At 54.7% G+C, this 124229-nt stretch overlaps 10 protein-coding genes and 2 long non-coding RNA genes across 21 annotated transcripts; 7 read left to right on the top strand and 5 right to left on the bottom strand.

Annotated features, from left to right (window-relative positions):
• Nucleotides 1–2763: 2763 nt before the first annotated feature.
• Nucleotides 2764–35482, top strand: SULT2B1 (sulfotransferase family 2B member 1). Its single transcript, XM_044256971.1, has 7 exons — nt 2764–2947; nt 20647–20786; nt 27681–27889; nt 29494–29620; nt 30014–30108; nt 33918–34098; nt 35277–35482. The coding sequence occupies exons 1-7, from the start codon at nt 2877–2879 to the stop codon at nt 35453–35455; spliced, it is 1002 nt and encodes a 333-aa protein (XP_044112906.1). The 5' UTR covers nt 2764–2876; the 3' UTR covers nt 35456–35482.
• Nucleotides 35483–35643: 161 nt separating this feature from the next.
• On the bottom strand, nt 35644–43788 carry FAM83E (family with sequence similarity 83 member E). Its single transcript, XM_044256970.1, has 5 exons — nt 43315–43788; nt 42127–42294; nt 41628–41752; nt 37941–38385; nt 35644–36686 (listed from the first exon to the last, which is right to left on the bottom strand). Exons 1-5 carry the CDS (start codon nt 43786–43788, stop codon nt 36411–36413), a joined length of 1488 nt encoding a protein of 495 aa, XP_044112905.1. The 3' UTR covers nt 35644–36410.
• SPACA4 (sperm acrosome associated 4) lies at nt 39365–40353 on the top strand. Its single transcript, XM_044256972.1, has one exon. It carries the CDS (start codon nt 39625–39627, stop codon nt 40003–40005), a length of 381 nt encoding a protein of 126 aa, XP_044112907.1. The 5' UTR covers nt 39365–39624; the 3' UTR covers nt 40006–40353.
• Nucleotides 43789–45696: 1908 nt separating the features above from the next.
• RPL18 (ribosomal protein L18) lies at nt 45697–49222 on the bottom strand. Its single transcript, XM_044256967.1, has 7 exons — nt 49141–49222; nt 48034–48120; nt 47617–47724; nt 47054–47152; nt 46337–46460; nt 46191–46260; nt 45697–45812 (listed from the first exon to the last, which is right to left on the bottom strand). The coding sequence occupies exons 1-7, from the start codon at nt 49141–49143 to the stop codon at nt 45737–45739; spliced, it is 567 nt and encodes a 188-aa protein (XP_044112902.1). The 5' UTR covers nt 49144–49222; the 3' UTR covers nt 45697–45736.
• A 32-nt stretch (nt 49223–49254) lies between these two features.
• Nucleotides 49255–57653, top strand: SPHK2 (sphingosine kinase 2). Of its 9 annotated transcripts, none has more exons than XM_044256959.1 (7): nt 49255–49559; nt 50529–50682; nt 53565–54051; nt 54931–55080; nt 55185–55279; nt 55370–55485; nt 55910–57653. In XM_044256959.1, the coding sequence occupies exons 2-7, from the start codon at nt 50644–50646 to the stop codon at nt 57036–57038; spliced, it is 2016 nt and encodes a 671-aa protein (XP_044112894.1). In that variant the 5' UTR covers nt 49255–49559; nt 50529–50643; the 3' UTR covers nt 57039–57653. The 9 variants fall into 9 exon arrangements, with proteins under 9 accessions (XP_044112894.1, XP_044112892.1, XP_044112895.1 ...); XM_044256957.1 differs by having other exon boundaries at nt 50440–50682; XM_044256960.1 differs by lacking the exon at nt 49255–49559 and adding an exon at nt 49566–49741.
• Nucleotides 57654–57829: 176 nt separating this feature from the next.
• Nucleotides 57830–64025, bottom strand: LOC122911863 (D-box binding PAR bZIP transcription factor). The gene is made up of 4 exons (XM_044256966.1): nt 62940–64025; nt 61642–62052; nt 59779–59990; nt 57830–58316 (listed from the first exon to the last, which is right to left on the bottom strand). Exons 1-4 carry the CDS (start codon nt 63076–63078, stop codon nt 58101–58103), a joined length of 978 nt encoding a protein of 325 aa, XP_044112901.1. The 5' UTR covers nt 63079–64025; the 3' UTR covers nt 57830–58100.
• An 83-nt stretch (nt 64026–64108) lies between these two features.
• On the bottom strand, nt 64109–69111 carry CA11 (carbonic anhydrase 11). 2 transcript variants are annotated; one of them, XM_044256965.1, is made up of 9 exons: nt 69026–69111; nt 68863–68937; nt 67984–68126; nt 66202–66387; nt 65884–65979; nt 65646–65718; nt 65387–65541; nt 65013–65178; nt 64109–64237 (listed from the first exon to the last, which is right to left on the bottom strand). In XM_044256965.1, exons 1-9 carry the CDS (start codon nt 69090–69092, stop codon nt 64212–64214), a joined length of 987 nt encoding a protein of 328 aa, XP_044112900.1. In that variant the 5' UTR covers nt 69093–69111; the 3' UTR covers nt 64109–64211. The 2 variants fall into 2 exon arrangements, with proteins under 2 accessions (XP_044112900.1, XP_044112899.1); XM_044256964.1 differs by lacking the exon at nt 64109–64237 and adding an exon at nt 64258–64839.
• Nucleotides 64424–67990, top strand: LOC122911867. Its single transcript, XR_006385518.1, has 3 exons — nt 64424–64487; nt 66578–66710; nt 67796–67990. It is a non-coding gene; the product is annotated as an uncharacterized LOC122911867 (long non-coding RNA).
• A 1243-nt stretch (nt 69112–70354) lies between the features above and the next one.
• LOC122911866 lies at nt 70355–79428 on the top strand. The gene is made up of 4 exons (XR_006385517.1): nt 70355–70802; nt 72501–72599; nt 78540–78590; nt 79399–79428. It is a non-coding gene; the product is annotated as an uncharacterized LOC122911866 (long non-coding RNA).
• A 2143-nt stretch (nt 79429–81571) lies between these two features.
• On the bottom strand, nt 81572–88007 carry NTN5 (netrin 5). The gene is made up of 6 exons (XM_044260111.1): nt 87374–88007; nt 84345–84533; nt 84068–84217; nt 83601–83654; nt 83304–83384; nt 81572–81936 (listed from the first exon to the last, which is right to left on the bottom strand). The coding sequence occupies exons 1-6, from the start codon at nt 88005–88007 to the stop codon at nt 81572–81574; spliced, it is 1473 nt and encodes a 490-aa protein (XP_044116046.1).
• Nucleotides 88008–90365: 2358 nt separating this feature from the next.
• On the top strand, nt 90366–95626 carry LOC122911865 (galactoside alpha-(1,2)-fucosyltransferase 2-like). The gene is made up of 2 exons (XM_044256968.1): nt 90366–90403; nt 93877–95626. The coding sequence occupies exon 2, from the start codon at nt 94047–94049 to the stop codon at nt 94899–94901; it is 855 nt and encodes a 284-aa protein (XP_044112903.1). The 5' UTR covers nt 90366–90403; nt 93877–94046; the 3' UTR covers nt 94902–95626.
• Nucleotides 95627–109591: 13965 nt separating this feature from the next.
• Nucleotides 109592–121223, top strand: FUT2 (fucosyltransferase 2). The gene is made up of 2 exons (XM_044256951.1): nt 109592–109783; nt 118773–121223. Exon 2 carries the CDS (start codon nt 118775–118777, stop codon nt 119792–119794), a length of 1020 nt encoding a protein of 339 aa, XP_044112886.1. The 5' UTR covers nt 109592–109783; nt 118773–118774; the 3' UTR covers nt 119795–121223.
• Nucleotides 121224–124229: the final 3006 nt, after the last annotated feature.

Genomic DNA, 124229 nt, shown 5'->3' with positions numbered 1-124229 from the left:
GTGAACCCAACGTGGGGCTTGATCCCAGGACACTGGGATTACGACCTGAGCCAAAGGCAAACACCTAATAACTGAGTCACCCAGGCGCCCCTTTTATTTTATTTTTTAAAATATTTTATTTATTTGAGAGAGAGAGAGAAAGAACGCAAGCGGAGAGAGGGGCAGAAGGAGAGGGAGTGGGAGAAGTAGGCTCTCCACATTCTCCTTCACAAGGAACCTAATGCGGATTCAATCCCTTGGTCCTTTGGTCCTTCAATCAAGGACCCTTGGATTGTGACCTGAGCCAAAGGCAGACACTTAACTGAGCCACCCAGGTGCCCCTTGGAAATCTAATTTTAAATGGCAACCATTTTGTATTTATTCAACCAACCAAATTTTCTCTGGCACATACTAGAGAAATGACAGAAAACATTCTGGGAAGACTCCACCGAACTGTTGATGGTGATTCTCTCCATGGGTAGAAGGAGGCTTACGGAGGTCCTTATTTTCTACCCGGACATGACTGTTCGGACATTTTCTTTCCTTTCTTCCATTTTTTTTTTTTAAACAAAGTACACATACGCCTTCTGTTATATAAAAATAAGTCATCTCGGGGCGCCTGGGTGGCTCAGTGGTTTAAGCCTCTGCCTTCAGCTCAGGTCATGATCTCAGGGTCCTGGGATCGAGCCCCACATCACTCTCTCTGCTCAGCGGGGAGCCTGCTTCCCCCTCTCTCTCTGCCTGCCTCTCTGCCTACTTGTGATCTCTCTCTATCAAATAAATAAATAAAAACAAAAAAAAATAAAAATAAGTCATTTCTGGTAAGAACATTGGACTTTGTGGCCAAGTTCAAAGTCTCTAAGGGGTGACGAAATAGGTGGGCTGGGGTTGGAGGGGCAGAGAACAGGGAGGCGAGGCCATGGATTCTCAGGTACTGGGGTGGATGGAGTACAGGGGCGGAGGCCAGACTCTGGGCAGGAGGCCAGACTCCAGGCAGGACCTGGAGGGCCTTGGGACTGGGGGGCAGGGAGGGAGAGCTCTGGGAAGGACTGGAGGCAGGGAGGCTGAGGTGAGGCTGGGGGTAGGGAGGGAGAGGAGGCCTGAGGGCACAGGCAGGGGGAGGGCATGGGCTGGAGAGTCCCAGCACAGGACAGTGGGGCTGGATACTCACAAGCCTCCAGGAGGGAGCGGAGGGAGGGGCAAGGTCTGGGGGTGACCCGGGGACCCATGGGGCCATCCCCGAGATGGCAACCAGGCAGGAGGGACGATTCTGGGGAGCCACTCGGTCCCGCCCCAGCTGGAGATGGGGTGTGTCTGAGTCGCCTGGGAGGGGCCCAGAGGAGATGGTGGGGGCCCTCGTGAGGGGCATCCTCCTGGGTCGAGGGGCTCCAGAAGCTCATGGAGAAGAAAGCTGGAGGCGCCATAAGGACCCCTTAGGGGACTACACACAGTCAGGTCTAGACATGTCGACCGGGTGAGGGTTATTTACCCCCATTTTTCGGATAGAGAAACTGAGGTTCAAGGGGGCACTGAGCAAGAAGGGCTGGGGATTTGTTGGTCCCTGGATGTGGGGGAGCAGAGAGGAGGGAGGCTCCCAGGTGCCCAGGTCAGGGGTGAGGCCCCCCCAGAGTTGGGAGCCCAGGAGGGGAGCCCGTTGAGCTCTGGAGGGAGAAACTGCAGAGCCCAAAGGCCAGGAGAGCGGGAGACAAGGAGGACGCTGGGGCCTTCCTCCAGCTGGCCTGGGACAGCCTGGTGAGCACCCTCAGCCCCAGAGCCCCAGAGCCCCTATAGGCTTGTCTTGTCCACATCACACAGCCATCAGAAGTCAAGTCTCTGTGCCCTGGCTCCTGGCTGAGGGAGGGGCAGGCAGGGGAGGGACCCAAAGGCTACAGCCTGGGCTGGCTGGAGGGGCCCAGAGGGCCAGTGCGGAGACCCGCCTGGCAGAGGGGAAGATACTGGGGCTGTGAGGTCACCTAAGCGGCTGGCTGTGTGATCCTGGGCAGCCCGCCTGCCCTCTCTGAGCCTCCACTCGCTCATCTGGAAACGGAGCCTTGGGGAAGGGGTATCACCAAGGCTGCTGAGGACAGGAGGGACCGCAGACCTCCGGGGGTCAGACCCATCGGGTTCAGATCCGCTTCAGGCCGCGTGACCCCGGTCACGCAGACACTTTCACTCTCAGCCTCAGTTTCCCCATCCGGAAAGCGGGTGTGACAAAAGCGTCTGACTCATCCCCGGGAACAAAGGGGTCCTGCTCAGGAGGTGGGGAGCGCCATGCCCTAATGTCTCCCATGAGGGCTGCCCGGGGCGGGGGTGGGGAGGGAGCATCCTCCTGTCCTTCGAGCCCCCGGGGGGGCCACACAGAGCCTCTGGCTTGGGGACTCAGCTGCGTCCCCACCCCTGCTCTCCCATCCTCTCCCGAGCCCAGCAGGTGGTTCTAACACTGTCCCAGCCCTTAGAGCAGCGCCCGACAGGCCCGAGGCACCCAAAAAATATTTTCTGAATGAATAAATGAATGGATGAATGAATGAACTCTCTGAGAACTTGCAAACAGAGACCCTGGGTAGGTGTGCCTGGGGCCGGGAACACAGAAGGTTCCAGTATGGAACTGGAGTGGCCTCCTGGACTCTGCCCCTGGCAGCTGGGGAGATTCCTGGGATGTGTCCATCAGCTCTCCTCCCTCCCCACCCTCGGAGAAGGGTGGCTCCCTCCCAGCCTCTCCCCGCTGTTGGAGGCGTGGGTAGCAGCTGGGAGAACCGGCTGGGTGCTGCCCCTCCCCTTGGGCGCGGAGGTAGGCTCCAGCCGGGCTCCTCTGGTGGCAGACGCCACCGCTGCACATACCTGGTCCCCGTGCCGCCTGCTCCCGCGCGTCCTCCCCTCCCTTCCCTCACCGGCCTGCCATGGATGGGCCCTCCGAGCCCCGGATCCCGGCCCTGTGGGACACGCATGAAAACAACATCTCGGAACTCAGGTGAGGCCCGGCCCTGGGCACCAGCGGGGAGATCCCCGCCCCCAACCCATTTCCCGAACAGGGGGTCTGGGGAAGAGCCATGGGCCTTGGCAAGGGGGCCTGGGACCAGCCCCTGCTGCTTCAAACCTGGCCGAGACCCAGCTGACTCGTCCCTGCTGGAAGGGAATGGGGCACAGGGCGGTGCTGAGTTACTTGGGGGTGCCTGAGCTGTCCCGGACCATTGCGGGGGACCTCAGGGTCTCTGTCTTCCAAGAGCCTCTTCCTGACACAGGGCTGATGGGGGCTGAAGTCTGGCTCTCAGTAATTTCTCAGGAAACCTTAGTGCCTATCATCCCCTTTTCCTCCTGGACACCCAGAGCACCTTCGGATGGGGTTGCTTTCCCTCATGGGGGCTCAGAAAGGGACACCTGCTCGGCTCGGAGGAGGATGGGAGAGCAGGGGAGAGCAGGGGTGGGGACGCAGCTGAGTCCCCAAGCCAGAGGCTCTGTGTGGCCCCCCGGGGGCTCGAAGGACAGGAGGATGCTCCCTCCCCACCCCCGCCCCGGGCAGCCCTCATGGGAGACATTAGGGCATGGCGCTCCCCACCTCCTGAGCAGGACCCCTTTGTTCCCGGGGATGAGTCAGACGCTTTTGTCACACCCGCTTTCCGGATGGGGAAACTGAGGCTGAGAGTGAAAGTGTCTGCGTGACCGGGGTCACGCGGCCTGAAGCGGATCTGAACCCGATGGGTCTGACCCCCGGAGGTCTGCGGTCCCTCCTGTCCTCAGCAGCCTTGGTGATACCCCTTCCCCAAGGCTCCGTTTCCAGATGAGCGAGTGGAGGCTCAGAGAGGGCAGGCGGGCTGCCCAGGATCACACAGCCAGCCGCTTAGGTGACCTCACAGCCCCAGTATCTTCCCCTCTGCCAGGCGGGTCTCCGCACTGGCCCTCTGGGCCCCTCCAGCCAGCCCAGGCTGTAGCCTTTGGGTCCCTCCCCTGCCTGCCCCTCCCTCAGCCAGGAGCCAGGGCACAGAGACTTGACTTCTGATGGCTGTGTGATGTGGACAAGACAAGCCTATAGGGGCTCTGGGGCTCTGGGGCTGAGGGTGCTCACCAGGCTGTCCCAGGCCAGCTGGAGGAAGGCCCCAGCGTCCTCCTTGTCTCCCGCTCTCCTGGCCTTTGGGCTCTGCAGTTTCTCCCTCCAGAGCTCAACGGGCTCCCCTCCTGGGCTCCCAACTCTGGGGGGGCCTCACCCCTGACCTGGGCACCTGGGAGCCTCCCTCCTCTCTGCTCCCCCACATCCAGGGACCAACAAATCCCCAGCCCTTCTTGCTCAGTGCCCCCTTGAACCTCAGTTTCTCTATCCGAAAAATGGGGGTAAATAACCCTCACCCGGTCGACATGTCTAGACCTGACTGTGTGTAGTCCCCTAAGGGGTCCTTATGGCGCCTCCAGCTTTCTTCTCCATGAGCTTCTGGAGCCCCTCGACCCAGGAGGATGCCCCTCACGAGGGCCCCCACCATCTCCTCTGGGCCCCTCCCAGGCGACTCAGACACACCCCATCTCCAGCTGGGGCGGGACCGAGTGGCTCCCCAGAATCGTCCCTCCTGCCTGGTTGCCATCTCGGGGATGGCCCCATGGGTCCCCGGGTCACCCCCAGACCTTGCCCCTCCCTCCGCTCCCTCCTGGAGGCTTGTGAGTATCCAGCCCCACTGTCCTGTGCTGGGACTCTCCAGCCCATGCCCTCCCCCTGCCTGTGCCCTCAGGCCTCCTCTCCCTCCCTACCCCCAGCCTCACCTCAGCCTCCCTGCCTCCAGTCCTTCCCAGAGCTCTCCCTCCCTGCCCCCCAGTCCCAAGGCCCTCCAGGTCCTGCCTGGAGTCTGGCCTGCCGTGTACTCCATCCATCCCAGCCCCTGAGATTCCCTGGCCTCACCTCCCTGTTCTCTACCACAGTGCCTTTGCATATTTACTTCCTCTGTGGCGATTCCCAGAGAAGTCTTTTTTCTAATCTCCTGAATCCACCTCTGGCCATGCTCAGCTCAAGTTTCTTCTGTGACTCCCTAGCACCCATAGCGATGGCTTCTGAAACCTTTTAAGACACAGATCTCTTTAGAGGAATCTTCTTCTGGAGCAGAAATACATCACAGAGTTCAAGAGGGAGATGCTCCGGTTTAAAACGTAGGACTAGGGCTGAGGTCCTGCCTCTCACCCTGCTTCTTCTGTGGGAGCTCCTCTCTGTTCCCACAATTCCCACCTTCCTCAATGCCTGGGCCCCACCTGCTTGCCTCCACTTCCACCTGGGCCTGGATCTCACACCTTTGGGATTCGCATCTGAACATTCCTTCGCCTGGGATGACCTTTCTCCCTGTGTGGCAAACTCCCTTCTTACACGGTGTCAGATTCTCGGCCACCGCAGCTAGGTTCCCTGACCCCACTTCCAGCTTCAGACTCACCCCACGCATCACACTGTGGCCTATTCACAGACAGGGTCAGAGCTGGGCCCCCTTGGGGGCCCTAGCAAGTCTCTGAGAATGATGTCAAGGAATGAATGGAGGTTAGGCAAGCCGGCTGGATGAGTCAGGGCCAGAAGGCAGGTGAGCAGGGGCAGGGCAGGGAGGGAGAAGGGAGAGGAGGGGCAGACTGTGAATCTGAGGGGACCAGTGGGACAGTGGAAAATTCCCATGGGGACTATTAGTACCCATAGTCGCATGAATGGCTCTTAATGACACCACCTGCAACCCGATTCCATTTTTTACAACCCCCCTCTCCCCTGGAAAACCAGAAAAGCTCATATACTGCTTGGAGAACACAGGCACACGTGACAGAACTCCGCCACGGAAGGGGATTTCATGGGGGTCGCAGTTGTGGGGAGGAGGAACCCAAAGACACCAGTGGGACCCGGGGCTCGGAACGTTCTCGTTCCCAGCCTTTGCCATCAATCACGCTTTATAAGTTCTGTGTTTTTCCCTGCCGCCAGGTAGGAATCCAGTGTACAAAACGGGGATCCCGAGGGCAAAAATCAAAATTTGAAAAGAAAAACCTTGACAGCAGGAGGCAGACAGGACCCTGACTGTTGTGCTCTGCATCCCCTCTGGTCCTTTCTTTCTTATGGGCTTCCCAGCAGCTGTCTGGGATTAACAAGCACCAATGACTAGCTCTTGTCGTCCCGTTTACGATGGAGGCCCAGAGAGGTTGAGTGAGTTGCCTGAGGTCACCCAGCTTGCCAGGTGGGATGTCGCCAGGGTCTGAAGTGAGGCTGCCTGGCCTCTTGCGTGCCGGCTGGCATGGGCGGGCGGGAAAGGAGTCTGGGGATGAGCGAGGGGAGGAGGGGGAGGCAGCTGCTGGCAGGCCCGATGGGAGGCTTGGCGGGCAGTCCGTGCTCCGGCCCGTTTCCTGGGGTGTCGGCATGTTGGGCTGCTCCATGACCAGCCCCTTCTGGAGAGAGTCGAGGCCGGAGGAAGCCAAGCTCGCATTTGGACCTGCTGTCGCCACCCCTCCCTCCCTCCCTCTGATCTTGGAGAACCTGCTGCAAGGCCCTTTCTGATCTCCGCCTGGTTTATGGCTGAGGTCTCTGGCCCTGGTTTTGAAAGTCCTGGCCCCCTCCTTTCCTGGGGAGGGCTGAGCCACTCAAAGATTTTATTGGCTCAATCCCTGCCAGTCACAGAACTGTTTCTCCCAAGGAGAAGGGGGCCGCTAATAAAAAGGTTCTAAGCAGTAAACCAATAATAGGACATTGGACCTCACCGGCTGGGTGGAATTTGGACAGGCCGAGAAGGGTGGGGACTCTGGGCCGCCGCTAGTAAATAAGGTGCTCTGGGAGATGTTCACAGCCACCCAGCTGCCCGATGATGATGTGGGCTTGGGAGCAAAGGGCGGGATGTGTCTCTGTGTGTGCATGTGCTCTTTCGGGGCTGGGAACATGGGAACATCGAGGAGCCGGGTGGAAAGGACCGAGCAGCTCGGGTGGCTGGAGGGCAGTGTCTATGGGAAGGAGTGTGGCCTCCCGGCGGCCCCTCTGGAGGCACCAAATGCCAAGGCAAGGAGGGAGATGCTGGTGTTGCTGGGGAAGCCTGGATCAGAGGCCCCGAGAGAGAGGTAGGAACCAGGGCTTTGCCACTGTAGACAAGAATGCCGGAGCCGTGAAGTTCATGAGCAGACAGCCCTGAGTTAAGATCCTGCCCAGGTGGTTCGCTGGCGGGGACCCTGGGGTAGACAGGGGCGTTGGAGCTCTGTGTCTGTGAAATGGGTACAGTGGGTGATGCCTGGGGGGGATGGGCCAGATCCAGTGCTCTCTGCTGAGTCAGGGTTTGAACGTATTTTTTTTCCCTCCTCCTTCTCCAAACCCCGTGACCCACTCCTGAGCCAGGAACTCAGGTGCCAGGAAGGGTGGGGCCAGGGTGAAGAATGGTGATAATTAGAACCTTCCTGAGCATTCAGCGTGTGCCAGGCTCCTGGAGGGCTTTGAGTGGATTGAGATCCTTGGGTCCAGGGCCTTGCTCTGAACCGCCCAGAGAAAGGGCTCAGACAGGAGTCCTCAGACTTTGGGAAAGGACTGTCCCTCGGCAGGCATCACCCCCATGAGGGGACCAGTGCCTCTGTGGTCTGTCCACCTGCCAGACTCACGCAGTCCCATAGACGCATAGCGTGAGCCCTCTGAGGCAAACATTTTCTCGTGGCCACATAAAAAAAGAAAGAAAGAAGGAAAAAAGAGAGAAAGAAAACAAATGGCAAGAGACACAGGCAAAAATCATTTTAATTCTATATTTTATTTAACCAATATATCTGAAATGCTACCATTTCAACACGTAACCAAGAGAAAAAATTATCAATGAAATCTTTTACATGCTCGGTACACAAAGCCTTTGGGACCGAGTGGCCTTTTGCTCCAATGAAAGGGCAGCCTTCCATCAGGAGGACATCTGCCTCTGGGCTCATGGCATTACAGCTCAAGAAAGTCCTTCCCCGGGCCTGAGTCAAAACCAACCTGCCTGAAAAGCTTTCTGATCATTGGAATCAAGTGTCAGGGTGACGGTGAAATCAATAAATAGCAAATACTGTTGAATGGGCCCCCCTTTTGCTCTGGCCTTGTTTCAAGGGCTCAGTGACCCACACAATATCCAGGGGGGGGAGAGGCGTGCAGAATTGAGTGTTTCCATCATTCTGGAAAGTTCTTTTGGCCGGCATGGCTCCAGGCTGTGAGTGACCCAAGGGCCTGGAAAGGTACCTAGTAGGAGCTTAATAAATGCATGTTGGAAGGGAAAGAGAGAGAGAGAAAGGAAGCATTAGAGAGAAAGGAAAGAAAGAAAAATCACAAAGAGCCTCAGGCTAAAGGCACACACTGAGCTCTGAGGCCTGGTGGAGCATAGAGTATGCAGGGAACTGGGAGAACCTGTGGTGGGAACAGAACAACACTGGCCATGCTGGGGTGGGGGCCTCAGAGAGGTGGGGGCCGTGGGAGCCAATGGGGGCACAGTGAGTCTACTGGCCCTTGAGGGACAAAGCCCGGGCTGCAGTACAAAGAATTCTGAGAATTTGAAGAGAGTGATTAATTTCTTTAACTAGATTTTTCTCCATTACTATTATCTTTAGGAAAGTGATATATAAAAGTGATACATCTCAAAAAAAATTTTTTAAGTTATTTAAAAGTTTGAGTGGATTTGAAATGTGCTAGAGGTGGAGGGAGGGGAAGAAACTGGAGAGGGGATTTTACCCCATCAGGACGTAAACCTCATAGTTACAGTAATGCAAATAATATGACCCCCATCCAATGCCTGAGTAATTCCAACTCCTGGTTATTTGTCCAAGGAAATGAAAATGCAGGGCCACCCAAAGACCAGGATGGGGGCAGCACCTTTAATAACTTGATCTGGAAACAGCCTAGAACAGGGAAATGGATAGGCACCCTATGATTTATTTACACAGTGGAATTCAACTCAGTCACAGAAAGGAAAAAAAAACTCTAATATACACACAAACACCCATGAATGTCAAGGATGTTACGCTGAGCCAAAGCAGCCAGACGCTGGAGCACGTTCTGTAAGACGAAAGTTCTAGAAGACCAGACAACTCCATTTCTGAGGAAAACTTGGTACAGAGGTCACCTCTCAGGCAGAGGAGGGGACAGATTCGGAGGAGGCAGCAGGAAATTTTCCAGGGCGCTGGGCTTTTCTACGTCTTGCCAGGAGAATATGCCTCTGTCAAAATTCACTGAAGAGTAATATATTCCTTCAAAAGGAAAATAATTTTAAAAAGGATGGAAGTGGGATATCTCGCAGCTATTTTTAAGCAAAACGAGACAGCTGTCGATTGACCTAAAAAAGTAAGCAAGGTGCAGAGTAAGGTGTAAGGTCTGAAATCAATATTTTTTAGAAGGAAGAGAGGAAGAGGGGGAGAGGGGAGCAAGAGGGAGGGGAGAGGAGGGAGAGGGAGGAGGAGAAGAGGGAGAAGGACGGGGAGAGAAGGAGAGGAGGAGGGAAAGAGGGAGGAGAACAGGGAGGAGGAGGAAGAGGAGGAAGAGGGAGGAGAAGAAGGAGGGGGAGGGGTGAAGGGGGAGGAGAAGGAGGAGGAAGGAGAGGAGGGGGAGGAGAAGGGGCAGGGGGGAGGGGAAGAGAAGGGAGGGTGAGAAGGAGAGGGAGAAGGGGGTGGAGAAGAAGGAGAGGGGAAGGGGGAGCGAGGGAGGGAATCAGAGCCCTCGCTGTGAATGTTTGCGTTTGCTTCTACAAGCGGTTAAGTTACTCACCAAACTGGTGTTATGCCCAACTTTTTGCATCCGAGAGACCACCAAGGAGCCAACACCGATGCAATCACACGAGGGTTTATTCGACAAGCTTAAGCTTGGGCCTAAGTATACCCGACACAACGGAGTAGGGACTTGGACCCCGAGTCTAGTTAAGGCAGGGGTATTTATGTGTGGTTACCAGAGGCTTGAGGTGGGGTGGGGGGGGTGGGCAGAGCGGGAAAATTTCAGACTTTCCTGCAATGAGCTGATTAGCTGTAGCTGGGCTGTTTACAGGGTTGGGTATAGCAGTTTTTCTTGGAACTAAAGCAGGGTGGGGTTCCCTGGACCTAAAGTAAAGTAGGGGAAAGTTCAGCCCTTGGTCACAGGGGGCCTGAGATGGCTGCAGAAGCTAAGAGGTCTGTACTCCATGCTAACGTTAAACTTGAGGTGGGATGGCCTTAGTTTTCTCGCCTCCACACTGGTAGTACTGGGATCCCCTGAGGCCGGCAGTGGCATTGTTGGGAGAGACCATTAATAAACGCAGATGATCAAAAGCTATAAAGATATGATCCAAGAATTTGTTACTTTCCTAATTAGATTTTCTAAAGAGAGAAAGAAAAAGACGCATGCGCCCTTGGAAGAAAGTCTGGCAGACTTCAACAGCCTCCCACTCACGGTGCTTAAGGCGGTCGGTCGAAATTCATTGAGGGCTCCCATCGCGGCCACAAGTGTTTGGGGTCATGTGGCCCCGTGTTTGGTGGGCCAGGGCTCTTCTACCTCTGACTCCCACATTAACCCCACCCCCCAGACGTCTCTGGGCCCACCTGCCCCAGGCAAGGGGCCAGCACATAGCTGTCACGGCCCCTGTGCTCACAGTTCAGAATTCAAGACATAGGGAAGTCATGAAATGGAAAATTCTAGTCTCACGACGACCCCAGACCCATCCCTGGAGTCATCACTGTTAATGCTTGCCTGTCAGAAATGAACCTTCACGCGTGTATCTCTTCTTACTCATTTCTTTGGAAAACAGAATCAAGATACTACTTCATACCGTTTAGCCTTTCGTAGTATCTGGGACGTTTTAACAAATAAATGCCACTTCCTTACCCCTCCAGTCTTTTAGTGTGAAAATATCCAAACATCTTTAAAAAAAAAAAAAAAACTTGTAAGAATTATCCACAAACTTCCCTAACCTCCCAATTTTATTGGTATTATATATGTCTTTTTATTGTATTTTATTTTTATTATATATTTTATTTTTTATATGTCTTGTTTTATTTTATTTTATATTTTATTATATTTGTCTTATATATATGTCTTATCACGTATCTGAGCATCCTTCTATCGGTCCGTCCGTCCTTCTTTGTGAATTTATTTGTGATACGTTTCTAAAGTAAGCTGTAGACATCAGAACATTGCCTTGCAAGCAATCCCATATTTGCTTATGGGATTTTCTTTTAATAGAGAATGTCTGGGGCACCTGGGTGGCTCAGTCGGTTAAGCGTCTGCCTTCAGCTCAGGTCGTGATCCCAGGGTCCTGGGATCAAGTTCCGCATCGGGCTCCCTGTTCAGAGGAAGAGAGAGAGGGAGAAAGAGGATGTATACCTACAGCGTAGTGCACAAATTTGAAGTTTGCTGGGTTTTAAGAAATATACACAGGACCCCCACCCCTCTCAAGAAATAAACTCCTCGTTTTGAATGGCTGGATTCCAATTTTTGCCAGGCCCTGATGGATTTATCCAGCCCTGCATTGTTTCAAGTCTTGCTTATCAATGATCTTGCAATGAACATCCTGGTATATATTTAACTGGGCACCCCCTCAAGGCCACCGATCTATTCCATAAATTTCCAGGGGTCACGTCCTTTTACCCCTCTGACAGATATGATGGGGTAGTGCCCAGAATGTCAGATACTGGTTCTTGGAGGTGGGACACGGTAGGATAATTTCTCCTCCATCCTAGAGAGCCTGGGAGTGGGGCCGGCTGATCTTAAGAAGTCACTAGCCAAAGAAATTAGTTACTAAGTGTTAAAACGGCTGGGCTGCGAAAGAAGCAAGCGCATACACAGGGGGTGTCTCCTGTTTTAGCGGAGGTGGTCTGCATGCATAAAATGTTGCCAACTGATCTCTCAAAGAGGTTAGTCTAATTGCTCTCCTGCCAAGAGCAGGCAAGTGAAAAGAGCCTGTTTCTCTGTACTCTGGCCAAGGCATGAGTCATTCCACTGGGATGGAGGTGCCCAGAGGAGATGCTGATGCTTGCCCAGATGGGCTCCAGGCGGAATTTCAGGTGGTGAGGGAAAGGTACTCCTGCGACGGAGAACAGCCCAGCCTGGGGAACTGCAGCGTGTGTCAGGGGAATGGGGTGCGCTGAACCTGGCTCAGGCTTGGGGAGGCTTGGCAGTGTTCCCCAGAGAAAGGCAGGTTGACCACAGGTGGCTGCCATGAGTCAGCAAGGACAGCTGGCGGGGCTGCTAAGAGATCCTGCGGGCTGGATTGCATTCCACATTCCCGCTGGAAGCGTGGGACCACTCCCAGGAAGGGGAGCAGCTCCAGCCCCACGCAGAACCCAGAATCCCAGGCCCGGATCCTGTCATCTCCTTTGCACACATGGTCTGCGTCTCTTGATCCGGGGGTTGTGAGTTTGAGCCCCGTGTTGAGTGTAGAGATGACTTTAAAATCTTTTAAAAACACAGGGCGTACACACACATTCGAACATTTTTCGGTTCATTTTTGTCCATTCAAACACCAACTACAATTGGGTTTTTTGGTCATTTCGCTTCACTTTGGTATCTCCCAGCACAGGGTGCAGAGTAGGTGCTCGGTAAATATTTGTGGGCTGAATGAATCAATTTGCCCCACCTCTGGCAAAAAGGCCTAAAGCTCCAGGGTTGGGGAGCTCTCCTTGGGCATCAGGCTGGAATGTCCCAGGAAAAGAGGTCCCTGATCCCCCTGTCACTGCTCATTCTTTTTTTTTTTTTTTAAGATTTATTTATTTATTTATTTGACAAAGAGATACACAGTGAGAGAGGGAATACAAGCAGGGGGAGTGGGAGAGGGAGAAGCAGGTTTCCTGCTGAGCCAGGAGCCTGATGCAGGGCTCGGTCTTAGGACCCTGGGATCACAACCGGAGCCAAAGGCAGTTGCTTAACAACTGAGCCACCCAGGCACCCTCCACTGCTTATTCTTCAGATGAGACCAGAGAGGGCTTGTGAGTGGCTTCAGGTCACACAGCAAATCTAAGGCAGGCCTGCAAATGGGCAGGCATTGCTTCTTGGCACATCCCTGGGATATCCAGGAGGGACATTGACCAGCAGGTTGTTCTGTTATCATAGTGGCTAATGGACGCTGAGCATGTATATGAACAAAAGCTCTTTAAAGAAAGTCATACAGAGCAAAGTTGATTTGTGTGTCTGTGTAAGGGGGAGCGTATTGTCCTATGGATTTTAGCACAATTTTAGCTAAGATCTGAGTGGCAGCAGGGCTGCATTCCTTCCAGAGGCTCTTGGGAGAATCTGGTTCTTCTGCGCCTTTCCAGCTTCTAGAACCTTCTAGAAGCCACCTGCATTCCATGGCTCCTGGGTCCTTGGTACGTCTCCAAAGCCAGCGGTTCGCTCCTATGTGCCCAACTCTGTGCTCTGACCACAGCTTCTGCGATCACAGCTTCTCCCCTCCCTCTCTGAAGGACCCTCGTGATTAAATTTCGGGCCACATGAGAATCTCCCCATCTCGAAATCCTGACCAGAATCGCAGCCGCGAGACCCCCTTTCCCCGCAGTGTGACTTAGTCACGGGCTCTGGGGATTGGGGTGCACACGTCCGTGGGGACCACCGTCCTCCAGGCAGACCGTACAGACGTGCCTTCCTGAGTCTGGCTTCCTTCACCCTCGTCGCGCCTTCGAGAGGCATCCACGCTGCTGTGGGTCGCAGCGGTCATCTCCTCTCATTGCCAAGGGCCGTCCCGTGGTGTGGACGGCCGCTGTTGACGTGCTCACCCGCTGGACAGCGTCTGTGTTGTTGCCAGTTTGGGGGGATCGTGAACAAGGTGACTGTAAACACATGAATACAAATGTCAGCATTCGTTGCTCGTGGGTGAACACCCAGGAGGGGGAGAGACTCCGGTTTCAGATCTGCTTATAATAAGATAGTGCAGGGGCTCCTGTGGGACACAGTGCGGGGAGTGTAGCCCTCTTGGTGTCGGCTCCGGTCCAGATCTCCAAGCAGCGAGATCCAGCCCCGTGTGGGGCTCCGCACTCTGCACCAAGTCCGCTTGGGATTCTTGCCCTCTCCCTCCGTCCCATCCCCCCTCCCACCGCCTCGCTCTCAAATACATAAATAAATCTTTAAAAAGTAAGCCGGTTTGGTGAGATACAGGACTACCGTATATAATATAATATGATAATAATATTCCCCAGGAGTTAAATACTCCGGTGGCCAAGGGGAGGGAGATGGAGTCCCACTCTGAGAGGTCACGTGAGTTTTCCGGGGGCAAACCTCTATCTCCTTGACTACTGCCCACACCCCTGCCCAGACAGGAGCACATCTGGGGAGCACCGGGCGCAGGGACCCAGAGACGTGCCCAGCAACGGCTCCCAGCTGGTTAGGGGTCAAATCGTGGAGCCATGGTGCTTGGGTTCCTATCCCGGCTCTGCCTCTCTGTGCTTGAGCTCACATTTGCAAGGTGGGGAGGGGATGTCAAGGGAGTGGAGGAAGCCAGGCCCATCACATAGCAGGGACGTGCTACGTGCCAGCCATCGCTGTCGGTATTAATATCACTTCCTCAACAAATATCAACTGGAGGGCTGCTCTTGGCAATGAAGACGGACCCAAAAATAAATAAATAAATAAAATAATCCCTGGTCTCACGGAGCTTACATGCAAGCAGAGAAGGACGGCAATCAACAATCAGGGAGACACATAAACCGTGAGAGTGCCTGGGAAGATGCCCAGTGCACTGGTGGCGTATAGACAAAGCAGGGTGACGGGCTGGGGTGGGGCTTGAGTGCAAAGAGGGTGTTAGGTGAAGCCTCACTGACAAGGGGCAGCAGGGTGCTGTCTGTCGGAGCAAAGGCAGGAGGCAAGGGTGCCAAGCATGGTGGAAGGCAGAGAGGGCAGTCAGTGCAAAGGCCCTGAGGCAGGCCTCGGCCTGAAGGGTCAGAGGACCAGCAAGGAGATCAGTAAGCAAGGGTTGGAGGTGAAAATTAAGGCGGAAGGGTCAATGCAGCTCCTGTGGGGTCTCGTGTTCACGGTGAGGGTGTTGATTTTTCTTTGAGTGAGGCAGGTGGGTTGGGAGCAGAGGAGAGACAAGAGCCTACTTAGTTTCTAACAGTGGGGAGAACTGTCGCTGGGGTGCAGGGGTAGAAGTAGGAGACCAGTAAGGCGGCCACTAAAGTCCAGTCGGAGGGACTTCCTATCCTCCTCATCCTAAGGCCCAGAGAGGGTAAGTCATGTATTCAAGGTCACGGAGCTAGTTGGTAGCAGAGCTTGAGTTCAAATCCAAGTCTACCCACCCTCAACCCATCTTCCTTCCCCACTGTGGACGGGGCTGCCTCTGGAGATGGTGACAGGGCCCTCATCGCCCGGGATCCTAACCGGGGATGGATTTGTTTATTGCACACCTACTCTGTGCCAGGCCCTGGGGATAAAACACTGACCTTAACCCACACACTGCTCTAGTGGCAGAGGAAGGGGTAGAGGTGCACTGACAGGTAATTATTAAGACCACCTAGGAAGACTGCTGTGTGACCTGAGGGAAATATATTAACTTCTCTGGGCCTCCATGTCTTCCAGCAGGAAGTAGTGCTCACCATACCCACCTCATGGGGCTCTGGGAGAAGTCCGATAACGAATGTTTTTGACATAGATTTTCTCTCTGGGCGAATCCCATGTTCTTCCTCCCCTTCTGCCAAAAGGAAGTCAGAACAGGGTCTTTCAGGTCGGAGGAGGCCAGAAGAATGGGCAGGCCTAGGTCACAGAGGGCCTTGAGCTGCGAACTGAGGGACTGCGGCCACGTGCGGGGGTGGACAGGTGGAAGGGGCTGGAGGCCAAGGGACTGAAGGGCCTGGTTGGAGGGCGAGAGGGTGAGGAGGAGACCAGAGTTGGATGGGCTCAGTGTGGACAGAAAGAAAGAGAGGGCCAGGGCTGGGCCATTCTTAGAGTCTCACGTTCTAGGGTCTCTGGAGCAGCAGACCAGAACCGGCAGGCTTGAGAAGGCTAATAGGCAGGAGCTCAGCCAGCGGCCCATTATGTTGGCCGGCGTGCTCTCTGCTGTTTCTTCTGCGGCCAGACTGATCCAGCTCCATTGTCACCTTCATTCCTCTGCTCCAGTCGAGCGATAACTCCGTGCCAGGCCCCAGACGTGGTGTGGGAACAAAACAGGCTTGTCACCCTGGGAGAGTCAAGTCCCCCTGGGGCCAGATTTGATTTACAAGCTGGGGAGCGAAGGCACACAGCACCTGTTTGAGGACACACAGTGGGATTTGGCCAAGCAGGAAGGGGTGGGGGGCGTTCCCGGCCTGGAACCCTCAAACACAGACAAGGGTGAGGGCGGGCCCAGCATTCCTGGCCAGAGGAGCTGCAAGCACAAAGGCCCGGAGGTGGGAATAGTGCTCAGCGCAGGCGCCAGTTTCGGGGTACCCAGGGAAGGCGGGACTGGGACAGAAACTGCCTGCAGGGCCGAGGTTCAAATCCCAGCTGTGCCTGGAACTTGTCATGTGTGGCCTTGGTCAGATCACTCTCCCTTCCTCCCATTGTCCCGTCTATAGTATCGGCACATGTGAGGAGGCGGCATTTGGGCCTCGATTGTTTATTTAATGAGCAATTGGCTGTTCTGGGCTCTGAGAGCACACTGATAAGGTCTGCACACTGCTGGCCTGCAAGGGGGCCCAGCTGTGGGCATCTCGAAGGGGCCGGGCAGGGGGTTTTGAAGTGCAGGGGGCTGAAAAGTGGTGAGACAGGGGAAAGGACATCACAAAAGCTCTTTGACTTTCCATCACTTTTTTTGTTTTTTTAAGATTTAATTCATTTATTTGACACAGAGAGAGAGAGAGAGAGAGTGAGAGAGGGAACAGAAGCAGGGGGAGTGGAAGAGGGAGAAGCAGGCTTCCCGCCAAGCAGGGAGCCGGACTTGGGGTTCGATCCCAGGACCCTGGGATCATGAGCTGAGCCGAAGACAGACATTTAACAACTGAGCCACCCAGGAGCCCCATCTCTCTCACTTTCTTCTTGGTCAGTGCCTTCGTTCACTCCCGTGTGCACTGGGTCAGTCAGATACAGGAGAGCACCAGGGACGTGACCCCCTGGGTGGAGCAAGGACCGTCCCTGCTTGGGGGGGGGCATGAGGGAGATACCCTCGTATTGATTGATTCATGCCATCCATGAATATTTCAGGGACTCCTGAAGGGCACAGCATCTTTTCCCTGTCAGCATCTCCCTTTTCCTCTCCTGCCAACCGGGGAGGACATCTCTCCGAGGGGCTGTCTGATCAAAGACCCAAACAGTGCTGCCCACCAGAGGGAGTTTCAGCTTTCCCAGTGTTTACCAGGAGCCAGGCGCCTCCGAGATTATCCCTTTTATTTTTATTTTTTGAAGATTTTATTTATTTGACAGAGAGTGGGTGCACGCATAAGGAGGGGGAGCAGCAGGCAGAGCGGGAAGCAGGCTCCCCGCTGAGCAGGGATCCTGATGCGGGGACTCAATCCCAGGACGCTGGGATCATGACCCGAGCTGAAGGCAGACGCTCTCAACCGACAGAGCCCCCCAGGTGCCCCTATATTATCCCTTTTAATCCTCAGGTAGGATAAGAACCCTGAGGTAGAGATGACTGTTATCCTCATGGGACAGATAAGGAAACTGAGGCTCAGGGAGGTGAGATCCGCTGGCCAAGGCACGGAGAGCACCAAGAACCAGGCACTGGGCCGCCAATCCGTCTAATGGGAACTGACCACCTCCAAGCGCCCACTCCCTGGGCTAATCTGCCTAGCAACCAGTAACATCACTAATTCCATGCCCACACTCCTCTCCACACCCCCTCCCCCGGAAGCTGACAGTCATCCCGGAACAGTGAGGTCACTACAACTTTGCCTCTTGGTGGAGCATGCGACTCTTGATCTCCGGGCAGTGAGTTCAAGTACTTTTTACGTGCTCACGACAGCCTTATGAAGTACCGATTATTACTACCCCCATTTTATGGATAAAAAAAACAGGTGGCACAGAGAGGTCCATTGATTTACCCGAAGCCACACAGCAGGTGGGACGCAGAATTCAAACCCCCATATTCTGGCTTCAGAGTTTACGCCCTCCATCAAGACACTGCTACTTCTCCCGTTTCCCTTTTGCCGTTGGAGAAAGAGTGTTGAAGTGTTGGGCCTCAGCTCGGCTAGGAAGTGCCAAAGCCATGTCCAGCCCCAAGGCTGTGCTCTTCCTCAGGCCTGTACCACTGTGGTTACCCAGGGCCACACCCCCTTCAACCTGTGAGGTGACCAACCCTCCCTCCTCATCTCCACGGGAACAACCCCCAGTTGGGGATAAAGGGCTTTTTGCCAACAGTCTGTAGCCCCTGACACCGGCTTCTCCTGCAGACCTTTCCGAGCCTACCTAGGGACAGGGACACTGTCCCTGGGAGGCCCCAGCCAGCTGAGCCTCCCCTGGGCTCCTAGAGCCCTCCAGCAACCCCAGGCAGAGTACACAGTTCTCAAGCTTCTCTTCTTCCCCTCCAAGACTTACCGGGTGCCAGGCCTTGGAGAATCTCTCCATCCCTCAATCTCTGAAGCTGGTAAAGGCCTTCAGGAAGGATCCTGGGGGCTCCCCGGGCCAGTCATGGCCTTCAGGGGACCTCCATTAGCTCAACTGTCAATAAGCCAGCTGGGTTTTCAACCTCTCCAGGCCCCACACTCCACCTCCTTTTTACTAGAAATAGTTGTTTTAGTTGGAAGGTCTCCCCCCTGCCCTTTAATTACTTATCCACTCATTCACTGAATATTTTGTTAAGGTAAAACTCACAAGAGTGCTGTACACAGGGCTTTGGTCAACAACTCAAGGAATTTTGCACAGTAGGCATGCTGTGTAATCAGCCCCCACATCACAGTCTCCCAAACCCCCAAGGATAACTGCTGTCCCGCCGTCTGGCACCTTCTGGCACCTTCTAGCACCTTCTAGCAACTTCTAGCACCTTCTAGCAACTTCTAGCACATTTCCTGTATTTGAACTTCCCGTAATTGAAATCATGGGGTCCGGACCCTCCTGCGGCCCGTCCTTCACTCAACACTGTGTTTCTGAGTTTCATTTGTGTGGTCCCCAACCCTCTTTATATATAACAGCATATTGGTAATAGCCTCTTTGCCATCCCGAAGTGAAATCCACAGACAACATAACCTACTTACACATATACTGGTTTGTTTTTTGTTTTTTGTTTTCCCCAGTTCAGCGTTGTCCTCAGTGTACTCTAACGAGGCATGAATGGAAACGGCCCAGAGTGGCAGCTCAGGAAGGGCAGATCGGATTCTGCGGGGCTGGAAGTTTGGAAGGTGGCAGGGGGGCTCTCCTTAAGGGAAAGAACCAATGTGTGTGACTTGGCCATAGGGAGAGGCGGGATGTTTATTTAGAGTAAGAAAGAGAATTATAGCGACTTGCTTCATTTTGAAAGCTGACAAACCCTCCAAACATTCCAGAAAAATGACACAAACAAGCTTTTGGATTCATACACTTCAGACCTGCGCCTCCTCCTCCACCTCTTGCTTTCCGGGTCAGGTGCCCGAGGACAAGGGATGTTGTGATGCGAATCCTGCAGTCAGCCACCTAGAGGGAATGCGGCCTTGCTAGGACAGGACAGGCGTGACAGCAGACCCCATAAATACCATGGGGGGGCGGCAAGCTCCCCTTCACCTTAGCGAGGGCCCCCCAATACCCACCCCTCTCCCACACACCAGGGACAGGAGACCCCAGGGGAGGCTGTCACGGAAAGCTACAACGGGTTGAATGAATTTTGCTCTTAGAACATCTCACTTTGGGAAATTTTGCGGCTTTGTGGACCCATCATGGGGACTTTGGAAAGGCAGCTCAAGTGAGGGGCTTGAACTTTCGGACTGTTTCAGCTTCGGGGTGCCTGGCGGGCTTAGCCCGTAGAGCAAGAGACAACTCTCGATCTCAGGGTTGTAAGCTCGAGCCCCATGTTGGGTGTAGACATTACTTTAAAATGTTAAAAGCAGGGACGCCTGGGTGGCTCAGTTGGTTAAGCAGCTGCCTTCGGCTCAGGTCATGATCCCAGCGTCCTGGGATCGAGTCCCACATCGGGCTCCTTGCTCGGCAGGGAGCCTGCTTCTCCCTCTGCCTCTGCCTGCCTCTCTGTCTGCCTGTGCTCGCTCTCGCTCCCTCTCTCTCTGACAAATAAATAAATAAAATCTTTAAAATAAATAAATAAATAAATAAATAAAATGTTAAAAGCCAAAAACAAAAACAGAAGTGTTTCAGCTTCATGGTGACCCCTGGGTTGGGTTTCAATGGTGGGCTCTGCACTCCATAGACTTGCAAGGAAGGAGCGGGCAGAGCACATAGCTTCTGTGGCCTCGGTTTCCTTGTTGGTAAAATGAGGTGGTGAGTTAACCTCTTCCTCAAGGGTTGAGGCAAAAGGTGGGGGAGAGAAAAGCACTTAGCCCCGCTTTACAGTTGTGAAGGGCTCCGTGTCCCACGGGCTGTGTGGCTTTGGGAGTCACTCAACCTCTCAGTGCCTTGCTTTCTTCATTCATAAAAGGCAGCTAATAGCCCTCCTGACCTCAGAGTCTTGTTCTGGGGTTTGGGTAAACCATCCCCACCTTGCAGATGAAGAAATGAGGCTCAGGGAACATTTGCTGCCAGGGTTCCCGTGGGGATCCGAGCGCCCCTCACCTGTCTCTTGCTCTCCCTCCCTCCTGCCCTGAGAGTCCTTTGCCCACCACCCACCTCCAACCTCCAGGACTGACGCCTGTCCTCACCTCCTCCCTGGTGCTCACGGTGTCTCCCCCACACTCCCACAGCCAGAAGTTGTCCGGCGAATATTTCCGGTACAAGGGCGTCCCCTTCCCCGTTGGCATCTACTCGCCGGAGAGCATCCGCATGGTAGAGAACGCAGACGTTCAGGATGACGACATCTTCATCATCACCTACCCCAAGTCAGGTACCTGCCAGGCGCGGGGGGCCGGGGTGGTGGCCACGGAGCCTGAGAAGGGCGCGCGGAGGGGCTGGGGGTCGGGTAGGTAGGGGTGGGGCTCTGGAACTGCTCCTTACAGGGTTGAACTTGGCCTTTGTCCTGATGAATCCCTCCGCCCACCAGGTGTCCCTCCTTCCTCCTGCCAGGTGGGCTCTTGGGTCCCCAGGGAAGCCTCCCCTGACCTCCCAGCTAAAGCAGCTTCTCCACCCTGTCCCTCTCCAGCCTCCTTAACTAACTCTCCTTTCCTTCGGAGCGCCTGTCACCATGAGGACCTATATTGTGCTTTTGTTTGTTGATTTATTCTCTGGTTTCCTCCCTGGAACAGGAGCTCTTTGAGGGCAGGTGGTTTAGTGGGTCTGGGCCACTGCTGTAGTCTTTGAGCCTAAAACAGTGCCCGGCACCTAATAAGGATTCAGTAAATATTGGCGGAATAAAGGAGGCGGGGAGGGAGGGAGGGGGAAGGGGATGCTCTTAATTTTCTCCATTCCGTCACTGAAAAGCTGCTTACTAATCACCTGCCGTGTGTGGCGACCCAGCTGTGGGTAGGGAAGACAGCTGTCAATTTGTTGGGAGAGACAGACTTTATTTCAATATGCAATCACCTCTATTACTATGTAATTAGGGTTGGAATGGGTGCCCTCAAGGAAAGGTGCAGGGAGCATTGAATGTAGGTAACAAGAGTTGCTCTGGGGGAGGGCGCCTGGGTGGCTCAGTGGGTTAAGCCTCTGCCGTTGGCTCGGGTCATGATCTCAGGGTCCTGGGATCGAGCCCCCCATTGGGCTCTCTGCTCAGCAGGGAGCCTGTTTCCTCCTCTCTCTGCCTGCCTCTCTGCAGGCAGGGAGATTGTGATATCTCTGTCAAATAAATAAATAAAATCTTAAAGAGAGAGAGTGCCTGGGTGGCTTGGTTGGTTAAGTGACTGCCTTCAGCTCAGGTCATGATCCTGGAGTCCCAGGATCGAGCCCCACATCAGGCTCCCTGCTTGGTGGGAGTCTACTTCTCTCTCTGACCCTCCCCCTTCTCATGCTCACTTGATCTCCCTCTTTCTCTTTTTCATTCTCTCTCTCTCTCAAATAAAATAAAAAGAGATGGGGATGAGGGCAGTCTTCATCGGGGAGAAGACGTTCATGTCCAGATCTGGAAGCCGAAGAGGGCTTTGAGTGGGAAAGTGTGTCCTACACAGAGAGGAGCACATGCAAAGGCCCTGGGGTCAGGGAGGCTTAACGAGACTGAAGGAACAAGAGAAGATCAGCAAGGCTGGGGAGAAGACTGGGGCACATGGGTTGATGAAGCATACCTTTGGAACCAAGGAGAGGTTCTCCGGTGACTTTACTCAAAGTCCCTCGAGGAACTTTTAGTGAGAAAAGGGACAGACTTCAGCTTTTCCTTCTCTAGAACAATGGGGATTGACTCCTTTATTTCTTTTTCAAGACATTTTTGAGATGTCTTTCACCATGGAGTTCCATGAGGGGTATTTTTTGAGATATAATTCATACCTCCTACGATTTGTCCATTTTATTTATTTATTTTCAAAGATTTTATTTGTTTGACAGAGAGAGAGATCACAAGTAGACAGAGAGACAGGTTGGGGGGGAAGCCCGAAGCGGGGCTTGATCCCAGGACCCCAAGATCATGACCTGAGCTGCAGAGGCTTAACCCACTGAACCACCAAGGTGCCCCCAATTTGCCCATTTTAAAGTGTACTGTTCTCTGGTAGTGAAAGACTCCGCATATAGACACCCCCCCCCAAGCCATTGATTGCCTTTCTGTAACCGCTTGGCTTTTAGGGGGTGATACTGGTCTCCTGTTTAAACAGGATACCTTATGTGCATAGTCACGTAGGCAAGGGGGGTCGCCTAGGTACGTGGGCCTAGTCACGTAGGCAGGATGTTTCTCTGCTGAGTAATAAGGTCCAACTCCCCCTCCTCACTCCCCCTCCCCGCCTTTTTCTTCGCGCGCCGGGGTCCTCCAAAGCCAATCCGCAAACACCAAGTATGCCTTTTCTAAATGTTCAGATTGTAAGCCAATCAGCTCTGCCCCATCCAAAACTTGTTTGAATCTGTCCATAAAAATCCTGCACCAGGGACGCCTGTGTGGCGCAGTTGGTTGGACGACTACCTCCGGCTCAGGGCGTGATCCTGGAGTCCCGGGATCGAGTCCCACATCAGGCTCCCAGCTCCATGGGGAGTCTGCTTCGCTCTCTGACCTTCTCCTCGCTCATTCTCTCTCTCACTGTCTCTCTCTCAAATAAATAAAATAAAATCTAAAAAAAAAAAAAAAATCCTGCACCACCCCAGCCTGGTGTGCTCAGCTAGCAGGAGCTGCTGACCACCCACAGGCGCCTGCGCTACAATAAAGAACCTCTTGCTGGTTGCATCCTGTGGCAGTGTTGAATTCTTGGGTAAGGGGATCCACGGGTCTTACAGTAGTAATGTATTCACAAAGCTGAGCAACCTTTATCACTATCCATTCTGGAACATTTTCACCATCCCAACAAGAAACCCTATACCCATTAGCCATCACCCCCAAAACCCCACATCCCCAACCCCAAGCTATGGCTACCATGAGTCAGCTTTCAGACTCGATGGATTTGCCTATTCTGGACATTTTATATAAATGGAATCCTACCATGCAGGGTCTTTTATGTCTGGCTTCTTTCACTTAGTACAACGCTTTTGGGGTTCATCCATGCCATAGCACGTGTTAGTGTTTCTTCATTCCCTTTTATGGTGGAATGCCGTCCCATAGTATGCGTTCTATTTTCTGTTTATACATTCACTGGTTGGTAATTTATTAGGCTGTCTGCATGCTTTGTCTCGAGTAACGCTTCTAGAAACATGGGCATCCTGTCTGTGGATGCATGTTTTCATTTCCCTCAGAGTTCCCAGTTTTGAGAGACACATAGTCCTATAACCACGGTCACAACCAAGACACAGAACAGCCCCATCGCCCCCAAATCCCTTCACACTGTTGCGCAGCCAACTCCTCCCTCAGCCGCAGCCCCTGGCAACCACTGCCGTTTGTGGCCCCTAGAGTTTCACCTTTTCCGGAATGTCACATAGATGGACTCCTACCATCTATGTGCAGCTTTGCCCACAAGTGCATGGAAATATTTTTCTCGGGGAATACTCAGATGTGAGATTTCAGAATCTACTGAAAGTAGGTTGGCTCGACTTTATGAGAAACTGCCAAGCTTTTTTTCCAAAGTGGCTTCATTTTGCGTTCTCACCAGCGACATTGGCGAGCTCGTCAACCAAGCGTCCTTCCTTGCCAACACTTGATATTGTCGGGCTTTTCTGTTTGTTTGGTTGGTTTCTAAGCCATTGGAATAGGTGCATATTGCTATCATTGTTTTTTTTTTTAAGATTTTATTTATTTATTTGACAGAGAGAGATCACAAGTAGCCAGAGAGGCAGGCAGAGAGAGAGGGGAAAGCAGGCTCCCTGCTGAGCAGAGAGCCCTGGGAGGCTCGATCCCAAGACTCTGAGATCATGACCCAAGCCGAAGGCAGAGGCTTAACCCACTGAGCCACCCAGGCGCCCACAACTATCACTGTGGTTTTAATCTGCATATCCTTGGTGGTTAAGGATGTGGCTTACTGGCCAATCACATGTCTTTTTTTTTTTTTTTTTTTTTTTTTTCAGATTTTGACAGAGAGATCACAAGTAGGCAGAGAGGCAGGTAGAGTGGGAGGGGGGAATAAGCTGCCTGCTGAGCAGAGAGCCTGATGCGGGGCTCTGTCCCAGGACCCTAGGATCATGACTTGAGCCGAAGGCAGAGGTTTAACCCACTGAGCCACCCAGGTGCCCCAATCACGTGTCTTCTTCGATAAAATGTCTGTTCAAGTCTTTCGCCCATTTTTTTAGAAGATTTTATTTACTTGACAGAGAGAGACACAGCGAGACAGGGAACACAAGCAGAGGAAGTGGGAGTGGGAGAAGCAGGCTTCCCGCCGAGCAGGGAGCCCGATATGGGGCTCAATCCCAGGACCCTGAGACCATGACCTGAGCCGAAGGCAGACACTTAACGACTGAGCCATCCAGGCGCCCCTGTTTTCCCCATTTTTTTAAATCAAAACTGTTTGTTTTCTCATTATCAGGTTTCAAGATAATTCTTTTTCTTTTTTAAGATTTTATTTATTTGACAGAGATCACAAGTAGGCAGAGAGGTAGAGAGAGAGAGGAGGAAGCAGGCTGCTTGCTGAGCAGAGAGCCGGACATAGGCAGATCCCAGAATCCTGAGATCAGGACCTGAGCTGAAGGCAGAGGCTTAACCCACTGAGCCACCCAGGCGCCCCCAGCTTCTTTCTTTAATTTGAAATGTATTGATTCTGTTCTTAAGAAGTAATGCATTCAAAAAAGAAAAAGAAGAAGTAGTAGTAGTAGTAATGCAGTCATAGTTCAAAATTTCAAGAGGTACAAAGGGTTTGCCCCGAAAGATCTCTTTCCTTCTGCAATCACCAAGAGCCTCTGTGTATCCTTACAGAATTTGTACGTGCAAACAGAAAGGTGCCTAAATACATTGTCACTTTTCCCCCCACGGTTCACACACTATCGGTACCTTTCTGTATGGTTTTGTTTATATTTTTGCTTTCTTTTTCTTTGTATTTGTTTAGGAGGGAGAGGGGCAGAGGGAGAGGGAAGAAATCTTAAGCCCCCAACGTGGGGCTTTTTCTCATGTCCCCAAGATCATTACCTGAGCCAAAATCAAGAGTCAGGCGCTTAACTGACTGAGCCACTCAGGCGCCCCTCTTTTTCCTCCTATCTTGACATCATCCCATCTTACATTTTAAGACTGTGGACCAAGAACTTCCTTGCTCATTTGTTTGTTTACGGTTCCATAGTATTCAGTAACATTGGATGCAAGGGAATTCTTGTTTAAACAGTTCCTGACTGATGAATATTGACTAAGTTTTCAGCCTTTTTGCCTTTATACACAATGCACACTTTATAGCCAATGCTGCCTCCCACGCAGATAGCATTTTCACAACCTACGCATATATCTGTAGAAAAAACTCCTAGATGCGGAATTCCGGGGAAAAGGGTCTGTGAATGTGTGATTTTGATGGCCATCGCCAAATTTCCCTTCCCTGAGCAGCCGGTTTCGTCCAAAGCCACTTTGAGCCGGATGACGATGGTTTCACAACAATCTGAATCCATTTAACGCCACTGAGCTGGACACTTTAAAAAGGGTGAAATGCGTAAGTTTTACGTTAGGCGTTATTTTACTGCACATCAGCAGAATAGAACATGTGAACTAGTGGGGGTGTTTTAAACCCATCAAGAGGGTAAGGAGAACCCCAGGGGATACAGGAAGAGCCCAGGGAGGGCTCAGCCAGCCACTCCCCCTGGGCGGAAGCAGAGCGCCCAAGGAAGTCCGCTGGGGGAGCGGGGTCGGGTGGGCGGAAAGTGTCGCCGGGTGTTCAGGGCCCTGCCGGCCGCTGTCCATCACGGAGCCAGCTGGGAAGCGAGCCCCATCCTGCCGCAGGGTTCCTCCGGCGCCCTCTACTGGCAGAGGTTACCATTGCGCTGGGCGCCGGAGACCTGCTCACGGGGTCCCGCTCCCATCTCCCGGGAAAGGGCACCGGAGAGTGGACTGGGGGCAAGAGGCAGGGCATCAAGAACCCGCGCTGGGTTAGTGTTAGAATCCAGGGCAATACCGGTGCGCCCGACGGGCTCAGGTGGTGAGCCGTTTGACTCTCCCCATCTCGGCGTCGTGGCTTCGAGCCCCACCTTCGTCGCAGAGACGACTTAAAAGCAGACAAGTAAAGGCGCCTGGCTGGCTCAGTCAGCTAAGCATCCGCCTTGAGCTCAGGTCCGAGTTCCAGGGTGGTAGGATGGAGGCCGCCATCAGCTTCCAGCTCGGCAGGGTGCCCGTTTCTCCCTTTGCCTCTGTCTGTAGCTCCCCCTGCTTGTGCTCTTTCTGTCAAATAAATAAAATCTTGAACAAAACAACAACAAAAACAGAGATCCAGGGCAATATAATACTAATAATAGGTGACTGTTAATATTATTATTATTATTTCTCATCTTATTTGCCGATAGTCTCCTGGAATCCGGACAAGAGAAGCAGGTCATTGACGAGTTCCCTTTCTGCTATGTAACATTTGTGTGTCCCCCCAGAAATCAAGGGGTTACTCCCGAGAAGGGGTAGTGAAAGCAGCTGAGATTTTAATTTAAGCCCCGACACCTGTATTGATTTAATTGCAGATTCCCCTATGTACTAGAGGAATGCTTCTGCCTCACATATAAGCCTCAGAGTCCCAGCCACGGAACCTACTAGAAGCTTATTTGTCATTCCTTTAAACTCCACACGGGGCAGAATGCGTGGAGGAAAGTGGGGGGAAATCCATGCACCCTCGGCATTCTGGCTCTTTCCATCTCATGGCTGTGCCATCCCCGGGAGCCCCAGTTTTCAGGGGCGTCCCCACAACCAGCCAGCAGAGAGGGAAGGGGGAGGGGCCGTGTAGGAGGTGTTTATGGGCCAGGCCTGGAAAAGGCTGCTTGTCACTGCCACCTGCACTCACTTGGCCAGAACTCGGTCACATGGCCCCACACGCAGCTGCAGGGGAGGCGAGGGGAATTCGGTCCTGTCCTAGTCCTGGTGGGGAGATGAAATGGGGCTGGGTGGACAACGAGCCAGTCTTTGCCCTGCGTGCCGCTTCCTGGCTTCGCCACCTTGGCCACCAGCGACTTTGTTTCTTTGAGCCTTGAGGTCCTGCTCTGAAAATCATAATAAGCAGCAGCCCCAGCTTCCCCGCTGGCTGGCCAGGAGGCATCTGAGAAATCCGATTCTGTTTCTCTCTGCCCCCTGCCCCCCCCACACCCATCTTCGATTAATTTGCCCGATATCTCCTGACAGGCACCAATTGGATGATTGAGATTCTCAGCTTAATCCTGAAGGATGGGGACCCATCCTGGATCCGCTCGGTGCCCATCTGGAAGCGGGCACCCTGGTGTGAGACCATCATGGGGGCCTTCAGCCTCTCGGACCAGCCCAGCCCCCGCCTCATGAGTTCCCACCTCCCCATCCAGCTCTTCACCAAAGCCTTCTTCAACTCCAAGGCCAAGGTGCGGACAGCCGGGGGTGGGAGGTGCTGTTGGGGTGGGGTAGAGCATAACTGACTGTGGATTCAGCACGTGTTTGTTGAACACCTCCTAGGTCCCTGGCCCTGATCTAGAACCGTGGTCAATACGCCCGCATTCTAAGGAGTAACAGGCAGAGAATAGATAAGGAAGCTCTTTAAGATGCCAAGGTGATAAACTCACATCAGAATGGAGCAGGGTGTGGGGGCGTCTGGGGGAAGAGTATTCCAGGCATAGGGAAGAGTAGGTGCAAAGGCTGGGGGCCGGTGTGGCATGCCTGAGGCTCCAAGGAAGCCTGTGTGGCCAGAACCAACTGAATGAGGGGGAAAGGAGTAGGGATGAGGTCAGGGAGGTTACAGGGTCCCAACTGTGCAGGGCTGCCTGAGCTGTGGTGGCAACTTCGTTTGTCCTCTGAGGGACAAGAACCAGGGCAGGGTTCTGAGCTGCAGAACGGGAGCCCGCTTGGGTTTTCACAGGCGCCCTCTGGAGGCAAGGTGGAGAACAGACCGTGGGGGCAACTGCAGGGAGTCCAGGTGGGGGGCCTTGGTGACAGAGACCAGGATGGTGGCCGAGGAGGTGAAGGAAGCGGGCTGGGTTTGGGGTGTATTTTGGAAGTGGAACCAGGAGTCGGATTTGCTGACAGATGGGGTGTGGGTGTCAGGCAGATGAGTCAAGGGTGACTCCGTGGTGTTTGGCTTAAGCAGCTGGGAGGATGAGGCTGTCGTCACCTGGGATGGGGGGCGGCGGGAGGGGAGACTCAGGGGAAGGTGGAAGCTCTGTCGTTGGCCCCGGGCGGCTGGGTGAGGGTTGCCAGTGGGCAGGGAGATAACTGAATCAGGATGTGATAGGACAGATCTAGGCTGGACATACGTATCTGTAATTTGCTGGTCCACACAGAGATGGATGGAGTAATTACACCCAGGAGACTGGTGGGATTACCAAGGAAGTGAGTGCCTGACTGTAGTCTCGGGGAAGGAGACAGTTGCCAGGGAAGGACATATCTGATGGGGCTGGAGGGAGCTTGGTTGTGGCATATGAAGCAAGTAAACAGAGTGAGGCCAGGTCATGGGGGCCTTAAATGCCAGGCTCAGGGGTTGGGACTCTTCCCTGGGGTACTGGAAAGTCGAGGAGGGCAGGGTCAGCTCTGGGTATAGAAAGACCTTCTGGGGCCATGTAGAGGCTGGGAGGCTGGGAAAGAGGCTGAGGTCAGGGACCAGGCAAGAATGGATGAGCTAGGGCCTTGGCTATGGGAATAGAAAAGAGGGTCAACACCTCTCATCCTGATCTCCCCCATCCTGAGCCCCATGGCTTCCTCCTCCAGTCTTGATTCCCTGAAGCCAAACTGTCACTCTGCCTGGTCCAGGAATGGTCCTTCTCTCCTCCTAAAATGTGGTTGCTGGGAACTCTCCCCATCCTCTGGGATGTGGCGTACTGATCTAATCTTAGCAGGACAATCCCCTGAGAAATCTACCCCAAGTCGTTCCAGCTGTAGGATAAGAAGAAAGGAGGCTTGGAGACATGCAGTCTTTGGGGCTGGGGTCCTGCCTGTGTCTGACAGCTTCTCGTCTCTCCCCAACATCCACACCCAGGTGATCTACATGGGCCGGAACCCCCGGGACGTGGTGGTCTCCCTCTACCATTACTCCAAGATCGCTGGGCAATTGAAGGACCCTGGCACGCCGGACCAGTTCCTGCAGAACTTTCTCAAAGGCGAAGGTGAGGACTGGGGCAAAGTGAGGTGAGGGGGTGCCCCTCGGTCACCCGGACAGGAAGGGGGTGGAGAGGGGTATGAAGGAGAGGGAGGCAGAGATCCCAGGCATTATGGCGAAGGAGACAGGGGAACAGAGAGAAGGATATAGACAGACACATAGATACAGAGAGGAGAGAAACAAAGAGACAGAGATGCAGGAAAGAGACAGAAACAGAGAGATGGGGTGACAGGGGTTTTCAGGGGGCCAGGTGTGGGGGGTTTGGGGGAGGCATCCAGCTCTGAGGCGCCATGTCTGGGGCCACGTGGGGCCAGTGAGGCACACCCCCTGCCCCAGCCCCAAGCCCTGGTTGGTGTGGTCTTGCTGCCCGGCCCTGATCCACCCATCCCTCCGCCCGCAGTGCAGTTTGGCTCCTGGTTCGACCATATTAAGGGCTGGATTCGGATGCAGGGCAAAGAGAACTTCCTGTTTATCACCTACGAGGAGCTGCAGCAGGTGAGCCCCCCGCCCCACCCCAGCCCAGCACCCCCCACTCCTCCCCTCCTCATGCCCACTTCCCTTCCCCTTCCCTTTCTGCAAGGCCCACCCTTCCATGCGATGCACCAGGTACTGGGGGCACAATGGTGAACAGAACAGGGTCCTGAGCTCCTAAGCCACAGAGAGGGCATGGATAAATAAGATAAATGGTAGCCGGAGAGCAGAGTGAAGGAACAAAGGCAAGCCGAAAATGAGTAGGGGAAAAGGAATGTGTGGGGGCACAGTTTTAAATACGGTGGTCAGGGAGGCCTGTGCTGGGGGCGGGGGCAGAGGGAAATGACACTTAAGCAAATATCTGAAGGAGAAGAAGGAGCCCTGGAGCTATCTGGGGGGAAATTGTCTCAGACAGAGGGAACCACACACCAGTGCAAAGGCCCTGAGGTGAGAGAATGCTTGATGTGTTCCTAGGGGAGCAAAGAAGCCCATGTGGCCAGAGCTGAGTTGGGATGGTGGGTGGGAAATGTGGGCAGAGGGGAGACAGGAGGCCCAGAGAGACCTTGGCTTGTCTCTGAATAAGTGGAAGCCAGTGGTCAGCCCTGAGCAGGGGAGGTGATAGGACAGATGAGGCCATGCAGAACTGGGGCATGTGGGAAGTGAGCTTCAGGGATGGCTGTGACCCTGAAAGGCAGCAGAGGGGACTGGTGGAAGGAAACAGCCTTTGGAGTTAGATGGGAATCCTGTCTGGACTCCATCAAACACCCCTGGAGCAGGCACCTGGGAGAGAAAAATGCCTTCTGGCTGGAGCAATCAGGGAGAGCTTCCCAGAAGAAGGTGCCATGAAGAATGCCCACTGCTTTGCTGGGCTGCAAGGAGGATGCTGGGCTTCTACAGGAATAGTCCACAGTGAACACAGCCAACCATTCTAGATTCTTCTTCTTTTTTTTTTTTTTTTTAAGATTTTATTTATTTCAGACAGAGCGAGCATGAGCCGGGGGAAGGGGCAGAGGGAGAAGCAGACTATCCACTGAGCAGGGAGCCCGATGCGGGGCTCGATCCCAGGACCCCGGGATCATGACCTGAGCCGAAGGCAGACACTTAATGATGGGGTCCCAGGTGCCTCCAGGCGCCCCATTCTAGATTCTTAACAAAGATGTTCCCAGAGGCTGGGTACCTGAGCAGCTCCCATTACATGCCCCCTCACTAAGCTCCCTGGACAGGTTCCCTTCTTGCATGCACATTTCAGGTGTGTGTTGTATTCTTTCTGTCAGCACTTTTTGGAGTGGGAAACACCTGCAATTTTTATGTCCAATAAAGCAGTTAAAATTCCCTAAAATGTTGGGGAGCCTGGGTGGCTCAGTTAGTTGGGCATCCAACTCTTGATCTCAGCTCGGGTCTTGATCTCAGGGTCATGAATTCAAGTCCTGCACTGGGCTCCATGCTGGGCATGGAGCTTACTTAAAAAACAAACAAACAAACAAACTTAAATCCCTCAGAGCGTTAGACATATCATCCTTAAAATGGGTGAGAAAGGGGGCGCCTGGGGGCCTCAGTCTGTTGGTCTTCTGCCTTCGGCTCAGGTCATGATGCAGCCCCGCCTTGGGCTCCCTGCCCTGTAGAGGGTCTGCTTCTCCTTCTCCTTCTGCCCCTCCCCCCCGCTCATATTCTCTCTCTCTCAAATAAATAAATAAATACGTTTTTTAAAAAATGGTGGGAAGGTGTGCCTGGGTGACTCAGTGGGTTAGGCCATTGCCTTTGGCTCAGGTCATGATCTCAGGGTCCTGGGATTGAGACCAGCATCAGGCTCTCTCTGCTCAGCAGGGAGCCTGCTTCCTTTTCTCTCTCTCTCTGCCTGCCTGTCTACTTGTGATCGCTGTCAAATAAATAAATAAAATCTTTAAAAATTAAAAAAAAATGGTGGGAAGGGGTGCCTGGGTGGCTCAGGGGCCTAAATGTCTGCCTTCAGCTCGGGTCATGATTTCAGGGTCCTGGGATCGAGCCCTGCTGCATTAGGCTCTCCGCTCAGCAGGGAGCCTGCTTCTCCCTGTCCTTCCCGCTTGTGCTCTCTGTCGCTATCTCTGTCTCTCTCTCTCAAATAAGTAAATAAAATCTTTTAAAAAAATGATGGGAAAATGCAGGCTCTCGGGGCTGCTGTGAGAACCACAGCGGTGGGCACTGGCATATTATTACTGCATAACAAGGTACTGCACAGTGTGAATATAGTTTGTAAGGTAAAAGAGCAAGGGTAGCGGCCAGTGTCCACTGAAGGTGACTGAGGCCATCGGTCAGATACCACGTGTGGTTTTATCACATTTAATCCTTGCCAAGTATGGACAGGTGAGTTATCTATTAGAGCAAACCACATAAAGTTGCCAATATTTGGCCACATTTTGTATGGTTCCCCCCAATATTATTAATACCCCTGTTTTATAGAGGAGGAGCCTGGGGGTTTGGATACTAGAGAGAGTTGAAAACCTACCTGAGTTTGTTTTTTTTTTCCCCACCCTGGTAAATCTCTTCATTTTGGAAGATCCAGAGAAGATTTCGGCATTACCAACCCCGCCCCCCACAACCACTTTTTTTTCCATCTAACTTTATTCTCCAAACCTAAAACTGGGCCATGCAGCCTGACAGAGCTTCTGGGCTGTGCCCCTGGGTGTGAGGAACTGCCAACATGTTAGAATTTCTGGGACACGCCAGTGGTTCAAGACAAGAAAGGGATGGAGGGTTATGAAACTAGGAATGACCTGGAAAATCAGAGCCATGGGGCTGGTGGAGCTGACCAGAAGGCTGGCTGCATTTCAGGGAAGGCAACAAGATAGAGGGGGGCAGGGAGGCAGCAGCTTTGGGCCCTTAAATTTGAGCTCCTCCCTAGCTGTGTGACCTTGGACAAGTGTCTTCCCCTCTCTGAGCCTCCATTTACCAATTGGAGTAAGGACCGCTCTCTGCAGGGCTACTGGCACACTTGGCACAAATACACACGAGAGGCTTGGACCAGAGCTTGGTACCCAGGAGATGTTCAGTCCCCCGTGACTTGAGCTGTCATTGTCAGGATATTTGAGCTGGGTCTGGGTGGGGAGGTTTGCAGGGTGGAGGGTGGCAGCACAGGGCATTCTTGGGAGCGCCATGCCGAGGCTGCAGGGAGGAAAGTGAAGGGAATGGTAAGGTCTGGAAAGAGAGGATGGGGGAGGACAGACCACTTCTGTCCTTGAAAGTCAGGCCTGGGGGGCTGGGACTCCTGTCCCAGGGCACTAGGGAGCCATAGGAGGGCTGGGAGCAGGGAGGAGGGTGGGGCAAGGAGTCCAAAGGGAAAGGACCCCACCTGACCAGGGCTAGGGCTGAGAGCCCAGAGGACAGGAGGAGCAGAGATAGACTGCCAGGGGTGCGGGAGCAGGGGAGACGGAGGGATGGGAGGCTGGCCTGGGACTGGCTCAAGGAGACCACTGTTCCAGGATGGGGAACTGGCAGGGAGTGCAAATATGGGGTACAGACAGGCTGACTCTCACTTCTAACTAAAGTGAAGGTGATTTGGCGTAAGGTGTCCGACTGACCTCTTCACCCTGCTGTGACCTCCATCCCACCCCCGCCCCTTCCCTCCTGCCCACAGAACCCTCCAAAACCTCTAACTGTGAAAACTCTCAGAAACCAGAGCCCGGTCCCTCAGCTTGGAGATGGGGAAACTGAGGCAAAGCATCAGAGTCACACAGACAGCTCTGGGTTGAGACTCAGATGCCTAGATTCAGAGTCTGATTGATGCCCTTCCTTGCCTGGGGTCCCACCTCCCTCCACCCTACCCGGCCCCCCACCCCACCCCTCTCCCCTACCTGCAGGATCTCCACGGCTCCGTGCAGCGCATCTGCCAATTCCTGGGGCGGCCGCTGGGTGAGGAGGCGCTGGGCTCCGTGGTGGCACACTCAGCTTTCGGAGCGATGAAGGCCAATGCCATGTCCAACTTCACACTTCTGCCCCCCAGCCTGCTGGACCAGCGCCATGGTGCCTTCCTCCGGAAAGGTGCAGGGGCAGGGGGTTCTGGGGTGCCACTGCCGGGCTGTATGGCCTGGGCGAGTCACGTAACCTCTCTGGGCCTCAGTTTTCCCCGCTGAAACTTGGGGTTGCTCCAAACAGAATGACCTTCACAGCATCACTGTGGATGCAGGATTGACGCCACCCCACCCCCAGGGCTTAGCCTGGGGCTGGGCACACTCACACTCTTTGAGGCCATCCAGAGTCTTCGTGAGGACTGACTGGGAGCCTCTCACCGGGAGGCTAAATAGGGGCTCCCTAGATGACCCAGGATCCCCCCCCACCCACCTCCAGGTCTTTAACAATGACACCTGCAAACTTCCTTTTGCTATGCAAGGTCACATAGGCATGGGTTCCAAAGACTAGGACAAGTCAACATCTGGGGATGGGTGATTATTCAGCTCCACAGTGAGCTCCCCTAGACCTCACGAGGGGCCTCGTGTAGTATGTGGGGTGTACACTTGCTAAGATTCAAAATACCACGATCCGAATGACATTGGCCCCTGGATTCCAGATTAAAGCCCCATGAGGAAGTGAGAAACGTGAGGGTCGGAGGGATCCCCGCACCTGTCTGGGCACATGGAAGGGGCAGAGTTCCCACCCCTTGCCTGCTCGGCTGTTGCAAGTGTTAAGGAGTGAACCCCATGAACCCAGGGCAGCCCTTCAGCCGGTCCCCTGGCACCAAGTGTGGGAAAGCTTTCATTCCCACTGTCAGAGCCACAATGGAGTTAGCGTAGGGGTTGCAGGAGCCCTGGGGTGAGAAAGCCCTGTTCTAGACAGGGAGGTGAGGGATGGGTCATAACAACACAGTCACACAGGTGACACTGGGGCAGGAATGCTGGGTGGGGAGGCAGATGGATGTTCTGGGCGGAGAGCTTTAAGGGGTCAGGGGAAAACCAGGAAGGCAACAGGTCTACTGGAGGGACAAGTAGGATGGGAGGAGCTGAGGGAGGGAGGGCGCAAGAAGGGTGCCCAGGGGTCTGGCCAGGTGACTGGGGACTGAGGCGGCCACCATAGGAGGTAAAGGGGCAACGTGAAGATGAAGGGGGTGGGGAGGTGCTTCTGGCAAAGGCCCGGAGGTGGGGAAGGAGGTGCTGGCATGTCGGGGGCGGGGAAGGTTCCCACGTTCCTCACCTCGCCCTCCCTCCCTCCCCGACAACCTCCAGGGGTTTGCGGCGACTGGAAAAACCACTTCACGGTGGCGCAGAGCGAAGCCTTCGACCGTGTCTACCGCGAGCAGATGCGGGGACTGCCTACCTTCCCCTGGGACGTGCCCGACGACGCCAGCCCGGACCCCGATCCCAGCCCCAGCCCCCCCGAAGCCTCCGAGACCCCCAACCCGTGACTCTGAGAATAAACGCGGCGCTCCTGCCCCCGGCTCTCGCTGCGCTCTAGAGGTGACTTGCCGCGGTCGGCCGGCAGGGGGCGCGCGAGGGAGGCAGCGGCTGGGAGTGGGGTCGCACCGTGCAGCTAGGGCCTCCGGGGAGGATGAGGTCTTCTCCCCGACCCCGCACGCCAGTGGGGTCGGTGACTCGGAAGCCCCTGCCGGAGGCAAAGGTGCTGCGGGGAGGCAAACGCTGGGCACCTGCCTCCCCCAAGGCCGAGGCGCTGCGGCGGGGACGCCTGGGGGGTGTGAGGGAGGAGGGGGCCAGCAGCGCATTCCTGGGTCTTCTGCTAGGCTGTGCAAATGCAAGATTCTGCCATCACGCAGTTTTATTCTGAGCAGAGGGAAAGGGAGCCCCCAGCAACTCAGTCCTTAGCACCGGCAAAACAGCCCCAGGGCCCCTGGCCCTGGCCCATCCCCCGGCAGCTGTGTCCCCACCAATTTCCAGGCCGTCATTATTCTGCCCTGCTCCCTGGGTTGGATTCTGTCCTTTCCCCTGCCAAGCTGTTTACCCAGAGCTCCTGAGCACGGTTTGTGCCCGAAGCTCCCCTACTTTGTCCCAGGGGCTCCCCACCTTCACCCCACACAACTCACAGCACGGGGTAGGGGGTGGGGGGGTGTCACTCAGCCAGGCCCCTCCCTCCACCGGGAAGTTCTGGCTGGGCCAAAGTGGGACATGCACTGTTCTAGGATCTTAGCTCCTGGAGACTTTCTGCCCATTTCCTAAACTGTGACACTGGCCTCTAGGGTGAGCACTGGGCTTGTCCAGGTTCTAGAACAAAGAGAAAAAAAAAAAAAAATCCCTTCTGCTGCTTTCCGGACAGACACCCAGGCCAAAAGCCTTGTCCCAGGCACCACCTGGAGGCAGGGGGCTTGGAGCTGCTGGTGGGGCCGACCCCATGCGGCTTTGGCTCTATTATGGTTGCCCCCTGAGTCCTGCCTGGGCAGCCCGATCTGGCTGCTGGCTGCCTCGGCGTTCCAGGAGTTTGGAGGCAGTATCCGCACCAAACCTCCTTCGAGTCGGCGACAGATAGCGGAGGCGTAGTGCAGGATGGAGGGGCAGGGTGCCGCCCCAGGGCTGGGACCGGCTCAGAGGACGGGGCTCTGTCTCACCCCTGGGGGCCCCGCCAGTGCCCCGCTGCCTCATCAGGGCCTTGGCTGGGGTGTCCTTGGAGCCCCAGGACGTCTTGAACTGTGGAGGGAAAGAGAGGGAGGTGAGAGAAGGCTCCAGGGACTGAGTCCGTGTGTGTGTATGTGTGTGTGTGTGTGTGTGTGTGTGTCTCTCTCTCTCTCAGGGCAGATGAGAAGGCGGGGAAGGGAAGTGAGCCAAGAGGCCAGGGGCCCCCAGACCCTCAGAGGGCCAGCTGCTGTGTTCCCCCTGCAGCTTCAGGGTGGGGAGGAACAGGAAGCTGCCAGCAGCTGCCCCCAGGAGAACAAATATTTGCCAAGGGAGGTGATGGTGGGGGAGGGTGCCTCAAGACCTGGTGGCAGCGAGGACCTTGCCCGGGCCCTGCCTATCCCCCTCCTCCCCTGGGCTGGAACAGAGGGAGGCGATTCCTGGGACATTTCTCCCTCACCCTTGGAAAAGGTCCCCACTATTTCCCACGTAGCAGATGGGGAAACTGAGCCCGAGAGGGGCACAGCTCCCAGAGCAACGGGACCACAGGTCTGCGGGTATCCAGGGCGAGGATGCCGCTTGTCCCTCATCACTCTGCTCTGACCCTCTCAACAGCCCACTGCACAGCTAAGGCCACCGAGGCTCTGCCCAGGGTTCCAGAGAATTAGGCAGGCTCAGTGGGAAGCCAGTTGAGAGGAGGGGCGCAGGGACCTGTCACCACATGCCACCTCAGAGGGTCGTGGCAAAGATCCAATTCAGCCACCCCTGGTGGCATATGGCACGGTGCCCACGACAGATGATCATTTTGACCTTGGCCAAGTTACTTGACCCTTCTGAGTCTCAGCTTTCCCGTCTGTAACCAGGAGCATGAGAAGGGAATTACCTCACTGACCTGGGAAGAGGACCTCGTGAAAGAAATAACAAATAAATTCCACCATGGGGATGCATCGTAATGCTTAGTGTTCTCATTAGTTCGTCCTCCCCTCACTGACTCCTCCTTCCCACCAAACCGCGACTGGGGACAGTGGCTGCGCCCTTTGCCAGATGAGAACACAGAGGGTTCCGAAAAGGCAGATCTCTGCTCAGCTCTCCCCATTAGTGGGTCATGCCAGGATTTGCACCTAGAGTGCCTCTCTCTTGGGGTCCCTGCCCGAAATCACCCAGCACTCCCCTACCCAGCGCATAGTAGGGCTATAGGGAATGGTCACTGGGATCAGGAACTCGGGTGGGCGTTGCCCTTCCCCCACCCCCAGCCCCGGCGTGGGGCCCGGCACATAGCTGCCCCATCCCCTTCCTCTTGTTTATCAGAGGCCCACCACCAGTTCTCACCTCGCTGTCCCCGTCACTGGAGCTGGACAGCTGGGACAGGCGGCTCAGGTCCCACAGGGAACGGCTGGGCCGGGCTGGGGGGCCACTGGGGGTCCGGGCGCTCTGGACACTCCTCAGGACATCGCTCAGCGCTGGCCCTGGGGTGGCCGGGGTCTCCTGCCTGTCCCCCTCAAACACCCGGCAGGCGGCCAAGCGTTGGGCCAGCGGACCGTCGTGTGGCGGCGGTGACATGGGGGCCACAGAGCGGCGGTGGGCCACGCGGTGGGGGCTGTGAGCCAGCCGCAGCCCCCCCACGGTGCTGACAAAGGGGTGCTGGGTGGGCGCAGCCGGGAGCGGCGAGGAGGCCGCGTACAGTGTCCGGAACTCTCGGCTGAAGGCGTCAGCAATGTCGCCGGTCAGCAGGGTCACCAGGCCACGGTGCAGACGAGAGTCACTCCATGTGAAGCTGGGGGGCACGAAGTGAGGGGTCAGGATCTCCAGGTCACCCCCCGGGAGGCCCGGCCTGGACCCCATTACTGGTCCCCACCCAGTCCCGGGGCAGGCTGTGTGACCTTGGGCATGTGCTGCAACCTCTCTGGCTTCCTCATCTCCCTCTGTAGAATGAGAACCCCCCAGGTACGAACCTAGAGGACTGATGTGACAACAAGGGTTAAGATACCTTAATGATCATCTGGAAGCCAGCCTGAGCTTAAACTGGGACTCTGCCCCATCCCCAGCAAAGGAGACCATCAGTGCCTCAGTTTCCCTCTCTGAGAAGAGGTGGGATTAGTCTTCTGACTAAATGGCTGCAAGGCCCATCTTCAGACTCGGCTGCTTCTTACATAATGACAGCCATCTATTAAACACTTGCCATGAGGCAGGCTCCGGAGGTGCGGGCTCCGTGCCTCAGTTTGCATCTGGGATACGGAGCGAAGATGTAGGAAGATTGGAAAGAAAGAACAAGGGGTTGAGCTGCCTGTCTGGCGCCTAGCCCATGCCCAGCTGGCTATGGTGAGCAGGTCCCCTACTGTCCCTGTGGTCACAGTGCTGGTATTTAAAGCACCTGGCTTTAAGGTCTGGGCACACAGCAGGTGCCTTTGGGAATTAAATGCACCTGGGCTCTAATCCTGCCTCTGGGGACCTTGGCCACATTCCCTTCATTTCCCAAGCTTTGGTTTGCCCATCAGAAAAACGGGCTCACCACGGGTCGTGTGCCCCAGTGGGCCCGGTGCCCAGAGAACGGATGTGTCAGCCACCAGGATGGCGAGGGTTGGTCCAAGCATCCTTACCTTGGCGGAGTGGCCGTGTCCTCGCTCCCTGGCAGGTCGGCAGGCCCATCTGCCTGCAGATTATGACACCCTTCCCCCCACCTGTGACCTCACCCCTGGAGGGGCCAGTGGGAGCCTGGAGGGGTCTGTGAGGTCACCCCATTCCACTCCACAAAGAGTGCCATCAGGTAGCAGCCGCTGGCTTGTCTCTGTCCCGGGGAATCTTCTGAGACCCAAGGACTTGTGAGCCGCGGTCACGACGGAGACCTTGAGAGGGACACGGAGCGCTGGGAAACGAGGACTCTCCGTGCGCTGACCCTGGGAGGCCCAGACCAGGGGCAAAAGTCTCGCAGGCCTCGGGAGCATCATCCAGCAGTTCCGGGAGGCCCAGGAAGCCCACGGCCTGGCTTGGGCACCGTCACCGCCGCCAGGCCACCATGGTCCTCGGCTGGCTGCTGCTTCTGGTAATGGCTCTGCCCTCGGGCACAACAGGTGCCAAGGACTGTGTGTTCTGTGAGCTGACCGACTCCAAGCAGTGTCCCGGCATCCACATGCGCTGTGGCGACGATGAGGACTGCTTCACAGGCATCGGGGTGGCCCCGGGCCTTGGCCCCATCATCAACAAAGGCTGCATACTGTCCACGTCCTGCGGCCATGAGGAGCCGGTCACCTACATGGGCGTCACCTACACGCTCACCTCCACCTGCTGCTACGGCCACATGTGTAACAGGGCCCCCAATCCCGCAGGCGGCCGGACGGAAGGGGTCGCCGCCGGCCTGGCGCTGGGCGTGCTGCTGCTGCTCCCACATTTGCTTTGACCAACCCGAAGGGCAGGGCCTGGGACTGGTCTCCCGGCTCTGCTGCTCCCCGAGCCCCCCGCCTCCACCCCTTCCCCCCCATTAAATGGCCAGAGGCCCTGGACAACCTCGTGTGGCCCCGGCTTCATCCATTACCAGGGCTGTCCGCCCGGAGCCCGGGGCGAAGCATCCTCAGGCCGCCAAGCACAGCCCGAAGGGTTTGACTGGACCCCTCTACTGTATTTCATGGGTTCTAAGACGTGTAGCTTTTCCCATGTCGATCGGGATGCTTCTTTTTGTCGGGGGCACCTTAGAGTCGATGAAATATGGTTCAAATGAACAACGACAATAAACAACCGCTAACGTTCATGGAGCGCTGCTTCTGTTACGTGCCAGGGCACCTTGATCTCGCTTGAACCCCCAGACAAAGCCGGGAGGGAAGGCAGGTGCTTTCCGAGACGGCCCCGGTCTCCAGGGTAGCGGTTCCCCTGAGGGTGGTCCCCAGAGCGGCAGCACCGGGGTTGGGCAGGGATCTCGCGGGAAATGCCCATTCCCAGGGGGTAGGGCTGCAAAGGCGCCCCAGATCTGTGTTTTTAGGGGGGGAGTCTGGGTGATCCCGACACAGGCAGGCCTAAGATTGAAAACCACCAGTGGAGAGCGCTGGTCATCCGCTGGGCACATCAGCACTCCCCGCAGGGGACAGCTGGCAATGTCTGGAGACACTTTTGGTGGTCTTAATAGGGGAGGGGGGGTGCTCCCAACATCTACAGGGTGGAGGCCGGAAATTCAGTGCAGCCCCCCACGATGCCCAAGGACGTACCCCCAACACAGAATTATCTGGCCCCAAATGTGAGGGAACCCTGTTCTAGAGGGACTAACCGTATCATCCCGATCTATAGAAGGGGAAGGGAGGCACAGAGAGGTGAGGTCAGTTGCCCAAAATCACAGAGCCAGGAGCCGGCAGAGCCCCAGTTCGAAGCCAGGCTACCCGACCTGAGGGTCCACGCACCCCGTTCCCTGCCACAAGACCACCCTATGAGGCAGGTGCTGTTATTAATTCACGCTTTCCAGATGGGGAAACGGTACAGAGCAGGGGGAGGCACCGAGCCGGTGTGTCACAGAGCTAAGAAGGCAAGGAGCCAGGAGCTAGACCCTGAACACAGGAGAAGAGGGACATAAGCCAGGATGAGGGTCGGGTCCCTTGCTTACCAATTCTTATTTTTGTTACAGATGCTTAGAGAGATGGAGTTACCTCAAGGCAGAGCTAGGACTCCCATCCAGGTCGTCCTGGTTTTGAAACCCACACACAAACTATGGGCCCTGTTTTCCAGATGAGGAGACACAGTGTCGAAGAGATGACCCTCCCCCTGGCTTCTCCCCAGCCCTGGCCCTGTCACTAAGCTGGCCAGCAGGAGGAGCCACAGCCAGACCCCCACCCCCCGCTACGCCGGGGCAGGTCTGTTTCAATCCCAAGTGGGTTCTGCCCCTTGGTATGCCCATCCTCTACCAGTGAGGGTGCTTAGACCCATTTCACAAACCAGGAAAGTGAGGCTGGTGGAAAGGGGCGCCTACTACTCTCTCTGAGAGTTGGGGACAGGACACCACTTGGTGGTGGTTTTGGTGGGGGGCGGGGGCAGCCGCACCTGTAGGATCCGGAGATGACCCTGTGGCCGTCCAGCAGCACAAACTTCTCCCGCACATTGCCGCTCACCTGCCGTCGCCAGCGGCTCTGGAAACTACAGCCCCACGCGACACGGATATCTAGGTTCTGGAGTAGAGTGGGTACACCCTCACTCAGGCCAACCCCGCACACCCCCACTCACTGCCTAGGGCTCAGGGCAGGGGGGTATCCCTCCAGGCTGGCTAGGACCTGGGTGGCCCATGGCGCTGTAGAAAGGTCTGTCCCAGCTTTTCCAGAGTTACCAATATTGGGCTTCGGGGATCTCTTGGAGATACCCCTAACTCAGAGGGATCCCGTGGGAAGACCCGCCTCTAATTCCCCCAGTGCCATGGGTGGGCATCGGAACTCTCAGCGGGCATCCACCTTGATGAGCAGGACGCCGTGGAAGGGTCTGCCTCCCCCCTTGGCTGGCCCTAGTGCCAGGAGAATGGGGACTTGGGTCCCTCCCGCCAGGCTCCTACCTCGGTGCCCCAGGGGTTCACCCCCAGCTGCTGGGCCAGTGTCAGGAAGGCAGGCAGCCGCTGGTGGTCCAGAAGCAGGTAGACAGGCACCCAGCGACGTGTGGCGGCGTCTACCAGGTCCAGAAGCAGGTCTGGGTCAGTGAAGATGTCCATGACCACAGCCACTAGCTGGGGAGTGGGGAGAGGGGCTGTGGATGGAGCCTGGAGCTCTGGGGATGTTCAGGGGGTGGTGGGGGGACTCTGGGGACTGAGGCTTCCTGGGCATGGGAGTTTAAACGCCTGGCCTCGACGAGACGTTTAGGGGGTGCTGTGGGAGAGACCCCCCACTGTGCATACAGCACCCACATGGGAATGAGGAAAAGACCGTCCTTCCCGAAAACCGAGGTCTCTACTTCTGGAAAATTCATCATAATCGTGTCTGCAGTAGCACATGGTGCCCCGTGTGCTGTGACACTGGATGATGGCCCTGCTCCAGGTCTCAGTGGGCTGGGTCCTTGGGGGTGCCCTGAATGGGGAGGAGGGATAATCTGCTTGGCCACCCAGGGGATCTCTGGGGACCAGGGCAGGGGGCACTGAGGGCCTGGATCTTGCAGGCAGAAACATGTAGCAGAAATGACTCCTGACCCATGGGCCAGACAGCCTTGGTTCAAATCCCCACTCGGCCACTTACCGGTGAGAGACTTAACCTCCTGTGCCTCAGTTTCCCCATCTCTCCTCACTTAGGATAATAAGTCCCAACCTCCCAGGACCCTCCTGGTGATTATAAATGTTAGCCCAGGTAAGGCACTTAGCGTGGGAGCTGGCAGGCACAACGCTGTTGGATAAAGAAGAGGCTCTCGGGGGGGCTGTAGGGGAGACATCGGCCCTCTGTGGGAGGAAGGATGGACACCTATCCTAAGGGTGGGGCGGGGTGCAGTGGGGTAGGTGACTGAAACCAAGAGGTCATAATTAGGTCCAAGGGGCATGAATGCCCCGGGGGACCCAGGACTTGGAGAGAGGGTAAGGAGGAGGTCTGGGGAATGTGGACACTTGGGTCCTGGGGGATGCAAGGCGTGGACTCGTGAGTCCCAAGAGGACAAGGGTGAGACGCCCAGGGCTCGAGGGGATGCGCCACTCCCAGGTCCAGGAGCTGGCATGTGAGGATGTCTGGGTCTGGGGAGTGGACACCAGGCCCCCTGAGACCCCCACCTTGCAGGCAGCCTGGATTTCCCGGCGCACCAGCTCCTTGAGGGGTGGGTGGCCCTCTTCGGGGGGCTGAGTGTACAGCTGAGCCCGGGTGATTCCCTTCCAAGCCAGATCCTCTGGCCAGCCCAGGCGCAGCGTGGGCACCAGCTCCTCTGAATGTCCTGGCCAGTAAGTCAGGCTGCCGGAGTCCCGATCGGTGGCAGGGGCTCCCTCTGCTGCCCTGCTGGGCGGCTGCTTGGATGCAGTCCAGTCCTCAGCCGCCGCCACCAGGCTCTGGAGCTCTTCCCCGCTCAGGAAGGGCCGCAGCCCCTCGCGCTGCATGCAGGCCTCGAATGCCTCCACACCCTTGCTCAGCAGAGCCTCCAGCGCCAGCCGCTGGCCCTCAGAATACAGGAAGCCGGGGCTGGCCTCGGTCAAGGGCAGTCCCCCGGCCCCCGACTCCTCTCCTTCCAGCGCCGCCAACTGGGAGGCTGCCATTGGGCTGCTCGCGAGGGAGGACCGTGAGGCTGGCTGGCTGAGGGTTCGGCTGTCTCTGGGCACCGACCATCTGGGGGTCTCCTGCCAGGTAGATGTTATGTGGCTGGCTGAGGCTTCCAGGGTCGCTCCGTGAAGTCCCCTGCGTCCCCGGCTCCCTGTCCTGACAATCACTCTGCCCAGGCCATGCGCTGCTCAGATCAGACCAACTAGTCGCCTGCCTCTAGCCGCCACAGTGACAGGCTGGCCATCTGAACTTCCTACTAGCTGTCTCAGGGTCTAGCGGTCCCAACGGACCCGTTTGCTGGATCAGTCTCCGTCAGGCTGAAGGGCCAACTGGCCTGACCAGAGGTCCGGCTGACTGGCCAACCATCTCCAGGCAACAGCCACAGGCTGCCCGCCTATCTCTAGCACCCAACTGTCCCTGACTGAAGGTGAAGTGGGCTGCCTCTCTGCCCTTGACCAATAGATACCACATGTAACTGACCCTGTCCAGCTGGTCTTTTTGATTATTTGGCAAACATTGACTGCTTTCCACTAGTAGTGCTAGTACCTAGCCGCCTAGTGGAGCACCCTGCCGTGTCCAGCGGAATGTCTTTCCTGACGACAGGTGGCTGGCTCACTGGCTCTCACTGACTGACATCCCAGGAACCTCCCCTTTGGACCTGCTCTCTTAGTTTGGGAGGAACGGGCTCTAGCCCTAAGTCTGGGCATCCCCCTTCACCAGCCGGGAAAGGAGGTCTCAGTCTCTGTCGCTTGGGGACTCTGCCCCTGGGGCATCACCCTTACTTGGTCTGCTCCGGTGGAGGATACACTCAATGGGGGCTTGCAGCACCATGGGACCTGCCCATGACCTCAGCGGTCCTTCTAGCTGGAGGACCTGACTTGCCACTGTTCCTTGGACTGGCCGCCCCCGCCAGTCTCCCAGCCAGAATTGTCTTGGGTTGTCCTCTGATCTATGCTGATCCCTGGCCAAGCTGAGCTCTCTGGGTTTCTGCCTGAACCCCACAATCTCCTGCTAGCTGACCATCCACCTCTTCCTGGCCAAGGACCACCCCTGGAGGCTCCTGATCCAACCTCTGGTCTGTGGACCCGATCCCCTCAAACCGGCAGCCCCTCCTTCCAATCGCACACCCAGGCGGCTTCCTTCCTCCACACCACAGTGAAAAGGCCTACAAAGAGAAGAAAAGCAGGACTCCCTCTCACCCCATCCAGCTCCAACATGTTCAGTCCCCCATCCCCTTTCCCTCGTCTTGCCTTTTCAGAGGTCAGAATGCAGGGGTCTGGAGACCTGCTCTTATTTCTGCTGTTCTTCCTGCGTCTGGCCTCATTCATCAGGTTTTAGCCTGGGATCCGGGGAACCCAGCCCCTTGTGTAAACAGAGGAGGGCCCACACAGCAGGTCCCTGGGAAAGGCCTCCTGTGCGGGTACCGGAAGGCCCTAACGCAGGGAACACGCTCGTCAGGTTACTGGCCCAGGGCCCAGTGGCCCGCCAGACTCAACAGGGGAAAAGGGGAGCAGCAACTCACCTGTTCCCATGTACCCCTCCCCCACCAGTCCCAACTCCTCTGTACTTCCTGGTCTATGCCCCACCCACCATCCCTAGCCCGTAGCAGCTGGTGTGGCTAATCCAGGCGAAGTAACAGGTTCCAAAACACCTGTCACCTAGTTTATTAAGGGGGCGGGACTTTGGCCATAGGGAGGCCCGAGAGTGTCCAAAAGCCCAAGATCAACAAGCAGGAATCACAGCCACTAGAGGGCGTCTGCAGGGAGAGCGGGACTCCGCCCAGCAGATGGAAGGGCTTCTCCTCGGCTGGTTGGTCTCCATGGAGATGGGCACCCACTGGTCCACCTCGAAGGTTCCAATTCACTCCAATCCCCTCCCGTCCCCCAGAAACACACAGAAGACCATCAGAATTCAAAATCTTTAATAACAATGCAGGATCTGGGGTTAATTTTTGTAGCCTCGGCTGGCCCTCCGGCCTCTGGCGCGCTCGAATTTCCGGCCCTTGGATCTCACGTAGGGTCTGTGGGGAGGGAAGAGGGTTAGAGTGTGGCCCCGCTGGGGTGGAATGCTGAGGAAGCCCTGAGCAGGGCGTGGCTCGCTCTCATAGAGCAGCACAGGGACATCAGAAGGGGCGGGGAAGGGACACTGAGCAGGTTGCTGGAAAAGCTGAGCAGGCCAAGAGGGAGGCGGGAGATGCAGCCTGGCACAGCCCCCAACACTGTGCTTCTAGGGCTGGCCGGGCAGAGATCTCAGCAACGGGGAGTAACAGCTTGAGGACAAAGCGGGGAAATCGAGGCGGGGGGGGAAGTTCCAGGGAAGGCTGCAGCTGGACTAGGGTGCGAAACAGAATGGACCGGAAGCATGGCAAGGCCCAGACAGCAGGGCTGGGTGCACTCACTTGGTGTGGCTATGTGGGGTTCCGGGAGCCTTGCCAAAATGCCTGTACACCTCTCGGCCCTTGCGTGGCCCTAGGGAGGGAAAGATGGGATCAGCCAGGGACCCAATTCCAAGAAGTCGCCATGGGAGCCACTGAACATCACTCACCAGACAGCAAGACGGTGCCACAGCCCTTGGGGGAGTCCAGGGCCAACTGGTCAAAGGTGAGGATCTTGCCTCCAGCTTTGAGGATGCGGCTCCGGGCACGGCTGCTCACACGCAGCGCGCACACCTGGGGGACACATGGGACAGGCACGGTCAGAACCCCCACCCCGTACAGCCACCCAGGGACTGCGGGGCCTTCCTCTCCTCGGCTCTGGCCCAACAGAGGCATTTAGATGCTTGCGGAGCCCAGTAAGACTGCCACTAGGGAAAGCTTCCCTGAGTGCCAATAGCAGTTCTTAACAGTTTACATCCAAAACCTCCCTTAAGGCCACAACAACCTGAACTTATTACGGATAAGGAAACAGAGGAATTAAAAAGACCCAGGACTCTGTCCACAAGCCACTGAGTGGCCAAGAAATCTAGATGTGAAGCCAGGCTGTAAGGCTCAAGAACCAGCAAGCACCGTCATTAGGGAGGGACCCAGAAGGCTCTTGCCCGGGCACACCCACCATGCCTAATGCCAAGGACAATCCCCCTTCCATCCTAAAAGCCACCCAGACCAGGAGGTGTGACGCCTGCCTCACCCAGAGAAGAGAGGGGACTGGGAAGGCATCACAAGCCTCATGGCACCAGTGACAGAGATCATCAGGAGAGCGAAGATACGAGCCAGATCGGGGCGCCAGCCCACCCACCATGACCCTGCGCCCGCTCCATACTCACCTTCAGTTTGGGCACCTCCTGGACCCGCACGTCATCAGTTATGGTCCCTACAACCACAGCGGTTTTGTTTTCCCGGCCGGGCAGCTTCATCTTCCGGATCTTTGGTGGGGAGGACAAACGCACACTAAGGAAGCTCCTTCTGGCGTTTAAATCCAACCCCACTGGTCACGCATCCCGAGGACAGAGACTGTTGGGCCCTGAAGGGGATAAAGCCACCCACGCCTCGCCTCTCAGCCAGCAGAGGCCTGACCTCAGGTCCAGCCAGGGAAAAACCCTGGAGACACAATGCAAGCACAGAGCCTTCAACAAAGCTCTCCTTCGGGAGCACTTAGGACATGTAAGACCTGACCCACATGACGAAGCCACCGCAGCCACCCCTCACCTCACAATGAGATGAGTCCAAGCCACTCAAAGACCCACCGCTGTTCAGCTACAACCCCAAGGCCAAGGGTGTGCCCACCACGGGGTGAAGTCAACCAGCTGATGGCCAGGCCCCCAGGCCCCCAACACCCCCACCCCAGCTCTAAGACACAATCCGGTCGTTCCCCAAATCAGCCCCTCACCATCCGGGAGAGGGACAGAGGTGGCCGGTTGGTGCGACTCATGAACAACCTCTTCAACACGACTTGGTTAAAGGTAGAGTTGGTTCGTCTGGCCAGAAATCTGTACAACTGGAGGAGCAAGAAAGAAGGATGGAAACCCAGGGTGGCTCACATACCCCCCCAACCTTCAACTGAAAGACAAAACAGCATGGCTTGGCCTGACGAGGTTTTTACGGCTTTCCTCCACCCCACTGAGCCCAAGGGAGCCCCCAAATCTCCTCCCCAGAGGCTGAAAACGCTAACCCCAGAAGCCTTGGGCAGAACCATGGATGTGCGCCTGCCCCACAGGGCCCCGGAATGGCCTGGGGCCCAGAATGCCGGTTCTGGAAGCTGCAGTTCTGGGCAGCCCTGCCTAAGGCTCTCAGGCCTCAGCCTCACCTTGACCAACAGCCTCAGGTAGATGTCCTGGCTCTTGGGCTCCTTGCGCCGAACCTTTCGGTCCTTGTTGTGCCGGATGTCGACTCCCTGCAGAGTTGAGGAGAGACCATGGACCCAAACCTGACCTAGCAGATCACTCACCCCCGCAAAACGAATGCATTACCCATCCCCGAGGAAGAGCTAGGGCCCCGGTCTCTGAAGAGACAACAAACCCCGGGCCCACCCCGAGGAGACTTTAAAAAATCTTCTGAGCCTCAAATGACCCCAACATTTAAAAAAAAAAAAAAGAAAGCTACACGCAAAGCCTTCAGCACAAGGCACACGGCACCGTGAAAAGCCTTAACAGAGCAGACGCGTCGACTCAGAAATTTTCATTTTAGAAGGGGTGTTTTCCGATTATATAGGCCAAGGACAGACCCTCCCTAAAAATACAGCAAAGAGCCTTTATTTGCAACTTACTCCATGTAGAACTACGACCAGAACCTTCCGCGCACAACCTGCCTGACTCCAGCAGCCTTATGAAGCCGTTTCCCACTTGAGCTGAGAAAACCGAAGGAAGCCACGGTTTCCCCCAGACCCCGGCTGCTGTCCTGATGGTCTCTAACAGGCCGTGCCAGGAACTGTAAAGAACTACGGAATTATTCCTAGCTCCCTTTTCTCCAACACCTCATGCACGCAGTAACCTCTGATGCGTGCTTCCTACGAATTCCCAAACGCACATCGGCGACGCAGGGGAGCGACAGGTCCGAGTGAAGACAAAAAGACAAGAGGTCAAGCATGGATATGGGTCCTACGCCAGGGTCCGAATGTCGGCTCTGCCACTTCCTGGCATTGCGACCCCGGTCACATCACTTAACCTCCTTGCGCCTCCATTTGGTCATCTACTCAATTGGAGCTTTAATAATAAGTGAAGACGGAAGGGACTGGAGGCCGGTAAGTCTGACCCATCCCTGGTCTTCGAGCTCCCAAAATAATCCCCCCCCACCGCGGGAGTCTCCCCCTTCGAACAGCCCTGACATCTCTGCACCCCTCCTGGACTCGCCCAGCCCACGACCGCGACGGATGGCGGCGGATAGTCGAGCCGGGAGCATCTCAAAGCACACTCACCATGATGGCGCCTCCTGCTTAGCCAGGTCCGGAAAGAGAGAACACTGTCGGGGTGGGCGGGGAAAGCCTTCAGCAAGAGGCGCCTACGTAACGTCACAGGCGCGACGCGGCGCTCTACTCGAGTCGGGCCTCTCTATGGCGAATCACAGAGCGACCGAATGGGCGATTCCGGAATAAGTGGAAGGACAACCCACCGGGAACAAGCGCTACGTCAAGGGCGGTGGGGAGGGTGAGGTTGGGGGAGGGGCCTCTCTGGCCCTACCCAACCCCTGCTCTCGATAGTCTTCCGGAAAAAAGGGTTCTGGGAGCTAGAGAGATGTCGCGCGGCGCTGGGAGGTCGCGTTTCACGGTGACGCTCTGGCCCGACGCGGACGGCCTCTCTGTGGCTCCTGGAGGACCCGGCCAGCCGCGTATTGGAGGTGAGGAGGCGGAGCTGGCGGGGCCTGTCAGGACCTCGGGAAACCTCTGACCCCACGCTTCAGGCATTTCCTTATCAGGCTCACCTCTCTTATCTCCTGCGGCGCTTCCGAGGCGCAGCCGCTGCTCGGGAAGTCCTACCTGAGATCTAACCCGAAATCTTCTTGCTGCAACCCAGTCTCGAGTATCTCTTATTTCCAATTTTTATATTCGTCTTTTACCCCTGCCCCTTCTCTGACCCCTCCCCAGCCTCTACCACTTTGGGGCTGCTTTTCCCTGCCGGAGAGATTCGAGTGGTCCAACAGACTCTGTGTGAGGGTTTTGCACGGTATTGGAATGCGAAGGAGGCGCACTGAAGCCCCAGGCTTGGGGTGTGGGGTGGAGAGGGATTGGGTGAAATCCTCAAAGAAGGAGATAAAGATTCAGAGGGGAGGAGGATTGGAGGCCCTGAGGGGGAGTGGACAGAGACCCAGAGTGAGGGAAATGGAGACTTGGGGGTTGACAGGGAGACCTAGAAAGTAAGGGAAGATGGAGATTTGGGGAGAAGCACTAACATAGATGGTGAGATGGGGTCTTGTCTGCTGTAACCAAATTCAAATCCTGGCCATGCTAAGTACTAACAACAGAGTGACCTTGGGCAAGTCACTTAACCTCTCTGTGCCTTACTTCTCTTATCCGCAAAAAGGGGATAATAGACTTGGCACATACGGTATTTTCCAGCTTTACATAAGTTAGTATAAATGCTTAGAACAATGCTTTGCATGTAAGTGCTCAATACAAATTAGCCCCCACTCCTTATTGTTAGCCCTTCTTGGGTAGGACCAGATGGACTGGCTGGAGCAGTAGCGAGGCTGACCTGTCCCCTCTTTTTTCTTTCCTCAGGGAAGCCCTGCCCCTTTGGCCTCCCAGCACATCCAGCCCAGCCCACAGTCTGCCCCTGATGCTCCTACTTATTCACCTGTCCTCCACAGAACCAAAGGCCAGGCCTGGGCCGTGAGGCCTCACTCCTTGCCCATACCACTCTCCCATGGCCTGCGGCCCAGGACCAGGGTCTTGCTGATGTGGTAACACAGCAAGGGCCAGCAGATGAATGGAAACCTTGAAGCAGCGGAGCAGCGGGAACAGGTAAGAGGTCCCTCTGAAAGTTAAGGTCACCACACCATGGGACACAATTTCCTCCTCGTCTCTGTTCCTTTGCCTTAGTGACTTGGTCCCTGTCTTTGAGTCCCAGCCTCTTTGTCGGTCTGGTGTGTGCCTGCTTTTCTTTCTCCCAAACTAAGGTGTGCGTTTCCCTGTCTCTCCTTCTTCCTGGGTTTCTGTCCCCATCCCACCCACCCCCCTTTCTGGGTATTTCTTTGGCATATATTATCAGGTACTGTTGCTACTCTGGGTTAAACAAGGTGTGTTGTTTGACAATAAAAGAAAGTCCTCCATTCATCACTTTCTAGCAAACTCTGTCCCTGTCTCTTTCTGCATGTGTCTTTCTACGATTCTGATTCTTGGTTTCCTGATACTATTCTCGCCTTGCTTTCTTTCCGCTTTCACTATGGCTTTCCCTCTCTATGTCTTTCTGTCAACATTCTTGCTTTCTGTCTCCCAGGCTCCCTTCCTCTCAGGCTCTGGTCCTCCAGCATCGTCTTCCTCCCTCACTCCTAACCTAGAAGTCTCTCTCAGATACTCTTCCTCCCCATCTCTCTTCTTGTTTCTCTGTCTTGCCATGTTACTGGGTCATTCGCTGGGCAGAAGTCCATGTCATGCTGCCTCCACTCTGGTTTGAGTCCAGGGTAAAGAACTGGTGAATAATGAGCCTGTCCTCCCGGATTTTCATTCCAGGAGTATCGGTCTCCATCTCTGTGTCCATCATTTTCTGGGTTTTCTTGTGTCCTTAACTTTGCATAGTCTCGATTCTATTGTCTTTGTCTCTTTGTATAGATCTCTGACTTCCTGTAACTATCTAAAAAACAGGCAGCACTCTCTAAGTCTCTTAGTGCCTCTAAATCTGCTTTTCGGGGTCTCTTTTACTAACTCCATCTGCAGAGCTCTGGGTCTTGGTTACCTGTGTTAGGGTCAGTCCGTAAATGCAGCTGAAGCTCTCCTCCCTCCTGCCTCTTTTCTTTCAAAAAACTCAATGGATGGGGCAGGGCTACCACTTGCCCTCTACAAAAATGGCGTCAGCGGCGCTGACTGTAGGATCGTGACGCCGCTTCTGCTGCGTGTGTGCCCTCACTTTCTATGGCAGCCGATCTCGCGAAGCGCGATACCCCGCCCAGTTCTCAAGCCCTCCCTCGGCTGGCCTCCTGCGCCAAGCTCGCGAGCTGGCCGGCCCCGCCCCTCGCGCGCCCTCACTGGCGCGGCTGAGGCCGGCCGCGTGCCCATTGGCTGAGCGGATGCACACCCTCCCCCCACCCCTGGGTCTGATGGGGGCGGTTGGTGCTGACTTGAGGGGCCGCCTGGAGGAGGACTCGGCGTGTGAGGAGGGTGTGGGGGTAGGGTCAGGGACCCGAGTCTGGGGGACCGCGGGACCAAGAGGAACAGAGACGCAGGCCGGGACTGGGGTACCAGGGGTGTGGGATGGAGATGGAGAACCAAAACCGGGACTGAGGGATCCAGGAATGGAAACCCAGGTCTGGGACTGGGTTCTGGAAATGGGGTGGGGATGCAGAACCCAGACCGGAGGAACCGGAAACAGAGACTCAGGATAATGGATTGGGGGTGGGGGGGACCTTTGGATGGAGACCCAGGCCCAGGTCTGGGGGACCAGGGTGGGTAGAGATAATGGAGACCAGGCCAGAGACTTGAGGACCTAGGGACAGGCTCAGGCCCAGTACTGGAGGAAATCTAGGACTCTATCTAAGCCTGATTTGAGCTCAGGGATGGGGGCGCTGGTCAGTGCAAATTTAGGGGCGGGGCCGAGGGAGCTGTCCGGGGCAGGGGGCAGAGGTGACTCCAGAGGGTGAGTCCACAGATCGGGGTGAGTCTGGGGCAGTACTGGGCCGAGGAAGCTGAGGGACAGGACTGGCAGCTGGCTGGGTGGGCGGGGTGGTGGGGAACAAAGGTGAGCAGGAAGGAGGCAGAAGCTGGGCAGAGGGCAGGGGGAAGGCCTCCGGGGAGGGGACCTCAGGCCCAGCTCCCACCCTTTCCCTGGAGAGCAGGCGGCCAGACACCCAGGTCAGTGCTTGGGGTCCAGCTCTTGGCCCCTGTCCCTCGCAGGTGCCTGCGTGTGACTCCTGTAACTCTCTTTATTTCCTCCATGTCACATCCCTTTCTTGATCTCTCCAGCTGTCTACACCCCTCCATCCTGCCCCTCCTATCTGCTCTTTCTGTCCTTTGTCTTTCTGACCCTCAGAGGACCTCCTGGAGTCCTTAAACTCTGACTCTCCTAAGTCTCTCTCCTCATCCTGGGTTTCATCTCATCAAAGCTGGTTGTTCTCTTGGAGTTCCTCTGGCTCTTAGACTTCATCCCTCTCTCTGTGTCCGAATGTCTGTTTTGTGTAACTTTTTCCATCTGGAGATAACTGTATGTGTGTGTGTCGTGTTCTCTGTCTCTGCATATCTCCACTATCCAGCTCTCTCTCCTCTGCCTTCTACTTCTCCAAAGCCCTTATTATCCAACACACTATTTGACTGCTTTCTCTTTTCTGTCTTCCGGTGAGAATATGAACCCACAAAGGCAGGGATTTTTGTCTGCTTTGTTCCCTGCTGTGTTTGCTGGGCCTAGCACTGTGATTGGCACATAGAGGGTAGTGAGTAATTATTTGGGGGATAAATGAATGTACATTTGCATGCCTGGCTGTCCACCCTCCAGGTTGCCATCCTTCCTGTATAATGGGCTTCTGCCCTGTATCCTCAGGGTCTCCCCGCACTTGTCTGAGCCTGTCTGTCTCTGATGCTCCCATCTCGCCTGTCCCCGCCCCTTCTTGTCTCCTGTCCACAGGCCCTCCCCCTGCTTCTCTCTACCTGCCACAGGGGTCTTGGACTCTGACTCCTGCCCTCCTCCCTCCCCACAGAGGCCAGACCAGGAGCTGACCTGGAGCTGGGGCCACAGGCCTAGAAGCGCCCTGGACAGGGCCGAGGCCATGGCCCCCCCACCGCCACTGCCATTGGCCGCAAGCACCCCGCTCCTGCATGGCGAGTTTGGCTCCTACCCGGCCCGGGGCTCCCGCCTGGCCCTCACTCTCACCCCACAGGCCCTGCACATACAGCGGCTGCGCCCGAAGCCCGAAGCCCGCCCCCGGGGCGGCCTGGTCCCCCTGGCCGAGGTGTCAGGCTGCTGCACCCTGCGGAGCCGCAGCCCCACAGACCAGGCGGCCTACTTCTGCGTCTACACCTACCCGCAGGGCCGGCACGGGGGCCGCCTCGGGGGCCAGCGGAGAGCCGCCCGCACCTTTCGGGCCGACGGGGCAGTCACCTACGAGGAGAACCGCGCTGAGGCCCAGCGCTGGGCCATTGCGCTCATGTGTCTGCTCCGTGGACTGCCACTGCCGGGGGACAGGGGTGAGGCACTATGCAGCCGCTCTCCCCTAGGGCCACCCTGGCGTCTGTGTGGATTTCCCTGTGTGGACACCTCTGTCTCTTCTCTCCTGTGTGTCTGTCTGTGGCTTGTCTCTCTCAGTCCATACCGAAAGAGTGGTAGACGCACAGGGATGGGCTACAGAAGGAAGAAAAACCACAGGCAGAGAAGAATGATTGGTGTGGGCTGTTCTAGATTTTTCATTCTGTCCCCTCCCCCGCTTCCATGGGCCCTGACCACACAGATGAGTCAGAGGCTCCCCGTCTGGTGAGAGCAGCAGACTGAGACATGATTAGTCACCACCCAGGGTGACAGGCCCCCACAGAAGTCCCCTAGGACGTCCCAGGAGCCCCGAGGCGGCATCTAACCCAGCCTGTGGTGCCGGGATAGGTAATCAGAGAAGGCTCTTGCCGGAGGCCCCACCCAGGTTCCTCAGTTGGCCCAGGAAGGTAAACGTTCAAAGGTCCACATCTGGGGAGGCTTCCTTGGTCTTCCAGGATTCTGCTGGCTGGGTGGAGGCCCCACTGGTAACAGTGAGGGAGCCTTGCACAGGGGGGTAACCGGATCCTGGGTTCCAGGTGTTTGAGGATAAAGAAAGTTGAACCTACAGCTTTCCTCCCTCCTGCCACCTGTGGGTTCAAAGGGCACTGGAATTAGCCTCCCAAGCCCTGCCTTTGTCTGGGCCCCTGGGAGAGGGGGCCGGGGCTGCGCACTCGGAAGCCCAGGAGAAATACAGTACCCAGCAGGCAGTTCCCAGCAGGCGGCTGTGCCAGCCCTCCACTGGGGGCTGTTTGCACTATCACCTTCTGAGGTGAGGGACCTGGGTCTGTGGCCTCTGTAGACTCCTTCCCCTCTCTTTGCAGAAATCACCCCTGAGCTGCTGCCTAAGCCACCCCGATTGCTCCTATTGGTCAATCCCTTTGGGGGGCGGGGTCTGGCCTGGCAGTGGTGTAAGAACCACGTGCTGCCCATGATTTCTGAAGCTGGGCTGTCCTTCAACCTCATCCGGACAGGTAAGGGCCATGGCAGGCTGGAAGTAGGGGCTCTGAGGGGGCTAGGGTCGTGGTGGTGGGGCAGAGTGGAACAGCCTGACTCACCTCCTGGTTCCCCACATCAGAACGGCAGAACCACGCCCGGGAGCTGGTGCAGGGACTGAGCCTGAGTGAGTGGGATGGCATCGTCACAGTCTCGGGAGACGGGCTGCTGTTCGAGGTAGGGCAGGGGCACCCTGCCTGAGCACTGGGGGACTCTGGAGCCTGGCCCTGGGACCAGGACCCAAGTGGCCGCTGTCCCACCCTGTAGGTGCTGAACGGACTCCTAGACCGCCCTGACTGGGAAGAAGCTGTGAAGACACCCGTGGGCATCCTCCCCTGTGGCTCGGGCAACGCCCTGGCTGGAGCTGTGAACCAGCATGGGGGGTAGGTGGGGTCCTGCCTCCGCCAGCCCAGCACTGCAAGGGGAGGGGTGAGCCCTCCTGCAACCTGGCACGTCTGTCCCTACATCTCCCCCAGGTGCTCTGTGGTCAGGTTGATCAGTCCTGGCTGGGATGCTCCCCATATTGCCCCTCTGCCCCAGACATGTCTGCCTGTCTGTTCCCGGCTGTGACCCTTGTGCCCAGAACGGTGGCGGCCACACACAGGGGCACTGAGCGAATGCTTAACAGATGAGAGAGCAGACAGGGATCCCGGCTCAGAAGAGTCCATCTAGAGGCAGCCACATGGTCCCCCTGCTGTTTGCGTGCCCACTTTCCGCGTCTTTCTCCTGCCACACTATGCTCTGGGTCTCTCATGCCACCCCCTTTACTCTTTCCCCGCCGGTGTTCGCTCGTCTCTGGCTGTGAAGGTTTGAACCTGCCCTGGGTGTCGACCTGCTGCTCAACTGCTCGCTGTTGCTGTGCCGGGGGGGCAGCCGCCCATTGGACCTGCTCTCTGTGACGCTGGCCTCAGGCTCCCGCTGTTTCTCCTTCCTGGCCGTTGCCTGGGGCTTCGTGTCAGACGTGGACATCCAGAGCGAGCGCTTCAGGGCCCTGGGAAGCGCCCGCTTCACACTGGGCACCGTGCTGGGCCTTGCCACCCTGCACACCTACCGCGGACGCCTCTCCTACCTCCCCGCTGCTGTAGAGCCTGCCTCTCCCGCCCCTGCCCGAGGCCTACCCCGTGCCAAGTCAGAGCTGACCCTGGCCCCTGCCCCGGCCCCAGCCCCGGCACCGGCACCGGCCCCGCCTGTGGCGCACTCACCCCTGCATCGCTCGGTGTCTGACCTGCCTCTGCCCCTGCCCCAGCCTGCGCTGACCTCGCCAGGCTCACCTGAGCCCCTGCCCATCCTGTCCCTCAATGGCGGGGGCCCAGAGTTGGCTGGGGACTGGGGTGGGGCTGGAGATGCCCCACTGTCCCCAGACCCGCTGCTACCCTCACCACCTAGCTCCCCTAAGGCTTTACTGTCACCCATCACCGAGGGGGTCCCAGAAACGACGGCCTCCTCTGGGCTCGCACCTCCCACCCCTGATGTCCCAGGAGCTGCCCCGGGAGACACTTCTGCCAGGGGCCCACCTGACCACCTGCTCCCTCCTCTGGGCACCCCACTGCCCCCGGGCTGGGTGACGCTGGAGGGCGACTTTGTGCTCATGTTGGCCATTTCACCCAGCCACCTGGGGGCTGACCTGGTGGCAGCCCCCCATGCGCGCTTTGACGATGGCCTGGTGCACCTGTGCTGGGTGCGTGCTGGCATCTCGCGCACGGCGCTACTGCGCCTTTTTCTGGCCATGGAGCGGGGCAGCCACTTCAGCCTGGGCTGTCCGCAGCTGGGCTATGCCGCGGCCCGTGCCTTCCGCCTCGAGCCTCTCACGCCTCGCGGCGTGCTCACTGTGGACGGAGAACAGGTGGAGTATGGGCCGCTGCAGGCGCAGGTGCACCCAGGCCTCGGTACGCTGCTCACGGGGCCTCCCGGCCGCCGCCGCAGTCGGGAGCCCTGAACCTAACGAAGCTTGCAACCCGCCAGGGGCGGGACCGACATTCCGAGGAGGCGGAGCCTGGTCTAGGGGCGTGGCCTAGCTGCTAGAGGCAGGGTGCAGGCCCCATACGCAGGAATCCCTGCCCCGTCTCAGGATTGCGCGCCCCCGGGGGACTAGAGGTAATGTTGGATGGAGTGTGGCTCTAACTCCAGGGGGTCAGTCTCATCCCGGTCACCGACTAACGGGCAGGCCCCGAGGGTAGTGCCTGACCAATGAGGGCGGGGCAGGGATCAGAGCCTCGCTTCCGGCTCGTGGGAGGCCAGGTCCGCTGAGGGCGGAGACTGTCTTATGCGTTGTCCAATGACGGGACCTGGCACGTACGGGCTGGGGAGGCCCGGGTCTCGCCCCATCCACTCCGGTGCCTCCACTTAGCTGGCCAATCCGCCCAGGAGGGGCAGGTTCCCCGGGGCGGACGCTCGGATTTGCACTACGTTCCTCCCAGCGCCCCCCTCCCCCGCCGGTGGGGGCGGGGAAACTCCTTTCTCCCGTCTTCTGTCTCTCGTGCGTCCCCTGACCCTCATCTTCATAGCAATTGAAAAGGTCTATGCAATAAAGGCAGTCGCTTCATTCCTTTCAGACCGTCGCCCCTTCTGCATCCGGCAGCCCGTGGGGGGATCCAATTCTAGGCGCTTCCAGTAGCTCCTGCCTTCTATGGACGGAAGCCCAGACCTGCCCACAGACCGCCGCCAGTGTGACCCAATGGCCTTGAACTGGGGCCAGGAAGCTGCCTCCTTCCCCACAACAGCTGGTTCTGGGGTTCTCAAGATTTATTCAGGATGTGTTAACGGAGGCGGTGGGAGGATGGGGTCCCCAAAGTGGCAGGGGCACACACAGAGGACCCTCCCCGCCCCCGCGAGGGAGGGGGGGGAGGCTCGCTTTTTCTTAAAAATATAAATGTATTTATCTGCATCATCACGTCCCTGGGCACCCAGCTGGCCGGCCGGTGGGCCACAGGGCGGGGAGGGAAGAGGACGTCAGGGCGCAAGTCTGAGCGAGGCCGCCGGGCAGGGGCGGGGGACAGCCTCACAGGGCTCCGTGCTGGGCCTGGTAGCGGGACAGCACGGCGCGGTAGTGGGACAGCTCCTGGCGCACAGCCACCACTTCCTGCCGCAGCAGGGCGTTCTCCTTCTCCAGGAAGGCCGCCCGTACTGATATCTGGTTCTCTTTGAGCCGCCGGGCGTCTCGGGACCTCTTGGCTGCCTCGTTATTCTTGTACCGCCGGCTCCAATACTTCTCATCCTGAGGGTGGGGTTTGAGAAGGCACTAAGGGCCAGGGGGAGCAGCTTTCCTTGTGCCTTCAAGGACCAGAGGACAGCTAAGAGACCCTCTGGGATGCTTCATGCCAGCAAGTGGGATGCAAAGGATACCAGGGCTCTCCGAGGATGAATGCCCAAGGGTCTGGTTGCTAAGGGCAGCAGGCCCCTAGCAACAACTAAGGTGTGAGCTAGTTCTCCCCACTCCAAGCCACTGGGCTCCCAAGTTTCCACTGTGCGAAGCAGACCCCACCACTCGGCTTGACAAAGGCCCTACAGTTAGCCCCTGGTTGCTAAGGATGCTTGTTCCCTGGCAATGGGGCCTTCAGGGTCTGAGGGCTTCTTCCAGTAAAAAGCACTGCTTTATGTACCACCTTCTCAGATCCTGGTTGCTATGGAAAGCCTAGGCTCCCTAGCAATGGGGTTTTGTGTCCCATAAATCCCAGAGCTGGGGCCTTTTGACCTCATTGTCAAGGCAACCCCATCCTTCCCCAGCAATCTGAGTGGTTCCAGTAACTGTGGCTGTCTCTGACCCTCTGGCCTTGGATAGAGGCCAGAGAGCTGCCTTCTTCCCCACGGGTCCCAACTGCTAGAAAACCTGTCCCTCAGCAAAGAAGCCTCCCCACACCATTACACTTAGAGTTCGCCAGTCCTAGAATCTGGCTGTGGAGGAGGACCACTCCTTAGGAACGAGGACCACACAGAGGTCCACAAGATGCTCTCCTCCCACCCCCCATGTCATTAAAGCCTAGTTCCCACTTAACTAGGGCAAATCCAGTCCAGGCCCTGTGACAGGTCTAGACCACTGGTCTAGACTGGGTTTACAAGTCAGTCCTCAGTGTTTCAGGTAGTTATGGTGAAGTCCAGTGAGAGGAGCCCAGGCACCCCTTACTAGGGGAGACCCCAGAACTGGCAAAGCAGCAAGAAAAAAAAAAAAAATTCACTTCCCAGAACAGAATGTGGCTCTGGCTGCTAATGGGAACTCAAGGCCTCTCATCAATGAGCAGCCGAGGCCCAGAAAACAAGGCCCAGGGCTGGCAAAGTCTGCATCCCAGGCAGATGGAAGCACCCTGCAGAATGCCCCAAAGCAGAGGTCAAAGGACCAGACCCAGCCCAGGTAGTGGCTCAGAAGAAACAGACTGATGCTACTGCTAAGAGATGCTGTCCTTAGCAACAGGGCCTGGTCAAAGCTCCAAGCCTGTAGGAGTGGTTCCAGCAGGGCTAGCTGAGTCTACGTCCCACAATGATACCATCTTCGTAAATCTCAAGCTGAAACCTTGATCTCCTTTGTGCCCCATGGCTGTGGACGACTGATGCTTGGCTGCAGGTTAAGAGAACCTGAGAGCTAACCGCAGTGAGAAGCCCAGGCCTGTCTGTGAGGAAAGGGCCATCCCTGGCTGTGGGACCTGTAGGGGCCATGCCTGCAGCCTACATCCGGCAGGGCTCACCTTCTGCTCCTCTGGCACCTGGATCTTCCGAGCCTTCTTCATGATGGGCTGGGGCTTCAGCTCCTCCTCTGAGAAGCGATGTCTCCGAGGGTCAAAGGTCTCATGGCCAGGAATGCTTGACAGGGCTAAATCAGCTGGGTCAGGTTCAAATGTCATCAGCACCTCCACCGTGTCTGGGTCCACCGGGCTGGGTGTGTCCCGGGAGGTCAGGCCTTGGGGAAACAGAATGTGCTTCCTGAGTGTGTATTTACTTGGGGGGGGGGGTTCAAAGTACCCCCTGCTCAGGTATATCTTTGACCACAAGGAAGGCCTTAATGAGATCCACCACAAGGCCAACCAGAGATCAACCTCTCTAATGTGAAACAGGAAGGTTCCGGAAGCTACAAAGATGCTTAGACATCAAGGAACCAATTCCACTTTCACAAACCGGGAAACAGGCCCAATGACAACTGACACGCCCTAAGTAACACACGAGCCTATTCTACTGCTTCTGAAACCCCAGGCCTTCAGATTTGCAGCGTTAGCTCCTTTCCCATTATCTAGCCTGAATCCTGCCTACTGAATCCCTGACCAAAGCCTAGACCCCAAGGCTGTTCAGAAGAAAGAAATCCAGTGCATTGAAAAGACTTCAGATGCGCCGCTTAACAGCTAACTGGCCCAGACGGGTAAGGAAGAAAAGCAGAAATGAATGAGGTTTGGGGAAGGCTGCAAGGGACGGGGTACGGGCGGACTGTGCCTTTAAGAGCGAGCATGCCGGGGTCAGCTGAGGATACAGGTTCAGGGCCAGTCACGTGTGGGCGCCAGCTTTCCCGTCCCGCCCGGCCCCCCCCCCCCACCGCCGCCACGGGCGCCCTCTAGTTCCCCAGGCCCCGCCCCCCCTCCGCGTGACCGCGCCTGCGCGAAGTGAGGAGCGGGGAGGAGGGAGGAGAGGACTCACGTGGCGCGGGAATGTGCGGCTGGGAAAGGGGGGGCCCCGGTTCTGCCCAGAGGTCCGGCCAGGGGCAGGTGTGTCCAGGAATTCCCAACCTGCAGTCTGCCCGTGGAGACCCCCAAGTGCCCGAGGAAACACACTTTTCCTTTTGCCCCCTGGGGTCTCTCAGCTCAAACCTCTCAAGCTCCAAAGATCCAGGCCCTCCTGGTGTCTGGGGAACACGGGCACAAACGGAACCCTGGACCTTCTCCCTCGCCACTGGGATACACATGATTCTGGGATCCCAAGCCCCTCCTCTCCCAGGAACATAGGAAGCTCTCGGTCCTCGCTGCAACAGAAGACCCAGAATGAAGATCCCCAACCTTTTCCCCTCTAGACGACTCCGGGACCCCGGGCCCTAGCTCCTCTCCACCGGAGGATCCAGCAGCTAGGGGTGCCAGTCTTTTATGTCCTGGTAAAATAGAAGTCTGTACCCAGACCTTGCTTTCTCTCCTATAGAGGGCCTAGGAGTTGCAGTCCTTCCCCAACTCCACCGACTTCGCGCCCAGATTCCAGAGTGCAGTTCACTCCCCAGCAAATAATTCCGGTGTTCTGGGATCCCAATCCCGGCTCCTCGAGTATCCGGACCTTCTCTCACCACGTCCCAAAGAAAAGTCTTCACTACCGCCCCACAGGAAAGGCTTCCTAGAATTTAAGATCCCAAGTCCTTCATCTCCAATGGATCCAGAAGACCCAGTCCCTGATGCATTACGGGACAAAGAATCCGGACTCCTCTCCCAACATCTCGCTACTGCGTGGACCCAGAATTTGGGCGCACAACCCCAGCCCCACGGTCCCCGGCCCCACGGTACCAGGCCCAAGTGCAGCACAGCCCTGCCCCTGAAGCCCAAGCCCCGCCCCGCCAGGGTCCTGCCCCGCCCCCGCCGTCGCACCTGCGCGGTGGCCGCCCGCGGCCCCGAGGGCAGCCCGGGTGGGGGCGTGCCCCGGGGAGGAACGAGGGGAAGCTGAGCCGCAGGAACCCGGCCCCGGGGAGGGTGCGGGCGTGCGCACGGGGGAGGGCGTCGGTGAAGGGCCGCCGGGGGGCAGCGGGCTGGGCGGGAGCCCGTGCTCCAGCAAGAAGGCGTCCAGGTCCACGTACTCCACGTCGCCGAACGGTAGCGTCCGCTCCCACAGCAGCGGCGCCAACAGACCCGGGCCAGGCGCGGCCCCCGGGCGCCCCCGCGGGGACCCGCCGCCCAGCACTGCCCCAGCTGAGGCATCCGCCGGGCTCGCCGTCTCCAGGCCGGGCCCGGGGACCGTGGCTGCAGGCGGAGCCGCCTTGCGCTCCTTTTCCTTCAGGAGACCTGCGGGCCAGGGAATGAGCGGGCGAGTTGGGAAGAAAGAGATGGACAAGAGACCCCAGGACAGAAATACACGAAGAAAGGGGAGATAGAGACCCACAGGGCGGAGATCCAGAGAAAGAGGGAACAGGCGGGGAAGAGGAAGAGACAGGAGAGAAGGCAAGGACCCAAAGAGAAGAGACCCAGAGAGAGAAGGCACAGACGTGGGCGGCACAGACAGAGGGGGACAGAAACCGAGAGAGGGACAGAGACTCAGAAAGAGGGGAGGATAGGGACCCAGAGAGGGGTAGGACACAGACCAGGGAAGGGATAGATACACAGAAGGGGGACGGAAGTTCAGTCAGAGGTAGATGGAGGGTTGGGCAGGTGAGAGGGGAAAAAATGACAGTTCTGTAATTTCTCTGTAGCCTACCCCCCTGCTCACTGTGGCCTCTTCTCCCCACCCCCACACTATGTAAGGGGCAGGAAGGGGCTCTATTCCTGGGGCACATTCCTCATCCCTAGACTCCATGTGACCCCAGGAGGCCCCGCCCAAGCCCGTGTCACTACCGTGTGAGCATCCGACACACCCCCTCCCTCCTCCCTGGACCCCAGGGGTCCAGACGCTCAGGACCAAAGAATGCGGGGGGGGGGGGCTTAGGCCCAGACTCTCAGGTCCTCGGAGAGGAGGACTCTGGGGGACTCCTGGGTCCTCCTCTTGGACGGGCTTGAGCGCAGGTACTTTTGCATCCTGGGTGCTGAGAGATCTAGGGGCCTAAACACCTTTGTAACTGGGCAGATGACGGTTGGAAGATGGACTCTCGACACGTAAGAGGAGACCCCCGCCCCAGCACTTGAATCCCTGAGGGAGTAGGGTGTCCGGGTTAGGATAGAGGGGGGCTAGAACTCACAGCTGGCTGGGTCTTTGGGTTTGCTGGTCCCCTGCAGAAGGCTCCGCAGCCCAAGCAGCGCTCCCCCGCCAGGGGGGGCCCCGGCTGGGCCGCCCAGCAGCAGGGGGGCCGGGGTCCTGTCGCTCACGGGCCGCGCCATCACCGGGCACCTGCCCGCAGGCTCAGGGGCTCATGGAGAGGCGAAGAGCCGGCCTGCCAGTTAGAGGCACACTCCAGTGGTTCGGGCGAGTGCCTGCCCAGGGGCGGGCGAGCGTAGCTTGCGAGCCTCCAGTATCCAGAACACTGCAAATCCTAGGAGTGACGGGGATTTGCAGTCCTCAGTGCAGAAACGTGCAACTCAAGAGGGTCCCTGGAGACCATGCAGTCTGAGTGAGGGGTTGATCAAATTAGGCAGCCGGTTCTTTGCAGTCCAGAGTTCAAGGGGACACAAGGCGCTCCTTCTACACGGTGGGCGAGCCTGGCTCTTGCAAAATCTGCAGCTCTCTCAGCGGAAGGCGCTCTGCAATCTGCACCAAGAGGTGTGCGCGGAGGGGCGGAGGAGGGGGCAAGAGGAGGCGGCCTCCTTGAGGCGTGGCCAACGCAAACTTCTTTCGCGGAAAAAAAAAAAAAAAAAGCCAAACCAAAACACTCGACGCCACAGCGCGCACCCCTCCTATCAGCCCCCGCCAGCTGCTTGGGCCGAGCACCCCAGCCGCGTGCCGCCCTCCGGCTGAAAGCGCGGGCCAATCGCGTCTTGACCCCTCGAGACGCACGGCCAATGGGACCCCCGGATCCGCCAAGGCCCAGGAGGGCGCGTGAGGGGTTCCGTGCAAGAAGTTGCAGTGCCTTTAGGTGGGAGGCGGGACCCTGACCTACATTTGCCCAATGGGAGACGGCACTGGGGGCGGGACCGTGACCCATTTCGGGCCAATGAGGCAGGCGGGAGGGGGAAGCACATGGCTCTGCGCGTGCTGCCCGATGGGGAGGGTGAGTTGGGGGGGGTAGTAAAAGAGCCGCGGCTTAAAGGAGCCGCCAGTCTAAATGACGGTTTGGGGAAACCGGAAGCAAAAAAATAAAAAAAATAAAAAACGAGCAGTGCGGTTTAGGAAGACGGAGATTGGTTTCTAGAAGGCTGCTGTTTTTCACGACCCAAATGTTTCCCCGCCGCGCCTAGAATCAGACCACTAAGAAACAGGAAGTATTCTGTCCCTTTAATAGCTTTGTTTTGGGGGTGACTCCCCTCCCCGTGTTGGGAGGCTTGGAAAGGACAGGCACAATCCTCGATGGGGAGTCTCAGCGACCATGGGGGGCACCATCCACTGTAAGACAGACGACAGCGGTGGGGGAGCATTAGTTTACCTGCAAGACGGTTTGCAGGAGTCGGGGGCTGGGCCGCGGAGGGCTCTACCACGGAGGCTGAGAAAGGGGAAGCCGGGATGTACCAGGTCGAGAAACTGGGGGAAACGGTCAGATTTTGGACCGGCACTGGGTTTAACCAGCAGGAGGCAGCAGGAGGGTGGACTAGGAGGGTTGACATCCAGCTTCAGCATCAGACTGAACTACGCGAAGGTATTCATGGGGTGGGAGTAGGAGGGTCTGGGCCATACCACGTTGAGAAGCTAGCTGAGTGGCTGTAAGATCACAGGGTCGAAGCTCGGGGAGACAGTAGAAAGGGGAGGGGGCCGTACCATGTTGATTTTCAGGAAGGGGTGTGTGTCAGATTACGGAACAGCCTGAGATTTGTACCACACCGAAACAGGGAAGGGATCCGGGCTGTACCATTTTGGAAAGCCGTCGTAATAAAAAACCACGGCCCAGTGGGAAGCCAGGGAGCTCGGGTTATATACCAAGTTGCAAGTTGCAAGCAGTGGAGAGGAAAGACAAATCACGGACCAGCAATGGTCTCTGGCGTGGAGGTGGACTGTACCATGTTGACACATAGAAGGGAGAAAAGAGCGAGTGCGAGCTCAGGAGGCTGGACCGTACAGAAACGTCAAAGGGGTGGGTAGGACTATATCATGTAGAGAAAAGAAGGGGAGACACATAGGCGGGTTAGACCAAGACGTGCGGGGAGGGGTGCAGACCGGACCATACCATGCAGGCGGTAGTTGGGGCCTCGGCAGCGCCTCTCAGGGTGCCGGGGGTCCCTGTTGCCCCTCAAGGCCCTGTGGGCCAAGGGCTGCAGGGGCCGGCCGTTACCGCTGAGGCTCTGGAAGATCTGTGACGGAGGATTCTGGCTCAGGAGTCTCAGGGAGTGCATCTGCCGCGGAAGGGGGTGGGAAACTGTGAGTGAACGGTGAGCGGTCTCGGTGATTGGCCACAGAGGAAAGCCCCGCTCCTGGGGCAGGTGGGCGTGGTCTCACTCGGCCCCGGATTAAAGTAAGGCGGAAGGAGGGTGGGAGAGGCCAAGAGTGATGCCCAGGCCACAGAAAGGGTTAGCCAGGCTGGAGGGGGCAGAAAGAAGTCACCTGGAGGGAGGTGATATTGAGGGCCCGGTCAATGAGGATCCAGGTGACAGTCTCTGAGCAGGGCGGGGTGCTGAGGGAGCCCTGATAAGTGATGAAGCCGAAGGATTCGGGGAACAGGAGCTCCAGGCTCAGGTCTTGAAGAAAGTAGGCATCATCTGCAGCAATACCGGGCTAGAGTGAGGAGCAGGACCCCTCTTCAACTCCCCTCCTGTGCACACACAGCTCCCCATCCCCTCCCCCCAATGCACCAGGGACTTACTCTTGTAGGAGATGCGGGTGATGGTGTCCCGGTTAAGGAGGCGGCTGAGGAAGGGGTTCGAGCTGCCAGCCACCTGTGTGGGGGTACAAGGTGAGGAGGTAGGAATCCAAAAGTCCCAAGTCTAAGCTCCCAATCCTCCCTCCCCCAGGACCCAGGAGTCTGGGCCACCCAGACTCCCTCTTCCCCAGACCAGAGTCCAGAATTCCCCTTCATCCTTTGGGATCTCGCCTGGGCTCACATTGACGAAGAGGCTGAGAATGGCCAGGCCATTGGGGCCCCGGGAGGCGGCGCTGAGGTTCCCGTAGAGTTCTTGGTTGAAATGGATGAGCTGCACCTGGGAGGGGAGCACAGAGTGGGGTTCCCCCAGTAGAAGGGGAGGAGAGAATGGGTGCAGCTCTGGGCCCTCAGGGTCCCAAGGCAGGTTAAAGATTAGTGCTTGGGTGGAGGGCAGCGGTTCTGCAAAGGAGGGTGGGGTGAGGCATTAAGAGAAAGGTGAGGTGGGAGGAATTGGGTCAGCTCTGGGTGAAGGTCAAGGGCAGAGGTCAGTGGCCACCACCTCAGCAGAGAAGCCCTGGTGGTTGATCTGGTGTTCAGAGCCAGCTCCATCACGTGCTCCAAAGAGCAGTCGCAGTTCACTGAGTCGGTGGCTGTAGAGGAGGGGACCCCCAGACACATTGACCACGGGCCGTGGCGCAGGCAGGAAGGAGACATGGCGACCAGTGTTGTACAACGTTCCCCGAAGCTGTAGGAGAGGAGGAAGCCGTCACAGGGACAAAGAGGGAAGGTCTTTTCCCTCCTGTGTTCCACTCCTATATTTCCTGCTTCCACCAAGCATTTAATCATTCAGCACAGCTGGAACATCAGTTACTTCCCAGGGTCTGTTCTAGCCGCATGATAGGTGCTCAATATCGGTGCATTTATTCAACTCACAGATATTTATTGAGCTGCTACTATGTGCCATGGATGCCAGGAAGAGAGCAAGGAACAAGTAGGCAAAAACCCTGGGCCTCATGGAACTCGTGTCCTAACGGAGCCGAGGCAGGCAGACAATAAATAACGAATTACGTAAGTAACTGCTTAATTAATTACATCTTATGCTTAAGCGGAGAAGAACTGAGAGCTCTGAGAAGGTAACATGGGAAGCCCAGCCTAGACTGGGGTGGGGGGTGGGGAGATGAGGAAAGGCCTTCATGAGAAAGTGACATTTGAATGGAGACCCAAAAGATAAGTAGGAATTTGTTGCAAAGGAGAGAAGGGTATTCCTGGAAGAGGAAACAGCAAGTGCAAAGGCCCTGAGGTAGCCTCTTTCAGTGCTAGTGCAGGGGCCTGTGGGACTAGTGCCTAGTGAACGGAGAGGTGATAGGAGCCAGATGGTACAGGGCCTTGTGGACAATGATGGAATATTTTGTATTTTTATTTAAATAATTAAAAATAAATACATCTATATGTATATGTGTATATATAAATATATATATTATATATATACATATAAAATTTATATATATCTAAAATCTCACACCTGGCACAGTGCCTGGAACATGGTACTTGCTGTTTAAATCTGTTAGTATTACTTCTCCCGATAGGAATATTTTGAGAGGAGAGTGGAATGCTCTGCTTTGTGTTTTTAAACATCCCTCTAGCTGTGGGATGGAGAATGGAGGGCAGAAGGCAGAGAACCAGGCTAGCTAGCACCCTGTGGCACTAGTCCAGGGGCAAGTGGATGGTGGGGGAGTTGGAGGAGACACACAGTGACAGGATCCAAATGATATTGAGCAGGGAGATGAAAAAGGACCCAGAATGGACAGGGGAATGAAGGCAAGAATGGGTTGGGAATAGCCCCAGGCTTCTGGCAGGGGCAGGTGAGTGAAGAGGGGTGCCAACTCTTACAAGAAATGGAATTGCAAAGTGCGCAAGAGCCTAGATGCTAGGACCACACTACCTGGGTCTGAATCCCAGTGCTGTGTGACCCTCTAGCTGTGTGACCTCAGACAAGTAACTCAATCTCTCTGTGCCTCAGTTTCTGCATCCTTAAAATGAGGAGAACAATAGCCTCTATCTCATGGGGTGGTTGGGAGGATTAGCAGGCTGATCAGGCTTTTTAAAACCATGCTTGGCCCAGGGAACAGTCTGTGTTAACATTGCTTTTACAGACACGGAAAACCTAGGGAGCCATGTTTGGAGAAGGAAGAACAGGTGATTCATATTAGAGTGTAAGGAGCCTCCTTTCCACCCGCTGTCTACCGCTCCTTAACCCAGGGGGGCCTTTCACCTCCGCACCCCACCCCCACTAGTGCCCACCCCCAGGGGATTTGGTGAACCCTCCCACCAGGCCCCTTACCTTCTCTCCCCCAGTGCTGAGTCTCAGTGGGGGCAGAAAGGGGTCATAAAGGACCCTCTTCAGCTCCACATCCACAGGGCTCTGCCGCTTCCCCACAGCACACAGACTCCAGGCTGCATTCACTAAGCCCCAGAAGGGAGGCCCTGGAGGCAGGGGTGGGGCAGGGAGGAAAAGGAGTCAGAGATAGGACTGGATCCCAAAGCTGGGATCTGCTGAGAAGGCTGTGTTTTGGACTCCCGGATCCCAGGACAGGAAGGGCAGGGGATGGGGACTCCTGGGTCTGAGGGAGGAAGGGGCTGGAAATCCAGAATCTTGGGTCTTGGAAGAATCTTGGAGGAGTTTCCAAAGATCATCTCGCCTCCTCCTTAACCAAACCTACCTTCAATTAAGTCATTGGGGGAAAGAACTACAACTCCCAGCAGGCCTGAGTGCTGCCAGCCTACCCATCCACTGCATGTCTGCCCCAGAGCCCATGGGAGTTGTAGTTCTTTCACTCTCCCTTGTCCCACAGCTGGATAATGAATGTACGGGGGAGAGGAGTTGCAGGGGCTGGACAAGGCAGGGGACGCGACCAATGAGCCTCTGGTTCCCAGCACAAGCCAGACCTACCTGCCTCTTTCCCTGCAAACCCCCCACACTCTCTTTTGCACCCCCACACTCTTTCCTTCCACTCCCACTCACTACTTGAAATGCGCATATATAATGTCCTGTGGTGAGCTGCTGGGGTTCAGAGGCTGGGGCCGACTCTAGAGGGAGGAAGGGAGGGAGAGGGAAGGAAGGGGCTGGGACTCCGGGGTCCTGCGAGGAGGACAGGGCTCCTGGGTCTGAGGAAGGAGGCACCCTGCAGCCCCGAGTCCTGGGTCCCCGCCCTGGCTCCACCTGGCACGAAGTTTCCCTGGAGATTATCCTTGTAGCTCCACCAGTCCTCGGGGTCAGGTGCAGGTCCAATGTGAGCTGGGGAAAGAGCAGCCTGAACCCCTCCCCTTGGTACCCCACCCCCACCTCTCCCTCGGGGGCTCCCGCCCCAACCCCCCGGCCTTACCTGCCGCCCCCAGTGCGGCCCAGAGTACCAGCGCCCTAGGAGCGCTCAGACGAGCAGCAACCCCCATCCCTGGGAGGCCTCTGAGCAACCCCCTCCCAGCGTCCTGGCCCCTCTCTCAGCTCCTCCTTCCCTGCTCTGTGGGACCCTGTCCCTCCAGGACTTCCAGCCTGCCTCTCCTCTCTTCAGGGAGTCCCGTTCCCCAAACACCGAGGCAGCAGGGAACTGAGACCCCCCAAATACACTCCTCCCTGCTCTCCCAGCTCTCTGTGCCTCTTCTCCTTCCTTTTCTCTTTTCCCCAACCCTCCAGCCTCCCTCTACCTCCCGATCTTCCTACCCCTTTCTCTGCCTCCTGCTTCTCCCCGGGGTTACCTCCTGGTTTCTAATCCACACCCCCTCTTTGCTCTCTTTTCTTCAGCTCCCCGGAGCCACCTAACCCCATGTCTCCATCCTGCTTCTCTCTCCTCCTCCCGGTCTCCCTCCTCTCCTGCTTCTTTCTCGCCCAGTCTCCCCACCTCCTCCTCTTCTGCCTCTCCTGTTTCTCCGTCTCTCTCTTCCCTCGTCCCTGCTCCCTCCTCCCCCTCCCTCTCTGATCTCTCTCTGGGTGTTATTTAATTTTTTTGCCGTTGTTGTTGGGGGGGGGGGTGGCGAGTGATCTCACAGCAGCAAACACTCCTCGGACTGGTGTTGGGGGAGACCAAGGGGCAGGATGGAGGGGTCATTGGGAGCTGATATCCAGCTTCCAGCTGTGCCGGGGCCGGGGGAGGGGGACGGAGGGGTGGGGGTGGCTTGGACACCTGGGGCCGGGAGCTGGCAATTCCCATCCTCCGCAGAAGGGAGAAGGGGGGGCGCTTAAGGTGGAGCTGGGGGAGTCCTCCGAGGTCTCCGTGCTCCAGGCCACTGGTGCAGGAGGATCCGGGGTCCCCCGGCTGGTGCGGACCCGGGTTGGAGCCTTAGTGGCGCCTGCAGCCCCCGCCCAGTGCTCCAGTCGGCCTCGGCTGGGGGCCGCCTTAATGGGGCTGAGGGATCCCCTGGGAGACAGGGGTGCGGTGCGGGCAGCTGACCAGGAGGGGGAGGCAGAGACTTGGAGAGGGACCGAGCGCTGGGAGGAGGAGCCGGGAAGGCCGAGGGGAGGCAGCCGAGGTGAGGTCGAAGGACTGCAGAGGCTTAGGAGGGGAAGGTAGATGCGGGGAGACATGGCGGAGGGAGACCTGCGTGCTGGAAATGGGGGATCGGGAAGGCGGGGGAGTGGGGGGGAGAGGAGAGAGACAGAGTGAGAGAGAGAGAAGGGGAGATACTGGTGGAGGCAGAGAGAGAAGTACAGAGACACATTGAGAGACAGAGACAGAGTGAGAGAGAAGGAGAGAAGGGGAGATACTGGTGGAGGCAGAGAGAGACGTACAGAGACACACACTTGGCCATAGGAACAGAAACGCCCATCCCACCGGTCAGAGACGGTTAGAGAAGGGAGAAGAAGCTGCCAGGCCAAGGGGGTGGGGGTGGGGAGAAACAGAAACCGAGAAGAGATTCAAAGACAGAGAGACAACAGCCAAACTCAAAGAGAGAGACACAGAAACATAGAGAAAGAGACACACACACACACATACCCTCTGCACATTGTAGTGAGAGAGACCCAGAAACAGACCCAGGGACATCAAAGGACAGCATGGAGTCAGAAAGACAGGCATTCAGATAAAGAATTTGGAACGGACAGTCAAGGCACAGACAGCCAAAGAGAGTCAGAAATGGAGAGAGAGAGAGAAAACGCAGGAAAGAAAGGTATGTATTGCTTATCCATGGCCGCATAAGGAATCACCCCCAAACTTGGTGGCTTCAACCAACAAGCATTTACTGTCCCACTGAGTCTGAGGGTTTGGAGTTTGGGAATGGCTTAACTGGGGAGGAGCGGGGGTCCACTAGGGTCCAGTTAGGACCTTGACCAGGGTGCAGCCCCCTGGAGGTTCGACTGGGGCTGAACAGCACTTCCAAGTTCCTCATCACTGTGCCTCTCTTGAGGGCTATAGGGGTGCTGGTTTCCAGATCGACTGATAAGAGAGAGAAGAGAGAGCACAAGCAGGGGGAGCAGCAGAGGGAGAGGGAGAAACAGGCTCCCTGCTGAGCAGGGAGCGATGCTGATGCTGCGATGCTGCGATGCTGCGGGTGATATGGTGATCCCAGGACCCCAGGATCATGACCTGAGCCGAAGGCAGACACTTAACAACTGGGCCACCCAGGAGCTGTGTTGGCCCATTTTACAGATGGGGAAGCCAAGCGTCAGAGGATGCAAGTGACTTGTTCAGATTTATACAAATAGGAAGTGGTGGAGCAGGGGAGGAAAATAGAGCAAAGGGGGACGAAGAAAACACAATGGAGGCATTGTGCCGAGAAGCGAGGAATCTGTCAGGAAGCTTGGCAGGGAGTTGGGGGTTGGAGAACCCAGGTCTGTTGGAGAAATAAATCAGGAAGAAATGACAGCCATCCTGACCAATTTCCTAGATTCCGGGCCGTGCCATGCTCTCTGTTGGCTTTGTTTTAACCCTCAAAGCTGCCCCAGGGAGTGGAGGGGTTAGGATTAGCCCCATTATACAGATAGAACACTGAGGCTGGTCCGAGAGGGAAGGGGCTTTCCCAAGAAGGCATGGGTTGAATGGTACCTCCAAATCCACACACCAAAAAGTGCACCCAGAGTGGAACCGAATTTGCCAAAAAGGTCTTTGCTAATGTAACTAAGTCAGTGACCATGCGACTGGATCATCCTGCATTATCTGGCTAGACCCAAAATCCAAGGGCAACTGTCCTTATGAGAGAAAGGCGGAGGGAGATTCGAGACTACAATGTGCAGACAGAGGCAGAGGCTGGCGTGATTCTGCTGCAAGCCCAGGATCACATGGAATCCCCAGAAGCTGCACGATGCAGGGACAGATCCTCTCCTGGAGGCTTCGGAGGGACTGTGGCCCTGCTGACACCTTGATTTGGGACCTGCGGCTTTCAGGGCTGTGAGAGAATAAATTGCTGTTGTTTTAAGCCATGCAGTTTGTGGTCATTGTTTACTGCAGCTGACCCCAGGGGTGGGGAGCAATAATGAGAAAGACATGGAACTTTTCAGAGGCAGAGACAATGAAGGAACCAGAGATACATGGAGGGAGAGACAGACAAGGCTGACAGTGCAGAAGAGCAGCTTCTACCTACAAGTTTGGCTCTCCAAGTTGGCTTGTTGACTCTCCTCCTCCAGGAAGCCCTCCCTGACTGCCCCATCCTCCAACCGGAGTCAGTGCCTGCTGTGCACATTCCTAACACCCTGGGCTACCTCCATTAGAGCACCGATCCCATTAGGGAAGGAGCTGTGTCCTCCCTCAAGGGCCCAGGCCTGACCCATCTCTGGGTGTCCAACACTGGCCCCCAGAGGGCACACTGGGATCCTCAGGAGAGGAATCAAACACAATTGAATGAGACAATGCTCCTGATGTCTCTCCCCAGAGACTCTGGGCTCCTCCTGTCTGCTGAGATACAACTGGATTTCCTGCAAGGCCCAGCGAGGGCCTCACCTCCCCTGGGAAGTCTTCTCTGATCTAAGAGGTGAGGTCCCCTGCTGCTTCCATTATTACCCACCGCACCAGATGTGACTGGACATAAGTCTGTCCCCTAGCACACCCTCCCAGATGGGGAGCCCCTGCAGGGCAAGTCCTGGGTCTGACTCAGATCTCCATCCCAGCATTTTCCAGGGAGACCTCAGGAGACAATGTTTTTTGCGTTTGCTTTCTTTTGTTTGTTTCTTTTTTTCTTTTTCTTTTTTTTTTTTTTTTAAGATTTATTTATTTATTTATTTATTTGACAGACAGAGATCACAAGTAAGTAGAGAGGCAGGCAGAGAGAGAGGAGGAAGCAGGCTCCCCACTGAGCAGAGAGCCTGATGCAGGGCTCGATCCCAGGACCCCAGGACCATGTCCTGAGCTGAAGGCAGAGGCTTTAACCCACTGAGCCACCCAGGTGCCCCAGGAGTATATGTTGAATAAACAAGTAAGTGAGTGAATGAAGCCAAAATAGAGAGAAGAGGGCATTCAGAAATGGGTGGGAAAAAAATTTTTGCACAGCGGTTAAGAGGAAGGCTTTCTGGGTGTACATGACATTTTCCTGACTCTTTTTCTGTCCCTGTAACCGGGGCCCCAGCTCAAAACTCATCCTCCCCGCCCCCCCCCACCGGCCTTCCCCTCCCAGACTCTCCCTCCCCCTTCAGTGTACCCCTCAGAGATCCCAGAGTTCACCCTCCCTCTGCTCTAGCCACAGTGGTCCCATTGATGCCCAGCTCCCCTGGATGGAGTGCCAGCCCCTCGGCCTTTCTCTTGGGGACCAAATAAATCCTTTATCTGTCCTTCAAGACCTACCTTAAATGTCACTCTCTCTGAGGCGTTTCCTGATCTCCTGGCTCTCAGTGAACTTTTTTAAAAGTGTTTTATTTATTTAGGTAATCTCTGCACCCTATGTGGGACTCGAACTCATAACCCCAAGATCAAGGGTTGCATGCTCTTCGAACTTAGCCAGCCAGGCACCCCCATATCACTGATTTTTTTTTCACCAGAGGACTGACCCTCCTCCTCCAGGGCTCAAAGACCTCCCATGGCTCCCCGGTGCCCTCCCCACCCCCAGGAGAAACACGCAGGCCCTCAGCCTGGCCTTAGAGGCCTCCCAAGCCTTGGCTAGCATCAATCCCAAGCCTCATCTCTCTTCTCTATACCACACCAGGTCCTTGAGCTTCCAGACATTTGGACAAGCTGTTTTCTCTAACTGGGGTTGTCTTTTCCCTCTCCTCCACCGGGCAAATTCTTACTCAGGAGTCTGCTTTTCCAGAAAGCCATCAGCAGTGGTGAGGTGGGCAGGAGCCTCGTTGGAGCTCTTGAAGCCACCTGTCCCTGAGCCCCCATTATAGCACACAGACTGGGCTCCGTGCCCGGAGGCAGAGGGAAAGGCCAGGCCGGAGGTGGGTCCCAGATGTGGATTTCATGCCTATTTGTCTCGGTTGCTGGGAACAAAGTTCGGGTCATGGGGAACATATGGGGCTCGCCCTGTGCCTCACTTTCATCTCCTACCTCCCTGGCCCCTGGGTGGGAGGCAGGAGGGCCAAACCTCTCCAGGCCTGGGTGGTTCCCACAGCCCCTGTTCACCTTCTCACCTTGAGAACAGGGAGAGAGCTGCCCCCAACTTCCACTCCCTAGGGGAACCCAGCAAATTCTGCACATCGGTATTCTCGCCTTCTGGGCTCTGCTCTCCTGGCAGGGGGTTGGGTGTGTGTGTGTAGCCACCAGACACTTAAATAATAACAAATTCAAAAGGCTCTTCCTCTGTGCCAGGCAGTTCTAAGCCCGTTAAACCACATAGTAACGCTTTTAATCCTCATAATATGCCCCGTGAGGCACCTGGGTGGCCCAACAGTGGAACAGGCTACTCTTGGTCTCGGGGTTGTGGGTTCGAGTCCCACACTGGGTGTAAAGATTGCTTAAAAATAAAATCTTAAAATAGGGCGCCTGGGTGGCTCAGTGGGTTAAGGCCTCTGCCTTCGGCTCAGGTCATGATCTCAGGGTCCTCGGACCAAGCCCCGCATCGGGCTCTCTGCTCAGCAGGGAGCCTGCTTCCTCCTCTCTCTCTGCCTGCCTCTCTGCCTGCTTGTGATCTCTCTCTGTCAAATAAATAAATAAAATCTTTAAAATAAAAAAATAAAATAAAATCTTAAAATAATAATAATAATAATAATAAGTACCATGAGTTACTTCCTATCCTCCTCCTCATCATCCCAGTATTAGAGATGAGGGACCTGAGGGACACACAGAGATTTGAACCCAGGCATCCTGGCTTTGGAGTTTATGCCCTTCATGAAATGGTCTCTAAAGCAGTGCCATCCAAGAGAACTGTCTGCAATGATGGAAAATGTTCTCTATCTGTTCTGTCCACTGAGCAAGCCACCAGCCACTTGAACTGTGGCTAATGCAACTGAGGAACCGAAATTTACATTTTATTTCATTTTCATTCATTTAAATGTGCATAGCCCAGCGTGGCTAGTGGTGACTGTATCAGACCGGTTCTACGCCTGCCGCTTGCTGTGTGACAGTCCCTAAGACTTCTACACCTGGACTTGAATCTCTGCCCTCCTCGAAAGGTGGAGTCCTCCTGTGAGCCTTGGTTTTTTCTTCTGTATACGGGGAATAATAGGACCAGCCTATTTAGTCAACAGAAATTTGAGTACCTACTTGGTCCTACGGGCTGCGTTTACAGCAGGGGACAAAACGGACTCAGATCCAAGGTCAGAACAGCTGGAGGTAAAATGGATTGTCATGGCCAGAGGTCTTTGAACTTCTGCCTCTCTTTTCCTGGAAATGTCCAAAGGCTGCTCTGCCTAGCACTACATGATGTCATAGCATACTCTGGGTTCTGATTGGCTGAGGGCCTGGCATAAAGCAAGGTTGGGTAATTTTCTCCAACCTGACTTTTTTCTTCCCTTGACATCAAAACGTCCTATTTAGCTGGGGTCAAAGACAGTGCAACATTAAAGGTTGAAGTTCCACCTTCCCCTGAAGCTTAGGTGTGGTCATATCACTAAATTCTAGCCAATGAGATAAGAACAGACGGATCGTGTAGCAGTTTTGGAAAAGATCCTGATCAATCAGCTATGTGGGCCTTTTGGCCTTGTCTCTTTACCTTCTTCCATCTTGCTGCATTCTAAGGATGTTGAAGAGGAAAGCTAGAAGGTTCCTGGTGGCTTGACTACATCCAGACCTCTTTTATGCCAGAGAGAAATCAATTTCTTTCCTTCCTCCTACCCACCCACAAGAGAAATCAATTTCTTTTTTTTTTTTTTTTTAAGATTTTATCCATTTGAGAGAGAGTGAGAGAAAGCATGAAAAGGGAGAAGGTCATGGGGCGCCTGGGTGGCTCAGTGGGTTAAAGCCTCTGCCTTCAGCTCAGGTTATGATCCCAGGGTCCTGGGATCAAGCCCCGCATCGGGCTCTCTGCTGAGCCGGGAGCCTGCTTCCTCCTCTCTCTCTGCCTGCCTCTCTGCCTACTTGTGATCTCTGTCAAATAAATAAATAAAATCTTTAAAAAAAAAAAAAAGAAAGAAAAGGGAGAAGGTCAGAGGGAGAAGCAGACTCCCCGAAGAGCTGGGAGCCCCATGCGGGACTCAATCCTGGGACTCCAGGACCATGACCTGAGTAGAAGGCAGTTGCTTAACCAACTGAGCCACCCAGGCGCCCCAATAAATCAATTTCTATCTTGCTTAAGCCCACTGTTATTTGACGTTTGCTACGACTCCTAATAATATAGATGCTTGAGCTACAAGTTCAGGTTCAGTTGGGCTGCGAGTTAGACCATTTTTGTTTTGTTTGTTTAATTTTTATTTAAATCCCTGTTAGTTAACAGACAGTGTAATATTAGTTTCAGGTAGGTTAGGCCATTTTCTGATCAGACTTTTCAGCAAGTATTTATCGACCATCCACTACGTACCATGCACCTTTCGAGGGACAAGTGGCACATGGAACAAATAACAATCTGTGCTCCCGTGGAGTTCCCATTCTAGTGGAAGAGACAGAAACAGTAACCAGAAAGACAAATATTTATTATATTATGTGGCAATAAATGGCAAAAAGAAGGATAAAGCAGGACAAACGAATGAGAAGGATTTTTTAAAAATTTATTTGACAGAGACCACAAGTAGGCAGAGAGAGAGAGGGGAAGCAGGCTCCCCGCTGAGCAGAGAGGCTGATGCGGGGGCTCGATCCCAGGACCCTGAGATCATGACCTGAGCTGAAGGCAGAGGCTTTAACCCACTGAGCCACCCAGGTGCCCCGAGAAGGATTTTTTTTTTTTTAATTTGCTGAATCTACTTAGACCCGGTGTTTAATTTTAATGCATCACTACGTTTACCCAACCCAAAATGTCATGCCTCTATCATCTTTCCAAGTAAGAGAGCTTTGAAATGCTCTTTAAGATCCTCAGGTCCTGGGGCACCTGGGTGGCTCAGTGAGTTAAGCCACTACCTTCAGCTCAGGTCATGATTTCAGAGTCCTGAGATCGAGCCCCGCATCAGGCTCTCTGCTCAGCAGGGAGCCTGCTTCCTCTTCTCTCTCTGTCAAATAAATAAATAAAATCTTAAAAAAAAAATTAAAAAAAAGATTCTCAGGTCCCTGGGTGGCTCAGTGAGTTAAAGCCTCTGCGTTTATTTAGCTCGAGTCATGGTCCCTGGGTCCTGGGAGTTTATTTAGCTCGAGTCATGGTCCCTGGGTCCTGGGATCGGTTTGCATCAGGCTCTCTACCCCTCTCTCTCTGCCTGCCTCTCTGCCTCCTTGTGATCTCTGTCTGTCAAATTTAAAAAAAGAAAAAAAAGATTCTCAAATTATGGAGCACCTGGGTGGTTCCGTCAGTTGTTTTTGCTTTCTGCTCAGGTCATGATCTCAGGATCCTGGGATCGAGCCCCACCTTGGACTCCCTGCTCAGCAGGGACTCTACTCCTCCCCCGACCCTCCTCCCTCTCATGCACTCTTACTCTTTCTTTCAAATAAATAAATAAAATCTTAATTTAAAAAAAAAGATTCTCAAGTTAAGGTGCACCTAGGTGTCTCAGCCGTTAAACATTTGCCTTGGGCTCAGGTCCTGATCTCAGGGTCCAGGGATGGAGTGAGCCTCGCATCTAAGCTCCCTGCTCAGGGGGAAGCCTGTTTCTCCTTCTCCCATTCTCCCTCTCTCACTGTGTCTCTCTCTCTGTGTCAAATAAATAAAATCCTGAAAAAATAATAATAAAATAAAAGCAGAGAACCTTTCCCAGCAGGAAGAGAAAAAGATGTAAGGACAGAAAAAGAGGCAGCAGAAATCTACAGTGTGAAAGGGACTCGACCTGCCTTTGAAGCTGGAAGAAGGGGCCTAGAGCCAAGGAATGGGGGTGGCCTGTATAAGCTGGGAATTAAAAGGAAACATTATCCCCTAGAGGATGCAGAAGGAATGCAGTCTGTCGACACCTCCATTTTAGCTTAGTAAAACCCATGTCAGGATTTTGACCTATAGAGCTGTGAGATAATAGGGGCGCCTGGGTGACTCAGTTGGTTAAGTGTCTGACTCTTGATTTGGGCTCAGGTCATGATCCAAGGCTTGTGGGACAGAGTCTGCTCATCCCTCCCTCTGCTCCTCCCCTGCACACTCTCTCTCTCATAAATAAATAAACTCTTGGGGCGCCTGGGTGGCTCAGTGGGTTAAAGCCTCTGCCTTCAGCTTGGATCATGATCCCAGGGTCCTGGGATTGAGCCCTGCATCGGACTCTGCGCAGCGGGGAATCTGCTTCCCCCTATCTCTCTCTGCCTGCCTCTCTGCCTACTTGTGATCTGTCTGTCAAATAAATAAATAAAATCTTTAAAAAAAAATAAACTCTTTAAAAAACCCTGCAAGATAATACATTTGTATTGTTTCAGCTGCTGAATTTATGGTAATTTGTTATGGCAGCAGTAGAAAACTAATACACTCATTCTTCTCTCTTTCCAGACACATAAGAGAATTCTGCTTCTCCAGCTTCATGCTATTAGGTGAAACCATGTGAGTATTCTTTTTTTTTTTTTTAATTTTATTTATTTATTTGACAAAGATCACAAGTAGGCAGAGAGGCAGGCAGAGAGAGAGGAGGAAGCAGGCTCCTTGCTGAGCAGAGCACCCAATGTGATCCCAGGACCCTGAGATCATGACCTGAGCCAAAGGCAGAGGCTTAACCCACTGAGCCACCCAGGTGCACCCCATGTGAGTATTCTTGACCAATGACTAGGAAGGGAAGTGCTGGAGTCGTTCTGAGCCAACATTTTTATTTCTTGTGTGGGGACTATGCGGGTTCTCTCTCTGCCTGCTGCTGATCAAGATGCCATGGTTTGCGTTTGGTGCAGTGGTAAGATGGTAGATGTCTCTCTGCCTGAGTCCTTGAATGACTCTGCGGAGAACCATCCCTTGGTGACTTGCATGGGACACATACACGGCCAAGAAATCAATTTTTACTGTATCATTCCAGCAGAGCTGGCAGAACCTGATCAATGAAGTGCAGGCACTAGCTTGCTGTTATGCGAGGAAGTGCATCCTAGGAGGAGAGAACAGCAAGCGTGAAAGTCCTGGGGCAAGTGTGCTTGACTTTTAAAGGAACAGGAAGGAGGTCAGTGTGGCTAAAGAGGTGCAAATGAGGGGACTTGTGAGGTCAGTTATATGGTGGGAGTAGGTCATGCAGGGCCCTGTAGGGCAGGGCAAGGACTTTGGATTTTGTTGTTGTTGTTGTTGTTTTTGGTGTGGTTTTTGTTGTTGTTGTTGTTTTAATTTTTTATTTATTTTTATTTTTTATAAACATATAATATATTTCAATCCCCAGGGGTACAGGTCTGTGAATCGCCAGGTTTACACACTTCACAGCACTCACCATAGCAAGACTTTGGATTTTATTCTGAAAGAGATGGGAATCCACTCAAGAGTTGGATTTTGGCATAATAGGATCATGATCTGACTTGGGTTTTAAAGCCATCTTCCTGATTCTGTACGAAGAAAACTCTAAGTATGGGTCACTGTAATAATCCAAGAGAACACTGGTGGTGGCTTGGACAGAGTGGTATGAGGGGACATGTAAAAATGGCTGAGTTATGAACATATGTAGGCAGTGGATTATACAGGACTTGCTGATGGGACAAGACATGTGGGGGGCGGGGAGGTATAGGGCAAATGCCCCACGAAACTGGCTTCAAGAAAGAATGGAGGGGCGCCTGAGTGGCTCAGTGGGTCAAGCCTCTGCCTTCAGCTCTGGTCATGATCTCAGGGTCCTGGGATCAAGCCCTGCTTCGGGCTCCCCGCTCAGCGGGGAGCCTGCTTCCCCCTCTCTCTCTGGCTGCCTCTCTGCCTACTTGTGATCGCTGTCTGTCAAATAAATAAAATCTTAAAAAAAAAAAAAAAAAGAAAGAATGGGAAAAGACAAGATTAGGAGTATAGTTTTCCTGGAACAGAGAATGCTTCTTAGAAAATCCCTTAAAGAGGAGCGCCTGGGTGGCTCAGTTGGTTGAGCATCCCACTTTTGGTTTCAGCTCAGGTCATGATCCCAGGGTCAGGAGATCAAGCCCCATCTCCGGCTCCACACTCAGTGGGAGCCTGCTTGAAATTCTCTCCCTCTCCTTCCCCCTCTGTCTCTCCTCCCATACTCTCTCTGTCAATAAATAAAATCTTTATTAGAAAAGAAAAAGAAAATCTCTTAGAGACTCCTTACTCCTGCTTCAGAGATGCCCCCACCGTGAACCTGGCTGAAGCCAAAGACACATTTCCCAGATATGATATTACTGGTGGCTTGGCGATTAAACAGTCACCTCCTGGAGTCTATTTCCTGCCTTTTTCAGTCTCATGAGGAGCACAGCAGAACCCTAAGGGGAGGACTTTTCCTTCTACCTAGTACCCTATGACATCATAACCCATCCTGACTCTCCATTGGCTGAGAGGCCCACTTTCCTCTCAGGGAATGAACATGGTGGTTCTCTAGGTTCAAAAGAACCCTAAGTCATATTTCTTCCTTTGAGGATCCCTCAGAGTACTCCTTCAGTGACTCTCCTGCAAAGAACACTCAAATTTGAAATGGTGTTTTCCATTGTGGCTACAGTGGATAGAGGTCAGGATGGCAAGGAAGGTCCTAGGCCATGACAACCTTCACTGCCATAGTATTTACTGCTTCTTGGGTTTTGTTGTTGTTGTTGTTGTTTTAGCTCCACCGCTCAGGCCTGGAGGTACCCAGCTGTGGGGTGGGAGTAGAATTCCGCTCAGCACCAAGTAATGCCATGCCATTTTGTGGCTCCCAATGGGCTCTTTTCTCAGGAAAGGATTTAGGCTGTACCTCAAGACCAGATGAACCGCAGTAAGAACCCTCTTTGGATATTCACCCCAACTCCCTTTATTCCTTTCTTGGAGACTGCCCTAGGACCCATCAGGAACACAAAGTGCTGAAGTGTGGAACTTTCTGGAAGTCTGGAACCACTGTCCTTTCTTTCAGCGCATTTCCCGCCTTTTCTATCCACCCTCCCTCCAACTGGCTTCAGGCCGATCATCAAGCAACACAGATCTATCTGACCTGCACGCAGAGACGGCGTACCAACCCCTTGCTTGGATCAGGCATTGCGTCGGGGAGCACAGCCATCCTTCAGCTGCTTAGTTTCCTTCATTTGCCCCCCTTCCCACTGTCCCAGCACATATCAGGTGCTGTAGCCAAAATTGCCCCCAAGATTTAAGACTTTATTTAGGGGAGTGGCCGCACAGGTCACAGGCCAAACGTCCTGGCCAGATATCTCAAAAGTCTTGCTGGCGTTTTGCCGCCTTTGGGGGGGGGGGGCAGGGGAGCGGGTCCTGGCCCCGCCCCCACCTCACGCACTTTAGCGGGCGCGTGCCAGTGACGTCAGGGACTCCACAGCTTCTGATTGGCTCGCCAAGGGACGTGCCGTCGAAGTGGAAGGCTTGGCTCACGGTCGCTTCCAAGTTCCTCAGTGGGCTGTGGAGGCACCCAGGTCTGGCTCTGAGGTTCAGGGTTCGGGGCCTGGGCTTGGGGTGGGGGGCCGCAGGCCGCGGCAGCCCCCGGCGCGCTCCTCCAGCTGCAGCCGCCGCAGTGGCCGGGCCCAGCGTGGCCTCCAGGGCAGCGCGAGGCCGTGGCGGTCGAGGACCAGGCGCGCGGGGTCAGGGCCGCCGGCTGCGCTGCCCAGCAGCAGGTAGTCGGTGTTGGGCCATAGCCGCAAGCAGCCGCAGACCAGATCAGCGCGGGGCACCCAGGCGTCCTGGCTGCCGCGGGACACAGGCCGCGCCCGCTGCTTGTACACGGCCAGCACGCGCACGGCCAGCCGCTGCCACGCCGGGCCTGCGGCATCCGACGCCAGCACCTGCGCGCGGAGAACTGCGGGGAGGGTTGCCATCAGGCCCAGGCTGGAGAGGAGTGCTCTGGGGTCGCAAGGGGTCTGACCCGGTGGGGAGCGAGGACAGGACCCTGGGGGTGGGTTCCCAGGAAGCCTTCAGGGAGGTGAGAGACCTTGAACATTGGAGGGTGAGAGCTCTGGGGGTATGGCCCTGTGTCCTGAATGGTGGACCCTGCTGGAGGAGACATGGTCAAGGCAAGGAGGGCAGGGCTCTATGGAGTGTGAGGTGGGGTGCCAGAATTGTGATAGGAAGAGTGGGGCGATGGAGGGCTCCTCCTGTGGAGGTGAGGCCAAACGGAGGAGCCTGGGAACATGGGACATGCCATGTGGGATGCTTTGGTTGGGGTTCATTCTGGGAGCAGCAGATGCCCGAATGATCTGAGGTGCGGGGAGGGATGACTGGGGGGCCCACAGTGGGTGTGGGTGGAACAAGGCAGAAGAGGCATTTCGGGGGTCTCAAATGTGGCAAAGTCAAAAGACGTCAGAAGCAGAGCCCTTGGAAAAAGGCTTGGGAGAGGCTCTGGGATGAATTTGGGGGCCAGAAGGAGTTCAGAACCTAGAACCTGAGGGTTGATGTCAGACTGGTGGTGATTCAGAAACGTGATCTCTGAAGGGCTAAGGTGAGATGTGTTGTGGGCAGGACTCTGGCTCACAAGCTAAGTCTGTGGGGCGGAAGATCCCTGTGGGAGGCAGAACAAGAAGTTTCTATTGTCCAAGTCCTAGAACACCACTGGCCAGATGATGATCCTCAGGGAGGAGAGGGGTCTTACACCATTGAGGGAAGTCACAGGTTGGTCTGGATTCAAGGGTCTTACACCATTGAGGGAAGTCACACCATTGGGGTCTTACACCATTGAGGGAAGTCACAGGTTGGTCTGGATTCAAGGGCTGGGCTGAACTCCTGAGTATCTAAGAGATCTGAGTTACCCCAGGTCATAGGCCCTGAGGTCATGGGTTAGGGAACTTTGGGGGTGAGCCTCTGTGGGAGTGGGCCTACGGTTCAGAATCTGGGACCCTGACAGGCGATGCAAAGTGTCTAAGATAGGCAGGACCCTCCATTCAGTGGGCACCCCCTTCTCCTTTCATCCCCAGAAGGTCCCCTTTCTCCCTCAAAGATGTCCAGCTGAAGGGGGCCAAGAACATGGGGAAGGAGGAGACTTAGGAAGATAAGGAACACCCCCACTCCGCTGCCCCTGCCCCCCTTTGTCTTCTGCCCCATTAGGTCTGACATCAGGAAGAGTCCTTTAGAGACCTCCTTCCCGTTTAAGATGAGAAAGCTGAAGGTGGAGAAGAGGCATTCAACAGAACACCTGAGTAGCCGCTGGCCATTTTTCTCCCCAGCACTCACCGTAGTCTTGCTGACAGTACCTCCGGAGGCTCATGTGTACCCTGGTGTCCGAGACATTGCAGTAGTTTTGACATTGGGGGTCTGGGGAGGGTCAGGCCATCTGCAGTGGGCTCCCAAGGCATGGACCGCAGCGCCCCATGCCTGCCCATCCCCACACTCCATCTTGATGGACAACTGGGGTGCCCCACCCCTTAGGATTGGGCTCATTGGGCCACCCTTTTATCCCCATCTGGGGGCCCAAGCAGCCCATCCCTGATCACCCTTGCTCTCAGGGTTCTCCACACCAGCTGGTCTTACCAGAGCTGTAAGCACTAGGGGTAGTAGCCAGGGGGGTGGTTGCCTCTGGAATTCCTGTGAGAAACCAAAGGAGAAATTTACCCTTAATGCCCCCTTCCATGCGTCCCCACCCCAACAGGTATCCAGGCATCCAGATCCCATGTCTATTCCCTTAAAGCCCAGGAGTGCGCGCTCCGTTTGCCCTCCTCCTCCTAGGACCTGCAGTTGGTCCCTAGTCCCTTCTTCCTTCAGATCCCCCACCCCCTCCTCCCTCAGATCCAGGAGTCCAGGCTCCTAGCCTCCTCCTTCCCAAGACTAAGGAGACTGGAATTTGAGTCCCCATCTCCCCCAAGGGTCCAGAGTCTGACCTCCAGCCTCTAGCTTCCATCTACCAAGGACCTGGCCATCAGCATCCTTGCCCATTGGAGATCCAGGATGTCCCCTTGCTGTCCCACTTAGGACTTGCAACCCTGCCCCTCGTGACTCACGCTGGCAGGGCATCCGGGGAGAGCGGCTCTGCTGGTAGCCGGGACCACAGAGGTTGCATGTGAGGCCGGTGACCCCTAACTTGCAGGGGCACTGCCCACTGGTCTGGTTACAGATGCCTCCCGTGGCCCCGATCGGGTGACACTGGCAGGCTGCATGAGAAGAAGAACTTAGGACCCAGGCTGTCAGGGCCCCAGACGCTCCTTCCTAGTCCCCCAGCCCAGGAGTCTGGCACCACCACCTCCTTTCCCTCTAGGCTGGGCTCCAGGCCACACTCACCCCTGCAGGCCTTGCGGCTGGTGATAGGCTGGCTGGGGTCCCTCCAGAACCCCTGCCGGCAGTAGTGGCAGTGCCGCCCCGCTGTGTGGTGGCGGCACCTCTCACAAACGCCCCCACTCCGGCCACCGGACAGCCGGAAGAGCTCCGAGTTGAACCTGCAGCGTCGGGCATGCTGGTTGCAGGAGCAGGCTAGAGACAGGTCGTGACATGTGCCTCAGGCTCCCGCCTTCTGTCGCCTTCTGTCCCGGTCCCCAGCTTCCCCCCCCCCCCGCCGCCCTCAGGAGAGGAAATAACGCATCCCTGCAATGAGGAGGTTGTCTGGGACCCAGACCCGCCTCATTCTCATCTTTAAGGGGGGCACACTGGACTGGAGTGGGTGAGCCCGAGGACCCAAAGTCTGTGTGAAACTGGGAGCTTAGGGAGGAGCGGCCACTCCGCTCCCTGGGGCTCGGGCTGTGGGGTCAGCCCCCCTGCATGTCTGCTCCCCACTGTGCTCCTTGGGCAAGTGACTTCTTTCTACAGCTCGGCCTCCTTCCCTGTAAGACACCAGTTACAGCATCCCCTCTGCAAGGTTTAAAGGAAACCAAAAGGATATAAAGGGCTTGCCCCAGGGCCTGTGACACAGAGCATGCGCATCCGTGCTCAGCATGTTTCATTCTCAGAGCAGCTCTGTGAGGCCCGTCCTGTCATCAATCCCAACTTACTGATGCAAAAGCAGAGGCACAGAGAGGCAAAGTCATCTGCCCAAAGTAACACGGCTGGGGGCGGTCAGAGGCAGGCTCAGAACCCAGAGCTCTTGGCAACCATGCTCCAGTGTGGCCCCCCGTGGCATGAGGATTTTGTGTGTGTGTGTGTGTGTGTGTGTGTGTTCTGGGGAGCGCTGATCAGTGAGGCCTTGGCTCTCAAAACTTCCTACTTCTTAGAGTTACCAGGAAATGTTAAGAAGAAACCACACATCTTCCAGGGCACACCCCAGGCCTTCAGCTGTGCCCGGGGATCTGTATTTCTAACCAGCATTTTTGAGTCAGGGGCCACAGGAAGGGGTTCATGGACTGCTCTTGGGAGAGGTGTAAGGAGTTTTTAACCCCTGTGGGGTTTGGGAGGCCTGGACTGGCAAGTGCCCATAACATAGGGGGACAGCTGCAGGAAAGAAATGACTCGCCTCCCTAAACCTTGGTTTCTTCCCATGCAGTGGGGATTTTAGCCCCTCTCTCCCAGGGTTGCCGTGGGCCCCAGTACTCTTTGGGTTATCAGTGGGAAGAATCAGGCTTTGGGTTCTTTCTGACGTGAGGGTGAAGACTTCAACTCACTTCCATCCGGAAGACTCACATGGCTGGAAGGGGTTCAGAGCACTGGGCCCCATAAAGCTGGCAGCTCGGCCACAGGACTTAGTCCCACCCTGTCCGCCCAGACTCTGCTTTGTCACAACACTGTTGGCTTCTTACCCAGGTGCAGCAGCCGGGGATATGCTCAGCCTGGGGCAACATGGTGATCCTCAGAGGGATGGCCTCTCCAGCTCCCAGGCCCTTTCCGGGCCCAGGATGAACCAAATCCTACCCCCAGGCAATGTAAGTCTCCCCTCGCCCCCCCCCAAAACCCACACCCCTCAGGGGTCTCAGATCTGGCTGGTGGGAGTGGGCCAGGGGTGAATGGGAGCAGAGGGTCCAGCAAGACCCTGATGGGGAGGAGGACAGAGTGGGGAGCCAAGGACTGTGGGGCGGGCTGTAAGTTACTCCACACAACATGGCAGGAAGAAAGAGAGCAGGGATGGGCAAAGAATTGGAGGGTGGAGAGAGGAAGGGTGTGTGTGTGTGTCTGTCTGTCTGTCGGTAGAGTAGATGTACTTCCCAAGGCCTCATAACTTACTCAGACCCTCTAGCCAGGCCCGCAGGCTGGCAGTGCAAGAAGGAGGGCTGTTTCTGAGGAGGGGTTGCTGGAGCAATTGGGAAGGGCCAGGCTCCAGAAGCTCGGGGTCTGGAAACACTGTGGAGGGGAGAGGGAGTGGAGCATGGAGCAGGCCTCAGGAGCTCTGGTCTACCAATCCTAGGGGATTGCTCGCTATGGAGGAAGTTCTGTCTCCCTGAGTCTAGACCCAGCACTGCCCCTTGCTGGCACAGAGCCTGAGGGCAAGAGATGCCTCCCCTCTGGGGGCCCCCCTCCTTCATCTGGGGACCGGTAACATTGGCAGGTACGCAGCGAGCTCTTCTTCGGTACCAGGTGCCATACCCAGCTTTATTCTAAGGACTTTATATATATCGACCCATTGGATTTGCACTACAGCCTATGAAAGAAATGCTGTCACTGTCCCTACGTTACAGTTGAGAAGGAAGTGTAGGCCCAGAGAGGTTAAGTCACTTGCCTGTGGTCGCACAGCCTGGAAGCAGAGGAGCTGGGATTTGAGCCCAGGCTGGCTGGCTTGCTGCCAAGCCCATGGGCCTGTCTGTCGCTCTAGAGCACCTAGCAAGGTTGCCCCTGACGGGAGCTTCGCAGGGACAAGCCAAGACCCCTCAGCTCTGAGCTCGGGTTTGGACCTGCCACTTCCTAGCTGTGTGTCCTTGTGCGAGGGACTTCTCCCCACCTAAACTCTGTCTCCTGGTCTGTAAAATGGACGTGATGAGAAACCCCGCCTGGTACACAGCAGGTGGTGCCTCAGTATGGACTTAACTGCTGTGGTGGGTCTGAGGAGTCAGGAAAGGTCCAACTGTCCTGTACCTGCGCTCTCTCAGGAAATGCTTTTCATAGCAGCAGCAGCTTCGAAATGGCAAGTGGGCAAGAGGCTGGAGCCTCTTATGGGGCAGCTGGAAGTTGGGGCAGCAAGGACCAGGACAGGCAGGGGGAGCACAGGTGGGAGGCTGTAGGGCAGGGGAGGAGGGGGCGGGCTCAGGATCAGCAGGGGTGAAGCGAAGAGCCAGGAGCTTTCTGGAGGGAGACAGCACACTACCCTGCCTGTAGGGACCAGGGACCAGCCCCTGGAGGGTGGGGGCGGGGTGAGAGTGGGTGAGGGCAGGAAGGGGGGCCCCAGGACTCACGCAGGCAAGGGTGGGGGTGCCAGGGCGTGGCAGGCCGCCAGGGCCAGTCTCGATGGGACGGGCGGCAGCTCTCGCACCAGGGGCCAGCGGTGTGGTGGCGGCAGCGACAGCGGGGGGGCCGGGCGCGGGCGGCGCAGCGGGCTGCGTGGCCATGGCATTGGCAGCGCCCCCGAACTCCAGCCGCCACCAGCCCTGCCCGGCCCCCGAACTCCACGCGGAGGTGACTGACCAGGACGCTGGATTTAGGGCCTGGCGAGGCTCGGAAGGTCACCTTCTCGGGACCTCCCAAGGCCCCGGGCCAGGCGGGTCTGCGCCACAGCGATCTCCAGGGACCTCCTGCAGCCCAGGCAGCAGACAAGACCAGGGCCGGGGATCCTGGGGTGCAGAAGCGCAGGCTGACAGACGTCAGGAGGAAGGGGCCACCCAGAGCCAGGGTTAGACTGCCATTGCAGGTGGCCCGGGGGCTGAGGTCCGTCCCCAGGGAGAGGGCACAGGCCTGGGGACAGGAGGTCGCCATGCCAGCCAGCCGGGTCACTGGTGGGAGGCAGAAGCGCGGACGGCCACCAGGATGGTAACATGGGTCTGCGGTGGCTGCCTGGCCCAGGAGGAGCAAGAGTGCAAAGGTCACGGACATGGTCCTAGCAGGGCACGTACCTGGAGAGGAGAAGAGGGACCAAGCTGAGGGCCTCAGGCTGCCCTCATGGGTCAGTCTCCACCCCGCTCCCCCGCCCCAGGCTCTCTGAGGAACCCCCTGCATTCCACCCCCTGCCCTGCCTGAGCCCCCTCCCCGGCTGCTGCTAAGCGAGGAAAATAGTTCCATCTGGGGAGAATTACTGTTTACATAACCCAAAGGGAAAAGAACGCAAGCAAAATTGAGAATTTTGCCTGAACTAATCCGTAGCTTAACACCCCAGAGCTATCGTCAGTGTCGAGGGGTGGGGGCCCTGGGGAGACGGCAGGGGTGGGGACAGATGGGGAAACCTAGAGAGACCACAAGGCGGGGAGGGGGACTTGGATACTGATGAAGCTTAGAAACGAAGAAATAGAGAAAGGGACAGAGGCACAGACAGCAAAGACAGATGGAGAGGAGGGGATCCAAGTCTAAGGGAAGGGCCAGGTGCAGAGAAGGAAGCGTGAGGATAGAGGACCGGATATAAGGGGAGGCCGGAAGGTCCAGATGGGTTGCGGCTGGACACCCAGATCCACAGAGAATGGGGGGTACGGAGTCTCAGAGAGGCCGGGGCCAGGACAGACAGGCAGACCTGGGGGCTCGGAGACACGCCCAAGGAGCTGGAGGAGAATGGAGGGCCTCCCTAGCTTGGCCGGTAGGGAGGTGGGGAAAAGGGGGAGGGGCTCGGCGGGGCATCAGAAGCTGGAGGCCAGGCCCCTGGCCCAGGAGGATCAGAGCAGAGGCCCTTTCCCATGTGGGGCCCTAACCTTGTTCTCCACACCCAGGGCACGGAGGGGGATTATCGCCAAACAACCCAGCCGCCTCCTCCTCACTGCCACCCACCCCTAGCCTCCACCCGGCCTTAACCCTTTCCCACCCAGTTGCAAAGGCCAGAGAACTGTGTGCTAAGGAACCAGAGAGGGTCACGCAGGGGACTAGAAGACTGGGTCATTCAGGAGCTGAAGAAGGGGGGTTAGGAAAGCAGATGTCTGAGTCCTCCTTAGAATTCAGAGTGGGAGGACCCTATCCTTGGATTTCAGAGGACTTTCTGATCATCTCAGCCCTCCCCACTCCTGCCTATCATCCTAGGCCACAGGGTGAGGAGAGTGGAGCCCCCACATTCTCTACCCACCCTAAGGTCCCCAGATTAGAAGTTCTAACAGACGTGGAGGTGGCAGGTGCTGGCGGGGGTGGGGGCGGAAAGAGAGGCAGGGCCAGGTGGCAGAGTGTCTGAGGGGTGCCTGAAGTCCAGACCCTGGGATGGCAGGGGCTAGGGAGGGCTTGGTGTGGAAAGCAATCCCCCCCCACCCCCCAGTTTTCCCCTTCTCGGACCAGCAGACCCTAATGACGAACTGCCTCAGGTTTGGGACTTTGGAGCATTTCTGGGCCCCAGTGTCCGTGCCCCTGGCTTGCTCCCGGGAGTCTCTGAGGCATCTGGGGGTGCGGCTGGGGTCACAAACGCCCTGGGCCTGATTTCACAGCCCCCAGTATCCCCACTGTGGTTGCCAGAGACCGCCACCGCCCCCACCCCTGGGCCCCAGATAATGGGCCTCACCCTCCGCCGCCCCTCCCTATGAGCCTGGCGCCATTTTGCGCCCATGCGGCCCTGGCATTCGCCCTGTCCCTTAGCGCCAGCCTCGTTAAGGATCAAGCCCCCATCTCCTACCTCTCCTTTCTTGCCTGGGTGGTTCACGGGGTACCATTTTCTGGCCCTTAGCACCTCGGACAGCCAGGCCGCAAGTCCCTCCGGCATTCCCGGGGGATCCGGGAGCCAGCCCTTGCCCATCTGGGGACCCAGATGTCCAGCCCCCAGCCCCTACCCCTCTGGGAGCCAAAGCCCACTCCCACCCCCCCTTTAAGGAGCACAGTCTAGCTGTGCTACCACCAGACCCATCATTAAGCCCCCATGCCTGGGCAGTGAAGGGGTCCATCTGGGACCCAGGGTCCTTTTCCCTGGCTTTTTTGCACGCACCCTGCCCTTTGTACCTGACATTGGCCAAACCTGCACCCAAGAAGAGAGTGTCCCCTGTAGTTAGCTTCTCACGTGGTGTTCTTCCCTCCTGCAGGAGCTTGGCGGTTGCGGTGTGGGCTCTCAGGAGTGAGTGCCGAGTGGCTGTTGTCAGGCCCCAGGCTAGTGGGGGTTCTGGGCGGGAGCTCTGAGCAGAGCCCGCAGAATCCAACACCACCACCACTCCCCCCCACCCCCGCCCCAGTCCCTTTGCCAACCGCAGCCACACTCTCCCCGCAGGGACCCCATCCAGCCACGCCACCCAGGACTGTGTGGGACGTGAGGGATGTCACCCCAGGGGGGCCTGAAACCAGGCAGCCCAGAGCACGCTGGCCCAGGAGGCTCAAGACAGGTAGGATGGGACAGTGGCTCCATGGGCTTCCTGGGTCCAGGGTCCCCACCGCCCTCACACTCAGACCTCTGTCCCACCTACTCCCCACGGCTCCCAGCTACTGGAGGCTGTTGGCTGGGCTCAGCTCACCACATGGTGGGTGGTTCAGTCCCTCCCATCGGGAGGGGTAGGGGCTGATCTGCCAGGCGGTGGGACCCCCAGCCAGCCCCTCCTCCCCTCTGGACCCTCTGTCTGCTGTGGGTAAACTGAGCTTTAAGGTGAGTCGCTTTCCTTTTGGCAAGATCTGGGCGGCCATAGGAAAACCCAAAGAACTGGGCCACTTTCTAAGACATTGGGGAAGGAAGTGAGGAGGTGAGACTCCTTGGGCCTCCCTCCTCTGGTGTTGGAGGAAGAGAGCAGGGACCCTGAGGGGGACAGGGACAGAGCTCAAAGGCGGACTCCCCATGGCCTTAGCACTTCAGTCATGAGATTTTCATGCAAATGTGTCAACCATTACAGACCCACTGGTTTTGACTAGAAAAATAACGCTTTCCACTCCTTCCCTCTGAGAGAAGGCCTCAGGAGCTTAGACCCAGATATGTGCTGCCGTGGCTTTGCATTATGTTTACTGGTATGTTTACTGGTTTATTGTGGTGCAGCATGGACCCAACCCTGAGAGGGATTTGGGACCCTCCCTTCTTCTGTCAGGAGCCTGTTCTGGGGTCCGGCACAGCCGGGACAGTCTGTGATTCTGGTTCCTGGGGACCCCCTTGCACCACCGTGGAGGGACAAGCCTGGGCGGGTGCTGGGACAGAGGCATCAGTTTTGAAATTAGGCTGTGGGGAGCGGTTGGCTGCAAGAGTGGGCATACGGGTGCCTGGGCACAGGCGGAGACAGGCACTGTGAGCCCAGGGAGCAAGGGAGGAGCAAGGCTCCCTCCCTCCTATGTGCCCGCACCGTCCACAAACCCCCCTCCCCGTCCTTGTCAGGCTTACAATCTAGAAGAGAGATCGCTATGGAAAAGCAGTAAGTAATTCTGTTCTAGAGAATGGCAGAAGGTGACAGGCACTTCGGAGCAAAAGCGGGCAGGAAAGTGCGGGCAGGGCAGGGTTCTGGAGGGGACTTTTGGGCTGAGGCCTGAAAGTGGGGAGGGGAAGCCACCCAGGCATCGTCAAGATAGGAGCGACCCGAGCAGACTTAATGGCCAGAGAAAAGTCCAGAAGGTTTGGGTCTCCCTTTATTTTCCTCCCCTCCTGGGGACAAGAAGTTTCTTAAGCTAATGTGACCTGAAGGGTGGCTTCTTTCTCACTCTCGTTTTTTTTCTGCAGCCTGAGCTGCTTGATGCAATTACCCCAAAGGTACCTTGGGGGGCGCTGTGGGGGGTGGAAGGGCAGTAGCAGCAGCAGGGGCAGGAACTGAGCGGAAAGAATTCTCCAAATTGGGAAAGAAACTTTTTTGCAGGGGGCGGGGGGAAGGGAGGAGCTCCTCCAGGATTGGGCACCTTCCCCCTCACAGCGCCCCAGAGAGGAGGAAGCAGGATCTCCCTGGGGCACAGCTCCGTGGTGGCTCAGCCAGACGGGACCCACAGCTCTGGGCTTTCAGAGGTCTTTCATCCCTACCTCGGTGGCCCAGAAATAAGAGTTTCCAGGAGGCAGGGCAGGTCATACTCTGCGTATAACTGGACGGAGAGCGTGCATCTGAGAGCTCTCCCTCCGGAAGACTTGAAAAATCGAGGACAGCAATGGAGAGCACAGATTTCTGAGGTTCAGATCCATTGCTCCCTCTTTCCTAGCTGTGTGACTTCCGGCAGGTTTCTTAACCTCTCTGTGCCTCAGCGTTCTCATCTGTCAAATGACCCTAACAATGCGCCTTCCCCAGGGGAGACCACGAGGTCTAGATGAGTGAAGACAGGCCCGCAGACTCATACCTGAAACTTTTGGACCAGACGGGGTTCAGAAACTCACCATCGGCCCCACGGCGGGGTGCGGGGTCTGGGCAGCATCCCATAATTGAACGTTAACGGTTTGTGCAGCAGAACACACAGGCATCACATTAAGTCTAGTCCACAAGGAGCCGCAGGTCGCTTCAGGCCTCATTTTGTCCCCACACGAGTTCAGTTCAGATGGGGGTTGGCCACCAGTCTTCAGGAAGGTGGCGGTAAGGAATCACTGCTGGGGGTCTGGGGCCACAGCCCAGATGCACTGGTTTTCTGGGACTTTTCTGACAAGAAGCCAGGAGAGGGCGCTCTTGAGACTCAAGGACAGAAGGTGACAGCCGGATTTGCAGAGCCTAGCAGGGAGTGAAAACAAGGGATTCCTTATTTGGATGTACTGATAATTTCTACCTGATGAGAGCAGAGCATTAAACCAAGTGCAGGCCCCCATTTTTTTTTTAAGATTTTATTTATTTATTTGACAGAGATCACAAGTAGGCAGAGAGGCAGCAGAGGGGGGGGGGAGCAGGCTCCCCGCTGAGCAGAGAGCCCGATGTGGGACTCGATCCCAGGACCCTGGGATCATGTCCTGAGCCGAAGGCAGAGGCTTAACCCACTGAGCCACCCAGGCGCCCCCAGGCCCCCATTTTTTTTTTTAAAGTAAACTCTACCCCCAGCATGTGGCTCAAACTTGCAACCCCGAGATCAGAAGCCGCCTGTTCAGTTGACAGCCAGCCGGGTGAAGCGTAGGTCCTTGTGAGTGCAGGCCGTGGACAACTGCCCGGTTGCGCACCATGGAGGCGGCCCTGGGCAGTGGGTACATTGGTCCTGAGTCGCTGCTTCTTCTCCAGTGGCCCAGGCTCCTGTCCCTGCTCAGCTCACCTGCCCTGGCTTTGGGACCTGGACAGCCTTGAAAGCTGGCCCCCAGCGGGACCTGAGCTGAGCAGACAGCATGTTGAGGATTGGGACAGAGCAGTCACCAGCCCAGAGAGAAGTTTTTGGCAACGAAAGCAGCGGGCAGGTCATTTATGGTACCCCGCCAGGGAAGGGCAGGTGATGTCCTACTTTAGCCCTCCTGTGGAATAGCCAGCCGACCTCGCTGGGGACCCACATTAAACAAGGGACATTTGAGGAGGGCTCATAAGTGTTCAGATTTCCCAAAGGGTCAGATTACTAAAGTCAGGAGCCCTGGAATATTGGAGCAGGAAGAGGAGAGCTGAGGCAAGGCCCACAGAACCCTGCCATTTAAGGAGGCTGGCCAGAGGGAGTAGTGGGGCTCCTGGAGAGGGGTGGGGCAGAAGGCAGAGCGTGAAGAGTGGGGGTCCTGCCACCCAGTGCTTCCTTCTGCCCGGGCCCACGAGACTCCAGAGCTGCAGCCATGGGGAAACCACAGGTAGAGGGAGGAGCAGAAAGCAGGTCAGGACATACTGGACGCCCCTGGACTTGCTTGGAGGAGTTGAGCACAGGAATGTATGATTTGGGGGTGAACAGGACTCGGGTGGCCCTAGCTGTCGCTCCTGACCACTTCCCGTTTCCCCTTTGCTCCCTTCCCCTACCCCAGTCATCCTGGGATTCCGGGCCACCTGCCCTTCCGTCTCCACCATCTACTTCCTCTTCATCCTCTTGGTGGTGTCCACCATCTTCCACTGCCATCACCGCCTGGCCCTGGTGCCCGCCCCCTGGGCCTCAGGCCGCTTGGTCCTGCTCCCTGGACCCCTGCCCCCAGGGGGCATGTTCACCATCATGGCCAAAGGCCGCCTGGGGAACCAGATGGGCGAGTACGCCACCCTGTACGCCCTGGCCAAGATGAACGGGAGGCCGGCCTTCATCCCGGCCGAGATGCACAGCACGCTGGCCCCCATCTTCCGGATCAGCCTCCCGGTCCTGCACGGCAGCACCGCCGGCCGCATCCCCTGGCAGAACTACCACCTGAACGACTGGATGGAGGAGCGCTACCGCCACATCCCCGGGGAGTACGTGCGCCTCACCGGCTACCCCTGCTCCTGGACCTTCTACCACCACCTGCGAGACGAGATCCTGCAGGAGTTCACCTTGCATGACCACGTGCGGGAGGACGCCCAGAAGTTTCTAAGGGGCCTGCAGGTGAATGGGAGACAGCCAAGCACCTTCGTGGGAGTCCACGTGCGCCGGGGGGACTACGTGCACGTCATGCCGCAGGTGTGGAAGGGCGTGGTCGCCGACCGGCGGTACCTGGAGCAGGCCCTGGCCTGGTTCCGGGCCCGCCACCGGTCCCCAGTCTTCGTGGTCACCAGCGACGACATGGCCTGGTGTCGGCAGAACATTGACGCCTCCCGGGGGGATGTGGTGTTCGCGGGCAATGGCCTTCAGGGCTCCCCCGCCAGGGACTTCGCGCTGCTCACTCAGTGTAACCACAGCGTTATCACCGTGGGCACGTTCGGGATCTGGGCTGCTTACCTAGTGGGCGGAGACACCGTCTTCCTGGCCAATTTCACCCTGCCCAGCTCCCGCTTCCGCTGGATCTTCAAGCCCCAAGCAGCCTTCCTGCCCGAGTGGGTGGGCATTGCTGCTGACCTGGGCGGGGCCAAAGAGAACTCCAGGCCCTGAGGCCTCCCAGCTGGGCGACCTGGAACTAGTAACTTAACCTCTCTGGGCCTTAGCGTGCCCCCTGCTGAGCGGACCTAATCCAGAACTTCCCTCTGAGGCTCCTGCCACAAGTTCATTTAGTGTCGTGGGAAGGCCCCGGAAGTGCCCGCCACACACAGGCGTGTGGGTGGTGCACCCCGAACTTTCCGGAGGGTTTAACATGGAAACCCATTTTTTGCCCTCTCCTTGTCCGTGGCTTTGGGAGTTAAGTCCAATGCCCCTGCCTCCTGGGAGGGTTCAGTGAAGCCTTTCCTCCCCTCCAGTCAAGGAGAGCCAGCCAAGTGTCAGGTTTGGGGTTTCATAGGGGCCTTAATGTGGAAGGGAGGAACCCACGATTTGAGAGGATGAATCTCGGGGAGGTGCCCTTGGTGGGGAGGTGAGGTCCCTGGAAATGGGGGTGCAGGTGGGACTCAGGAAGGACTCCACACCACTCTGCCCAAGGCAGCAAAGACGCCCAGAGTGTAAGGTCCTAGGAGTGACTGGTGGAACCCAGGGGTCCCAAAAGACGGAAGTCCGGCCATGTCAGCAGCCAGCTGCAGACAGATGGCCTCACCCCTTGGCACTGCCTAGGCCCCCAGGGCACAGAGTCCCTCTGAGAAACCCCTGTGTGGATGAGAGTTGGACCAGGGGATCACGATACGGGCTTTCCTGTGTTCAGTGCATTTGGCTTTATGGATATACTGGTATTTTTCTTGGTGTAATACTCCTTTTTGGATATTAAAAAAAAAAATTCTTTGTTTTTAAAGATTTTATTTATTTGTCAGAATGAGAGAGCACAAGGAGGGAGAGTGGCACGGGAGGCGGTTGGGGAGAAGCAGGCTCCCCGCTGAGCAGGGACCCCCCACCCCCCAACACAGGACTCAATCCCAGAACCCCGGGACTATGACCTGAACCGAAGGACTATGACCTTACACCAGCTGAGTCACCTAAGCGCACGCCCCTCCAAAATCTTAGCATACAGTCATTTACGCTCATGGAAAATTGTCACTGAGCATGAGCAAACACTCTGGTTTCGAGAACATTTCTGACCCATCCCTTTCCAGTCTTACACGCTTTCCAAATGTCTTCCTTATGCCCATTTCCTGGCATGCTTCTGAGGTCCAGCACCTTTGTTTCCATGTATCAGTAATGTTGTATCTCCCCAAAGTCATTTTGACCCCAGTTTACTTCCTGAAGTCCTGATGGAGTCAGCATGGTCTGGGGCTGAGGGTAGGGGGGATCCTGGAGAAAGCACCAGAAGGGTCTGGAAGGAAAGGGAGGGGAGCTGGGAGAAAGGTTCTGTTTAGCTGGATGGTCTGGTCCTCGTGACATGGGGCAGCATAAGCCTTCCGACAGCGGCTGGATGCCTCCCGAGCGAGAAATCCAAGAGACCAAGGTGGAAACCGCCATGCCTTCAGGGCCGAGCCTCCCTCGGTCACACACGGTCACGTCTGTCATATCCTATACATCACCCAGAACAGCCCTGGTCCGCCGTGGGAGGGAACACACCAGGGCATGCACACAGGGAGTGCACAGGGTCAGGGCGGGGGGGTGGGATCCCAGGGGCCACCAAAACAAGGTACCACTGATGGAGGGCTTAAACCACAGACATTGATTGCCTGATGCCTCTGGGGGCTGGAAATCAGAATCATAGTCGGGAGTGTTGGTCCCTTCTGAGGCTGTAAGGGAGGATCTGTTCCCATGCCCTCTCCTGGCTTGTGATGACCATTGTCTCCCCTCTCTTAGAGGAAAAATTTGTGTGCCCCAATTTCCTCCTCTTTTTAGGACACCAGTCATCCAGGATTCTGGTCCCCACTTAACGCCCTCATTTTAATGTCATTGTCTCCCTAAAGATCCTGTCTCCAAATAAGGTCACATTCTGGGGGGCTGGGGGTTAGGATCTCCACATTGGCATTTTTGTGGGGGGCACAAGCCTGGAATCAGACTGGCTTTACTTCCCTTCTGCTTCTCCTCCCTCCTCTCAAGGCTGAATCCCTCCTCCACTGGGTGTGGAGGCCGAGAAAAATTAAGGCTAGCCCACCTCAGGTTTAGCCTTAGCCTAAGTACAGCCATCTTAGTTTTAGCAGCCATCTCAGGGCCCTGTGACCAAGGGCTGAACTTTCCCCTACTTTACTTTAGTTCCAGAAACCCTCACCCTGCTTTAGTAACAGGAATCCCCACCCTGCTTTAGTAATAGGAACCCATAAATACCCCTGCCTTAACTAAGCTCAGGGTCCAAGTCCCTACTCGGCTGCGTTGGGTATACTCAGGCCCAAGCTTAAGCTTGTTAAATAAACCCTCATGTGATTGCATCATTGTTGGCTCCTTGGTGGTCTCTCGGTCGCGAAAACTCGGGCATAACATTTGGAGGTTCCACCAAGATCTGAGAGACTCCAGGACTCCGACCGGAAGGGTCCTGCGCCAGCTGGTGAGTGCACTTGTTTGTTTGTTTTTATATCTGTTTGCATACTTTGGGAGCTCCACTCTGCTTTTTTTTTACCTGTAGGAATTCCAATCGGATTATCTGGAGTTGACATTGGCTCAAGCGGACGTTTGGCGGCCGTCAACTGGGGTGTCTTGGGAGACGTCTCTTTGCCCCCATCTGGAGGCTCGACTGCCATTGCGGTCGGGCCCGTGTGTGGAGGCTCAGCTGCTGGTGCGGTCAGGCCCGAAGGATGAGGTCGTCATCTGTGAAGAGAGCCGGCTGCTGTTATGGCCGGATTCTCCCTAACTTCCTTCCAGTTTTGTCTTCGCGGCCGCGCTGGATCGTTTGTCTTTGTGAGTGCGTTCTTGTTAATTGTCGTAAGTGTATATGTCTTGTTGTGGGCTGAGGACGTGATGGGACAGACGCAGACGACCCCTCTGTCTCTGATGATTGACCACTTCTCAGACATTAGGGAAAGAGCTCATAACCTGAGCACAGACGTACGAAAGGGAAAGTTGTGGACTTTCTGCATGTCTGAATGGCCATCCTTTAATGTTGGGTGGCCCCAGGAGGGCTGCTGGGTCTGCGGTTGTCTTTGTCCTGTCTTTTTCTTGTCTGTTGCGCTGTTGTTGTGGCTGGAGAAATGAGACAAGCAGAGAGTAAGGGGACTCTGACTTTCGTCTCCCCATTCCTCCTAATAGAGGTGGGCTTCTCCCTCACTCATTTCGTGTGTTTAGGGCTATAACTGCAGCCAACTGGGGTTAGTCTAGACAGAGACTTTAAGGAATATTCCCCAAGCAGCGACTGAGACTACCTTTGTTTCGGGGAAGTTCCTTGAGGGCTCTGGCAGGACCTGGACTGCCTAGCCCCTCCCCCATACTGGCGGGAAAGCATGGCGTCTAAAGTGGAGTGGGCCCAGGTGGAACGTGGAATCTATTAGCAAAGAGATAACTAAACTGATGGTTAATTGTCTGTCTCAAAGTTTTAATGGGTAATTGTTAAAGTAGCTTTCAAGGTCATTGGTAACCTGAAAGGTTAAAGTTTTGCTTGGATGACAAATGGAATTAAATTTCTTAGACATCTAGGTATTTTCCAGATAGGATAAAGTGCTAAAGCATTGAGTACTGAACGTAGGTTTGTGTTTTTGACTTCTTCTTTTTTTTTTTTTTAAGATTTTATTTATTTATTTGACAGAGAGAAATCACAAGTAGATGGAGAGGCAGGCAGAGAGAGAGAGAGGGAAGCAGGCTCCCTGCTGAGCAGATAGCCCGATGCAGGACTCGATCCCAGGACCCTGAGATCATGACCTGAGCCGAAGGCAGTGGCTTAACTCACTGAGCCACCCAGGTGCCCCGTGTTTTTGACTTCTTACAGCAAAGAAAATAAGAATATTTAAGTCTGGGGGCGCCTGGGTGGCTCAGTGGTTTAAAGCCTCTGCCTTCGGCTAAGGTCATGATCCCGGGGTCCTGGGATCGAGCCCCACATCAGGCTCTCTGCTCCGCAGGGAGTCTGCTTCCTCCTCTCTCCGCCAGCCTCTCTGCCTACTTGTGGTCTCTGTCTGTCAAATAAATAAACAAAATCTTTAAAAAAAAAGAAAAAAGAATATTTAAGTCTGTTGGTAAACATGTTTTGTGCTTAACTGATTCATAAATTGGCATCTAAAGACTTCCGTTGTAACCGTTCACAATTGATTAATAACTGACTAGAGGTTAAGGTGTTTCTAAAAGTACAAAATTCCACTAACTGTAAGACTGATGGAAATAAAGGAAGCAACTATGTATGTAGGAAAGTAGGAGATATGTAAGAAAGATTTAAGGAATGGGAATACATTTTGTTGAAGGTAAGGGAAGGTAATTTTGTCCTAAATGAGATGGTTGTTTGGAAGGAAATGGCTTGGGACAGAACCTGGATGCAAAAGAAAGTTGTGGAAGGTTTGCAAAGGGAAATCTTTGGAATGGAATTTAAGATGGTCAGGACGGAATAAGATTGAAATGAATGGGTTTTAAAGGTACATTGGTATAAGAGGACAAAGTTTTCTTAGATTAATTGATCTGCTGTTAAGAAAATGTAAATGGTTTTCTCTTCCCACCCAAAATTGTAAATGAGATCTCTTTGACTCATAAGGTTTTTCCTTGATATGCTAAGTTACTCAGGGAGTACTGCTAAACCAATGATAAACCTTGGATTATATTTGGGTAAATTCTGTAACTACTCTAGAGATTCTATGCATTTCCTAAAGTTTTAATGATTTGATAGATCATCACTTGATATTGTAATTATAGAAGTGTTATGTGTCACAGAAATAACCCATTTCCTTGCCAGCTAAATTGTAAACTCTCGTCTCATCAGCTCTAACCATATTCATTCTGAGTTTTTGTCATTTATAATTGTTTTAATTCTCTTGTAAAATAAGTTTTATCTTGGGACGCCTGGGTGGCTCAGTTGGTTAAGCAGCTGCCTTCGGCTCAGGTCATGATCCCAGCATCCTGGGATCGAGTCCCACATCGGGCTCCTTGCTCAGCAGGGAACCTGCTTCTCCCTCTGCCTCTGCCTGCCATTCTGTCTGCCTGTGCTCGCTCTCTCTGATAAATAAATAAAAAATCTTTAAAAAAAAAAAGTTTTATCTTAAGGGAGAATCATAAAAAGGACTTTCAGGACAGCACAGGTATTCAATATCTTTAAGATCAGAACTGAAATGGGTAAGAATTTCCAAAACTAACTAAAGCTGCATTCAAACTAAACTAGAATTAGTAACATGGGACTAAATAAATTAAAAGTTATAGTGTTGTGTCTCCTTTTTTTTTTTTTTTTTAAGATTTTGTTTATTTATTTGACAGAGAGAGATCACAAGCAGGCAGAGAGGCAGGCAGAGAGGGAGGAGGAAGCAGGCTCCACGCTGAGCAGAGAGCCCGACTTGGGGCTTGATCCCAGGACCCTGGGATCATGACTTGAGCTGAAGGCAGAGGCTTTAACCCACTGAGTCACCCAGGTGCCCCTAGTGTTGTGTCTCTTAATGTTTTGTCTTATTTTAAACATTGCTGGTTCTCTAATGTTTGCTCTTCCAGACTAGGGAAATTTTTTTCTTAAGATGTCTGTGACTTAGAGAAATGTGAAAATATACATTTGTAAACAAATCAAAGCATCATTCAACTTTTCTATCTGAACCCCCTGAAATCAAAAGGTCTCAGCAAGTGTTCGTTCTTCCGTGGCAGTCAGTCATTTGCACAAGTTCAATAAGAATCTGTTCTCCTTGTAACAGGACACCATTGGAAACACTGGTTATTCTACCAAGGCTTTGAATGGAATGTCATATTTGAAAAGACTCAGGTATGACCAGACAGCTTAAAGGAACTAAGGTTGACTTTATAAAACCTGGAGCCATAAAGCCCTTTGGAACTATTGGCCTGATACCTTGCTTACAGAGTTCCCAGCAGCCTCACCAGGTGAGTAAAGGATGTCACTCCCTGGCAGGTGGGAGACTCAGGATACTTTGGGAACCTGAGGAAGAAGAGGAATTCGCCCAAATCGACAGGTATTACAGGCATGTCTGATGACAACTACGTGGCTTGGCTTCTGGCCTGGAGAGGCTACTATAAGTTCAACCTAGAGATTCCTTTTAAGAAGTTCCAGCAAAGCAGATTCTAGAAGATCTATAAGATCACTCACTATTCTTGCTGAGCTTATGTAAGTAATTAGGCCAAATTTGTTAAAACTGGACTTGTTCTTCAAATGAATTAGTCCTGATTTGGCTATCTCTGGAAATGAGGGTTATTTTTTTTTAAATATTTTATTTATTTATTTGACAGAGAGAGAGAGAGAGAGATCACAAGTAGGCAGAGAGGCAGGCAGAGAGAGAGGAGGAAGGAGGCTCCCCGCCAAGCAGAGAGCCCCATGTGGGGCTCAATCCCAGGACCCCAAGATCACGACCTGAGCCGATGGCAGAGGCTCAACCCACTGAGCCACCAAGGCACCTCAAAATGAGGGTTATTTTAGAGAAAAATTATGTTTTAATAACTCACCTGTATGGGTGTTAAATTCTTTTTTTTTTTTAAGGTTTTTTTTTTTTTTTGACAGAGAGAGATCACAAGTAGGCAGAGAGGCAGGCAGAGAGAAAGAGAGAGAAGGAAGCAGGCTCCCTGCTGAGCAGAGAGCCCGATGCAGGACTCGATCCCAGGACCCTGAGATCATGACCTGAGCCTAAGGCAGCGGCTTAACCCACTGAGCCACCCAGGCGCTCTGGGTGTTAAATTCTAAAGTTGATTGTTTTTAAATGTTTGTTTGCCTAAGCTAGACAATGTTTGTTTGCCTAAGCTAAGGTAAACTTCAGAGAAGTTAGACGATCTTGCTTTTGCCAGTCAGTCAGCCCCAAATATAAGGAGCATTTCGGGAATTACAAACAGCTTTACTGAGTGCCCCAGCACTGGCCATCCCAGATGTTACCAAGCCCTTCCACTTGTATGTGGATAAAGAAGTAGGCGTGGCCAAAGGAGTTGTGACTCAGACTCTGGGGCCTTACAAAGGCCAGTAGGCTATTTTAGCAGGAAACTAGGTCCAGTAGCGGCTGGGTTCCCCCTTGCCTCCGCATAATTGCTGCCACGGCCTTCCTGGTCAAGGATGCAAGCAAATTGACTTTGGGTCAACATCTCATCTTGACCACCACCCACGCTATGGAGGGTCTTCTCCAGACTCCACCAGACCGGTGGGTGACAAACGCTGGAGTGATAGGGTATCAGGCCCTCCTCCTCAACGATGACTGATCAGTCTGTACTCCAGTCACTGCGGCATTACAGTCTGTCTAGCCCACACAGGGATCCTAACTGCCCACACTGAGACGGAGACGGAGCTGGAACCACATCCTTACCAACCCGGGGACTTGGTTTGGATGCGTTGCCGCCAAGTGAAAACTTGGAGCCTCGCTGGAAGGGACCCTGACCACTGATCACAGCGTGATCCTGACCACTCCCACCGCTCTCAAGGTCGACGGGATGACTCCCTGGGTCCTCTACACCCGTGTCCGACCAGCTGACCTGCGCGCCGTTCTCAGGAACTTTGTCCCAGAATGGAAACGTCAGCCCAACAAGGACAATCCCCTAAAGCTAAGATGGCACCGTTCTCGGGCGCCTGGGTGGCTCAGTGGGTTAAGCCGCTGCCTTCGGCTCAGGTCATGATCTCAGAGTCCTGGGATCGAGTCCCGCATCGGGCTCTCTGCTCAGCAGGGAGCCTGCTTCCTCCTCTCTCTCTGCCTGCCTCTCTGCCTACTTGTGGTCTCTGTCTGTCAAATAAATAAATAAAATCTTTAAAAAAAAAAAAAAAAAAGATGGCACCGTTCTCACTTACCCCACTAATGTTGCTTACTTTTGTCAAAGACAGAGTCAGTACAGTTTAGCTCATGGTGCTCAGACAGCAATACCAACCACCGGACCTTGTTGCTGAGACCTGCCTGGACCCATGATTGGGTCCTTCCTTAGGTTCCTCTGAGAGGGGGAAATGTGGAGGCCCAGAAAAATTAAGGCCAGCCCACCTCAGGTTTAGCCTTAGCCTAAGTACAGCCATCTTAGCTTCGGCAGCCATCTCAGGCCCCTGTGACCAAGGGCTGAACTTTCCCCTACTTTACTTTAGTTCCAGAAACCCTCACCCTGCTTTAGTAACAGGAATCCCCACCCTGCTTTAGTAATAGGAACCCATAAATACCCCTGCCTTAACTAAGCTCGGGGTCCAAGTCCCTACTCTGTTGTGTTGGGTATACTTGGGCCCAAGCTTAAGCTTGTTAAATAAACCCTCGTGTGATTGCATCATTGTTGGCTCCTTGGTGGTCTCTCGGACACGGAAAACTCGGGCACAACAAGGGTAATTTACCTGAGTCAGGATCTTTTCCCAAATTGTCCCTTTCAGAGAGACTCAAGCCGGACGGGTAGAGGAACCTGAGCTGTGACCTCTGGCCCTCTGCCAATTGCAACAGTATCAAAGAACAGAAGGAAAGGGCAACTGTATCTCACATTTCAACAAAATACTCCCGTGCCAGATCCCTCCCCAGGCCCTGCCTCCCTGACCCCGTGCCCCTCCTCCCCATCTCTCCAACTTCCTCCACCCTGCTCTGGCCTCTGGGAGCCTGGCGGGAGAAGACTCTGAAGATCCATTCTCCCAGACGCCCTCCCGAATTACCTCCCGGGGAGGTCCCCACTAGGAACCTGCCCTTCAGGTGCACAGAGCAGGCGCCACTGGCTTCCGGGAGCGGGGTGGGGTAGCGCAATAAGACCATAGTTCATTCTGTTTAATCTCAAGGCAAAAAGGAACCCAACTCTGTTCCTGGTGTTTAAAGAGCCTTGTTTGGAAGAGGAAGTGAATGACTCCTTTATTTCATGAAGGCTGAAGCAGAAATTGGCCTGCTGTCAACCATAAACCGAGCTAACCATAGACCGCGCTAAATCAGTCACAAATATTTACTGAGCTCTGCTCTGAGCTCAAAGACCTCCCCCTTGTCCTCGCCACAGGGGACAGAAGGAAGCCCAGGACAGGAATGCCTTCACCCTGTATTCCAGACCATAATGGAGCACACCGTGTGTGTCTGTTACTGGTGGAGTTGTGTCCCCCAGAAAGACGGGTGGAAATCCTAATGCCCTGGGACTGCAGCACGTGTCCTTGTTTGGACATTAGAGTCTTGGCAGGTGTATTGTTACGATGAGGTCACGGTGGGGTAGGGTGGGCCTCGCCTCCCACGTGGCAGGTGACATGGATCCTCCAGGGGCATGCGCCCTGGGATGACGGGCGGAGACGGGCTTCCAGCGGAGTCCAGGCTGGGAGGGGATCATTTCTTTAGTACTGCTTTAAGGCTCGCAGTTTGCATCATTGTTACAGCAGACTCGGAGAACTGATACAGTTTCAGGCCTGTCCCTTGAATGGCTTGGCCGAGTGCTCAGCCCCTGCCAAGCCTCTCACTTAGCACACCAGCAGATTAGAGACACAGGCTGCTGTGTTCCTGGTCAGATAGGGAACCCAGTGGCCAGCAAAGGGGAAAACACTAGGTGTGAATCTGGGAAGCTGTGGAAGTTATTGGGGCGCACCCCATGGGTGATCCAGCAGCCCCATCCACCCCGCTTATGGTTCATAAGTCTCCCCAAACTCTCAGAGGCCAGAGAGCTCTTTCCAGAAGAAACTCAGTCTCATCAACCAAACGCCTCTCCCCGAATTGAGCCAACCGAGCTGGGGATCTAGGCGCCTTGGGTCATGACCAGGCAGTAAGCCCAACCAGAAACAGACTCCCCGGCCATATGGGTAATGCCCTGTGGCCGCGTTGGACTGGAAGGCAAAGAGCCAGGGAGGTGGGGTTTACTGAGTAAGGTTTGTTTCTCAGCTCAGGGGATGTCTCTTAGGGGATGTCCCTAAGCCCAACACAGAACACGCGTTGCACAGTGGCTCAGAGAAGACCCAGAGCTCCGTGACTAAGTGCGCACGTTGGCCCCAGGCTGAGGCTGGCAGGCTCCCCCTTTGTTCCTGCTGTGTGACCCTGGGCAAATGACTTCCCCTCTCTGAGGATTAAAACAGGACCGACCCAGCTGATGAACCACACACTGTCCGAAACATCCAGAAAAGGCAGAGCCACAGGGATGGAAGAAAGCAGACTGGTGGGCGCCTAGCTAGTGAGCACTTATGGGTTCCAGCTTGCTTTTTTAGGGTGGGGGGAGATGATGATGTTCCTCAATGTGGAGATGAGTGCCCACCTCTGTAGCTACTCTGGTTTATAAGACACAGATCAGCAGGCCACCATCCACTTCCCAACTGAATACTTCAAGCGATTCCTACACTTGACATTTTATAGTAAGTGTATTCTATCTCCACCAACTATTATAAAAAATAAACCATGCCCAACACATGGACACACTGTCACCAGGATTAGCTATTATCACACGCAAAGCAAAGGGCGCTGTTATGCATGGGCACTGGGGAGGGACCCCATGGATTTATTTCCACTTTTGCTTGAGGGTATGCTGCTGGAGGTTGAAAGGAAAAAAAGGGGGGGCAGTTTTGAGACCATCAGGGAAATCATTTGATTGGGTTTTATATGTTGTTCAGAGACTATTTAATTTAATTTAATTTTTTTTAATTTTTTTAAAAGATTTTATTTATTTATTTGACAGAGAGAGATCACAAGTAGGCAGAGAGGCAGGCAGAGAGAGAGGAAGGGAAGCAGGCTCCCTGCTGAGCAGAGAGCCCAATGCGGGACTCGATCCCAGGACCCTGAGATCATGACCTGAGCCAAAGGCAGCAGCTCAACCCACTGAGCCACCCAGGCGCCCAATTTTTTTTAATTTTTTTTTTAAAGATTTTATTTATTTATTTGAGAGAGAGAGACAGTGAGAGAGCGCATGAGCGAGGAGAAGGTCAGAGAGCGAAGCAGACTCCCCATGGAGCTGGGAGCCTGATGTGGGACTCGATCCCGGGACTCCAGGATCACGCTCTGAGCCGAAGGCAGTCGTCCAACCAACTGAGCCACCCAGGCGTCCCAATTTTTTTTAATTTTTAAAAAAGATTTTATTTATTTATTTGACAGACAGAGATCACAAGCAGGCAGAGAGGCAGGCACAGAGAGAGAGGAGGAAGCAGGCTCCCTGATGAGCAGAGAGCCCAATGCAGGGCTTGATCCCAGGACCTTAAGACCATGACCTGAGCCGAAGGCAGAGGCATTGACCCACTGAGCCACCCAGGCGTCCCTATTTTTTTTAATTTTATTTATTATTTTTAAAGATTTTATTTATTTATTTGATAGACAGAGATTACAAGTAGGCAGAGAGGCAGGCAGAGAGAGAGGAGGAAGCAGGCTCGCCACTGAGCAGAGAGCCCGATGTGGGGCTTGATCTGAGGATCCTGGGATCATGACCTGAGCCGAAGGCAGAGGCTTTAACCCACTGAGCCACCCAGGTGCCCCTCCCTATTTTTTTTTTAATTAAAAAAAATTTTTTTTTAATTTTTAACGTTTTTAAAAAAGATTTTAATTATTTATTTGAGATCCCAAGAGAGAAAGAGAGAGAAAGCACAAGTGGAGGGGCAAGGATCAGAGAGAGGAGGAAGCAGGCCCCCCACTGAGCAGGGACCCTCTCCCCCTCCCGTGGGACTCGATTCCAGGACCCTGAGATCATGACCTAAGTCAAAGGCAGTAGCTTCACCGACTGAGCCACCCAGGCATCTCGAGATGATTTAATTTTAGGGCTAGTGACAGCGTGGGGTTTGCTATACATTTTTAAATATTCTTCTTTTTTAAAAGATTTTATTTATTTATCTATTTGACACACATACAGAGAGAACACAAGCAAGGGGAACAGCAGGCAGGGGCAGAGGGAGAACCAGACCCCCCCATTGATCAGGGAGCCCAATGCGGGACTCGATTCTGAGAACTTGCGACATGGCCTGAATGGAAGCCATGCAGGCGCCCCCATTTTTCAGTATTCTTATTGGTCAGAGGAACACACTGAAATGTGTCCAGATTGAGTGAGAAGGCAAAGGACAGAGCAAGCCGGACTGGCAACAAGTTGAAAATCGAGCGATGGGTGTATGGGGCTTTGTTGTACCAGTCTGTCTACTTCTGAGCAAGCTGCTGAATTAAAATTCCATAGTACATTTTAAGGAAATTCACCAACGCCCTTTTTTGTGCCCAGGGACAAGCTTAGGGGTGGCCCGGCCCTGGTTTCCACCCCAGAGGGCTCCCAGTCTGATGGCAGAAGCCATAGGTAACCTTCACGGTTATGTCCATTCCCCCCACCCCCGTCCCTTCTTTCCTTCCTTCCCTCCTTCTTTCCAGAGCACTGCCCTCTGCCAGGAAACATTCTAGACAATGGAGACCCAGTAATGAGCAAAACGGACATGCTTCTGGGTCTCAGGGACCCGTCACCTTAATGAGAAGTGTTTCAGATAGCTAATGCTATGTAACAAGCCATCCCCAAATATCATGGCTCTAAGTGCAGAATTGATGATTTCTCCCAATTACGGGGATCGACTTGGTGGTTCCTGTCTCTGTGCGGGGTGGGAGGTCTCTAATGCATGGGGCTCAGCATGGGGCTTGGCTGGGACGGTCAGGCATACTCCCTGTGGGTTCTCTACCACAGACAGGCTGCACTTCCTCTAGGCACACTGGCTGGACTCCGAGAGGACATGGACCAGTGTTCATGGAGATGGAACAAGGCTTGAGTGGGACCTTGTACTGGGTTTCAATTTTGACTCTTGGCAGATACAGCAATTTTTCTTTTCTTTTCTTTCTTTCTTTCTTTTTTTATTTTTTTTTACAAATTGAAGATTTGTGGCAACCCTGTGTCAAGCAAATTTTGCGGCATCATTTTTCCAACAGCATTTGCTCACTTGCTGTCTCAGTGTCTCATTTTGGTAACTCTCGAGATATTTCGAACTTTCTCATTACTATTATATGTCTGTTGGTGATCTGCGATCAGTGATTACAACTCACTAAGAGCTCAGATGGTGGCCAGGCTTTTCTAGCCATAAAGTATTTTCTTTTAAAGATTTTATTTATTTGACAGAGAGAGAGAGAGATCACAAGCAGGCAGAGGGGCAGGCAGAGAGAGGGATTGAAGCAGGCTCCCCACTGAGCAGAGAGCCCAATGCAGGGCTCAATCCCAGGACCCTGATATCATGACCTGTGCCGAAGGCAGAAGCCTAACCCACTGAGCCACCCAGGTGCCCCCATAAAACATTTTTTAATTAAGGTGAGTAACTTTTTGTATATTTAAAGATTTTATTTATTTATTTGAGAGAAAGAGAGAGCATGTGAAAGAGAATGAGAAGGGGAGAGGGATGGCGGAGAGGGAGAAGCAGAATCCCCACTGAGGCTTGATCCCAGAATCCCAGGATCATGACCTAAGCCAAAGGCAGCCACTTGACCAGCTGAGCCCCCCAGGCACCCACAATATTTACTTTACAGTGGTTGTCCAGAACCTGACCCCCAGTATGTTGGAGGTGTGCCCACGCTCCAATCAGAAGCACCAAAGAAGAATGGGCGGGAGGAAGGCGGGGTGGGGGTGTGTGATCTTTACACTGTGGAAATTGGCAAACACTACTTAGCAGGGATTCCCACCACCCCCACGCCCGCCAGCCCAGAGCTGGTTGCTAAGCATTTACTAGTTGCTGGTCCTGCTGAAGGGGTACAAGGCTATCCTCAATTGGGGAGTACTGTCCTGGGCGCATTCTGGGCATCTAGGAGGAATTTATAGTTGTCACAGTGGTTGTCTGATGTTACTGCAGCACTTAGTGACTGAGGATCAACGCTGCTAAAGATGACATAGGACAGACGTGTCCCGCACCCTGGTGACTTTCAGATATCTGGTCAGACATCCATATAGGTTAAAAAAAAATCCATTTATACATTTCTGAGCCCAAGATCTGCTCTGCATATATTATAAGGCTCCCCTTGCTTCTTCATCTTTTTCTTTTTCTCCAAAGTCTAGGAAACCAGGTCACGTGGTCCTGTAGACAGTCCCACACTCTGGATTTGGCTCCTGATGCCCTCATGGTGTCCATTCACGGGGCAACTCTATCCTCCTGTTTTCTGGAAGTTGGCGCTCACCCTGGAGACTTGATCAGATTTGGATTCTTATTTTGCAGCGAAGGAGTGGACTGTGAGATTTACGGCGGGTGCAGCAAGCCTCCTGTCGCCTCACTGAGGGACCAGGAGGGGCTGCTCCACCCTGTTTCAATGTTAGGATTGTTGGGGAGGGGGCGCTCTGGAGGTACCTGCCTCATTCCCTCCCCGGAAAAATTCCTCCTTCATCTTGGCATTTGATTTTGGCAGCGGTAGACCAGCATAGCCTGGCCGGCTGATGTACGATTGCGGGATTCTGAGTTCCTGAGAATCCTCTCTGAAAGCAGGGAAAGTGAGAAGAGTTGGTATTTGCCAGGTGTTTTCCAAAATTCTGGCCTGCCTGGTTCGGAATTCTGGCTTCTCTGACTTCCTAGCTGTGCGACTTTGAGCAAGTTACTTCCCCTGTCTGTGCCTCGGTATCCCCCTCAGTACTGGAGGGTTCCTGAGAGGGTCGACGTCACGGAATTGTGAAGACGGAATGAGGCTGACAGACCACGCAAACGCTCCCGTTATTGCCTAAATAAATAAAAGCAGGACCCTGACAGGGCTGAGTCTGGAAGAGGCTGACCTATGGGGACTCAGTCCTCCTCCTCCGGAGAGTCTTCCTGGCCTGCATCCCAGCGGTCACGTGGGGAGGGAGGAGGCGGAGCTCCGGGCACACCTGGCTCCCCAAGCCCAGCTCACCCCGCCTCCCTACTGCCCAGAGAGGCCAGGTAGATCCTGGGCGGGGTTTTCCGGCCACTAGTGCTAGGAGGGTCATATTTCCGAGTGAGGACTGGACCTCACGGGTGGAAGCACCCTGATCTGCTCGCAGAGCAGCCACATCGCCGGCTACCCCAATTCCTCTGCCAGAATCAGGTGAGAGACGGGGGTGGGGGGTTGGGAGGGCTCTCTCCAACCCCCAGCAAGCGGGCGAGAACACGCGCGCGCACACAGACGCACGTGCGCGCACGGGGCAGGAGCTGGGACATACTCGAACTCAGGGATCCCTCTTCTGGGATGAGACCTCCTCTGAGTCTCCAAAAAGAAAGGGTCCATCCTTTACAGCCCAGGCGCTCCCCCCTCTCTGCTTCCAGCCCCCCAGCCTTCTCCCCGCTGGGCTACCCTCACCTTCCCTCCTAGCAGATCTGTTACCTGAACCCCCACCCTTCTCCATCACCCCCCACTGTCCTCCATCACCCCCCACTCTCCCCTCCCCCGCCTCAGGCTGCCAGCTCCCTCCCTTCATCAACCGTTTCCTGGAACCTACCTGAGAATCACTCAGGTGATTCTGTAGTACTTGACCTGTAGTACTTGAGTTTCCTGGTCGCTTCTCGGGGTCTGCTCTCCCACCTCCGGGAGGGACGCGGGACCCAACCACAGGACCCAGGGGTCCTCAGAGTCCCCAACCCCCCCCCCCCCCCCCGCCGACCGTGGTCCCAGGGATCCCTGGCTCCGGAGTCACACCTTCCGTTCCAGTCCTGGGAATCACGGTGGGGGCTTGAAAGTGGTGGCCTTACTTCTGTATCCCAAGTCCTTCCCCAGAGAAGTGCTTACAGTGTGAATTCCGGGCTGTGGGAATGACGGGACAAACCAGCAGTGCCCAGAGCGCTAGGGAGGGGACTGAACTGGGTGATCTGGGCTTACCTGGGGGAGAGGCTGCGAAGGGCTAGGGAGGGGGCTTTCCGTGCGGAGGAGACCAGACACGCAAATCACAGGGTGTGACCACTGGGCCTCGGGACGTGGGAGACGGAGTTATTTCTTGGTGCAACGCCTGGCTGGGTGGGGGTGGGAAGCCCGGGGAGGGCGGTGAGCTGAGAAGGGGGCCAGGCCAGCTCGCGGGAAGGAGACGGATGGGGGCGGGGAGGCGCCTGGGGCTAGGCTCCAGATGGGGGGAGGACGGAGAGGACTAGGTTCATCCTGGAACTTGAGACCGAGAGTTTAAAAGAAATTACGGATAGATATTGGTGGCCCCATTTTTCCGAGGGACCTGGAGGCTGGGCTCCTTCTTCAAAGTTGGGGCCCCTCTCTGTTCTCCACTCGGCCTAGGGCAATCGCCCAAGGGACGGCAGCCAGGGAACCCGGATGAAGGAAGGGATCTTGACCCTTCCTCTTTTTTTTCTTTTCTTTTTTTTTTTTTTTTAAGATTTTACCTATTTATTTGAGATGGAGCAAGAGGGGCGAGCACGAGCTAGAGCCGAGGAATCGAGGGAGGGGGAAGCAGCCTCCCCACTGAGCAGGGAGTCAGACGCGGGGTTCGATTCCAGGACCCCGGGATCATGACCTGAGCGGAACCGACTGAGCCCTGCCGGTGCCCTGTGACCCTTCCTCTTGCCCCTCCCTCCCTGGCTGGCCGCAACTTGCGTGAGTCTGCAGGTACCCAGGACCGATAACGAGGTGCAATTTCTGACTTCCAGGAAGGGGGTGTGGTGGGGAAAGCAGGCTCCTCCCACTTGCCCCAAGCAGCCGGGTTTTCCATTAAGCCTCTCCCGGGGACTGGCTGGTTGGCTGTTGGCAGTCCCCCAAACCTCCCCAGGGGTGTCAGGCGGGCAAGCCGCTCTCCCAGACTCCCTGTGCCCAGCTCTGCGCCCCAGCTCTGGCCTTTCCCCAGGATTGTCCCCCAGGCCCCTCTCTGACTAGTCCCTGAGCCTCACTTTGCCTTTGCTTTCAAATGGGCCTGTTTGCACCACCTACAGGACTGGGCCACGCCCTTAAGCATCCAGTTCGGATTTCCGAACCCACGTTGAGCTCACACAGCCCGGGAGAGCAATAAGCCCCAAGTTTTAGATGACAACACTGAGAAGTAAAGGCCCTCGGTCAAGGTCATATAGCCAACCAGAGGCTGATGACGGCATTACCCTGAGCTTCTCTCCAGATCTGCCCCCACTCCCAGACACTGGCCTTACTTAACCCTGTAAGCCTCCCTCCCTCCTCTCCCCACAGCCTGGCTCAAGGCGGGGTGGGGGGGGCAAGGTCTGCAGGTGTTTCCCTTAGGCCCTCAACAGTGGACCCTCCCTCTTCCCGAGGGAGGAAGCAGGAAACCACCAAGGAAGCTGAGAGAGACTCTGTTCTAGAACATTCTGTCTTCCTCCCTCCTCCCCCCAACAGAACTAGCCTTCTTGTCTTTCTGTCTGCTGTCAACGTATTTCCAGGGGATATTCAGGGCGAGCTCAGAAATTACGAGGTTTGATTGTGAAGGTCATCCTTCCAGTATTCATTTCTTTACCTACTTGGTGCTGGGAAATGGATTCAGAAGAAAAAAAAAGAGAGAGAGAGAGAGAGAGAGAGAGAACTCAACGCAGGGAGATGTTGGCAGACACTTGAGGCAAGGAGGAAAAGCAACAGATGGAGCACGACTGGGTCCTGACAGGTGGACACAGACCCACATTCCTTCTGCCTCCATTTCCTGCGCACCTACTGTGTGTTGAGCCCCATGTCCGGGGGCTGCCGGGGACACAGAGGGAATAAGACTGATGCTGTCCCTTCCTTCGCGGAGCTGTGTGTGTGATCAGGAGACTGGGACTGAATGATCCCAACAGGGACTCACTTGGAGATGCAGAATTGGGACAGAACAGGGGACAGAGCTGGACTGAGTGCGGGCAGGTCCATCCCGCCTGCTTTATTTCTCTGTCCCTCTCTTTCCGTCTCTCTGTCTCTTCTTATGGTTTTTCCGTTCTGTCTCTCTCCTGGTCTCCCTCTTTCTCTCTGTGTCTCCATCTCTCTTTGTCTGTCTCTCCTCCTTCTGTCCTTGTCTTCCTCTCAGTCTAGTTCCTTTTCTTTCTCTTTCCCTGTCTCTTTTTCCATCTCTTTCCTCTCTCCTTCCCTCTTTCCTTCCCTCCATCCTTCTGCCCTCCCACAAGCATTTCCCTTGGTGCCTATTGTCCCACGTCCCGTACTTGGTAAATTCGGAACAAGACAGAGGAGCCAGGTCGACTCCTTGCCCTTCGAAGGCTCACAATCTAGTTGGCAAAAGGAAGAGAGAAACGCCCAGAACAAATGGGAAGAAAGCACGAGGCCACTCCGCAGGGAGCACTCCCTCCTCCTACCTGGACTGGCCCCTCTTTCCCCAGCTTCCTCCTGCCTCCCAGCCTCCAGACAGTTCCTTCTACCCAGAGTCATGAGGAGTCGTGTTGGGACCCGGACAGGAATGTAAGTGCAGGTGGCCTGGAGGAAACAGGAAACAGGAAGCCATCAGGGGTACAGTCATACTTTCCATTTTTCCCTCACGACCCTCTTTTTTTTTTTTTAATATTTTATTTATTTATTTGACAGTGAGAGATCACAGTAGACAGAGAGGCAGGCAGAGAAAGAGAGAGAGAGAGGGAAGCAGGCTCCCCGCCAAGCACAGAGCCCGATGCGGGACTCGATCCCAGGACCCTGAGATCATGACCTGAGCCGAAGGCAGCGGCTTAACCCACTGAGCCACCCAGGCGCCCACGACCCTCTTTTTATTCTCAGGTCGAATCCCTGTGCTCATGGATTTCTCTGGCCCTTAGAATGGCATCTTACTTAGTATGGGTGCCCCACCGCCAGCCAGCCACCCTCTCTCTGCTTCCGACTTCAGATTCCCAAGGGGGAGAATCTGCTTGACACAGATGGGTCTCTTGAGCTGTCCCCCAAGCCCATACATCATGAGCTGGCAATAAAGAGGCCCACAGATCACACGATATACCATGGGCTGTGTTCTAATTTTGCTTTTATTTATTTGTTTTTTAAGATTTTATTTACTTATTTGAGAGAGAAAGGGAATGAGAGCAAGCAAGCATGAGAGGGAGAAGGTCAGAGGGAGAAGCAGACCCCTTGCTGAGCAGGGAACCCCCCCACTGATGCGGAACTCGATCCTGGGGCTCCAGGATCATGACCTGAGCAGAAGGCAGTTGCTCAGCCAACTGAGTGCCCTGTTTTAGTTTTTTTATAAGATACTGGTCATGTTGGGGACGCCTGGGTGGCTCAGTTGGTTGGACGACTGCCTTCGGCTCAGGGTGTGATCCTGGAGTCCCGGGATCGAGTCCCGCATCGGGCTCCCAGCTCCATGGGGAGTCTGCTTCGCTCTCTGACCTTCTCCTCGCTTGTGCTCTCTCTCACTGTCTCTCTCTCTCTCAAATAAATAAAATCTTAAAAAAAAAAAAAGATACTGGTCATGTTGAATTAGCGTCAACCTTAAGATGACCTCGTTTTAACTTGGTCACTTCTCTGAAGACCCCTGTCCCCAGATGAAGTCATATCCTGCAGTATCAGGAGTTAGCCTTCGACTGGGTGCCTGGGTGGCTTAATTGTTAAGCGTCTGCCTTCAGCTCAGGTCATGATCCCAGCATCCTGGGATCCAGCCCCACATCAGGCTCCAGCCCCACATCAGGCTCCCTGCTTGGCCCAAGGAAGTCTGCTTCTTCTCCCACAACCCCTGCTTGTGTTCCCTCTCTCTCTCTGTCAAATAAATAAATGAAATATTTTTTAATGTTTTTTTAAATCTTTAAAGATTAAATGAATGTATAAATAAATAAATTATATATTATATAATAATTAATATAATAATATAATATAATGATAATATATATTATCTTAATTATATATAATATATAATAATATATTATAATACAATAATATAATATATACTACATTATATATTATATATTATATAATATAATGTAAATTATTATATTATTTATTATATAATAAAATAAATTATTTAAAGATAAATAAATGAAATCTTTTTAAAAGATTTTTTAAATCTTTAAAGATTTAAAAAAACGTTAAAAAAGATTTCATTTATTTATTTACTTGACAGACAGAGAGAGAGATCACAAGTAGGCAAGAGGCAGGCAGAGAGAGAGGGAGAAGCAGGCTCCCCACTGAGCAGAGAGCCTGATGCGGGGCTTGATCCCAGGACCCTGAGATCATGACCGGAGCCGAAGGCAGAGGCTTAACCCACTGAGCCACCCAGGCGCCCCAATAATAAAGTCTTTAAAAAAAAAAAGGAGTTAGCATTCAATATACCTACTGCAGAAAGACACAATCCAACACAAAATGCACAAGGTCTATGGGTTGGGGGAGCAACAATATAGTTCCTTGATCCAGTCTATGCTTTGGTTGCTGTCATACATATGCTTTATCTCAGATCCTCATCCCCATAATAAAAAAAAAAAAAAATCGGACATTCCTCAGGGTAAGGAGAACCACACATACTCACCCACTACTCAGAGGGACAGTCCCCAAAGTCAGCTTAGTCTACTATGTCTATACCTGGTGGTGCGGGGCTACCCTGGCTGGTCCCAGAACTCACCAACCTCAGAGTGAAATTCATTCCTCTAGTAGGTTTCCATCTCATCCATCCTCCACGTGTGACTCCTCCAAATTCTGGGACCTAAATGCTAGATTTGACCATGACCATGACCAGTGTGAAAATGGTGCCTGGTCCAGAGCCCCCACAAAACAGCACTGTTTGCTTTGTATGTGAGGATCTCAAAAGGTATTGGTTTTGTCCTCAGGCCCAGGTGGTTCGAATCCTTAGAAAGGTGGAGTTACTTGTCCAGAATCCCACAGCTAATGAGGGTGGGAGCCTGCAGTCAGTAGCCTGTGACCAGAGCGTGTGCCGGTAGCCGCAGAGTTATGGGTCCTCGTGGTCCCTGAGCGAAGTGCATTCTGTGTTGGGCTTAGGGAGCAGAAGCTTCACTTCCGGTGGCCATGAGGAAGGGGCCTGATCTGGAACTTTGACCAGGAAGACAGAATCCTCAGCATCAGCTCGGTTGTGAAGTGAACTTTATTCAGCAAATCCAGCCTCCCTGGCTCTTTACATTCAAGACGAATGGGGCAAGAGGAGGTTGTACCACCCAGGAGTTCACTTGGGGTTAAACTCAACATCCAATGATGACCCAAGGGGCCCAGACCCCACCTGAGTTGGTTTAACTCAAACCCAGGCATCTAGTGGAGAAACCGGAGTTTCTTCTAGAAAGATAATGCAGAGCGCCTGGGTAGCTTGGTGAAGTATCTGCCTTGAGCTCAGGTCATGATCTTGGGGTCCTGGGATGGAGCCCCATGTCAGGTTCCCTGCTCAGTGGGGAGCCTGCTTCTCCCTCTCCTCCCTGCACATGCTCTCTATCACTCTCTCTCTCTCTCTCTCTCTCTCTCAAATAAATAAAAACTTAGAGAAAGAAAGGTAATGCATGTGATCTTAGTGGGTGATGATGGTAGCAATGAGTTAGAAACAGGGATATTGCTATATGAGGTCCCGTGCCAACTTTTATTGGCTATAATCATTAAGGACCACACCTGCACAGGTTCTGGAGGCTTCCCAGTTTGAACCAGGTCACGCCCTGCTTGATTTAGCCCCACTATTCTCTTCTTAATGGCCACTTGAGTCAATACTTCGACCAGGAACCCAAGCCCTGGACCACGTTAACCAGAAACCTTTCATCTTGAATCTACCTTTGCGCACAGCCTCCAGGATATGCTTTGATTAAACCCTGCTCAGAAGGAAGAGTTTTTAAAAGAATGATTGGGAAGCTCTCGTGCACAGGGAAGGAAGAGGGAAGGCTTTGGAAGAGCTAGGAAAGCAGAAGCGTCTCATTCTTCTGACTCTTCTGACATCTCCCCATTCCCATTTTTCCAGTTCCACAGTTGTTCAGTGGCCAAACCTGGACTTTTGACTGTGGCAACATGGTGCAAGTGTTGTTCCAGCCTGGACTATGGAATGACAAAGCCCATTGGTCATTCCTGGATGCGGTCTTTAATGAAGTGTTAACTGTAGTCATCCTAAGTCATCTTGCTTGTTCCACTTGTCCTGACTAGCTTCTGCCATGTAATGGGGAGTCAGCACCAACTCATTCCCTGCTTTCTTCCACTTTCAACTGTTTGGATTATGCTCAACAACCATATGTACAAACCCCTCTCCTTTGGGGGCCTTTACTTTGTTTCAGGGAGTCCCAGGGAAGGAGCTTCATTAACAGCTTTGCTCTACAGATCACTGGTCCAACTTGTATGGCCTGGGATGGAGAATTCTCAATATCCCCTACCTCCTTTGATACTACGGTAAATCCCATGTGCTCTCGGAAGGTCCATCCAGTGCAACCACCCCACTCCTGGAACTGATTTCCCTTACAACCAGAGTTGAAAAGAACAGGCTGTATAAGTATATACGGGCGATTTTCTCTGGGTTTTCTTGGCCAGTTCTCTTTATGTCTCTGCACATCCCTTCAGGTGTCTCCCCGTTACTGGCTGCCTCTGCTTCAGCCTGCATCTGACCTGTCCCAGCCACTCTAGCCCCGCCTCTCTCAACATCACCTGCTGTGGTCTCCTACAATGGTATTTGGTCTTTGTCCCTAGTTCCAGCACATGGTTCCTGAAACCCTTGGAATTTCCTGAGTGATAGACTGATAGGGGTATCTTCTGCTTTGATGAGGTGACTCTTCTCCGGGCCCTAGGTAGCTTCAGGGTCTGGTCACCAGAAAGACCAAGCTTGAAGAGATTCAAACTTCCGAACTTCTGTCTCCAGCCCCCAACCTCCGGGGAGGGGAGAAGGACTGAAGATTAAAGTTAATCACCAGTGACTGATGATTTAATCAAGCATGTCTACATAATGAAACCTCCATAAAATCCCTAAATGGGTTTTGGAGAGCCTTTGAGTTGGCAAACACAGCCATGAGCCAGGAAGGTGGTCCAGGGAGATAGAAGCTCCCTCTGGATCTTACCTACGTACCACTTCTGGTTATTCATCTGTCTCCTTTATCATAAACTGGTAAACATAAGTAAAGTGCCTTTCTGAGTTCTGCCAGCCATTCTAGGAGACTATCAAACCTAAGGAGGGGGTCAGTTTATAACCCATCAGTCAAAAGAAGCATGAATGACTCAGGACTTATAGTGGGTGTATGAAGTGGGACTGAACTCTTTAACCTCTCAGATCTGATACTAAGTCAGGTAGACAATGTCAAAATCTAATTGAACTGTTGAATTCAACTGGGTGTCGGACACCCGGGGGAGAAGAAAACCAACTCTCACCTGCCAGTTGCCTTCTGAACTTTCAGTAAAAATATTCGAGAGAGAATTGACCAACTCATCTTTTAGAGCCGGCCTACAACCTGTCGTGACCAGTAAATGGCAAAGCCACCGTGGAACCCGGTGTTTATCTTGTGCTTGGGTTGGCTGTGGCCAGGAGGGTAGGCAAGCTACGTGGTTGAATTCAGGATGGGTTGGGCCATTTCCCTTCAAAGGAAATATAGGTAGGCAGGGCATGCAAAGATGGACCTCTCTAGGAACTGGATCCCCAGTAAATAGTAGGTTTATACATGTGTACTCCCTATCTGTAGACACCCATGTATGTATATTCAGGCTATAAACACCCACATTCAAACATACAAGGTATATATACACAACGTGTGTTCATGTGTGTGTATATATGTCCACACTATATTATATAGCGTACACACCCATGTATGTACACGAGATAGATACTTTTCTACAAAACAACGTACACATATCTGTTAAATGTAGGCAAATGCACACCCACCCACATATGTATACAGTGTGTAGATACCCGTATGCACGCGCACATACACTCTTGCAATGCACGGGCCGTATGTGAATACACACGGTGTAGTCAGATCCTATAAACAGGAGCATATGAACTGCATGTAAACACACTCCCATCACACCCTCTGGAGACCCACCTCCGTACACGCACCTGAGTGTTCACGCCCCCGGAGACACACACACAGCAAAGCCATCTGCACACACACACACACACACACACACACACAGTATCTGCACACACAGCTGCCCTTGCACATTCATGAACCCCAGGAGGGCCTCCAAATACCCCACCCCCACCCCACCCCCACCCCCCAGCTAACATTCCCTGCTCTCCCTTCCCGGACAGCCATGCTCAGCAATCAGACGCCTTTCTTCTTCCCCATGGTCCACTTCGTCCTCTTTGTCTTCACGGCTTCCACCATATTTCACATTCAGCAACGGCTAGCGAAGATTCGCCCCACATGGGACATTGACACGCTGGTTTTGACGACGGAAAGTCCCACGAGCCAGCTGCCCCGGGGCATGTGGACGATCAACGCCATTGGCCGCCTGGGCAACCAGATGGGCGAGTACGCCACCCTGTACGCCCTGGCCAAGATGAACGGGAGGCCGGCCTTCATCCCGGCCGAGATGCACAGCACGCTGGCCCCCATCTTCCGGATCAGCCTCCCGGTCCTGCACGGCAGCACCGCCGGCCGCATCCCCTGGCAGAACTACCACCTGAACGACTGGATGGAGGAGCGCTACCGCCACATCCCCGGGGAGTACGTGCGCCTCACCGGCTACCCCTGCTCCTGGACCTTCTACCACCACCTGCGAGACGAGATCCTGCAGGAGTTCACCTTGCATGACCACGTGCGGGAGGACGCCCAGAAGTTTCTAAGGGGCCTGCAGGTGAATGGGAGACAGCCAAGCACCTTCGTGGGAGTCCACGTGCGCCGGGGGGACTACGTGCACGTCATGCCGCAGGTGTGGAAGGGCGTGGTCGCCGACCGGCGGTACCTGGAGCAGGCCCTGGCCTGGTTCCGGGCCCGCTACGACTCCCCGGTCTTTGTGGTCTCCAGCAATGGCATGACCTGGTGTCGGGAAAACATCGACGCCTCCCGGGGGGACGTGGTGTTCGCGGGCAATGGCATCGAGAGCTCCCCTGCCAAGGACTTCGCGCTGCTCACGCAGTGTAACCATACCATCATGACCATTGGGACATTTGGAATCTGGGCTGCCTACCTCGCAGGGGGCGAGACCATCTACCTAGCCAATTACACCCTGCCGGATTCCCCCTTCCTCAAACTCTTTAAGCCAGAGGCAGCTTTCCTGCCCGAGTGGATTGGGATCGAGGCAGACCTCTCCCCACTACTCAAGCACTGATATTGGGCGGAGGTTGGCCCCTCCTCCTTTGCTGGCTCCAAGAGCAGATCCCCAAGGCACAGGGAGCATATTGTTACATGTACCAGGACACTTCCTTCCTGCATCAGAAGTCACTGACTTGCTGAATTAACCTATTTATGTGTCCTCTACAACAGGACCCAAAGTTGGCGCGTCTCTGGGGTTAGTTAAGTCAGCAGCGCAGCAGTGTCATCGGTGACCCCTGTTCCATCTCTCCTGTTCAACTGCTGTCAATTCCTCTCAGACTGGCTCCCTCATGGTCCCAAAAGGGCTGCCACATAGCCGGGTGTCACATACAGACAGCCTCGTCATGAGGCAGCAAAAAGAGCTTCATTCTTGGGACCCTTTTGAAGAATGAGAGAAAGATTCCAAAGCCCTCTAGCAACTTCCACCCTGCCCTCCCAGCCCCCGCATAGCTCATTGACCGGAAGTGTGTTAAGTGCCCACCTGACCCATTAGAGGGCAAAGTGAAGAAGACCCTGGGATTGGTTTAGCTTCAGATCAATAAATCTTTGCTCTCTCCAGCTGGGGAGTTGATTGCCTCCTCTGGAAGACATGGAGGCTTGCAGAAAAAGAACAGGTGCTCCTAACGAGGAAGAAGATGCAACACAAAACGGAGAATCCCTGAATTGTGTGCATTGTTTGCTGCAAAAAGGCATTTGGCCAAAGGGGTTGATGGATCTCTGGGAGATTCAACAGCCTACTCTCCAAGCCATGTGTCCCTGGTACCGTGTCCACCCAGAGGGCTCACTGTTTTCTAGTATTTGCCCAGACTTGAGACCTTTTCCCCAGTTTTCCCAAGAGTGCTGCCCTACTGGCCAGTAGCTGGTGTGCTTCTAAGACCTCTCGCCCCAATTCTGCAACCCTGGCTTCCTAGGGCTTAGGATGATTCCTGGTGAGAACCCAGAGCCCAGCAAGGCTCAGTGAACTTGAAGAGTCTGTTCTTTTTAAGTGTCTGTGGTGGTGCATCTAACAGCATCCCTGCTAGCAAAGGTTGGATTAACAAAACATAGTGGCTTGAAGTTACAGCAATTTAGGATTTCCCACAATCTTGTGGGTCAGCTGGGGGCTCTCTTCTCCATGGCCTCCATGCTCCATGTTGGAGGCCTCATGCCGCTGCTGTTTTTGTGGAGTACAGTTTCCCTCAGTCGTCAACATCATGAAAGCAGCCTCCATGCTATGAGGAAGCCCAGCCCCACTCTGGGGCCACGGGTGGGTGCTCCAATCAGCAGTCTTAGCTGAGGTCAACTTCCGAGTTCAGGGTGGGCATCAGATGTGCTGCCACATGTCGTTCAAGTCAGCCTAGCAACCAGCTGAGGTTCCTGACAATGTGTCGCAGAGAGCAGCCCTATCTCGATTCTTGATTCACAGAGTCTGTGAGCATAACAATACAATTGTTCAATGCTGTGAAGTTCTGGAGTCATTTGTGCTATAGCCAGAGATAAACTAAACCGATGATTCTCTTTATCTGCGGACACTTTTGTGACTTGGGCATGATCTAGGCAAAACTTGAATGTCCCCACCTGACTTGAGATCCCACGCGCAAAGGCCCTGTGGCAGGGGGAATCTGGTTATACATGAGAGCAGAACCAGGCCAGTGTGGCTGGAACACATGGAGACAGGTGGGAGAGAAGTTATCAGGGTCGACCATGAAAGGCCTTGTGGACCATGGAAAGGACTTTGAGTTTTATTCTAAGACCAAGGGGAAGCCATCAGAGGGCGCTTATCAGGGGAGTAACACAATCTGATTTGCTGTGTGGAGGAAGGGCTGTAGGGGTGAGAGGGGTGAAGACCAGGGAGAAGGCTACTGTAACAATCCTAGCAAAAAGTGGTGGTGGGCCAAGGAGGTCTCCTTTCAAGGGCTCAGCAGATACTGCTAGTGTCTCTCTGCCAGTCTGACAATCTTGAAAGATCTTGATGCCTCAATCAGAATGCTGTTTGAGTCAAGCATTCACCATGGGCCAATGATCTGAGGCCGTGGGGAAAGGTCACGCAGTTGGTCTGAAAGGAAGGTAATTAAAGAATATTAGGACTGGGGTTGGGGGGGGCAGGGCCTGGGTGGCTCAGCTGGTTAAGCTTCTGCCTTCTGTTCAGGTCATGATCTCAGGGTCCCGGGATCAAACCCCACATTGGGTTCTCTGCTTGGCAGGGACTCTGCTTCCCCTTCTTCCTCAGTGCTCGCACTCTCTCTCAAATAAATAATCAATTAATTTTAAAAAACTAAATAAAAATGTAAGAAAGAACATAAGGATTGGGAAGATGCTCCGAAATTGAGCATATGGGAGAAAAAAAGTTTGCCACTTGTGTTTCAGTGACTGAAGCAAGTCAAGCGGTCACACCCAATGTCAAGAACGACCCATCCTCGTACCACAGAATATTTGCGCTCTGACAGCCACCTCACATCTTGCAGGCCCCACAGTCTCTCCACCTGGTTCTCTTGGAGCCCTTTCCTTTTGGCTTAGTACCCACAGAATGGTGCCACAGTACCCATTGTGCTTATAGGTCTCTGCCTCAGTAACTCTATTTAACTCATTCAAATTTCTGGTCCGAATTTAGATTTTCTATTTATTTTTTTATTTTATTTCTTTAAGTAGACTCCATGCCCAACCTGAACTCATGAACTCATGACCCCGAAAACAAGGGTCAATGGTGTACCCACTGAGCCAGTCAGGTGACCCCCCCATGTGATTTTATACAGCTGGAATGGGGTGATGGTTGCTGGACCAGGGTTTGCTATTTTAAAAATAAATAAATCCTTAATTATTTTGTCTATACATTTGGCATTCTCTCTTTTAATGTACATTTTAAATGTATTGGGGGACGCATTGCATGGTCCTCAGTTAAAACAACATGATTGGCAGTCATTTCCAAAGACAGTCATGACCCCATCTCCACATTAACTCTAACCACCCAGATCTTCCCCCGCCAATCCCCATCTCAGTACATGGCACTATCCATTCACTTCAACTAAAAACTTAACTCACTCTAGATTCTTGCTCTCACATTCCATCCACCGGCAAGTTCTGCCGGCTTTCCCTTCAAAATCTACCCTGAACTGGACCTTTCCATCCTCTACCATCACCACCCTATCCAGGTCACCACCACCTTTGCCTGGACACCTACAAAAGTGTCTTTCAGAACATACCAAGGGGTGCCTGGCTGGCTCAGTTGGTAGAGCATGCAACTCTTGATCTTGGGGTCATGAGTTCAAGCCTACTTAAAAAAAAAAAAAAAAGTGTGTGTGTGTGTGTGTGTGTGTGTGTGTGATTCTGTATCACAATGCCAAGAAAGCTAGGATATGAAGACTATATTGAAGATATGCCTTGAAGAATGGGTTTGATTTTCACTACCAGCAAGCAATGATGGTGGACCAGTGAGGTCATGGTGGAAGTGTGGCGAAGAGACCCATGAGATGACCAGATTTCGAAATTCACCATAAAGCTAAAGTTACCTTGACAAAATTGTACTGACATAAAAGATAGACAGATCGGGGCTCCTGGGTGGCTCTGTGGGTTAAAGCCTCTGCCTTCGGCCCAGGTCATGATCCCAGGGTCCTGGGATTCAGCCCCACATTGGGCTCTCTGCTCAGCAGGGAACTTGCTTCCTTCTCTCTCTCTGCCTGCCTCTCTGACTACTTGTGATCTGTCAAATAAATAAATAAAGGGCTGCCTGGGTGGCTCAGTGGGTTAAGCCTCTGCCCTCAGCTCAGGTCATGATCGCAGGGTCCTGGGATCGAGTTCTGCATTGGGCTCTCTGCTAGGCAGGGAGCCTGCTTCCTCCTCCTTCTCTCTCTCCCTCTCTACCTACTTGTGATCTCTCTCTGTCAAATAAATAAAAAATCCTTTAAAAAATAAATAAATAAATAAAATCTTTTTTTTTAAAAGGGGGGGGCACCTGGGTGGCTTAGTGGGTTAAGCCTCTGCCTTCGGCCCAGGTCATGATCTCAGGGTCCTGGGATTGAGCCCCGCATCGGGTTTTCTGCTTAGCAGGGAGCCTGCTTCCCCTCTCTCCCTGCCTGCCTCTCTGCCTACTTGTGATCTCTGTCTCTCTGTCAAGTAAATAAATAAAATCTTAAAAAAAAAATAGACAGATGGAGTCCAGCAGAGTCCAGAAATAGACCACACACATCCATGGTCCTTGATTTATGACAAAGGCATCAATGCAGTTTAGGCGAAAGATGAAAGACCTCGTCAATAAATGGAAGCGATCTAACATCCACACAGAAAAGGTGAACTTGACCCCTTCCTCCCACGATTCATAAACACTAATTCAAGATGGATCACAGACCAAAATGTGAAAGGTAAAAAAGCATAAGACTTTTATTTTATTTACCTATTTGACAGACAGAAAGAGATCACAAGCAGGCAGAGGGGTGGGGGGGAAGCAGGCTCCCTGCTGAGCAGAAAACCTGATGCGG

Source organism: Neovison vison, chromosome 7, assembly GCF_020171115.1.
Source record: "Neovison vison isolate M4711 chromosome 7, ASM_NN_V1, whole genome shotgun sequence".
In the NCBI taxonomy this organism is placed as follows: Eukaryota; Metazoa; Chordata; class Mammalia; order Carnivora; family Mustelidae; genus Neogale; species Neogale vison.
Note: the sequence above shows the minus strand (reverse complement) of the source record. Positions and strands in the feature narration are given on the sequence as shown.

Excerpts from the sequence above, each read along its gene's own strand:
- SPHK2 (XM_044256959.1), top strand. The coding sequence starts at position 50,644 with ATGAATGGAAACCTTGAAGCAGCGGAGCAGCGGGAACAG. Across the intron at positions 55,081-55,184 it reads CTTCAACCTCATCCGGACAG|AACGGCAGAACCACGCCCGG; the intron begins GTAAGGGCCATG and ends TCCCCACATCAG. Across the intron at positions 55,486-55,909 it reads GCTGTGAACCAGCATGGGGG|GTTTGAACCTGCCCTGGGTG; the intron begins GTAGGTGGGGTC and ends CTGGCTGTGAAG.
- CA11 (XM_044256964.1), bottom strand. The coding sequence starts at position 69,092 with ATGGGGGTTGCTGCTCGTCTGAGCGCTCCTAGGGCGCTGGTACTCTGG. Across the intron at positions 66,388-67,983 it reads TCAGCACTGGGGGAGAGAAG|CTTCGGGGAACGTTGTACAA; the intron begins GTAAGGGGCCTG and ends CCTCTCCTACAG. Across the intron at positions 64,840-65,012 it reads CCCCAACTACCGCCTGCATG|TCCACCTCCACGCCAGAGAC; the intron begins GTATGGTCCGGT and ends AACATGGTACAG.
- RPL18 (XM_044256967.1), bottom strand. Across the intron at positions 47,153-47,616 it reads CTCTGTCCCTCTCCCGGATG|ATCCGGAAGATGAAGCTGCC; the intron begins GTGAGGGGCTGA and ends TCCCCACCAAAG. Across the intron at positions 46,461-47,053 it reads AGGAGGTGCCCAAACTGAAG|GTGTGCGCGCTGCGTGTGAG; the intron begins GTGAGTATGGAG and ends TGTGTCCCCCAG.
- LOC122911865 (XM_044256968.1), top strand. The coding sequence starts at position 94,047 with ATGTTCACCATCATGGCCAAAGGCCGCCTGGGGAACCAGATGGGCGAG.
- LOC122911863 (XM_044256966.1), bottom strand. The coding sequence starts at position 63,078 with ATGGCGCGGCCCGTGAGCGACAGGACCCCGGCCCCCCTGCTGCTGGGC. Across the intron at positions 62,053-62,939 it reads ACCCAAAGACCCAGCCAGCT|GTCTCCTGAAGGAAAAGGAG; the intron begins GTGAGTTCTAGC and ends CCTGGCCCGCAG. Across the intron at positions 58,317-59,778 it reads AGGTGCCAGAGGAGCAGAAG|GATGAGAAGTATTGGAGCCG; the intron begins GTGAGCCCTGCC and ends CCCCACCCTCAG.
- FAM83E (XM_044256970.1), bottom strand. The coding sequence starts at position 43,788 with ATGGCAGCCTCCCAGTTGGCGGCGCTGGAAGGAGAGGAGTCGGGGGCC. Across the intron at positions 42,295-43,314 it reads AAATCCAGGCTGCCTGCAAG|CTAGTGGCTGTGGTCATGGA; the intron begins GTGGGGGTCTCA and ends CCCACTCCCCAG. Across the intron at positions 36,687-37,940 it reads CCAGTGACGGGGACAGCGAG|TTCAAGACGTCCTGGGGCTC; the intron begins GTGAGAACTGGT and ends TTCCCTCCACAG.
- FUT2 (XM_044256951.1), top strand. The coding sequence starts at position 118,775 with ATGCTCAGCAATCAGACGCCTTTCTTCTTCCCCATGGTCCACTTCGTC.
- SPACA4 (XM_044256972.1), top strand. The coding sequence starts at position 39,625 with ATGGTCCTCGGCTGGCTGCTGCTTCTGGTAATGGCTCTGCCCTCGGGC.
- SULT2B1 (XM_044256971.1), top strand. The coding sequence starts at position 2,877 with ATGGATGGGCCCTCCGAGCCCCGGATCCCGGCCCTGTGGGACACGCAT. Across the intron at positions 2,948-20,646 it reads AACAACATCTCGGAACTCAG|CCAGAAGTTGTCCGGCGAAT; the intron begins GTGAGGCCCGGC and ends ACACTCCCACAG. Across the intron at positions 27,890-29,493 it reads TCTTCAACTCCAAGGCCAAG|GTGATCTACATGGGCCGGAA; the intron begins GTGCGGACAGCC and ends ATCCACACCCAG.
- NTN5 (XM_044260111.1), bottom strand. The coding sequence starts at position 88,007 with ATGTCCGTGACCTTTGCACTCTTGCTCCTCCTGGGCCAGGCAGCCACC. Across the intron at positions 84,534-87,373 it reads GCACCCCCACCCTTGCCTGC|CCTGCTCCTGCAACCAGCAT; the intron begins GTGAGTCCTGGG and ends ACCTGTCTCTAG. Across the intron at positions 83,655-84,067 it reads TCCCCGGATGCCCTGCCAGC|GAATTCCAGAGGCAACCACC; the intron begins GTGAGTCACGAG and ends GGTTTCTCACAG.